Raw genomic sequence first — 144,179 nt, forward strand, 5'->3', positions numbered from 1 at the left:
TTAATATTGTGACTTGTAGTTACTTGTTAGTTTTCGTAGAACTTGCATGGTGGATTTATAGTTTATTTTTTAATTGTAACCTTTTAAGCAGACACTATGATATATGATGACGTCATGTATGTATGCGGTTAATGCAGATGGTTAGATACATTCCAATTATTCAATTTATTTAATTTTGTAAATTGGGTTGGGGTGTGTCAATTTTTGGTATCAGAACCTAGGTTTTCTAGGTTCTAGAGGTAGTAAGAGTCTAGACTGGCAGTGGCAGTAGGAAGTGTGTAGTAAATTCATTTCTTTGACTTGATTTTATACTAACAAATATATGTGGTAATTATGTATTATATATATAGGTTGTTATATTCAAAATTCATTGCAGATAAAAAGTAATGGAAGGAGGAAGTGGTTATCATAGAATCGAGGAAGAAGCCTCTTATGTTCCTGTTGAGGCTGAAATGGAATAACCTATTCAGGGTGGTATGAGAAGAGAACAATAGTACTTAACCGGTATGCAGAAAATGGAGAAGGCGATAACAGACTTGGCAGAACAAAACAAACAATTTATGGCAAGTCAAATGATGATACAAGAAAGGTTGGAAAGACAACAGAAAGGAAAGAAAAGCTCAGATTATGAGAGGTTTATCAAGTTAACAACCCCAGAATTTTCAGGTACTACCAAACCAGAAGAAGCAGAGGGGTGGGTAAGAAGAATGGAATCGATATTTGCAGTGATGGGTGCAGCAGAAGACCATAAGGTAAACTTAGCTACATTTATGTTCAAAAATGAAGATAGTTATTGGTGGGACACGACAAAACATTTATTGCTCATTCCAGGAGAGAAAGAGGTGATATTATGGGATCCATTTGTTAAAGCTTTTTATGAGAAATATTTCCCTCCAATTTACAGAAAAGAGAAGGAACGGGAGTTTACTCTCATTGGGCTACAAGGTGGTCTCAACCTGACTAGTAGGCAACATGCAAAACGCACATGAAGTGGGCATGAGTACCTAGACCTAACAGGGTACACCTCAACCATTATAGCCAGCTATGCATCCCACTGCATATACGCTCCCTAACCGTCGATCCTAAGATTCAAGCTCATATCGCGGTATCATAACTATATATATATATATATATATATATATATATATATATAAATCCATCCAAATCCAAAGTAATGTCATTCAACTGTTTATTGACCTGATATAAGTATAAGTAGGACTTAACTTTTATAGTTAATTGTGATACCCCTCGAATCCGAGACACGGGTTGATCAGGCCCAGGCCCAAACCCGAGGAAATATCAAACAATTAATATTTTATAATGAACACGGAATACAAAATAAATTAAGAAATGAAATTAAAGCTGGAAGGAACTAAAAATAGAATCCGCAAAATATTATAATTATTAAAATCCGTCAAACCCAAACTCCAAAACTCCATCAGTTTACAACTTGGGAATCCATCTCTAGTGGACCCCTATTAAACATCCAAACGGAAGATAGAACAACTGTAATAAACGTCCAGAAATAAAACTATAGAGAGAGCCCTACATCGTCGGAAGAGTGAATAGAGACTTCTGCTCAACACGAACACGTCTAAGCCTGGAACTGTCGTGTACCTAAAAAAATAGAAGTGGGTCAGGCCCACGCGCAAGTTCTATACTACTACAATCCAAATAGAGGCCCGATACGCATGTACATCCTAAACAATTCAACAATAGCTGATAGTCCGTAAATATATATTTAGTCACACTAAAGGACTCTCACTGGACTACAGGCCGGTCTCAACCTGAATAGAGGTAACATGCTAAAACGCACATGAAGTGGGCATATGTACCTATACCTAAACAGGGTACACCTCCAACCATCGTAGCCAGCTACACATCCCGATGCATATACGCTCCCTAGCCATCGGTCCTGAGGCTCAAGCTCATATCGAGGCACCATAACAGTACATATATAAAATCCATCCAAAATCCCCAGTATTACCGCTCAACAAGTAGTTGCCATGATAATACAAATCCACGGGACTTAACTTTTAGTTAATCCCATCCTTATTCCAAGTAGGTGGGTAATGGTATTGTTTTAAAAACCAAACCCATCCTTAGTATGCCACCGTCCCATACCGGTGCCTACTTTCCAATCCTCCAGTAGTCAATAATATCAATAAATCAAGTATATATCAACTAAATTCCAACATCCAACATTCAATGTTAGCAGTGATAAAATAAGCATTGATAAACAGGGTCACAACAACAACACATACATGCCCAATTTAAGTTGTTCCCTTTAGTCTGATATAAAGACAGAATTAATTAAAACTTCCATTTAACACCTTACAAATGACATACAGATATGTAGGGTATGTATCACAAAATCCTAACCTCCACAGTTGATACTAACTGTGATAATGTAAGCATCAAAACAATATTCACAGTATGTATGTAGACATGCTCAAGTTATAGTGTTCCATAAAACCGATCTAGTGTTAAACTCAAATCCTCCTAGTATTTAAGTTCCAACAGTTGCTATTAAAGAAGTTAAGATAGCTATCATCTAGACCCATCTTTCCAATAATTTATACTAGCAGTGGTAAGGAAAAACGTGAACCACAGAACCACAATGCATCCACAAATATGCTTAGTCTAGGTTGAACAAGCATACAACACTACTGTAACTACCAGTTTCATAGCAAAACAGATATCATTTTAGTTTGATTTAATCTTCATTAATCCTGGAATCATTTAAGAGTGCAAAGAGTATGAAGCCTAAGGGAAAGAGTAAGGATAGAATCTTGCCTCAGAAACTTTTGTTCAAAGTTTCAACGTCGTCTTCTTAAAAAAAATCCCGGCGAGTTCCAAAACCCGGTTATTGTTCACGGGTACGAAATACTATTCCCGAACTCAAAATCTGATCTCCACCGTTCAGATTGTGCGACACTGAGTCATGAACCTATCCTCCAAATTTCAGCTCGATTGGACCACGGACGAAGCGGGATCGGAGCTTTGATCAAACCTTGGCAGAATGTGAAAAACGTGTGCTTTGTTTAAAAAAACCCTACACAGACATCTACCTTATACTTATAGAGTTTTCCTAAACCCTAGGTTCATTTAAGTCCAACTCACAATCCTAACCGGCCCATCCAATTAACGTAGAAACCTACGACTGCTATAATATAAAACCCTAATCTATACTGTAATAGCTCTCTTGATAGACCACATCAGTCTCTTGACAAAACTGTTGCGCTTCTTCTCTTCTGTATCCACCTCCTCCGATGCAAAGAGAGACAAGCGTGTGAACTGCTGCTCATACTCCGCCACTGTCATGTTTCCCTGCTGCAGACTTAGAAATTCGGTCTTCATAGCTGCCCTGACTGCATAGGGAAAATATTTCTCATCAAAGCGAGCACTGAACTCATCATAAGACAATGTCATCCTCTCCTCTGAGGTGGTAACTGATTCCCACCACTGTAGTGCATCCCCAACTAGCTTGTAAATAGCAAGCATCTGCTTCTGAACCTCCGTGCACTGAACCAAACGAAGATGACGCTTAATGTCCTGTTTCCACTGGTGAGCTGCTCTCGCATCGGTTGAGCCTGAGAACATAGGTGGACTCCCCTTTGTGAAAAAGCTCCTAGCCTTTCCCCAAGAATCCGTCTGAACCACTGGTGCTGGTACAGGTGCCGGCTATACCTGAGGCTGATTCCGAAGTGCAGCTGTTACCCCAGCCTCTATAGCCCGAGCAACGAGGTCATTGAGGTGAGGAGGAATCTCTGGATCTCTGACCTGGTCCAGAGTCTGTTGAACATTCTCCTGTTCCTCCTGAAACTGATCCATGTCATCATGGAACCCAAGCCTTTGCTGCTCTTCCTCCATTTGCTGACACCGTAGGAGATATTGTTGCCTACGTGCCGCTCTCCTTTCCTTCCTAGTTCCTTGCATGTTCTGTCCATTTCTAGCGTTAACCATTTGTTAACACGAAAAGACAGACGTCAGTACCCTTTCTATACGAATCATAAGGAATACAATGAATCCTAATTTAAGCTCTATTCAAGAGAAAACGCTACGCGGAAGACTTAATACGAAAACATCCTAGAGACACTTGAACCTGGAGTGCTCTGATACCAACTGTAACGACCCACTCCACCACATGGTATGATATTGTCCGCTTTGGGCCTGAGCCCGCACTGTTTTGCTCTTGGGCTTCACCCCAAAAGGCCTCATACCAATTGGAGATGACACTTACATATAAGCACTTCACCTTTCCTCTACCCAGGCGATGTGTGACTTGTGCACCCATAGCTCGCCAGTGTGGTAGCCTGGCAGTGTCTCCACACTCGCCCACGGCATACCCGCCCACAAGATCATCACAATCCACCCCCCTTGGAGGCCACACTGGCGAGCTACGGGTGCATAAGTCCCACATCGCCTGGGTAGAGAAAAGGTGAAGTGCTTATATGTAAGTGTATCACCTCCAATTGGTATGAGGCCTTTTAGGGTGAAGCTCAAGAGCAAAACCGTGCGGGCTCAGGCCCAAAGCGGACAATATCATACCATGTGGTGGAGTGGGTCATTACAAATGGTATCAGAGCCTGACCCAGCCGAAAGTGTGCGGACGGGGACGTCGGGCCTCCAAGAGGGGTGGATTGTGATAACCTTGTGGGCGGGTGTGCCATGGGCGGGTGCAAGAGACACTGTCAGGCTATCACACTGGCGAGTTACGGGTGCACAGTCCCACATCGCCTGGGTAGAGGAAAGGTGAAGTGTTTATATGTAAGTGTGTCACCTCCAATTGGTATAAGGCCTTTTGGGGTGAAACTCAAGAGCAAAACCGTGCGGGCTCATGGCCAAAGCTGACAATATCATACCATGTGGTGGAGTGGGTCGTTACCCACATCGCCTGGGTAGAGGAAATGTGAAGTACTTATATGTAAGTGTGTCATCTCCAATTGGTATGAGGCCTTTTGGGGTGAAATCCAAGAGCAAAACCGTGCGGGCTCAGGCCCAAAGCGGACAATATCATACCATGTGGTGGAGTAGGTCGTTACAAATGGCATCAGAGCCTGACCCAGCCGGAAGTGTGCCGACGGGGACGTCGGGCCTCCAAGGGGGGTAGATTGTGATGACTTTGTGGGCGGGTGTGCCGTGGGCGAGTGTGGAGACACTGCCAGGCTACCACACTGGCGAGCTATAGGTGCACAAGTCCCACATCGTCTAGGTAGAGGAAAGGTGAAATACTTATATGTAAGTGTGTCATCTCCAATTGGTATGAGGCCTTTTGGGGTGAAACCCAAGAGCAAAACCGTGCGGGCTCAGGCCCAAAGCGGACAATATCATATCATGTGGTGGAGCGGGTCGTTACATTAATCCATTCTCTTATTCCAGAATAGGTAGGATTTAGTATTTTGAACTAATCCATTCCTAATATGTCGCCGTCTCATATCGGTGCATATAATCCACAAATCCATCAACTGATGAAATAAATAATAAATTAAAACACCAATTAATCACATATAAGCATAATAATTTTCAGATAATCAACTACGTTATTACATTGCTGTAACATGATTAACATTTTTTTAATCATACATAGCAAAATTTCTAAAATACGAGTAAGCAATTGAATCATTTATTAAATCACCAACATGTAGATTTACTGTTTATTCCTGTTGTTCCATTTCTTAGCATATTACTGAAAGTCATGCTTCCAAGTATTTGTATATGTCCACAGCAGTTATTTAAATCATTTAAAGCAACTTAAATAACTTAGGAATATTCCAAGTGGCCAAACAGAACCCAAACTAGGGAAAAAAAACAATTTTGAAGAAGAGAGCCGCCTCCATTACAAAGAGAGCCGGCTCTCCCCTTATGAGAGCTGGCTCTATCTTACTTAGAGCCGGCTCCCTCATTTGAAGAGCCAGCTCTCTCTCCCTGAGAGCCGTATTCCGAAACCTATCATCGTCCTCGCTTTCGGCGATGTGTAGAACCCTCTGTACTGTTTAGTTTAAGTTCATAGGGTTCAATCTATGTCCATAAACTACAATATGCATCACTAACATAAATTTAAAACATATATGTGAAAATAGTTGATACGATGAACCAGTTTAAATTTACAACACAGAAAACAGTTTAACTCTGATTTAATAATATGTATACAAGATCAAATTAATGTCCGATTATATCCTGGAGATTATCTAGGCATGCACAGAACACGAGTCTGCAGAAAATGGCAAGAAATAGAACTTGTCTTTTATTTCAGTTTTGAAACCTTAAACTTTTTTCACTGATAAATTCGACGACCTTGGTTGCTTTCACAGACCCTCCGTTGCTCTTGGTTCAACCCACGAGCAAGTGTCAATCACCTCTCCTTGGTTCAGCCTTTGTTCTTAGCCAAACCCTAATTCTCCCTCTCTCAGTTTTCTCTCAAAACTTTCTGTTCGTAAATAAGGTTTTTAATCCTTTGCAGACATATACTGATATATTTATTTAGGCTTATACAACTTTAATCCGCCTCCCATTCTAAGTCGGTGAACTTAAAGAAAAATGAAAGAAAATATAATATAATTATATATACATATAATGTCCTACACGTGATAATCAAATACGTACATATAATTATAATTATATATATACGTATACCCTACTAACCTGAAATTACTAAGATTAGAATTATAATAAATAATTATTAATAACAATAATTCTCCATCCTTATATACATGTATATATTAAATATATATACAACTATCCATATATGGGTAAATATCCGTACCCATAACCAACTCCCATTCAAGTAGTATATGCAACCTAACTGTTGGCCCATTACTACTATCAATTTAAAACCTTTTTAAAATAAAAATAAACATAAAAATTACGCATTTAATATACAAATAATTCATGAAAGCAAACAATATTTAATAAAACAAAGAAACAATTACTGCAATTACTACTTAAGCATCTAATTAAATTAAAACAAATAATTCAATTAAACAATCAAGCAAAAAACTCAAGCAATTAATTTAAAAAGGAAATAAAACAATAAAAACCATAAAATAAATACTGAACCTATCCTTTTAAAATTAGGGATATTACATTTAATATATATATATATATATATATATATATATATATATATATATATGTATATGTATGTATGTATGTATGTATAACATCTTCCTTAATAATATTTAAAATCATATATACATATATATCAATAATTATATGTATAACACCTTCCTTAATAATATTTAAAATCATATATACATACATATCAATAATTATATATATATATATATATATATATATATATACGTCCATCCATACAAAACATACATTAACTAACTCATATGTACACGTATATAATTAAATATACATATACCTCCTCCCATCACCAATTATTAATTAATTATATATACGCAATTAAATACCGTAGTGATATTCTATGGCTCTCAGAATACCAAGAACGCATCCTTTAATGGTTGCTTCTAACCTTAACAGGCTTAAAATCAGTTCTGGGACATCACTAGACCCCACAGGAACCCGCACGTATCTCCACGCGCTCCCACGCTCCTCTACACGCGCCCAGAATGTCCCTACGCACTTGCACGCGCTCCCCTTCACTTGCAGGCGCGTCCACGCGCCTGCACGTGCCTGATTGGGCCTTTTGCGTGTGTTGTCTTATTCCAGTTGGCTGACCTCTGCATGCTTATGCACTCGCCTAAAATAAAATAATTAATTTAAATATAATAATTACAAATAATTAACAAACAATTCACACAAGCATAAATACACACAAATTAAATAAACAATTCAATCAAAGCATTGCACAAAGCAAAACCCCATATCAATTTAACAAATATAATCACGAAATATAATCTAATTAAAATAAGATAATTGATCTAAGCACCCAATTAAAATAAGAACAAATCATATAAAAATAAAATAAAATCAATTAAACCCAATTAAATCAAATAAATCATTTAAAAATAAAAATAAAAGTAATTAATCCTAATTAATAAATCTTTTAAAATGACGGAGTATTACATTACCTCCCTGTTAGTCACGCGTGTGTTATTTTACCACTAAATTGTATATTGCTTAAAAATGTCATTTCAAACATTAAAAGAACAAAAATGACATTTTCTCAAATTTCTCTTAGACATCACAAGAATCTATCACGTGCCTTGCATAAATCATAATTTCAAAGTGAAATTTATGTTGAAATATATTATTGTAAGACTAAGATGTATGTCACAACTATTTACAAAATCAATACTATAAGCAATACAATAATAGTCCACTATAATCAATACTACTATTTATAGGCATTTTTTGGTTGGAGTTAGGACACATAATTGTGTACCCCAAGAGTAAAGCACCTGAACGTGACCCGTGAGCATCAACCTGTAAATAAGAATATTATGAAAATGTCACAATAAATAAAGAAACAAATAAAGAAACTGCTAGTCATAAAAATCCATATTATAAGATAACTCATAATTTTTTGCACACACTGTGTCTCCAGTAATCACTCAATAACGAAAATGACATTCCATTATATAATCTTAGTTTATGATTCGGAAATTAAACTTGAGCTTTCTGTTTGTCTAGATTCGCTTGAACTTAAAATACTGATATATATGTTATTCTTATTTAAATGACGTACAAACAAAACTCAGTTCAAGCGAATGAAATTAAATGTCTCCAAAATCCATATTAATATATATACGTATATATAAATAATTAATCATCGATGGATTATTATATTAAGAGAGTGACATATATAAGGTAAATTATTAGCCGGAAATGAAAAATCAGCTGGTGGGCCCAAATATGTATTTAAAATTTAAATTAATGATGCCTACGGAGTTTCTCTTTGATTGGCTTGGACCGTCGACCGCCTTCAGAGGCTGTCTATAGTTGACATAACTTCCAGTAATTTGGATTACAAGAATACCCCTAAATCCTAATGTTGATTGAAAGTTAGCTGAGACGGGTCAAACACCAAAACTCGTCTAACTCGGTTAGTTTGACTTGCCTTAACCAGTTTTAGGTTGACTTGGAAGAATGGACTTAAATTGATGTTCAAATTGAATCCAATTCTTATTCCAACTTTCGTTTTGCTGACCCATTTTTTAAAATTTTTATTTTTATTTTTATTTTTGTTTATTATTATTATTATTTTTTATCTCCTCTGCTGCTCCAATCTGCCTATTATAATATGACATAGTTGACATTATGGGTACAAAATTTTCATCTTTATACTGAAATTCACAATAAATTGAATTTTTAGATTGTACAAAGAAAAAATATATATATTTTTAAGCATTTATAAAAATATTTTATCTTATGAAGTATGAAATTCCCTGAAATTCAGCTGCCTAGCCATGGTCTTTCAACTTACGAGTTAATTCAACTCAGTCCGAGTTCTAGCTGTCAACTTTTGATATTTGTGTGAGTCGAAGGTCGCACTTGACTGTAAATAAATACAATTTTGAGGGCATCAAGATAAACAATCAATTCTGATCCTCATTTGCACATCCTATATAAACTCCCAATTACGAAACTTCAAAGTTCAAACCATTGTCTCAAACCCCTCCTCTCCAACCAAAAGATGTCAACATTAAAAACACCTACACCCACCGCCACCACAGAAGAAGGCGGCGCCACCACATTCGCCGCCGTCCACCCGGACCTCCTCCGGTCTCACATCCTCACCCGCCTCGACGGCCCGACTCTCGCCTCCGCCAGCAGCGCCTCCTCCCAACTCCACGCACTCGCCGCCGACGACCACATCTGGACCAACATTTGTCACTCTACGTGGCCGTCCTCCAGCGCGCCACGTATTCGTCACATCATCTCAACGTTCCCCAACGGCGGCCGCTCCTTCTTCGCCGACTCCTTCCCTCTCGCCCTCCCCGATCCCACCACCAACTCTCCGTCAAATCTCCACCCTCCATCTCCATCTCCATCATCATCATCATCACCAGAACTGATCTCAGCCGTTGATATCCACTACCAGAACAAGCTCATATTCACCAAAGTACAAGAAACCGAGACTTTGACCGGGTGGTTCCTTTGCTCACCCTTCAGAATTGATCTATTGGACCCCAAAGACATGGTCCACACAGCAATAAAACACCCCAAAGGTGACGACATGTGTACGGATCTGGCGGAGGAGATGAGTCTGAGCTGGATAGTGATCGATCCGATCACACGGCGGTCGATGAATTTGTCGAGTTACAAGCCTGTTTCGGTGCAACGGCATTGGTTGAGCGGCGAAGTGCAGGTGCGGTTTGCTTCGATCCTGGCCGGTGATAAGAAGGGTTCCGCATCGGAGTTGGTGCAGTGCGGGATAGTGGTCACGTGCGGTGCGTCGGAGGAAGGGGAGATGCAGGTGAGGGAAGTGAACTTACAGGTGGACGACATGGACGGAATGTTTTTGACGGGGAAGGAGAGTTTGGTAATTCTGCAGAGGGCATTGGAGGGTAAAAGGGGAAAAGGAGGGAGGAAGAGGGAGGAGGAAGGAAGAGGAATATACCAAGAGTACTTGGAGAGGAAGAGAGAGAGAGGAGAGAGAAAGTTGAGGACAGAAGGGACTTTAGATACGTTGTGTGTGGGTTTTGGGCTATCCATTTTCGCCCTTTTTTGCTTCTTTGTTTTGTGCAGATAACTAAAAAGAAAGAAAAAGTAGACATATATAAATTATTTACACACAAATATACTAATTTTTTTGTATTCACACTCGATGCAAACTGCAAGCACATGTTTTTCATAAGAATTTTCTCGTGTATATATGAAGGTACATTAGGGTAAACAATAAATTAAAAGGCATTAATTTGATTAATTCTTAGTGTCAACATTTTCTTTTTGATTGTCTTGATTGAGGAATTTCTAATCCTATTGAATATGTTTTATTCCGATGAAAAAAAAGAATAAATGACCGGAGCAATACGTATGGGTGATCCCTTGAATGAATGTGAACTTGTGTGAAGCTCTAATTTCTATCTATAGTGTTTTTCTTATTACTATTCCCTCTTTTTTTTTTTTTTTTTTCATCCTAGTCACTACCAAAACAGCACGACGAAAAAAATTAATAATAATAATAATAAAAGACTTAGATACAACAGCTTAAAAAAAAAAAAAAAGAAAAAAAAAAAAGAAAAAAAAAAGAGTCCATATGTCTGCGTTGTACCAATTTTTTTTTAGTGTAGCGTGCTGTTAAAATAATAATAATAATAATAATAATAATAATAATTTACGGGCTATCACCTAACCGATTATAATGTATGACATCAAATCCAGTTACAGTAGCTCACATCATAAAGCGTAAAGCTAGGTGACCGGCTAACTTAAAAAAATCAAACATACAGTTCTTTCATACTGAGGGAAATATTTGACTTATTGTAGATAGTTGGATTGAAGATATGAGAAGGATAAAAGTGGCATGGTACACATTATATGCAAGTTTTTTTTCCCACCACCACCCCTCACACAGCTGAACAATCACGGCACCCCATCTGTCTCCTCAATTCCACACTTCACGTAGCCATTTTTCTCACTTGAGAAAATTGTCCAAAATTTCCAAACCATGAAAAATAAAAAAGACAATAATAAGGCAAAATAAAGGTTAAACTCCTCTCAAATTTCACTTTCATCCTTTTTCATTTCTTTTTTTATTTTTTATTTTTTATAAAAACTTCAATTATCTTTTTCTCAAATGGCGTGGTTATTGGAATAGCCATACACTGCACATAAGGGACGTAATGTGTATTCCATTGAATCTGAACATATTTTAAGAGAGAACAAAGACAACAGTGAACCAGACACCTAATGTTCAGTCGTTGTTGCTCTTTCTTGATATAAAATTTTAGATGTAACCTTTTGAGAGTGATTTGTGTACACCAAAAATAAATAATAATAATAATAATAATAATAATAATTGAAAACTACATCATCTCACCCAAAAGAGTAGGCATTGAAGAAAAAACGTCAATGACAGATTTCTCTCTCATTTTCGGTCCCTGTCTCCCTGGGTATGAGTTAACCTTTCTGTCATATTCAGTTTTAATATGCTCAATAAATGTACGAGACTATAACAAAATAATAAAAATATCTGAAAATTTGGTTCACGTGGAAAAGTTGTTTCTTCTAATTATAAAAGAAGCAGCAAACAAAATAAAAAATAAGCTTCAAACAAACAAGATTACTGCTGAAGAAAATGACCATAAAATGCATTTAGTGAAAAGTACTACCAAAAAAAAAAAAAATTAAACAATTTATGTTCTAGATTATTGGTCAGTATGATTTATAAAATTATTACATAAAGATTTGTATCCTCCCTGTATATTGATTAATTAATTAATGGACAGATAAACAGAAGCAGGGTATTCAATTAAAATGTTGCTTGGTTGAAGAAACATCTAGGTCTCTACTGGGACAAACATGGGGTCAGGGTATGGGTGCAAATTTAAATTGTGATTTTTTTTTAGTTATGATTTTGACACTTCAGACTTTTCCAACACGTTTGGGTTTCCCCACTTATCTTCAATAAAAACCAACCATTTCATGTTGCCCACTTGTCTTCAATAACAACCAACCATTTCATGTTCTCTGTATTTTGTTAGTATCTCATATCACCTCTGTTCTGGAAAAATCGAATTGCATGTGAGAGTAGCAAATCATTTGAGGGTAGCGACTGAGTTAATAAGTTTTAGTTGCATAAAATTTTACTATCATACATAATTTTGAAAGTTATAATAGCACCAGAGGCTCTCATAAATACACAAAAGTGAAAAAAACAAGTCCAGAGATAGAATTTCAACTTCCTACACAAAGCGTTACCCCAAAAGGAAGGAAAGAAGGAAAGAGTAATGACACGCAGGCCTATTTTCCAAGCTGATTTGTGCCTACATGTTTTTATCCCTTTCGTGTAATGAATATAGAAAGAGAGGTGATATATTATGTAATGCTTATAAGTCCGTCAAAACTAAGATTTACAAATTAAAAGGACCAACCATATAAATAAAAGCCAGTAACGGCACAGTGTTGAAAATCCAACAAGGACAATACAAATACCTTTTTATCGGTAAATAGGACAATACAAATTCCTATGAAGTTTATTCTTTGAACCAATAATCCTAGAAGAAATTGAGAAAGACTATTATCTGTTTGGTTGCAGGAAGCCTCAAGAATTGGATTTGTGACTGCTAGTTACTGATGCAACAATTGAACTCTTGCTTCTACCGTTGAGCGGTGCTTATGATTGCTGCTAGCAAACTGGAATCCCTAATTTTAAAGATTTGACCAGTCAGAAGAACAGGAAGGAAAGTAAGATGTATTGTTTAAGCATCCAACCTACACGCCAGTATCTTCGATACAAATTTTGCAGAAGGCCTCAGTTGTCGGCTGTTGGTTCAGGGGGTCCTCGTGCTATTGGCATCCCACCAACAGCATGAGTGCTGGGTTTCGCATTGTCCACAAAAATTATACGCCCATTTACTGTCTGTCAGTAATTACCTGTTATTTCTAAAGCTAAAAGCTAAAAAAATTGAGGATAAAAAAATGTGAGATTTAAAGGGGCATTAGGTGCTTACCTTTCCATTCATTTCTGTCAGGGCTTTCTGAGCTTCATCTTCTGATGCGAAAGTAACAAATCCGAAACCTTTTGATCTGTCGGAGACTCTATCCGTCACGATTTTAGCTGGCAAAGATAATTATGTTAAGTGACTGCTGATTGAATATCAGTAACAATTTACTCTTATTGCATGACAATAATAGCTTATGGAAACCTTCAATAACTTGGCCATATTGGGAAAATGCTTCTGATAATCCCTTCTCTGTGGTGTAAAATGATAATCCTGCAATATAGAGATTCAAAATTATAAAAATAATCACTGATAAGTCAAAAGTTTCAAATAACAATATAGTGATATCTAATGACAACAGAAGCTAAAGAAATAGTCTAGTGATAGCAACTCTTCTCTCATCTATTGATGCAAGAAAGGTTTTGTTGAACTTTGTTAACCATTTCCTTTTTTGTGGGGAATCCTCTCCGTATTTATGTGAACACTCAAATCCATTATTCTTCTATTGGTGTTATTTCATTGCAATATAGCATAATACAGTTGGCTGCACTACATCATTGGCATGATTCCAGAGTTACAGTAGCTTTCTAGATTTTTTTTTTTTCTTTTCTCAATGGTCATTTAATTTTCATTTCTTCCAAATATTATCCTCAAAAAAACCAATGATCAATACTAAAAAAAGAAATACCTGTGGAGAAGTTTCAAAAAGGAAAATATATTTATAATTAAATTGATTTAGTTCGCAACCTATTTCAGAATTCAGATGAAAATATTTAGTTGCAAATTAATAAACCTGCACCTTTTGAAATGAAGGCAATGTCTAATATTGCCAAAGAGGACATCCTCATCCAACGAAGTGATAGGAAAACAACCCCGAAGACATATCAGCAGGTTGTGACATGATTGATTATCCCAAAAAAAAAAAAAAAAAAAGGGGGTGCAGAGTATTGCAAAAAAGGAACATCTGGCTACTCTCTAGCGCAACAGAAAAGCAGACATAAATGATTCGAGAAAGCGAAACTCAAAATGATTACTCCCAACTGTGCAAAGCCCCAAAGCAATTCCTTGATCTCAATCACACCATTACAATTTAATGGAGACTGAAAGCCTCATTCTTGGTGCTCCACGCCTTTAGTTCATCAACATGGAGGATCATTTAAACTATATTATGGTAAAAATAACTTTCTGATTTCTTCTGATTATTCTGTATGATGCTAATATATCAAAGTTCTGAGCCTCTAACATGTGAAGTAGAACAGTCATTGACGAGTTCACATAAAGTGCATTATCCCTTCCACTTTTAAAATCCTATACTTGAACCCTAACAAAATGGTAACTATCACTTGCTTCCTGTACAACAGTACCACAGGTTTCGTAGCATATTTTCTGTTTCGGGTTGTTTTTTTATTTTATTTTATATAATTAGAAAAAGACTCATTTTTTTTTTTTCCATTTTCCAATTCTCATTATTGTTTATATGCACTGGTAAAATATATTGGGATATTTAGGGCAGATCAAGGAAGTGAATTCAAAATTAAAAAAAAACAATATTTCGCTGATTATTTGGGAGACTGCAATTAGCTGATAGATACACAAAGCAGTAAAAGCTGGTGGGTGCACAGTGCGCTGCTAATCACATGTTTAATAGAAGTGTCGATTGAAACTATTAATTAGCTTATTGTGTTTCAGGAACATAAATCCATATCCCAAAGTAGATATTGAAAGTAAATGAGAGAGAACATTACAAGTTGAAAAGAACATAGAGAGAGAGAAAGAAATGAGTATACCTCCAACGAAAAGCTTAGAAGCTATCCCTCTGCGGGAGATGAACAGAGATGGAGAGGGTTTGAGGGTAGAGGACGATGATATCAAACCAGCACTTGATGATTGTGATAAAAGCTCCAACATATTCTTCTGTATTCTTCTAATGGCCGCCATGAGGGGGGGGATAGAGATGTTGACGCTGCTGACGGTGGGGTTTTCTGTAGTTCAACGGGAAAGTAACCTAATTGGAGAAATGACCATAGTTTTCTTTGAAAAAACAGTCTGTGGCCGTCTAGAAACATAGCCCATAAGGCCTACAACGGCCCATCAAGCCTGGCCCAACTAAGTTAATTACAAAGATCTTCCGCTTTAAACAAAAGGTGTTTTTTATGTGTCTGTTGCTGCTAACTTCCCTCGGCTTTGGTATGCACCCTCCTGTAAATTCTATTGTTTACGTGGTTTCAAACCACACAATTAATGACCGCAGATAAAAAATAAAAAGAAAAAGGTAATCGAAAAAAATAAAAAAAACCAGAATGTGAAAAACTCCCTAATCTGTCAATTTTTAGCAACTTAGCCCACATACTTCTAAATGTATCGTGAAGTATTGAATTCAATTAGGGAATGTTTCGTAGCACTATTTTGGAGCTTTGAGATTGGATGCTCCAATTAAAAAATTTGTGTTTGGATTCTATAATTATAAACTACAATGAGTTTGGGATTATATTCCAATCCCAAACACACCAAATCAACAATTTCAATACCACGATGGAACTACGGATTTGAAATCTTAAAACCAACCCAACACCGCCTTCGTTCACTCACCTCAACCTGTAGATCTCTCCCCATACACAAAACAAAGAACCAAAAACGGGTGTAAAAAGGCAGAATGTGAAGACAATTTAAGATAATTAACATTTCGGACTAGATAATTGATTCAATAGGAGATCGAATTTCAACTTCAAAAGGCATAAATTGAAATAATATCTTTTGCGATTCAAAGCTAATAAAAACACCAATCCGGTTTTATTTGGATTATAAATTGATCCAAGAACATTTTAGCCAATAAAATTTTCAAAACTGGTTCTTTAGCGTTAATTTTCTAACTTTCAGCAAACTGCTAGGAATGATTGCAAATTTTCCAAAAATTTCTGTCCTTGCAAACCAATTAAAAGAACAAAAAGATACTAAATTGCCAGAAATAAGTTATTCATGAGAATTTTAAACATTTGCCCTTAAAAAATTATGCATACGTTTGACATATCATGCGTTGTGTTTACATTTGTCAAGCAATATCATGTGAGTTAACCTTTTGATTCTGCTCAACTTGTACACATTTGAGCCTCATGAAAACACCATCAAAACTTCTTACCAAAAAATAAAAAAATAAAATGTTCCATAATCTTAAAATTGCTGCATAAATATATATATATATATATATATATATAAATGGTACCATTTCCTTCAATTTTGCCATTATGTTGCCAATAGACAACAAGTAGTTGTAACTTCTTTTACAACACAGTAACATGTAGGGTATTTCTCTCAGCCTATCAAGCACACCTGCAAACATTAAACAACATGCTGGAAACTACATAATGCTAAAGAATAATTTGTTCTTGTCCGACAAGTTACCAACAATCTGGAGAGAGAGAGAGAGAGAGAGAGAGAGATTTTAACTCTTAACAAGTGATTAAAAGGTATCACGTATGATTGTCAGCAGAACTTCCACCAAGCAAACAACTTGATTTACAGCTCTGATAACTTGATTTACAGTTTCCTCCTGAAACAAACACAACTTCATGCCATATTAACACTAATTTGAACACAACTAGTTTGACAGACTGACACAATGCCAACTACTTAACCAATCAACCCACATTGAGAAAACCCCAATTATGTATCAAGCAACAATCAAAAGAGAAATAAAGATATAGACCTAACCGAGCATGTGGGTGCAACCCTAAGGATAACTGAGAAACTGCGAAACTTTGCTCCACATGGACCAAGTAAAGAGCTTATATACAGAACTGCTAACTTCTCATAGGGTACTCATAGAAATCTACCGATAAAGTCGCGGCAGTTTTATGTAGTCATGATTGATGCCCTTTCAGCAATGCTTGGTAGAACATATCGATGAATTGATTGTCCTGGCACAAGGGCAAACCAAAAAGAATGACTGGAGAAGTTCAATTGCGTGTAACTGAAGATAGTATAAGCTCAACAATCCCAGAGATATATAGAATTTAAATAAAATAAAAATAAAAATAAAAACATCAAATTACTACTAACATTATATTATTCTTTTAATAGAAGATAATTGTTATTACTCCTGTTGCAGTAATAAATTTTGTTGCCCGGGTTTTTTTGGGCCTTGCAGAAGCTGTGCTTTCAAGTCAATATTAATACAGGAAAAAGGATGCTTCGAAAACTCTCTTTTCTCTAACTAAGGTGCTATCTGATAACTCAATTAAGTACTTAAAACCTACGTAAGTGGACTCTCAAAAAATGAATAAAGTACTCATACCAAACACAACATTCAAGCATGTGTGTGTGATGTATTGTACACATATGGTGAAAATGCACCCAACAAGCATATCAATAATTCAAATCCGTAATGTTATTAAATAAAACTATCTTATTGTAATCCTTTTCGTTACATTATTGTTTGAAAACGAGGGAAGAGTCTATATTGAAAACTATATGTTACATATAAATATTATTTCACTCTTAAAGAAACAAGAGAAGAATATCAAATAATATTAAAATTTAGCCATTTCCCTATGTATTTAGATTTTCAAATAATTATTAATCTGACCTTTAGACACTTCACATCTGACTTTTTTTTTTTTTGGTAAGTAGACACTTCACATCTGACATGCGGAATAAAACTTAATAAAGTACTTGATTCTCCAATTATGTTTGATAATGCAATTGGAGAGTACAATTATTTTTGATAAGGCAAACATAAATACTGCCAGAGCACCAAAGAAGTTTCAAATAACTACATATGCAAATCCATGTGCCATATGTAAAAAATTATTCTAGAAATAAGATTATAGGATATAAAAGGTGAAACTATAAACTAAACAATTTTCATACTTTAATTTTTGTACTACTAAATAGTTTTAACAGATTCAACACTTCAGATTCAGACACTGCTAAGCAAAATTTCAGATAACACTCCGAATTAAAGCGCTTAACATTCAACTTACAAAATTTTCATAAGTGCCACAAAACATCACCTAATTCTTGTAACATGGTTCAAACAATTGTGATCGAGCCTCAACTCCTTTCTTCTTGTTCTTCTACTCCCATTACAATCATTAATACTACTGATCCATTTTCCTAATATTAAAGGCCTTCACCCAGTTTTCATCCCACTTGAGAGGCGGTAAACTGGATGTAGACCATTTTGCGATTTGTGCAAATGACTCGAAGCTAAATTCTCATGCTTCACACCCCTAAGTTTTTATCATTGCAACAAGCAACGGCCAATACCATTTTACTAAATTGTACAATATAAATAAATAAGTAAATAAATCAAACCAGAACAAACTAGTGTACAGTTATGACTGAAATGAGTGAAAACTAATTGCTCAAATCTAAACCAATAGGATGCCACACTATTTAAATTGGAAACTTAAGCTGCATTTATGAAAATAGCACAGTACAGTGGATCAAAGTATATAAATAAATGAATGAATACTTAAAAGGGAAACCTGAGGTTGCACAAGGCTTCAATCGAGCAATCATCAAGCATCAAAATTCTACTAATACCAAAAATAAATAAGTAAAAGTAGATATTAAAATTTTCTAAAGCCTTGCAATACTTCGTTTTAGACATTATTTTTTTTCTTATTTGGTACTCACATACACATGTCTCCACTGAGGCTTAAACCCCTGACCTCCTTTTGGGAAGTAGGGGCCTGGTACCGCTAGGCCACTGGATTGTTGGTTCATTTTAGACATTATTGATAGGCTGTAAATTAGAAACAAGGCTGCTTCTTGTTGCAAATTTGAAATTAGGTGATAAGCCTGACCTGTGCAGGTAATAAATTAATCCTAGAGCAACAATATGCAATATAGTAACAAATTTGAAAAAATAAATATGTTTGTAAATATGAAGAATTGTTCAGTAAATAAGAAAATAAAACCAGAAATCCAGGGAAAAAAGAGAAAGCAAACCTAGAATACCTGAGCAAGTATTAGAAATGCATCACGAACTTTGTCTCTGTTCACCAGTCCATGAATTGGAGTTAGAGTAGAATTGGGAGTAAGAGACGGTGATGGCGTAGGTGGCGGAAAGGGTTGGAGCAATGGAGTGCCATGCGGACTTTGCAGATTTAAGGGAGGTTGAAGAGCAGCAGTGTGCATAGGTGAAGAAAGAGGTGTTGGCATCAATGCTGATAAGGAAGTAGGGGGTGTAAAGAACAAAGAAGGCTTGACAAGACTGGTGACCTGATTGCCACTGTTGATTTGGTCAGAAGTATCATATAGATGCATTGGAGGAGCTGATGAAGCCGACAGTGGAAAGGATGGAATTTCTTGGGCTGGTGGCACAGGAGAGGGAACACCGGGGACATGGGAAGATAAAGGAAAAGTCGTGGAAGCATAGTAGGGGTTTCCAGAAATCATCCCATTTGAAGCATTGTGTCCGATATTCATAGCTCTCTGCAATAATAGAACTGTAATAAATCAGTCCAGTGACATATAAACAACAAATAAAGCCTATACAAATGCACAAGAATGAATTACTTTCAGTCAGGAATGATACAGCATATTAAAATGTTGCATTTAGAATACAAGTGGGAGTACCAAAATCCATAAGTAATTTTAAATAAAACCTCACAGCTCACACTAGATTCTTCTCCCCTCCACCCCCCCCCCCCCCCCCCTCCCTTTTTTTTGATCCAGCTTACCTGGATGTTTGCCACATCGTACCACAACCCACCTAAGCTGTTCTTAGAAAATTCTTTTTATTATACTTTAATTATTTATTTATTTTTATAGAAGATGGGGTTAACACTGGCATCCATTCCACAGCAACTAATATGCTATCGCTGGATCAACTCACCACTTTAGATTCTATAGATAATAATAATAATAATTTTATAACCCTATTGTATACAAAAAATAACAACATTATACATGCAGTTCAAGATATGTACAAAAAATACTTCCATTCCCATATCACTTTAGTCCTTCTGAGCATTTCCATTTTGTTTTTTAAACTGCTAAATGACTTTATATATTTATATCCAGTAATTTGATATTTACTCATATATTTGCCAGTTCTAGTATTGGGAATTTAAATATCCATTCCTATGAAATATTTTTCTTTTCTTTTTGTACCTAATTATTGAAAGCAATCAAACATTGTAAGGAACTTAAAATACCCTTCTAACAAGCCTATCACTTTCCACTAAAGGTTTGCTGATACTAATATTCCATGTTGATAAGAAACACATCTATGCAGTCACCCATCAATGGATGATGCAGCTGTATGTAACAGTCCTTCAATGTATGAAAATTATCTCAAAATTAGCACATTTTTTGGGTCCATCTGAGAAATTGACTTGATGTTTGTAATCCCGCACAGGTAAATTGTACAGCATTCATCTCCGGGACACAAATGATATGTACTTGTTGAAGAAACAGCAAAGTTATTTATTATTGTTATTAATAGCAACAATACTTGATAATGAGAACTCAATATTATGTCATTCTTGGAAACAAGTTTAAAAGATCCTCAGACCTTAAATTGGGAGTTTCAATAAGCAACAAACATGCTGTTCATGCCATTTGCAAAGACAAACATCATAATTTAATGTCAGGATAAATTGCCCCACCTTGGGGTTGGGTATCGCATATGGAGACCGAGGTCCTAATGGGAAAGGCTGCATAAACGCGATTTTGAATTGCATAAATTCTGAGAGAATGACAGAAAAATTGAGACTTGTGATCCATCGGGTGGGTTAAGAATCTTAAGGTAACCTCTGATAAGAGGTTATTATTACAATTTTGAATTTCTTTTTTTAAAAGGCTTAAATGCATCGTAACAACCCTCACCCTACCCAGACATAATATTATCCGCTTTTGGCTCCCCTGGACCAAAGACTTCCTAAGAGGTCACCTATCCTGGTACTACTCCAGAGTAAGCACGCTTAACTTTGGAGTTCTGATGGGTTCACGGCCATCACGGCTTCAAAACGCGTTGTGTCATACGGTGTTGAACTTTACATATAGCACTTTACCTTCCCCAGGCGAGGTGGGATCGTAACACCTTGTAGCCTGCCAGTGTGGTAACTCGTCCAGTGTCTCGCACCCGCCCACAAAGGTCGTCACATGCATGGTCCATAAATAACTTCCTTATTGCCACTAGTTGGCTATTTGATCATTTATTACCTAGCTCAAAAGTGTACTTAGCTCCTAAAGTAAACTCCTTAACTTTGGTATTAAAGAGTGTTGTTTTTTTTTTCAAACATTGTGAATATATTATTGAATGAATAGACGAAGATTTTCATAATCTTTTGTGCTTTCATGATGAGCTACAACTGGTCAGCTGGTGTGATCCCCAAAAACCCAATATCAAGAAGTGAGGAGAACTCTGGATATCACCAGTTATTTCCTTTTATAGTTATATGTAGCTCATCCATGAAAAATATTAAGTTTTGTAACTCAAAAGACCCACTTTGACTCGCTCTTTTTCAATAAAAAGCAATCCTGTCCTTGAAAGAACTTGTTCCTCTGTCAAGAAGATTCCACAATTTAGCAAAGAAAGAACCATATGATTGAAAAGGCAAAGCACATGCCCATCATATCCAAGGACAAACTAGGCAACATAAAATTGCAACACCTTGTGGTCCACAACAATATAGACACAGAGTAAAAACTAGAATCCTTGCAAGGAAGAATACATACACCAAAGAAGCTCAATAAAGAAGAATCTTCAGGTATATCTACGGAGGTAGAGACAGTAAGTGATGGTTCCACCGGTCCTTCAATCACCGCATTGGTTGGGACAGCTTCAAATTCCTCAAACTCACTACAAAGTAAGAAATTAATTGGAAAAAAAAAGGACAAGAAAATTAGAAACTTCAAAAAACACAAAACATGCTCAATCAACAAAATCATCTTAAGGATGCAACAAATCAGACCACAAAACAAAATTCAATGCATGAGTAACACAGTTCACTGGATCATTAGTGTAATGTGCAGAGCATTTGATTCCCAAATGGTCCGTTGCTTTCATTCACCCAGAAACATAGTTGTTAAAGGCGCCTCCAAGCGCCAGCTTCTCGCCTTGAATGGCTTAAGGCGTTGCAGTTTAACAAGGCGAGCGCCTTTGTATACAGGGCGCAAGGCTACAGGCGCTCTAAAGGCGCGCCTGATTGAAAAATGGTTTTTTATTTTTACTTTTTTGTTATTTTTTGGTTTTTTTATTGTTTTTTATTTGTTTATTGTTACTTTGTATTTGTTTATTACTTCTCATGACTACAAAACTTACAAAAAAAAAAAAAAAAAACCAAAAAAAGCAAAAGGAAAAGGAAAGAGGAGACAGAGGCAGTGAAGGACTCTCAGATCTGCGATCTCTCTCAGTCAGTCAGTCTCGGATCTGCCGGTAAGTTCTCCTTCTCTCTCTTCTTCTTCTTCTCTTCTTCTCTCCTCCTTCTTCTCTCTTCTCTTCTCTCAAGTCTCGCCAGATTTTTTTATTTTTTATTTTTTATGCTTGTCTAGATTAGTGCCTTGCTGCCCTTGCATGTGTTTGATGATCATCCCCTCTTTGTTTCTGTTGATTTTGAAAAATAGAATCAATTAATGGTGCTTGCAGCTTGCAAAAACGTTTTATTCGTGCTTAATGAAGATTAAGCATGAATTTTGTGCAAATTGGGTATAAAAAAGAAAAGGAAAGAGAAAAATACATTTTTTTTTTCAAAAGGTACTGAAAAGGATCTTAAAAGGTACTTGTTCCAGTTTTTGAACGACTTGTTGAGTATTGTTAATAAATTTCAGTATATCATCATCTCATTACTTTTAAGTTTTAGGTGTGAATGCTGGAGACTTCCTCTCTGCAATAGTTATAGATGGCATACAAATCCAGTAATCCTACATTCTGTGATCTGCAATTGCTCACATTGTCATTGAATTTCTCCATTATCTACTGTTTTTTGTGTAAATCTTCATGAAAAAAAGTCTCTGGTTTGTCCTTCGTACCATGTTCAGATGATTATACTTAGAACACATGGAAGAGCATTATACTACTTGATCAAGTGTCCCAAAAAAATAAAATAAATGCCATTACTTGAACCTCAATTATATCTGGTGCGGACTTTTCTTTTTTTATTTACATTTTAAGATGTTGTTGCAGACACTGATTACATGATGCTAATCATGCTATTATTTGTTATCTTGAATTTGATTGTAGTTAACTTTTGCATCTTTATATATACTATTGCATGTTTAATACTTTATTGGGTGGGTTTTTTTTTTTTTTTTTCAACGTGCGCCTTGCTTCAGTCAGGCGCGCGCCTCGCCTTGCGCCTTAGGCTCCAGGAGTCATTTGTGCTTTTGTGCGCCTTGAGCCTTTAACAACTATGCCCAGAAAAAGAAATCAATGGCAAACATTTTTGTTGTCCCAAAGACATTCTTTCCCACAAAAGCCCAATTGCTGCATCCACAATCTGAACTCTGAATTCTATGTCAACCTCCACATTTCTAGTTTCAGTTTTAGCCTATGTTTACTGAAGGGAATGAACCAGGAGGAAGGGAAAAGAGGATGATTGGAACAAGAAAAGGTAAACCCAGTGCACGAGGCTCCAACCATTGCGGGTTTGGGTAGGTTTAGATGTACGCAGCCTAATTGCTGGATCCACAATCTGAACTTGGACCTCAAATTCCATCAAACTCCAAAAATTATATATACTTGCTCTAAGTAACAACCAATATTAGGACTTCCCCCTTACCCAAACTTCTCATAAACTTACAGAACAGACAACCTAAACAATAAATTACAAGTTCGGAACTAGACTGATTCTCAAAATTATTCTTTCAACTTAATCTTTATTCCACAACTATGTGCAAATATTATAGACTAAGGCCCATAAAGTTCAAGTTTGGTTTAACTGGAACTAGTACACTTTGTGATCTCATTGGTTTTCAAAACAAAACATACAAGCTTTTCCCATGGGTCTTTCATTTTATTAAATCGGTATTGCAGAGAACATTACACTGGAGTAATTTAAAAATAAAACTGAAATCTTCCTTACAAGTAGTCTCCAATTTATTTCATCTATGTCGTTATGTAAATAAGATAAAAATAAATAAATAGTTAAGGAATAAACTACAAATCTCTCTAGATGGATCAAAACCAATCAGGAATTGACTATTGAGCTCTCTTTATAAAATCATACCTCTCTGTGTAAAGGTTGTAAGGGCCTTCCCACCCCCCACCCCCTCAACCAAAAGAAAAAGCAAAAAGGAACAAAAAAAAATAATAATAATAATAATAATTAAGGATTTTTTCTTTCAATTATTTAAATTTCCAGTTATTAAAGCTTAAACAAATAATTAATGTTTCATTCATTATATTAAGTATGTAGGAGAGAACTGTGGCTCATTTTTATAGAGGATATGAATTGGAGAACTTCACTAAAACTTAACTTTGTGCATGGATGAGAAAATAATTTTTTGATTTTTTTCTCAAAATGAATTTTAAAGGATGCAAAAATTCAAAATCCTTTTTTATTTTATTTTATAAAATATCCGAGTCTCTTAGACACTTAACACGCCCTTGAAAAGTTCACATTCGCTTGTCTCAGCTCATTAGCTGACTTGACTACAATCAAACTTACAACCACTTATAAGTTAACTAAGAATGGACGCCCGCCACCAAAGACCACACATACAAAACATGATCATCTCCTTATCAGCCAGCCCAGTAATAAATTAGATCCCCACACACCAGGATCATCTCTCATAAACCACCAATTTCTTATATTATCAAAAAAGTAAGAAAAGAAGAGATTAAAAGATTGAACTTTGAACATCCATAAGACGAATCAAAAAACTGCTTCTCTTAATCCAAAGAGAAACTTTGATGCCCATTATAAATATCATTGTTTTAACTAGTTTTCATACAATTCAAAATTTTGAGCATTACTTTTTTTCCGTATCTTTTTCACACTGAATTTTGCAACTACAATGTCTTTGCTTTCTTTCCAATATCATACAGTATCTCATGAACTTTCAACACCACATTAACGGCTTAACCAAACTATTTACAATTGGCTACATGGATCTAGATTCGCCAATTCTGTGAAGCCATAACTTCAGTTAAATCATAAGCTATCATGCCTTTCCATGCTATCACATGTTAATCTTGATCCATCTCTTCACTCAAATATTATTCTTAATAAAAATTATCATTATCATCATCAACTCTGCCTTTATCCCATATGAATGGGGTCTATCACAGCATTATTATATAATTTTTAGAAGTCATTTCTAATTACTTCATCGCATATCAATTTTCGTCAATCTTTTTGACTGTTACATTCTATAAAAATTAATCTTCATTTTTTTATGAGTGCATCTACGGTTTTAAGGTGTATATGACTCAAGTCCCTCCTTTTTTTTTTCTTTTTTTTTCTTTTTTTTTTTCTTTTTCCAATAAGCACCTCAATGGGACCCATATCAATCTTAAAATATGGGCTATATTAAAACCCAGCCAGTTTTCCGAACACCGTACTTACTTATAGTTGACAATCAAGAAAATATCTCAGGTTCGGCTACTTCCTCCCCTACCAACCCAAAATACACAGATGGTCGCTTCATCAACAATCTCTTCCCACTTCTATTCCTCTCCCGATACGAGTTATTTCCTTTAAGGGTTCTTGCCCGTGTGTTAATGAATGTTAATCCATAACCAAAATGTCAAAGAGTTCTATGCTCTACAAGAAAGATCCAAAAACTTTTTTCCCTACCATGGCCTATTTCTAAGGTCCACATTTCCTAATCCTAGACAACCTTCATGTTTTGGTTGGCACACCAGCTCCCACCCAACCATATAGTCTTTTCCAGTCCTCCTTTGGTTCAGACCAAAGTGAATCCTTTTGGATTCTATTAACCGCAGCAATTTTCACTTTATACAAGAAAGATAATAGAAAGTTATATGGTCTAGGCATGATTTAATAAGAGAAATTCTCCCTCCTAAAGGAAATAAATTGTTTTCCTCCTACCAAGTTGCTGATAGAACTCTACAGCAGGATCCCAAAAGCCTAGAGCTATAGGATTACCATCAAAAAGAAGACCTGTACTTAAGTAGACATTCACCAATCCCACAACCAAATGGGGAAGCTAGACCATGCAATCTATCCCTCTAGAAATTATTGATAGCTATAAAACTCTCGTCAATGTTAAATTTAAGACCTGAAACTCTTTCAAAGCACCGTTGATGCATCACGTCTTTCAAAGTTCATTTCATAGGAGGTCTCATGAAGTTTCCATGCTATGAGTTACTTTACATGATATCCACTTTATTCCAAGCTGGCAACCGATGGATAATAATAAATTTCTTAAAGAGCTTAGGGCTCTCCCTCCCCTTTAGATTTTCATTCTCTTATGATCTCACATTTTTTGAGAGCACTTTCCAACCTCCCTCTCCTACACCTTCCCTCATCAACTCTTTATTTCTCCCTTTATCACTTAAGTTCTACTTTTGATGCAATGGTACATTTCTTTATGAAGATAAATAATCCAAAGTTAATAAGGAATAAAATATATAGTTATAATGAGCTTTTAAAATTGATTTAATCAGTAACTGAGGCTTATTACTTTCAAGAAAATACTACTTACCTTTTGCTTGAAGATATTTTTGGCTTCGGAGGAACCTTTGAGTATGCACTGAGTATCCTGAACAGAGATGAGCACACAGAATAAAATGAGAATTCACCAACTAGTCATTAATCTCAACTAAATCTAGAATTGTCCTACCATGTCCATAGAACAAGCATATCATTATGAATACAAAACTATCCAGTCTCCTTGACCTAAATAATTCCCTTTCTAAGCAGAAAAACACAAAACCCAAAAAAGAAATTCAGAAAGTACATATTTTTAACCAAAACAGCATGGAAATCATTGGAACTATAATCAGACGCATATTTTTTAGACATTTTCAACTACGTGAATAATTGAAAATCAAGTATCAAACTGAGAATTTTAATATATCATCAACTAATGGGAAATCTTTACAACATTTCACTCTAACATGGCTGATGTTACAGAACTTTTCATCTCTTATTTTCTGTAGTTGATTCTATATTCCAGGTTGCTAATCAAAGCATATTCTCTAGGAAACTTCTTTCACTGAATTTGCCAATTGTGTACAACCCTTACCAGCTTCTTACCACATACGAGAGCACCAACCAGTACACAGCTTCTGACGTCCCCATCGACACATTGCTAATTACTCACTACAGCCAGAGGCCAGTATGTCATAGCATTTAGGGAAAATAGTTTACTATAAGACTGCCAGAACTCGTATTTGCAAAATCCTCAATATAGATTTATGAAAGAAGTCTACTACATGATCCCATGCTTGAGCTTGAACAACTTCTCCACCTCTCTACCGATGTGGGACCAAAATAAGATACCAAACATAAGATAGTCAGAGTTACCAGAATAATCATATCCACGTGGTCTCAAACCCTTATTATTTCTTGCTTTATGATTGTGGGCAACGAATTCGATACTAATTCTTACTCTAGCACACAGTTTCCATCTTTTTGGGTTCCTCACTCTAATTTGTTATAAATGATACACAAGCAACCACATATTAACCAAAACTTGAACTATGCACCTCCCCCTTTGGGGATGGCACCAAAACCATTTAAATTAGCAACCAGTGGTTCCTTATTATTGTTATATCATCACCAATAGCATTTTTTGTTCAAGATCCAAATTTACCCCCAGTATGCGTGCTTTATATTTTCCTGTTATGTATAAGACTAAACCACACTTTGTTAAATAAAAGAGCAAGACAAGAGCAGTAACAAATATTTGAAATCGGCAGTACAATTTCTTAAAATTCATACTATAAGTTCCAACAAAATCAACTTAATAAATGTGTAGTAGAACATCATATAGCTTCCTTCATGTTGATGTGAATGCAATGAACACATTCATTGAAATGCTATTAATAATTTAAATCTCGTTGCATTTGAATCTATCAACATATTAATTGTTTTTCAAACTTAATATATACAGCATACTCACCAGTGAGCATTTTTGGTTATTCGGTGTAATCTATGTCAGAATATCTTTTCTCATATAATTAGCACCAGTCGGGACTAACATCTGGAACATCGTTTTAGTTTCCTTTTTTCTTTTTATCTTTTATCTTCTTCTTTTTTATAGCTTCAACTCAGAACATTTTTAGTTTACTACAAACGTATCTAATTTGGGATCTCCATTATATTCATCAACTTAGATATTGAAAATTTTACCTTATCACAATCCCATCATAATATCATTCTAGCATAAACGAATAAGCAAGTATGCCCCTTTTAGATTGGAAAAGAAAACAAGGCAGCAATGAAATTTTATGATCATTAAGGTCCAATCACGATATCATTATAGCATAATAGAATAACATGAATATCTCTTTTAGTGATTGGAAGAAAAAAAAAAAAAAAAAAAGCAACAAGATTTCATGCTAATTACAGTCTAACAAGCTCAGTTAAAAAGGCAGGCATAACAGAAATTAAAAATCCCCACAAAACAGATCTCCAATGCATTTGATACATGGAAAGGAAAATGTACAACAATAATAAGGCATATCTTTCACAATTATGGATGGATTTCAAATATATAATTACAATCGAAAAAAAGAAAGAAAAAATAAAATAAATCATTCCATGACCAAAATATGATTATATGATTTATATATCAACCAAGCAAGGGCTTTACTGCTACAACTTTTAACTTAATTCTCAAGTCATTGTTTTTTTTTTCCCTAGTTGATACACACACATGCCTCCACTGAGGCTCGAACCCTAACCTCTCTTTGAGAAGTAGGGGCTTGGTACCGCTAGGCCACTAGCCTGTTGGTTTCTCAAGTCATTGTTAACAAACAACGAACGAGAGCATTCCCATAGCTCTGTCCAATAATGCGCATAAGATGTTCAAAATAGAATGCGTAGATGTATCACACAGATTATCTGGAAGTGGAAAAGAAAAAGAAGATTACCTGGTAAAAAGATTTGCAACATCCTCGCACTCATATGAATTGTAGAACCAGATACCATTAACTTCTTGGGCTGCATTCCGATACAACAGATACGGAACTTGAACTTCATACTCAAAATCCCCCAAGAGATTCTCCACGAGATTATCTGCTTACAGTAAAAATGTCAGCGCCATTCAATACAAATACATAAATGTATAAATGAGTCATTTGGCAAAAGCATCATTTTTAATTTTTTATTTTTGGAAAATGATAAAAGAATCAATCAATTTTTTAAACTGACTAAGGTGTGAAACATTGATTGAAACACTAACAATAGAGAGAATCTTATTGATTATTGTGTAAGACTTTGTTGGACATTGCTTATTGGAGTCGCCAAAAAACTGATTCGGGCATCTCTGCGTTACAATACTTGTCATAGTTCAATTTGTTCCGTACATATTTACCAGAGCACACTGATATCAAGAATTTAGTTCAGATCATTTATGACACAGGACGAAAAATATTACCATATGATAACCATCACAGAAACATACATATAATAGCAAACAATAAGCTTCACTCATAAGAATTTTCTAAACTATCAGAATATGCATAGTAAATGGAAGCAAATCAGTAATAATACAGAGGCAAGCTAACTAGTCAATGAACTCCATGCATTCTCAACAACATCCCAAATAGCATGATCAGACCACCACAACTACTCTTGAGTTGACAAGCTAACTCAATTCCACCTTCTTTCTTTTTTCTTTTTCTACCCATGGTGCATGATTTCCATTCATTTACCTTCTCCATTAGTTCGTCACATTTAAATTCCTTGACTTGTTAAACAATCGAAACCTCAAGGGAAAAAAATTAATTATAGACCGTATAACTAAGATCTAATTTATTAATATTTATCACATTAATGTTGGATTAAGAATGAAACTGTATGTATCTTTTCCCCATGTGAAGTACAGACATAAAATAAAATAAAAAACTAACAAACACCAACAATGAGAGAATAAAATCAAACCTGTATTGCGCCGGTTCATAACAATGAACTGGAATCGAGGCTGAGTATTCCTGCAATAATAGGTAAACTGATAGTTAATTTAACCGCATGAAGCCCCATCACGGTGACAGTCTCGTAAAAGGACCATGACTGACCAATGAAAGCAGTGAAGTCAATGAAAATCAAGAATCTGATAGATATTTATTTTATTTCCACAACTTCAATTTCTCTGTCGTTACAACAATCGCATATTTTTACTACTACCTCTTAACGACGAAGAGAGAACCTTCAACGTCCTTGCGACTCTGCACCCAGAACAATTAAATAAATAACTAACTAAACAAATAATCAGGAAAACAAACAAAGGATCAAGAAAGCTTTCAATTGACAGCCAAAAATACATATATATATATATATAGGGAGAGAGACACACATCAATTTCTTGAACTTTGAAAAAATTTACTTTCTATTTCTTTCTTCCAAAATTTTCTTGAAACCAAACAGAATGAAGATATGAGAAACAAACCCATTGGTTGAGTTCGATGTTGAATTCGTAGAAGGTGACGTGAGTGGCGGTGATCAAGATCTCTTCAATGGATGGATCTCTTCTCTGAAGCACGGTGAGATTTAGGAGTTTTGTACTGTGCTTGTCCAGATTCGGCATTATCTTTCCTGTCTGTGACATTTCTTCTCCGATCAGACACCCTTCCCAAATTATGAACCCTAAACCAGAGGAGAGACAGTATGGAGTCGTTTTAGGACGGTGACTAAGTTTTATATGGTGATAGAGAGAGTGTGTGTGTGTATATAACGCTTGACGGAGGAATGCTTTGCCATAGAGTTTGGGACTTCGGAGCCCAAAGATATTTAGGTACTTCTCTATATACGTAGTAGTCCATATACTGACGAAATATCGAATTTAGCCTTTTCTTGGAAAGTACTAACTCTCGTTTTTGTGGAATCAATAATTTATGGGTGGACGCTTTGATCAATCTATCAGCTAATATCTAATTTATATCCTATTACTTTTTAATAAAAATTTTAAAATAAATAATTCTTATAACACTAGACTCTCACAAAACCGAAAATAACCCAATATTTTTATTTTTGCTCGGAATGGAATCAATTCATTTGTATAAAATATTTTTTTATGGTATTAATGGCATTAAGCGTTTAAGTCTATATAGATTAAACACTTTCAATTATGACTATTTATTTAGACATAAAATATTTTTTAATTTTTTTAGTATTTGATTGTAAAAAACTTTAAAAAAATATATTTTATTAAAATCTAAAAAAATAACTTATTCATCAATTTTTATTAAATTATTTTACATACCCCATCCATGGACTCGATATCAATCTCGATGTAAACATTTGCCAAACACTCGGAAACAAAAAATATAAAGCATTTTTCCTACAAAATTAACTTATTTTTCAAGGAAGTTATTTTACGTCGAAACGTAGCAGATGTGCTACTTAAAAACTCAATTTAGCAATTAATTGATTAAGAGTTTATCTACTTAAGTGCATATGATAAAGCAATTTAAATATTACTAAAAAGGTAAGCACCACTTAAAATTAGTTAAAAAAATAAGCGCTAAATGAAAGAGACATCATTTATCACTGAATGCTAAGTGCTCAACATTAAAAAATATTTATTTTTTAATTATCACTTACAAACTTCAACGCTTACAATTCAGCTTTTAAAAATTCAGAACTTAATTTTTAGTTTTATCAAATAGAATGCACCATTTTTCATGTGTACTAATATTATGTCTTCCCCTATTGTTTTTGATCTCTCTTGTTATCGAAGTTAACTTTCTTCTTCCTCTGTCATAGTTGATTGAAACGAAAAAAATAAAATAATAATAAAAATAATAAAAAGAAAGTGAAGGAGAGTTCAATGCTGTTTGATTTAAATACTAAAATTTTAAAAGCTGTGTTTTAAATGTAATTATGATTTAAGGAATTTTTGAGTAAAGTTTGTTATTTAATTAAGTCGTATCTTACTAGTGCTATCAAGCATATTTAATTAAATAAACATTTCAATTTATTCCAGCATTATATTGAGTAAATAATCAAACAAATTACATCATCATATCTTACATTTATTATAATGAATTTGAGCTTTGCTTTGAAAATAAGGAATAGAGGACTAAAAGGTGGGGTCTTCTTGTTTTTTAAAGCTAACGGGCCCAATATAAAAATAAGAAAAGATGCCATTGAACAGTTCTTGTCTGAAACAGATAAGAGGCATGCACGGTAAAGAAACTCAAATAAGATAAAACTTTCAATAGAAGATCTAGCATAAATTTTGATGACACACCACATTTAACCTAATCCATCATGGTCGATCATCACACTCTTTTTTCCATACATCATACAATAAAAAAAAATTGCACTCAAATCGGAAAAACACCGAACAATGTAAAATCAAATCGAAACAGTACAGTACTTCAATCTTCTTAATTAATGGTTTCGAAGAGCCAACGCAGAGAATAAAAGCAGAAACATAAACGCCGCCACTGCCATGAACGATCCAACCACTGCTCCACTAACGCTCTGGCAGAAATCAGTGAACTGCTGACAGATTGGATTCCAATTTGCGCTTGGACTTCCAGTGTGAGCCAAGTACACTATGGCTGTAGCTGAAGAAGCTGCGGCTGTGATCAGACCAGTAATCACCTGCAATATATATATATAAGCTAGCTAAGATGTACCATATATATATATATATGAGATCAAATTATTGCAATTAAGCTAGTGGTGATTAGGGAGCTTACGATGTCACATATGATTAGAAGGAGCCTTGGTCCTACTGCATGTGGGCGAACTATGCACAGTATAGAGAATGGTAGGGAGAGTACAAGGTAGCTGCAAACTATTGCATTTGCAATTACAAAGAACCTGCATGCATGCATATATGCACATCAAGTATATGTATATATATAGTTACTTAAACAATTTCGAATTCATGCATGTCTTTGACTTAACATGCATGCATTAGTCGCGTGCACAACTCAGTAGCGAAGCGGGTGCGCGCGTGATTGAGTTTCTTCAAAAGGTAAAAAAAAATAAATAAAAAATAAATTAAATTTACTTACTGAAAAGTGGGTAGATCGTCGTAACCGGCTGAGAACTGAAAGAACTGGGTGAAAAAAGGTAGAGTCTGATCACTAGTTCCCATGGTGACACTTGCAGCTAGAGTAGCTGCGATGGCACCGAGCCGCAGAACGAAGTCGAATATTGCAAGGCCTTTCTTATTTCCTCCTTTTGGAGCTGCCAAAACGGGGCCTTTTCTGCTTGTCTCTGCAATGTCAATGGTGGTTGACTCGCCGTTCTTCATTTTCACTTGAGTTGCGAGATATATAACTTTGTATGTGTATGTGTGTGAGAGAGAGATATGTAGAGGAAGACTCGAAGGCTGTGATTAAAATGGATAGATGGGAAGACTTTATATAGAGGACCACGGAAGAGTTAATCAGTCAATGAACTTTGCAATTAATTAATTAAATTAAGTGGGTATATTAATCAACCCATGGAGGAATTGGTAGATCAAGTTGTTGATAACTTTCCAGTACATTGAAATTGATTATTTGATCACCTTTCAACCACATGGTAGTGAATATGGTAGGATTGTCTATGTCATATTCATGGTTAGTTATTATTGCAGAATACATATAGCTTTGAAAACACTTTAATGGGGAATTGAGGGAGTAGGAACTATGTATGGCTTTAAAATAAAATTAAAATACTATTTTTTTTATAAAAAAAAAAAAAAAGTATCAATTAATTGACTTTAATTAACAAAGTTTAGTTGTTTCCACAAACAGTCAACCAAACAACCAGCTTCTCCCTAATCCACTAATTAGATAAGGAACCTCTCTTCTCCTAATCTACTAATTACTATAATTTATAACATGACCCAGTTTCCTATATTAACGTTAACCACTCGAAGAACTCGAATGGGAATATAATAGGCGAAAAGTATCCATTTTTGTAGAGCAAATCGTGCCAAAATTGTGTAGTAGTAGATACAGTTTACCTTTTGCCGTGAATCTATTAATAGCCATGTAGGTTGCTTAAATTGCTTAGAAGCAGTATATATTGTTCGAGTAAGGAGCCTCCACTAAGCCCAAGTCTCAAATAAAAAGATGTAATAAAATAGTTGGAATATATATATATATATATATATAGCATATATGTCTTTTATTCATTGATGGCCTGCCATCTAAGTTGCTTAAAACAATTGCTTAAATCCATTGAAACAGAGATATTTATGACTGCGATCTTACAGCATGTCTCATCAAACAATACAACAGCAATATCTCAAGTGTAACTTGGAGAACTTCACTTTTCTCATACAAATGGCAATTTTGAGAGGTCAAAACAAAAGACGTAGTAGAAGTTACACTTTGCAATCCAGTTGTTTGAGGGATCCAAGTACTTTTTGCATTTTAACATGTTTTTGTTTCAAAATTTTGCCTAGTAAACCAATTGGCAGTGCTTTTGATATATCTCCCTTGCTACATTACATAAATTAACAAAGGCCCACATGCACCACATCACATAACAAAGACATGTGATAAGTGCTCTGAAAATGAGATCGATGTGGCTAAACATTGCTGGGTAATTTGTGTTTGTTTAGAAGGTAAGTGACAAAAGAGACCGACCAAAATTCGTGTGGAATGAATTAATAAAAAATGACTTAAAAAAATTAAATTTAAGAAGGATACAGTGTATAATTAAAAAAGAATTCATTTGGCGGGATGTATCTCAATAAAATAAAAACAATGGTTATGATGATAAGCAGACAAGAAGATCAATTTTATTTGACTACTGATGGGAGAAATTTTTTTGTTGCAAAATAAATCATCTGAATAAACAAAAAGCTATATTTGCATTTTGTGTACACGGTTCTTTATCGATGCGAGTTCAAAATACGTTGTATGAGATACAATGATTGTTGAAGGAATTCGTTGATTGTTTTCTTGATTCTTTTTATTTGATTAAAGTGAAACCTTTATTTCTTTTTGCAAATATAAATCACAGTGAAAAGTTAGCTGCTTAATAAATCAGGGCTGCTACAACTGGCAAGAAGATGTCAGACGATCAAATTCTTATTAGCTCACAAAGGTAATGTGATATAAAATATACGTTATAATTTAAAATTTATTTAATATAGGGCACTCAACACATACGTGGTTGCTCTTGCATGCTACTAATTAAACCGTATACACAGGTGGATAGTTGTTATAGGGCTAAATCACACCACAAATTTTTGCCTCTGTAATGGCACTTGGGGCCACCAAGTCTCAGCCAACACACAACACAATACATACAATATAGAAATGTAAAGAAGGCACACACAGTTTATAGGGACAAGCCCCAACCTTTGCTCATATTAAATATATTACAAAGGAACATGAGTTCGTACAAGAACCAAGGCTCACACCCTCCTAACTGTTCCCTCTACAAAGCCTACCTTAGCATTATATAGGCCACTCTCAAAACCGCCCATAACTGCCCACTAAGATGATGGATGACACCCCCATCCATCTAGGGTTGTGCTGACACCCTCTAAGTATGCCAGCACTACAATGCAGTTGACAAGCCTAACTGGTATGTAGTTGGCATGCTCTGCTCATGCCACATATCCCACTAGAAGTTGCACTCTGCATAGTGGAAGAAACCACCTCCAACCGCTTGCATATTGTCATCTCAAATTTGTGTCACTTGCATGAGAAGTTAATCAGCACACCCCCACTTCCCATAATGAGTGGGGAAGTGCTAGTAACTTCCCCCAACCAACTGAGCCCACTTAGCCCACTTAGCCATCTCTTGTAACTGCAAGCCATGACTTGTGTGATCCATGTTTTAGCAACATCTGAGCCAACCTTGTGAACCTAGCCCTTGCTAAGTCCACCATTCTGCACCCACATGTCTCTGAGTGCACGGTGTGTCATCCCATGCACGCTCGTGTGCACGCCCGAGTGTAAATCCGAGTGCACGTCGGTTCGCACGTTGATGCCAGGCCATGCACGCCCATATGCGCGCTGCTGCACGCTGGTGCCCATCCATATGTGCCATACTCGAACCCTCGTGTGCCCATGGCTACACGCCCGCCTAGATGCCCGCGCGCAAGCCAGCCTGCACGCCCATGCGCGCGGGTGCACACTTGTTTGCCCATCATTAGTTTAGATGCTCCTTTCTTGTGCAACCATCTTGGAGTGGTGCAACACGTGCCCATGCACGTTGGTTAAGCCCTCTAAACAAGCCATGCCATAGCCCAGCTGATGTGCTCAACAGACCCCCCTAGTATAGTCTTAAGGAAAATTAGCACTCTAACAGGAGTAAACATCACCCATGCTTGAGGAGTCATAAAGGCCTTTCAGGTCCTTCCTGACATCTAAATCGAGTGCCGTCTGCACCAACCAGCTTCTATGGACTTAATGTACCTCCCATAAAGATCCCGAGTCAAAACTTCAAGTTTCACTTTTCGCCACATTTACGAAAATGCCACTAGGCACCCCCAATGCACGTCGAGTATCCTTTTAAGCATCCTGTATGCACGCTAAGCATCTTGTGCACGCTGACAATCCACTGAGCATCCTCATGGCTATCTAACCAAAACCAAAGTATTCCCAAGACATGGCATGGCCTTGAAATACCCATGTCTTCCCTTGAACAACCGTCAAGGGGCTAACAATAGTCCACAAAAGGACACTGGTCTTCCCTGTGCGGTTTACACAAATGCACCAAAATGGTGTGGATGGAGTGCACTGGCAAGAGCCCAACACGGGCCACGTCGGGGTTGCATCAGCCAGGCACGGATCTGTGAACCCTAAATTTGTATATTTTTGTATTTATATTTATAAAATTTTGAAATTGTCTCTACTAAAATTATTAAAAAGACTCTCTAAATAAATTTATCCCCCTCACATGAATTCCTAGATCTAAGAGTCTCTATGCCATTAGCGCACTCGAACGCACCAGTTTGGTGCTTTTTTGGGTTAGCCGCGCGCCAAGAGCACAAGATGGGCCACCTAATTTGTCTGCACTTCGCGGTGCTATTTTGGTGACTTAAGAGTTTTGTCCATTAATGTAGTTTGGAGCTATGAACTTTATAAATTGAGTGACTTACCCAAAAAAAAAATAAAAAATTAATAAGATTATAAATTGAGTGAATTGACATTGATTGTTTTTGTTAGCAATTAGCATAACGTACTCCCTAAATTTTATTTAATTCTCGCACTAATGACCCAACCAAAAAAGAGTAAAAACTCTCAAAATCAAATGATCGATGATGATGCGTGTAACATCTCAACAGTTACTATTATTATTATTATTAGTATTAGTATTATTATTTCTTGCAATATAAATCCCCTGAATAAGCTAAGAAGGTAGTTGTTCATCATTATTTTTTCTCCCCTCCTATTTATATAGATCCTCCAATTCTTCTAATATTTATTTGTCTTCCACGTATTGGGCCTCATGGGCCCATCTCGATTTGGACTTGACTTCTTACATTGCTGGTATGGATTGGGAGGGTTATTCTTTGGGCTCCTTCTACTCCTCGGGCTGGACAGTGATATTGGGCTCACCATTGGGGTTTGATGGGCCTATTCTTCTTAGACCTGAATGTATTTGACCCATCAACATGTTTAATCCAGGTTACATTTCCACGGTACTCATGTCAAAATGGTCTCATTATGCATAAAAATCAGCCTAACCTTCAAAATATGTGTTATTTAAAATGATTCTTTTTTAATCTCTCTTTTTATTGGGCTCCCATGACCCGAATTAAAGACCTGGCCCATTTATTCAAGCCTATTATTGAGTTTATGTTTCTATTTTTAAAAATTAAGTGCATTTTTCACATAAAAAATAATGTTAAAATGGTCTTATTGTGCAAAAACTTCATCGTAAAATATATTAGATAAATTTATAGGATGCAATTAAAAATGATTTTTTTATAAAAAATAAAAATAAAGATGACAATTTAATTTGATTAAATAAGCCAATAAAAGAAAGTTTAATTAATCAAAATTTGATTGTACATATTGAAAGAAACTATCAAGTCCAAAGAGATCGCATTACCTCCAGTCATGAAATTAGTTTGGTTAATGCCTGCAAAACAAATTTGGAAATCCTAATGATGTTCACGCCTATACAAATCTTTATGCGTGTACTTGATGGAGACAACACAGACTACTTTTGTTAGGCATGGGACCTCTGTAAGGATTCTGTATGAATGAAACGAGAGAGAGCAATCCATCATGCTAACCCTTGTTTTAAACTAATCAGATAATAACCACCATCAACTTCCCACAACCACGCTCCTGTAACTTCCCACAACGTGTAACGTTGTGTCACACGCAGTGGATTAGAATATAAATGTATTGTGGCAATATAGGCAACACACGTGTTATAAATATATGTGTCTAACATTCTCCCACTTGGCCAATATTGACACACTTACTTTCCTTATAGGTTTGAGAACTAAAACTTTATCTAAAGAATTTAAGTGTATAAAATTATAGCGGAAATCACACTCTATATATGAGTGTTACCTTCCATGTATCATTATGTCACTGTCTTTTTTTAGATAAATATCTTTATGTAGTAGTACTTTATAAATAGTTATTTCAAGAAAAACTATTCAAGGAAGTCAACTTTATTGTCCTAATGGACTATCTGTATGGATAAGCTCCCATAAGCCTATTATGAGGTCCTACTTTATTATCCAAAATGATATTTTGTCATTTATTAACTTTATGTATATTTCCTTAAAAATGACAAATAAATACTAAGAATCATCAGAACATAAATGCAATTGCAAACTTTTAAGTGTCTTAGTAAATCAAACACAAGACATATCAATAAGCCCCATATGTCCTACATGTTCCTTATACAATTTAGGTGGCAAACCCTTTGTCATAGGATCTGCGACCATTGACCTTATTCCATTGTATTCTACTAACACTTGATGATTCTGAACTTTTTCTTTAACAACAAGGAACTTTATGTCAATCCACCTGTTTGAACTCCCACTTGTATTGTTGTTACAAAAACGAACCGCAACGGAATTATCACAATAGATTCTCAATGGCTTAGAGATGGAATCCACAATTTTAAGACTTGTGATAAAATTCCGTAATCATAAGGCATGTCCTGTAGCCTCATGACATGCTACGTACTCCGCCTCCATAGTAGAAAAAGTAATTGATTTATGTTTTAAGCTTTTCCACGAGATAGCTTCTCCTGCAAAGAGGAATACATATCCCGATGTTGACTTTCTAGAGTCAATGCATCCTCCAAAATCAGAATTAGAATATCCAACCACTTCCAAAAGATCTGATCTTTTGTATGTCAGCATGTAATCCTTTGTCCCTTGTAGATATCGCATCACTTTATTTGCAGCTCGCCAATGATCCATTCCTGGATTACATTGGTATCTACCTAATATTCCTACTGCAAATGCAATGTCTGGTCTAGTGCATACTTGCACATACATTAGACATCCTACTGCAGATGCATAAGGAATGACTTCCATCTCTTCCATTTCCAAATCATTTATTGGGCACTGATTTAGATTGAATTTGCCACCCTTGACAATAGGAGCAACACTTGAAGCACAACCCAATATTCAAAATCTCTCTAAAACTTTATTGATATAGACCTTTTGGGATAATCCAATCAATCATTGGGATCTATCCCTATAAATTTCTATGCCAATGACATAAGATGATTCACCCATATCTTTCATATCAAATTTTTTAGAGAGAAATTCTTTAACTTCATGTAGCAACCCTAAGTCGCTACTGGCAAGCAAAATATCATCCACATATAGGTTCAAAAGAATGAACTTACTCCCACTAACCTTAAGGTATATACATTGATCAAAGATGTTCTCTTTAAACCCAAAAGAAGAGATAACATCATGAAATTTGTAATACCACTAACGTGAAGCTTGTTTCAACCCATATATGGATTTATTGAGTTTGCAAACCATATTGTTTTCTTTATCTGAATGAAAACCTTCAGGTTGTTTCATGTATACCTCCTCATTCAAGTCTCCATTAAGCAATGCCGTTTTCACATCCATTTGATGTAACTCTAAATCAAAATGAGCTAATCCTTTGTAGAAACGGGAGAAAATGTATCATAGTAATCAATGCCTTCCTTTTGGGTATACCCTTTGGCTACAAGTCTAGCCTTATATCGCTCAATCTTGCTTTTTAGGTCTCTTTTAGTTTTATAAACCCATTTACAGCCAACTGTATTAGCTCATTCTGGCAATTGAACCAAATCCCAGACTTGATTTTTAGCCATAGAGTCTAGTTCCTCTAACATGGCATCATACCATAACCTTGAATTTTCTCCACTCATGGCTTGTGAAAACGTAATTAGGTCTTTATCAATTCCAATATCATGGTCAATTTCTTGTAGATATACAACATAATCAGAGGGGATTTCTTACTCTTAAGGACCTTCTTAACTCTATATGTTCATTTAGAATAGGTTCATTGACAACAGGATTCTCGTGGATAGGAACTTCTTGATTTACCTGTTCTTCCATAATAACATCTTGAGAAATGTCTTGAAGTACAGGTAAAGGTTCTTTAGTCACAGGTCTAACAACCAAATCCCGTGTTTCCTCAAAAATTAAATTTTGAGGTTGTTCATTCCCACTAATGTCAACATCCTTAAGAAACCTAGCATTTCTCACCTCAACAATAATGGGTTTATGCGAAGGACAATAAAACTTGAACCCCTTGGACTTTTCTGCATAGCTAATAAAAAACCTACTTATTGTCTTTAAGTCTAACTTTTTCTCTATAGGATTATACACCCTAACCTCAACTGGACAACCCCATATGTGTAAGTGTCCTAAACTTGGTTTCCAACCAATCCATAACTCAAAGTGTTTTTGGAACTGATTTGGTTGGAACCCTGTTTAAGATATACACAGCGGTTTTTAAGGCCTCACTCCATAGAGATAAAGGGAGAGAAAAATTACTAATCATACTTCTTACCATATCCATTAGCGTTCGATTCCTTCTTTTTGCTACACCATTTTGTTCTGGTGTGCCTGGCATCGAATATTGTGCTATAATGCCATTCTCCATAAGGAATTTTGCAAATGGACCTGGTCTTTGTCCTTATTCTGTATATCTACCATAATTTTCTCCTCCTCTGTCTGATCGAACTATCTTGATTTGTTTTCCCCTTTGTTTCTCTACCTCCACCTTATATGATTTTAAAGTATCAAGTGCTTCACTTTTATCATTTAGAAGGTAAAGATACATAAAACGTGTGCAATCGTCAATAAAGGTGACAAAATATTTTTGACCATTGAAACATGAAATTTGAAAAGGTCCACATATATCAGTGTGTATGATCTCTAAAACTTGAGAACTCCTTTTGGCACCCTTATTGATTTTATTAGTCTGCTTATCCTTTATACAGTCCACACAAATACCAAAATCAGAAAAATCAAGAGTATCAAGTACTCCATCATTTACTAATCTTTTAATTCTTTGTAAGGAGATATGTCCTAATCTCCTGTGCCATAATGAAGAAATTTTCTCTGTTTTAGCCTTACGTTTGATGCCAATATTTCCATGCAAGGTTAAGTGGTTATGGTCAATATTAGGGTTTAAATCTAATTTATATAAACCATCAACCAAAATACCATTATCAATAATAACTGAATCTTTTACAATACTTAAAGAAGTATTAAAGAAATTAAAACTAAAACAAAATCCAACAAGTTTCGAAATATAAATCAAATTTTTTGAAAAAGTTGAAATATAAAAAGTTCTTTCAAGTTCTAATGTAGAGCCAAATGGTAATGTGAGTATGTAGGTTCCAACCGCCTCCACATGTGAACTCATCTTATTTCCCGAATAGATGAAACGTTCACTTTTCGTCGATCTCCTTAGGTTGATTAAACCCTGTATGGTATTGGCAATGTGAATTGTAAAACCAGAATCAATCCACCAAGCATCATTAAATGTATTAACTACATTTGATTCATAACACACAAAGGAAAAGAGATTACCCTTTTTAAGCAGCCAATCCTTATACTTTGGACATTCCTTTTTCATGTGCCCTTTCTTTTTGCAGAAGAAGCATTTGATGGTACCCTTATCGTCAACTTTGCTAGTTGATGCATTCCCCTTCTTCTTAAATTGCACACCTTTTTTGATATGTCCCTTTCCACGAGTCGCTAGATAAGCACTTTCTAGCTTCTCCTGATTCAATCTCCCCTCCTCTTTAACACACATGGTAAGCAATTTATTAACTGATCATTTTTCCTTATGTATGTTATAAGAAATCTTGAATGGCCCATATTCAGCAGGTAGGGAGTTGAGTATAAACTGGACAAGGAATGTTTCTAAAAAGGTAAACTCCAATGAGTTCATTTGGGTAGCTATATCTCTCATTTTTCATAATATGTTCACGGACCCCTTTATCACCCATATGCTTCATTGATGATAATTTGGTCATTAGGGTGCTAGCCAATGCTTTATCGGAACTTACAAACTGTTGTTCAATTGCTGTCATGTATTCTTTTGCTTCAGGAATTGAACTCCTTATGTTTTTCCCAATATGACTTTTAATGAGACATATACTTAAGCGATTTGATCGCTCCCACCTCTCATAAGAAGCCCTTTCACTTGGCGTACTTGATTCCGTAGGGATGGGTGGTTCATCCACACGAAGTGCCAAATCAATGTCCATACACCCCAATGTTAGAACGATTTTCTCCTTCCAATCCAAATAATTATCACCAGTTAAAAATGGGATATGAGATGAACCAATATTGACAGAACTAGATGAAATTACTGCAAAAAAAAAAAAAAAAAACATGCCAAACATTACTCTACTATACAATAAACTTTATTGAAATTCTTAACCTACGTTAAAAATTTCATATCAAAACAATGTGTCATTATAACCTTCCTGTGGGCAGAGATTTTAATACACTAAAGTTTTGAAAAATATAATCATAATGGGATAAAATATTATTTACTGGTATTAAACTGATAATGATACAGTCCTGTGGGCCTTTGTATTCATTGCCAGTTTAATTCCATATCCCCTTTTTTTTTGTTTATCCACGTTCATTCATAAACAATGATTATTTCCCTGTAAGACAGAATAAAACACTTTTTATGGATGAATTATAACCTTTTTAATGTGTAATACCCTAATTTTAAAAAGAATATTCCAGGTATTTAATGATATTTAATTTATTATTTAAGTGCATTTTATTTGATCATGTGTCATTATTTTTTTTTATTAGGTGCTTAATTGTTTTCTTTTGTGGTGATTTAATTTATTTAAATGATATTTATTTTTAGTTATTTGATTGGAATTACTTGTTAGTGTTTTAATTATTTAATTGGCATTAATGGTTTAAGTGTAATTGGTTTATTATTTGATTGGAATTACTTGTTAGTGTTTTAATTATTTAATTGGCATTAATGGTTTAAGTGTAATTGGTTTAATTATTCTATGTGTGTCTTATTTTATGTGTGTCTTATTTGGTTTAATTGGGTTTACTAATAATTATTTTGTTCAATTATGTTATTTGTTAAGTATTTAATGGTGAATAGAGTAATTAGGTAAATACATCTAACTAGGGTTTTAATCACAGTATAAATTAGGGTTTTATATTATAGCCGTCGTAGGTTTCTACGTTAATTGGATGGGTCGGTTAGGATTGTGAGTTGGACTTAAATGAACCTAGGGTTTAGGAAAACTCTATAAGTATAATGTAGACGTCTGTGTAGGGTTTTTTTAAACAAAGCACACGTTTTGTGGAAGTGGAGAAGGAAAAACGCAGTTTTTCACATTCTGAAAAGGTTTGATCAAAGCTCCGATCCCGCTTCGTCCGTGGTCCGATCGAGCTAAATTTTGGAGAAGAGGTTCATGACTCAGTGACACACAATCTGAACGGTGAAGATCAGAGTTTGACCTCGGGAACAGTGATTCGAACTCGTGAACAGTAACTGGGTCGCACAGGTTTTTTCCATTCTGCACAGATTTCATCAAACATCCGATCCCGCTTCGTCCGTAGTCCGATCGAGCTGAAATTTGGAGGATAGGTCCACAACTCAGTGATGCACAATCTGAACAGTGGAGATCAGAGTTTGACCTCGGGAACAGTGATTCGTACTCGTGAACAGTAACTGGGTCGCACAGGTTTTTTTCCATTTTGCCCAGATTTCATCAAACATCTGATCCTGCTTCGTCCGTGGTCCGATTGAGCTGAAATTTGGAGGATAGGTTCATGACTCAGTGTTGCACAATCTGAACGGTGGAGATCAGATTTTGAGTTCGGGAATAGTGTTTCGTACCCGTGAACAGTAACCGGGTTTTGGAACTCGCCGGGATTTTTTTAAGAAGACGACGTTGAAACTTTGAACAAAAGTTTCTGAGGCAAGATTCTATCCTTACTCTTTCCCTTAGGCTTCATACTCTTTGCACTCTTAAATGATTTCAGGATTAATGAAGATTAAACCAAACTAAAATGATATCTGTTTTACTATGAAGCTGGTAGTTACAGTAGTGTTGTATGCTTGTTCAACCTAGACTAAGCATGTTTGTGGATGCATTGTGGTTCTGTGGTTCACGTTTTTCCTTACCACTGCTAGTATAAATTATTGGAAGGATGGGTCTAGATGATAGCTATCTTAACTTCTGTAATAGCAACTGTTGGAACTTAAATACTAGGAGGATTTGAGTTTAACACTAGATCGGTTTTGTGGAACACTATAATTTAGGCATGTCTACATACATACTGTGAATATTGTTTTGATGCTTACATTATCACAGTTAGTATCAACTGTGTTTTGTGATACATACCCTACATATCTGTATGTCATTTGTAAGGTGTTAAATGGAAGTTTTAATTAATTCTGTCTTTATATCAGACTAAAGGGAACAACTTAAATTGGGCATGTATATGTTGTTGTTGTGACCCTGTTTATCAATGCTTATTTTATCACTGCTAACATTGAATGTTGGATGTTGGAATTTAGTTGATATATACTTGATTTATTGGTATTATTGACTACTGGAGGATTGGAAAGTAGGCACCGGTATGGGACGGTGGCATACTAAGGATGGGTTTGGTTTTTAAAACAATACCATTACCCACCTACTTGGAATAAGGATGGGATTAACTAAAAGTTAAGTATCGTAGATTTGTATTGTCATGACAACTACTTGTTGAGCGGCAATACCAGGGATTTTGGATGGATTTTATATATGTACTGTTATGGTGCCTCGGTATGAGCTTGAGCCTCAGGACCGATGGCTAGGGAGCGTATATGCATCGGGATGTGTAGCTGGCTACGATGGTTGGAGGTGTACCCTGTTTAGGTATAGGTACATATGCCCACTTCGTGTGCGTTTTAGCATGTTACCTCTATTCAGGTTGAGACCGGCCTGTAGTCCAGTGAGAGTCCTTTAGTGTGACTTTATATATATTTATGGATTATTAGCTATTGTTGAATTGTTTAGGGTGTACATGCGTGTCGGGTCTCTGTTTGGATTGTAGTAGTATAGAACTTGCGCGTGGGCCTGACCCACTTCTATTTTTCAGGTACACGACAGTTCCAGGCTTAGACGTGTTCGTGCTGAGCAGAGGTCTCTATTCACTCTTCCGACGATGTAGGGCTCTCTCTATAGTTTTATTTCTGGACGTTTATTACAGTTGTTCTATCTTCCGTTTGGATGATTAATAGGGGTCCACTAGAGATGGATTCCCAAGTTGTAAACTGATGGAGTTTTGGAGTTTGGGTTTGATGGATTTTAATAATTATAATATTTTGCGGATTCTATTTTTAGTTCCTTCCAGCTTTAATTTCATTTCTTAATTTATTTTGTATTCTGTGTTCATTATAAAATATTAATTGTTTGATATTCCCTCGGGTTTGGGCCTGGGCCTGATCAACCCGTGTCTCGGATCCGAGGGGTATCACATAATGCATAATCTTTATGTGATATAAATGTCATATATTAAAACTTTTTTATTTTTTTATTTTTATTTTATATCACAAAACCAACAACCAAAGATGCTGTGGCTACTCTCTGGTTAAAAAATACACATTAAAATAGTAGTGATACTCATACTTTAATAAACTGTATGTATGAGAATATATTGGACATGAATTTTTTTTTTATTTAAAAAAAGCAGTAACTGTACAACTCTGGAGTATTCTTCATTTGTATAGAAATTTTCAAAACTATACAACTCCAAAGTATTCTGCATAAATAAAAATTCATTATAAAACAAATCTTTATGGTCTTATGATGAGATTCACCCTTTTTTAAAGCAGTCGTGAAACCGCTCGGGTCTGAATCATTTTTACCATAAAAAAGGCCAATGTTGTTCCCACTGTATAAATTCACGATGACATTCTCCCATATTTAAAGCAGTCGTTAAACCGCTCAGGTCTGAACACTTTATTCATCGCAATCCTTATGGGTGTAGTATTCTACCACTTCATGCCGGGCAACGTAACTAAACGATAAAACAGTACTGGAAAAATATTACAGACAGAAACACACCCACCAAAAATAATACAGAACAAATAGAACACAAAGGAAATATTACAGGCCAAAAAGACAACGGCGACATAGCCACTAAACAAATATTACAGGCTAGAAAAAGAACGACAACACAGTCGCGGAACAAATATTACAGACATACAAATCGAAGAATAACATAGCCAAAAGGTATCGCTCTAATACCAAATGAAAAAAATTATCAAATCCAAAGAGATCGCATTATCTCCAGTCATGAAATCAATTTGGTTAATGCATGCAAAACAAATTTGGAAATCCTAATGATGTTCACGCCTATACAAATCTTTATGCGTGTACTTGATGGAGACAATACAGACTACTTTTGTTAGGCATGGGACTTCTGTAAGGATTCTGTATGAATGAAACGAGAGAGAGAGCAATCCATCATACTAACCCTTGTTTTAAACTAATCAGATAATAACCACTATCAACTTCCCACAACCACGCTACTGTAACTTCCCACAACGTGTAACGTTGTGTCAGACGCAGTGGATTAGAATATAAATGTATTATGGCAATATAGGCCACACACATGTTATAAATATACGTGTCTAACACATATCTCTTTAAAAAGAATAGTTATGTGTTTGGATATTAATCCATGATCAAGAAATATGATACATTGAACTTGTAACAGTTGTGAACGACCACATAATCACAACTTTTTCCTTCAAAATATATGTATTTTGAAAGAATTATCACACTTAATCTCTCTTTTTCTTTGGCTGTGCTAGTGAAGGAGCCACAAATATGTCTCTCCGATACAACATACCTCTTACATTTCTAATTACAATATTGTGTACCACAATCTAGACCAAGCATCAAGGAATGAAGGAATCGTCATTTGAGACGTATCTTGTTGAAGCAATGACTTTCATTATCGTTGTCTCCCTTTATACTTTAACATTGGTGGTTGAAATTATAATCAGAGATCGTACTACAAATTGCTTTGCAATTTTTACATGAGTCTCGTATTTGAATCACTTACCGCAATCTTGCTCTTGTTGATCGTCATCTCAGTTGTCGGGTGGATTGCTTTTTCCATATGGTGCATTCTTTTCTCTTTGGTCTTCCTTGAGAAAGATCTGAAGGATTGATTCAATGAAGAATGAAGAAAGAGTAAAATTACTCAAAAGGGGAAGTTGTAGTTTTGACAATCTGGCCAAACTTGGTTAGTAACCCGAAAGACCAAGAAACTCTCTTTTTCCCAAAAATTCCATTTTGTTGGGGGAGACAAAAAAGTCCATTTGTCAAGGTGAGGTGGTCCCAACACTAATATTATATATATATAGGATTGTGTAATTGTATAATATTAATATTATATATATATATATATGCATATGCTACGGATTGACCACACATTAGATTCAGGGATCGGATCGCATTTGTAACAACTTAATTTATGATTTGATTCGTGAACTATTTTTGAATCCATCACCAATATAAGTCTAACAATTCGATCCGATTCGATAACAAATCGGATTCGCGAAATTTTTACCCACCCCTATTCACATTGGAGTGAATAACCTTATCACATTTCGCTTGTTGACTATTAACAAATTATTTAGGGCAAATTACATATAACACCCACGATGTTTTCATTTTGTACACCTAAATAAAAGTATGTGCAATTTATTCGTGAACCACCCTTATGGTTTCAATCTTGAGCGATGCACCAAATCAATGTAGGATAATTATATTTTTGGATAAAAATAACCTTGCTATTGTGAGAAGGCCAAATTGTCCATTAATTGAATTGAAATTACATAATTCAAAAAGGACAAAAAGTACCCTTTCTCTTTATCTCTACGTCGCCATGCAAAACTTTTTCTTCTACTATTTGAATTAAGTTTTACATAGAACATTAATGGTCCATCAAACCAATGTCTTACATTAACCCATGTTTTGCATGTAACTAAACGACTTAGGCTATATTAGGAATAGCCAAGACAATGGTCTTTTGATGCATCTTTATTTTTTGTGTTTCAGCTATGATCATGTTAGTGTATGCCTGTGTATACATTGGTCATGTAGTGTGGTATTTTTTGAAGTGTAGCACAATATATTATATTATCCTTACTAATTCACCAAGTACTTAGTACTAATGCCAATAAGCATATTCATGTTCCAAACTGCTCTATTGTTTACCGCCAAATTGCGTTGTATACGAGGAGGGGTAAAAACGTAAGTTACCCTCATCACCTTCCTACCAAAATTTTATTTTAAATAATGGTTAAGTGCCTTAAGGTCGTATATGTAAATTTATTTTCATATCCAAAAGTCAATTAGTTAATTTGGACCTTACTGTTATATTGTCCATATTAGGGATAACAACGGGGCGTGATGGGGTGGGGATTCCATTTCCCATCCCCATCCCCGATGCATTTTTCATTCCCCATCCCCGCTTAAAATTTTGCCAGAATCCCCATACCCGCTCCTGCCCCCGACGCCTTATCCCCGTCCCCGCCCCACCCTGCTCACACCCTCGGCCTCATAAATTTTTTATTAAACAAAAAACACATTTTTTCTTATTTTCCTATATATAATAAATCTAATTTAGTAATAAATTATTATATGTAAGGGTATATTAGTAACTTCATACTTAATCGGAGAGGGTTTATTCCATTTCCGCCCCTGTCCTCGGCCCCGGCAGAGATTCATAATTTGTCCCCATCCCTATTCCCGTTTAGCTAAAAGGATCCCCATCCCTGCTATAAACGAGACGGGACGGGCCCCGGTGAGGATGGAAAAATTGTCATCCCTAGTCCATACTTCTATTTAAGTACACAATATGTAAATCACATGAATGTTGGATGTAATTTGCCCCAAAATTTTTTTTTTTTCCCGGCAGTAAAGCATTTAAAACATGCTTGGGTAAACGGGTAATGACCTAATTGATTGGTTGGGCCCCACTGGGCCGGACCGGAATGGGATAGACTTGACTTATTTATTTATTTATTTTTCATCCAATGAAATGGTAAGCCTTTTTAGACTCAGGTAATGGGATGCTCACATGTACCTGGGCTGTTCATTTTCTGTGGGCCATAGACGCTCCTTCAGTTATACTCCATTTTCTGTGGGCCATATAACCCTATGTAAAAGTAAAAGTAAAACCAAAGGTAAAAGGGTGTGAGAGTAGGTGTCTTACCTCCGTACCATTACAAGTGTCTTAAATGGGAAGATGTGAGTATAACAGAAAAATAAAAAAATTGAAAAAATAATATTGGCAAAACGGGCCGGTGGATCGTCCGTCCAATCCATATCGGTCCGCAACCCGAATTCGAGTCGAGTTTCACATCCTTTCACAAATCATTTTAAATCCGACCCAATAGCGGTGGTCCGGTAGGCGGAGCAACAAACCGGAAAACGGGTTAACCCTCCTCTCTTCCTAGTTCCTCCCCATTTTTCATACCTTTCTTGTTTCTTTTTGGAGCCGCCCAAATCACAAAGCATTCTCTCTCTCACATACACACGCAGAGACAGCGTCTCTAAAGGGGATGTGGGGTAGTTCAGAAGGCGGTGCGCCGGAGGTCACTCTCGAAACCTCCATGGGTTCTTTTACCGTTGAGGTATATGGCTTTCTTTCCCTTAAATCGTCTCTCTGTGTGTAATTTTCTATATATACCTGGTTGATACAAATACACATGTAATTGTGATGTAAAATAATAGATGTACTACAAGCATGCCCCTAGAACTTGCAGAAACTTCATCGAACTCTCTCGCAGAGGTTATTACGACAACGTCAAATTCCACAGAATTATTAAGGTCTTCTCTCTTTCTTCCTTCCTTCCTTCCCTCTTGGACTCTATGCTTCTAATGAATAGCCTCAACAATTTACATTTTTAATGTTTATATATATGTATTGAGCAGCTTATGATCTATTATTTATGATTTCGAGTAGGATTTTATAGTCCAAGGCGGTGACCCTACTGGTACAGGAAGGGGTGGAGAATCTATCTATGGGTATCTTTCTTTTCTTATTTATAGATGTGTTTTTGCATAGTACGAGTAATTTTTATCGATGATTTATTGTAGAAATTTTGTTGATTTATCGCCTTTTTTTTTTTTTTTCCTTCAATTATTTTTACTTTTTAAAGAAAAAACATTCATTGCAGCTAACATGTCTAATTTATTCAGAATGGAGTTTTATAACTTGATAATATTCTCCCCTTTTGGGGGACTGAAGATAATAACGAGTGAAATATGATTATAACATGTAAAATAGCAGTTAATTATGCTAACCCCTCTTGGATTATGATTCAGAAACACAAATGATATTTAGAATTTGATCTTTTTTCATCTCTTTCATCACATATATAGAAACGTGATGATAAAAGGTGAAATACAACTTCTAAAGTACCTACTAAAGCCCAATAGAAAAAATGCTGCTTTAACTGGGAAATAATAGGTATTAGATAAGAAATCATCTTAAGTTCTATACCAATATAATGTTGAAGATTATTCACAGTCTCTATTTCCCTGATGAAACATTTCAAAGGCAACCATATTCATGTTTTCACCAAGTTATTGGGTTTGTTTATTTTTCTAACGTTTTGTGCAAACATTTTGATGATGAACTTTGTTGCTTAACTATTGCTACACTGGCAAAACCCTTTGGCGCTAATTGATGATGAGCCTAATCATCAGTATAAATTTGGATGACTGAATCCAGATTTGGCAAGTCTCTGTTTGGTACACAAAATCAGAATCCGAGGGACCTGTTTGATCTAGCTGCCATCTATTTTCTTTCGAAAAAAACAGGAATTGAGCCCATGTTTCTGCATTTGTCTTTGAGGGACCACAACTGTTGCTATTTACTGTTATTTTTCATTGAGTTCTCTTGTTTTCCCCCTCCCCAACCAAAAAATAGAAAAGGATATTGAGTTCCGGTGAATTAATGAAGCCATCAGGACAGTGGTGAAATGATCGCAGAGATGGTGGGGGTGTGTCATTCGAAGTGGTGTTGGTGGGACGGTGGTTGTCAAGTGAGCTGTGATGCTCTCAATGTGAGTATTGGTGGGATGGTGGTGTTGATGTGAGTTGTGGTTCTAAATCTTTGGTGGTACTGGTTGGACAAGTGTCTTGGAGATTTTCTCCATAATTTAATTTTTTAGTATTTTCATTAATTATGCAAAATACTACTGCATAATAGATCAGTTTCACTCTAGCGCCCTTAGATTGCTATATGCACATGCAATTTTTTTAATAAGAATGATACACATGCCGAAATTTTTGCAAGCATATTGCATGTGCTTAAGTATCACAATAGCAATGGGGAGAGCCACCCTCTCTCCTTGTAAAAGCATCGTTGTTTATCTTTTTTCTGCAAGAAGGGAGCTATTTTTTTATTTTTTATTCTCAAGGCTGCAACTTCTCCTTAACACATTGATGGCCTTCTTTAGTATATTCAGCAGTATCATGCTGGTCTTGGCTATAGCTTCCTTGCTCCACTAAGCAGACTCTTTGGAATCATACTCGTAAGTCTTAAACTCTTAATCCTCTCAAGAGGATTCCAACCAAATAATTCCAACACTGTTAGCTATTCGTGTGAAATATATTTTATCTTTACCTCACCACCTTGGACTGTTCTTATTATGTCATGCCACTACCCTTAACTTTATCCAACTGCAACATCAAAATCCTGTTATGTCATGTTTGTTCCCAACCAAATATATTTGTAAAGGCTTCTGCCTTCATATGCATGTACCATGCACATAAAACTCCCTTCCCAGGAGATAATCTCGAGAACAGTGAATGCAACTTTTAGTGGCTTCTAAGTGGGGGAGGAGGTGACAGTTGTGCGTATCGTTTTTGCTTTTATGTCTTCTCCATCACACTGTAGATCTGTCAGGTCATTACATTTTTAAGCTTTTGTGTGATTGAATAATGGTTTACTTGCTTTGGTGCATAATTTCTTGTATTTAATGAAGAAAGTCGAATGATTCTGGTTATAGATTTTTTACTTTTGAAATGACTTGTTTCTTAATTCACTGCAGTTCAAAATTTGAGGATGAGTTAAATCCAAAGTTAAAGCATACTGGGGCTGGTATTATGTCCATGGCTAATGCTGGTCCAAATACAAATGGAAGCCAGTTCTTTATTACTTTGGCACCAGCACAATCACTAGATGGTAATTATGTTGTTTATTGTGCTCATTTGCTCTTTAGATTCTATTTTATCACTCTTGTGGAATACTGTTCAATATGCGTGCAATTGGATGCATTATGCTCCTTTTATTTGTACACACGTGGAACTTTATGACTTGTTTCTTAATTTAATTGTGTCCAATGATTTTTTACCAAATTTCAAAATATTAGGTAAAACTCGTGAAATGGAATGAACTTGTCCTTTGTGCCTCGTGTCTGTGAAGGAAACACTAATTGTGCAGAATGATGTTTTTCTAAATTTCGAAATATTAGGTAAAAGTTGTGAAATGGAATGAACTTGTCCATGTGCCTCATGTCTGTCTATCGCACACTAAAATTTAAATCCATGAAGGGACAAATTGCTTGGAGCTTGGATTTAGTTCTCTAATCATTGATGTAGAGCAGGAGGTAAAACTTCAAGTCTGCTATAAATATATGAGCTCTTTTAAACACAATTTAATTTCAGTCCCTAAAGTTTAAGGTCTGAAAATTCACATCTGAGAGCAGCCACTTATTGCAAAATAATACCAAAAAGTTGGTTTTATCTCCCTAGTTTCCCCCCCTTATCACCCTGTTTAGGCCGACACGTGGTAATGCACATTTATTTTCTTCAATTAAACTTCTGTTTTATGTGAAAATGGCAAGATCCATCTGCTCGAATCTTCATTTTTTTCCTCCATCATTGGAAATTTACATCATAAAGTTATTGTTTCGTTGTTGATGTTTTAATTTTATTTCTGTGTTGTATAGGGAAGCACACAATATTTGGAAGAGTAAGTAAAGGAATGGAGATTATCAAGAGACTCGGGAGTGTTCAGACTGATAACAATGATAGGTATACCTCTTCATAATCTTGACTTGATCTTTAGGCCTTGGCTTAGAATAAATGGTCACTTAGGGTATAAAGTAGTTTTAACTGGGATATGGTTCTCTATGCTTAGTTCATCCTGCAAAAAGCTCAGAGCTTTTGGAATTGTCCTTGGATCAGCGAACTTGGTGAGTTTGATGAAGTTGATGATCTAGTTGGATCACCAGGGCATCTGTTATCTTATTTTGTAAAAATATAACGGAACCAATGATGGCGGATCTTATTTTGGGCCTCCGCTCATCATTCCCTTCGCCCCTATATGTCAGCAAAATTGGAAGGCATCTCCTTCAACTTCTTTCTTAGAATGATTTTTTATTAAAATATTAGGGACGTAATGTGTGTACTTTAAAATCATATCATGACGAGTTGATGACTTGGGCAGTTCAAATGAAATTTGCTTGTTGAAGTTATGATAGTTTTTCTTTTTCCTTTTTGGTCGCTTTAAGATCTTATTACCTTGACTTTAACATTAGATAACCCACACCACCTCATGCCCATTGAACCAACTGAGCTACAACCTAGGAAGCACGGACATGCCTAAAAGGGCAAAGAATCCATGTCAGACACCGACACGCGCCGGACACGCCAAAAAATATGCCCAAATATTTTATGTTTTCTTGAATATCTGGACACCAATTGGACACGTGCCCGACACACCATGGTTACCTATCTGACACACGTCCCATTCTTGGGGATTATTAAGAAATTTTTAGAAACAATGTTGAGTTGAAGTATAAATATTAGGAGTTGTTTAATAACTTTCAGCAGTATGATGGTAATTACATAATTACTTAAAAGTAGTTGTATTATAAAGCAATTTTATATTAAAACAACTAGATATTATCCTTATATTTTAGTTCAAGGTTCGAACTCTTGCACAATCATCTTTGACTCTCTTGTACCCCCACAAACCAAGCTTCGTTACCGGTGGTTAGTCTCTTCATCTCTCTTCTTCTGCATCCTCTTTTCTTTCATCTTCTTGTTCTTCACAAATCCCAGATACTTCTTTTTTTTCCTTGCACAATAAATTTCTTTTTGCGTTTTCCTTTTTCCTCTACTCCCCATGAACCTTTTTCTCTTTTATAGATTCTGACCTTTATTTTTAACTGAGGCCTAATTCTTATTCTAACAAAACCCTAATTTATTTATTTATTTTTTTCTCTTTCTATCATTCTTTCTTCTTCCCAGCAAAACACAATTTTTTTTCATTATGAGGTTGTAAAAACTAATATATTACTCTTAATTTTTTAAAGTACAACATCATATATATAAAAATATATTTATTATTTGTCGTGTCCCCGACGTGTCCGTGTCCTAATTTTTTTGGATTTGCTGTGTCGCCGTGTCGTGTCGTTTCGTGTCGTATCCGTGTCCCGTATCCGTTTCCGTGCTTCTTAGGATACAGTTCATTGGTTTGACAATATTCAATCTCCAACTATGGGATAAGATCTAAAAAGGTTCAAGTATGCTGTATAGATTTCTGATTTATAAAATTAAGAGGTCAAACAGATATTTTCAGTCTAGAAGTTTTGGAATCTCTAAACGTGTGAGCTGTGAAATTAGAATTCAAGGTTAGGTTGCAAAAGTTAAAATTTTGTTTCTCAATACTGTTTTCATCAGTACTTTGGTTGAACATGTGGATAAAAAAACTTGCATTTGCTTTCTCTGTCAATTTAGACCCATCCATGACGTAAGGGTACTGCGCACAATAGTCAAAGATTGATTTGGTACGGGCGGCAAAGACAAAGCATAGTTTGCTGAAATGGTCATAGCTCCACTGAGGTTTTTGATCTCCTCGTATGCATTCAACGTGGGAGGACGCCTATCATTAGCGGAAGTGATATGGAGCTTTTGTATCATCTGGGTGTATTTCTTTTGCATTATGCTTTATTCCCATCTTTTGTAATGGTATGTTTCTGTGAAATAACCATTTTGTTGCAATCTCAGTATCTCACTTTTGAAGGGAATTGATACCCCTTTGGAAAATTATACTTTTTTTTCAATTACTGCTCTGGGTGTTTTCTGACTAAGGCAGTGCTGCCTGATCAAACTGAAAATTATAACTACGATGCAATCTTGATATTGTTTTTTTTTTAAGCACTGAATCCATTAAGATTATTTCTTAAACTTAAGAGTTAAAATCTGAATATTGTACATATTCCAATGGTGCGAAGAATTGTAATGCAAAACCATTGATTATTAACTCAAGTGAATCATATGGTGTTTATTTTATTTATATTTTGTTAATATTATTTGAGTTCACATCATTTGAGAAAAAGAGCAATGCTTGAAATTTTGGAGACTTTGGAGTAAACTAAAAATGACTTGCTCTATGGATTCAAAATTATTTGAGGGTAAAATTGATATTAATAAAATATTTAAAACCTAAATGTTCTGCAATTAGAGATCTCTATGATGCTTAAAATTTTCTCCTTGTAAATAAACACTTTTTTTCATAAATTGCATACCGTGTTCTATGTTAAGCGTCAGCAATAAGGTGATTTAGCTAGACTCTAATTTCCGAACTGACATGCCCTATTTTAACACCATTTGATAATTACAATAAATATGAATAATTTAGACTGTTAAGTAATCAATAAACCCCAGGAATTGGTTCAGGTGGTAAGGTCAATTGGCCTAGTGTTTCATGAAACATTATATTTGAAGTTCGATTATGTAAACAATTTCCCTTTAGAGTCATTTCTCCATGATTCATACTTTGTAACTTACTTGGTCCATGGTGTGGAGACGCCCTACAGGAATCCTTGGTGATTAATCGGGGTGAAGTCCGGATACCCCCAAGTTAATCTTTAAACAAAACAGTAATCAATAGATTTGCTATTTAATGTAACAGTAGTCAATAGATTTGCTATTTAGCGTTGGTTGGGGGCAAAAGGTTCGATTATTAAATTGGCTCTTGAATAGAAATCAACTCCAATTCCTGAATAGAAATTGGCTCCAATTCTGGGGACATCGAACCTTCACCGTAGCCTAGGTCACTTGGATTATAGGCCATCACAACCACCTCAAGCGTGAAAAAAATCCTACCGTGTTCATTGATTAGGATATCGATAACCTATTTATTAAATTGGACATTTGGTCGACAAATGGGTTAAAACCAACTTATCAAAATATGCATTAACCATTTTATTACACCAATGAAATTGGACAAAGTTTCGTTTTTCTGCTATGAAACCAGCTTCTCAAAATATGTTTTAACTATATATCAAAATATATACTAACCATATATTACCACACCAGTGAAGTTAGACAAGTTTCAACTTCTGGTTTTGAATTCTTACGATATAAAATACGACTTTTAAACACCATCATTGACACCTTTGACCTGCCATATAGCATCAATTTCATTGCAGATGAGCTCAATCAGTTTAAACACATTCAAAATATACAACATATCTCCCCTTCCTACCTAAATTGACAGAATCAAGAGCTTTCAATATTTTCAGAGAAATCTCCTTACATATGATAAAAACACACTAACATCTATATCTCCGGCCAAAAGATGCAACGACATACCCAAGGTAAGACCATAGCATCGCCTCCATATTTTAGTACACTATAAATCTATCTTGAACAAATAAAATCGAAGTACCAACTACTTCGAACATTTCTCCCAGAAAATTACCCTATGCAACAAATAGTTGCCTCTACGTTTAACTCCAGCCTCAGACTAAAGCAGATCAAGCCACAATAAATATATACGATACAGGAGGCTTAATTCCACATGCGCAACACATTTTTTTATACTGGCCCAAAAAATTCTGCATGAATGCCCCATCAGATCAAATTTATTACATCTCAACTTCCCTGAGTAGTCTGATTCAACTGAATCCCATTTTCTTCATTAGCAGTGCAATTCAGCATAGATTGTGAGCCCAAATTAAAACCGTTTGTCTGGATTGATCCAACAGAACCTTCTCCAGATCCTATAATTCTTGTTGGCTCAGAGAATTTGACAGCTGGTTCTTCCGGAACAACCAGCTGTGGCTTCTGCTCCTGTATCATTTCAATGCGTCTTAAAGAAGGCACATCACCTTTACAGTACCTGTGCCACATATTCCGATATGTTGACTCCAGACCAAGGATGAATTTTGATCCATCACAAAGGGGGGACTTAGACATGAGATCCCGCAGACTCATTCTCAAGTTTGAGAGAGCATTAACGTCTGAGGCTAATTGCAATGCCAATTGTACGTAGTCATCTTCAGTCTTGGCGACCAAATATCCCAATCCTGTAAAGCAACATCCACAAAAAAATCACATCAATTAGGATTTTAGGCTACAGCCCTTGGTTACTTTGTAAATACTAAACTATTTGTAAACATTTACATCACAATCAGGAATAAGCTACCATATAAAGAAGCACAAACACTTCGAGCATTGTTAATGGGCTGGACTTGTGATGCGCATATACTTTTATGAAGTCTGGCAGAGGAGCACAAGATAGAACATTTTGTCCAGGAAAAGATCAATTAGAGACATTATCGTTTATGTCAAAAAAAGTTAGGATATATAGGACTAAAGGTGTGCTTGGAATCTGATACCACTGACAACTTTTTGATTGAAATCACCCTAAAGAAATGTGTCCTCCCTCTGGGAACATACAACTCGATTTTAGCTTGACAATATATGTTGTCCACATAGTACACATGTTTATGAATTCAATACAATTGATCTGCACTTTGATATTCACATTTAACCAGTTCAACATTTATGAAGTTTACTTTATGGCTAATCATAACTAAAAACAGGTTTCTATTTTCAGAAACATCACAGTAAATTCTTTTGAAGAAGGCAGAAACAAATACAAAGAGGATGCAAACAGAATTCATGAAGCTACAATCAAAATGAATTAGAGGCCACAGCTAATATGCTCTCCTGTCACAAGGAATAACCAGGGGGAAAAAAGAAAAGAGAAAACACATATATGAGAAAGTGCTTGTGCACACACAAAAGTTAGAAATAACAATATTAAAGGCATTATATATAATTTATAACTGCCTTCCATCACCTTTTTTTAATATAAATAAAAACAAAAATCAAGTATATGCATTGTTCTAACATGAAAATTGTGTTGTCAAGTTGTTGGTTACAACAACAAAAATTTTAGTCACCTCCTCTCAAAAATATTGATATCAATTTCAGCAGTTGTGAAAAAAAAGAGGTGAAGAAGTAAAATGATTAACAATACATACACAAAAAGAGTAATGATACATAAGCCAACTATACAAACTGACTGAAATTCATCCTTTGGATACATGTGGGATCCACATAATGTCAAATTTTCCTTTTTATCTCATTCTATTCATTTGACTAAAAAAATCGGCCCTCTAAAATCGCACAAAAAGACATTTTCCTATACAAAATCTATTGTTAAGGTAAACCGATGGCAAAGAGAGAGTTTTTCACACCATTAACAGAAAGTGAATTCAGAGGGGTGCATTAGACCAAACCAAGCCTAGCTTTATTCACATAAGAGTGGCTGCCTTCAGCACATGATGAGAACCAAAAGGGAAGAAACTACAACATTGCAAACTTAGATATTACATTAGATTAGAACAGTTCAAAAACAGTACAACAAACTTTGGCATGGTGCTAAACTTCAATTTGAAAGCTTCTCAATTAAAAAATGCACCCTATGAAACAAGAGGAAAATAATTAGTACAAGAGAACTGAAAGTCTCTTATCAAAGCTTTGACATAACTCACATCTAGACCCAAAGTTAAATGAGAGAGAAGACATCTATACTAAGTCAAATGATGCAAACATTATTTAACCAAATCAACATTGATGCTATACCAAGTGGGATTAGGAAGGCTAGGTACCACCAGATAAGAAACACAATATTCCAGACATTATCATATAATGTCAAAGTCTCGGGCTTTGGAAGCTAAGGTTCAATGTAATGAAGGGGGAAATGAAAGAAAAGGTTGGATAAAACTTACTAATACGGAGTATGGAACTCTTTTCTAAGAATCTAAAGGGTTTGGAAGCACCAAAGTTCCAGAATGATTAGTTTGCAGAAGCCCTTTCATAAAATTGTTTGCTGGGTAGACTCACTTATCAATAAGAATGAAATTCACAACTCTAACCCACCAAGCTGTTATCATACTAAAATACCAGTCAGAGCAGATAAATAAAAACCAAGACCAAAGAAAGAACACATGCAACTAAAAGGAATGTACATGATAGAACCAGATGCACAACTGCGCCAAATCCACCAATTATCAACATAACATTGAACCCTTGAACCCCAAAATACAATTGACAATTAGAAAACCTAAAAAAAGACCATGTCATAAGAAAAGTAACGTAAAGGTAAGAAGGCTACTAAGTGGCCCAATAAATGGCCGCAAACCATGCATAAAAATGCAGTAAACAAATCTCTATTAAATAAATTGATACTGTTGAATCCATCACCTTTGCATCTTCATGCAAATCTCCAAATGAATACATTTGGGGAAACAGGATGGATGCCAAGCTGGGACTAAATTTGTTGATCGGATCTAAGGATTCTTCAAGGCCTTTTCCAAATTAAAAACTAGAGAAAAGAAAATAAAAAAGCTGTTCAACAGGAACGAAGAGCCATTCAAGTAATCAAGCCCTTGATTATGCAACTTTACCATTTGAAAAACTGAAGTTTGCAAAGGAGCATAACATTGTGGATCAATAGTATAATTGACAAGTATGACATGTGCAGAGTAGAGGCAGAATATATGGAATGATTTTGTCCCATTGTTGTCCTGTAACTATCAGAGAAATTTGCTTAGTCCAAAATTGTCCTTTTTTCTCCAATCAGGGACATATATAATAATGCCATAATATTACAAAGTTCTTAAATGATCTGCATTTTCAGGCTTTGATATTAAGGGTGGGGTTATGCAATCTTGTTATATGGAAGGAAAGACACCAGAGAGAGGCATTTATTTCATGCCTTTCTTTGAAATTAAATCCTGGATTGTCTCTGATCTTGAGGTTCAATCCTTTCTTTTAATAACCATGTATAGCATACAAGCTTCACTTAATGAACTTTTACACAATACCAAAACAGACAAATCGAGTATGACACATACCACCAAAGGTTGTAGCTTAGTGGTACTTCCTCACCTTTCAATCAAGTCTCCAGAGGGACAGAGTGTGTGTGTGAGTTTCTTGACTACGTTAAAGGGAAAAGGAAAAAAAAAAAAAAAGAGTATGGCACACAGTAATAAAATGAAGCATTTAAAGCAATGATAATCATGAATAACCTGGGCAAAAGATGGTGAATAAAAGTTCAATTAAGGAGGCAGAAAGGAATGTTTCTCACCAACTTTGCTGAGAAGGCTCACGCCAACATTATGAGCATGTACTGAACCTCTCATAGTGACACATGGAACCCCCATGTACAGAGATTCACATGTTGTAGTTGTTCCTGCATAGGGGAAGGTATCCAAGCTACATAGAAACAACAATGATAGATTAGACATGTCCTCAGAACAGGATACATGCTAGTGATACAGTAGACGAAAAAAGTATGGATGAAAATAAAGAAAGCACAAGTTGATCTTGGCAGTCTTTTCAGCAACACACTTTGTATGCATCAAATGCTTCAAATATTGATGCAATCAACATCAAGGAAAGGCTTTTGGGTGTGAAAGTGGATGAGCTAGTTTCAAGAACAGAGAGACGGAGAGAGAGATTCGAGCAATTATCTTTCTTATCCTTCTATGGTCCCAACAAAATTTTGCATATTAGCCCAAGCATCCTCACCAAAAATGAGATATCATAGCACCCAACCAAAAGGGGAAACAAATTATGCTGGAGATCTGGATTCATGTGTTTATTTGCTGTATGCACAGCGCTGCCTTGGATGAGAGTGGGTCTTAGCATATTAGAAGGAAAGACAAGCTACGCTTTCCCCAAAAAAATATTCTAAGTCCAATGTACCAAAAGCTACTCATTTTAAATAAACTATAACAAGTTAAAGAAGAAAATTTCTGAAAAAGTCAGGTAGAGAGAGAATTCTAAGACCACCAAACAAACCCATGGAGATTTGGGAATATTAGGAACACCAAAAAAACCATGGAGAATATAAGGACACTAGAAGCAGCACAAGAGTTGGTTTCCTGACCCATGTTGCAGAAACACATGAGAATTGGAGAAATGAAAAATTCTTAGTGATCTACCAATAAAAGAACACTAAGTTTTACCTGATGTCCATAAGAGCATATGCTTGCATGTGATCATGGTTGAGAAGAATCAAAGGCAAAAGATCAACACGTAGTGGTTCCAACCCCAACTGCTCCAATGTTGAAAGAAATCTTTGTCTTACACTATCACAACAAAAAGGCTTACACTTCACAACAAGCCGAGAGTTTGGAACTGCACACAAAATCCTTGCCCAAACTTGCAGCACTTTAGGTGTTATCTGATAAAGGAAAATATAAGGAAATGGGAGGAAATCATAGCTTATCAGTGAATGTGATGGTTCAAGATGTATTACACAAGTTATGTCCTATTCCAACCTGATCAATACCTTCGCTAAATTGTTAAAGCTACCAAAAGTGATAAAGCCATTGGAAAGAGCAGGAGTTGGAGATATGGGCCCTGCTTCAGGAGATGGCGTATAACAAAGAAAGCATTCTGGTAATCGAACCAATTCCTCAACATTCCTGCCCATTAGTGACAAAATTTACATCACAAATGAATAATAAGATATAATTCTTCACATTACCAACACATGAAAATGCTAATCAGAGAAAAAAATGAATATGTGACCTACTTCTGTCTTGTATCTTGTGGGTCAGCCAGTTCATCAGTGATTCTATAATCAATGGTAGGCAAACCGGTTGTATTTGGATAGCCAATCCAAGTCACCTATCCAGTGGCAAACCAAAACAATATCAGTAACTTGAGCAAGCATACGAGTAGAGAGACGACTACTGATAAATCAATCAGGTAACTCCCAGAGTTCAGCAATGAGTTTTACATATGTTTATTTTTGATAAGTAACATTTCATTAAAGAAGCGCTCAAGAGGGAATGTTATCATGTCCAAGTTAAGGCCAGATGTTTGAAGAGTAACATGGACTAAAAAGCACATGTACTGAGGATAATTGCCTAGGCCTCAAATTGGTGAAAACTAAAATTGTGTTAACACAGAAATGGCCAAGTTGAAGAGGTTTTATGGAACAGATTGCCTAGTCATACTTTTCCTCTTCAACATAAGATTTTATAAAAATAACGTGCCCACCATGAACACGTTATCCATTTTTAAATATTCACGAAAAATCATAACACATTGCCTGGCTGAAAAAAATTTCTTCTTTAAAATAGAGGTTGACCGTTTTGTTGGATTTTATTGCTAGGAACATGACTCCAGATTTATTTACACAGGTGCATCACAAGGGTCCTAGGGGCGACGGCTGAAGGCTTTTTCTTTGTTTTTTTGTTTTTTTATTTCTCTTTTCCTTTTTTTGAGCTGGTGGAAGAGCGGGGAGGGAAGGTAAAAAAAAAAGAGGAAAAAATGGAAATGCAATCAATGGGAATCCGAAAATGGAAAAAACTAATCAGATGCAAAAATAAAAAATAAAGTACAAGAAAAAGAAGAGAAGAGATAAAAGAAAACCTAGAAAGAAACAACCAACTTTCAGTGACCTCCTCCCCCAAGAGAGAGATATAATAAAATTTAAAAAGCCTTTATGAAAGAAGATTCCATTTGGTATTTACATAAAGAAGCTCACGTCCACAGCGTCTTAACATACCTGGAGAGGTGCAGGTCGGCATGCCATCATTCCCAACTTATTGTTAGCAGTATGACCAGTAAGTTCAACCAAAATGTCAACCTTATCCTCTCTAACCATGCTCGCAACCTTCTTCTCATCAACACCATAGATATCTCTCCATAATCCACCCTTTTTCAGGACTTTCTCCTTAAATCTGCCAGTTTTTGCATCTGCCTGTAACATCAAATGAAGATAATAGATGTTTAGGGACCTATTACCACAAAGGGATATAAGTCTATGTATGGCGCAAACTCACAAACTACAGAAGCGAGGTATATGTGGGCAGGGGGAGCAATGTCACTATTACCTTCACAACTGCAGAATAAACAACCACCTTGTAATTTGCATAATCATGATAGACAAGGGGTGCTTCAATGAAATATGATACAGAATGAGTAAAATAATCCGGAGAAACATATCCAATAACAAGCGGTCTCTCTGGATCTTTTGGGTTATCCCATGAAGTGCATTGTGGATATAACCTCATAAAGCGGCTACCCCAGTCTCTGCAAATATAAATTTCAACTCAGAGAAAGCCTCAAAGAAACTAAAGCTTTAGATGCGTATGGTAATAGCAAGCATGTAATACTTCACATGATTCTAAATTATGGAACAGAACAAAACTGGAAAAGAAAAAAAAAAGGTCATCCATTTAAATATGTTAATAACAAAGGGAAATAAACTCTCAAGAACAGCCGCAAGGTTCATTTAACATGAGGATTTTTTTAACGTAAAAACTCTCAAGAACAGTTATAAGGATTTGAACTTTATTTAACAGGATGTAAGGATTTGTTTAGAAACCTCAAGTGGGTAAGTCACTTGGTCCTGGTGCCTCATGAAGCATCAGGTCTAAGATTCAACTCCTCTTGGGTGCAAACAATTCCTTGAGGGTGGGTGTGCGAGTATCAACTAGGAAAAAAAAAAGATTTGTTTAGCATCAGGTTCGTTGAAATAATTTAGAAGGGTGATTCAGAACAGTCAATGTGAAGAAGTATAACATAACATGTCTTTAAAAGCAAGCTACATGGAAGGACGGACCTAATACAAACTAAACCTTCGGCATACTGTACACAGTGCCTGCTATTAGTCTCAAACATGCGTCCTCATGGTTGATGCTTGAGGTTTTACCATCCCACTTAATGGTAAGACATTGAAATAAAAAAATCGTCTCCTGACCTTGAATTCATGGAGAAGCATTTGACACTTGTAACTCGTCTGTCACTGAAAGAGCCTATTGAAGAGAGCAAGAAAAAACTTGTAGAAGGATTTCACCAAGAAAACCCATTCCCATTCTTCTATCAAACAAGATCATCTCCCTCTCCTATGCAAACAGATGGGAGTATGAAGTCGATATAAGATTCTCTATAAATCTAACTACTCTCAATCATTTAATACTCTAATAGATTTATGTTCCAAAGCAAGTCAGCAACCACCAGTTAATCACCACCCAACTTTTGCTTCCTTTTAAAAGCCGACGCAAACAGTTCCAGGAATTATCTTGTGCCCACTTCCCGCCAAAAAACTCACCACATTGTGGATTATTTGTTTCGGATTCAAAACTACTTACATTAGTTTAATAATTTAGCAATCTGGGCAAGCTATAAAAGCGCACCTTGATTTCGTAATTTTTCATGGTACATCTCATACCATGTATCCATTTCTGATCAATATACCAAGCGATCCATGTTCTTGGTTAAATTGCACAGTTGTTATATTAGATGGCCCACAAGAATTTAGACAATGCGGCAGAATTAAGAAACAATTTAAAATGCGCATAATGATAATTTGGTCAGAGCCCAGACTCTGTATAGTTTGTCAAGGGAACTGTATTCTTAAAGTATTGGTACACAGCATATTATATATACACTCCATCCAGTGTAACATAATTCACGCTCGAGGCATCAGTTTTCCAGTTCTAATTTCAACGTGTGGGTGGCCCCAATAATTTAGCAAATTCTGCTAAATAAAGTAACAATTAAATGTGCTTGATTGATTCTTTTAAGATAGAATCTGGAAAGAAATTTGTAAAGGGATGTAATGGCATTCTTAACGTCAACCAGAGAAAACAGACAGTCTGACTGGGAAATTCTGGAATTGTGAAATCTTGGCAACTTGAGGCCATCAAGAAGATAGACAATCTTTTTGAATGGTAGACAATGCGACCTTTGGCATACTTCCCTCATCAACCAGGAAGAACAGGCCATCATACACAGAGATTCTTGAGCTGTAAAGGGTTGGGAAGTTGAGGTTATCAAGATTGTAGTCCCTCTTTTCCAAGCATTAGACAATACTAACTTTGCGCTCCCTACTCCATCAAAAAGGTAGTCATTCTCTTCCATTGGTAGCAAAAGCTATCCCCCACCCCCCTCTCTCTCTTCCCCCATCTCTCTCGCATTTGCTGTAAGCCCTAAAATCAGATTTCAAGGCCTAATACATTTTTTAACATCAATGTCTTTTATTTACGTATACTATCAGTCTTTAGTTTAGACTTATCAAAAAAAAAAAATCAGTCTTGAGTTTAGATAACAAAAATTTCAGGTATTGTGGCCCTAAGTGCAAAGTTGTAGAACCAAATTTAGTAGACGACTTTTACCAACTATTGACTAGCTTGAATATTCTTTTAGAGTGACCATTTTGTTTTTGTTTCTCTTTATTACTAGGATTATAATATGCATTTTAGTATTCCATGGGATAAGATACTTGTTTTACCATCCTTCAAGTCCCTATGAAAAATAAAGGACTACCCACCGCTATAGTGAATCTACCTAGAGTGAGAGCTGCCAAGCGTAACACAACTTAGAAAAGGGCTACTCAAATCACTGCATAAATTGAAGGCCACCTGTCACGAGAGTGAATTACCTAGAGAAAGAGCCGCCAACAATGACAGCTTCAATATGGTGGTTATTATGGTCCCAAAAGGTTGTAAGAATGGACTTTGCATATTTCATAAGTCCTGAGACATTTGAAGTACCGGCCAGGTTCATAATACAAGCCACAATCAGCATACTACGTTAATCTTCTTCACAGCAGATTCTTGTACCATGAACCACACTGCCATCTCTTCATATATCTCTCTCAGAAACACAATAAATATAGTTATACACAGAGGAGGTGAAAAAGAGAAGTGAATAGAAAATAAATCCTTTATAAAATCCACAATCTTATTAAAGCCTTTAAATTAAAATAAAAAATAAAGACCGGTTAGCTGATAATCCACTTTCTGCACAATACTTACTTTAAAGTTTCCAATCTCTAACATGGGACCCCCTTTTTAGAGACATGATCCTTTTTAAAACAATTTTCAAAACCCATTAGCTTGTGTATTTTTATGACTAGCATGCATACTTTGCTCCCAAGTAAATTAAATTTTCCAATGGTACTTTTCTTGTAAGATACGTGAGCTTAAGAAAAACCTCATATTTAAAAATGAATTCAGATAATTTAAGATTAAGAAGGTTAAAAACGGAAATTTGTGTTGCAATTTGGCCTTGGAAGTTAAGGAGTAGTAAAATGAGCATTCCTGAATCCAATTTTGAGTAAACCAAACACAAGGCTATTCAAATACTCATATTATCTGCCCAAGCTCATGTATGAAAGAATAGTTCAGATAACTTTAAGAAGGAAATATTTTGAATTTTAAAATCAGGCGGTATTGAGACCTCAGAAAGGGGCCGGTGTACCATGGCATCCTTTTCAAACTGGAAAGAACTGGAAGACTATATAGAATTGACTTTTAAAAAGTAGGTAAGAGTGGCATAGCATGCTGCTTAAGTGTGTCAATCATGTATGAGGTTGACATTTAAGTTGGAGTGATTGAGTAAAAAAAATATGCAAACTGCAATTGTTTGATGAATTATAATATCATAAGCGTAATTGAAAAAAAGCAAAAAAAAAGATGAATTCTTCCCTAGAGAAAAAGAAGAATTTTAAGTATCTACATGGGTTGTTATTGAAGAGGGTGTGCATCTTTTTATTTATTTCAGTTAGCCATTCATATTGCCTAAGTTAGCCTCCATGAGAAAGCAGGTCTCTTGTTATAAGGATTACATCCAATAAGATGTTCTCACCTTGCTTATTCTATGACATTCAAAAGAATCCTAGAAGAAAATGTAATGATTCAAATGACCTTTTACCAAAAAATAGGAAAAATAGAATGCAAGAATAGAAGTTGGCCTTCATGACGCATAGTTCTGTTGGTTTCTGACTTTCTGTTAAGAAAGCATTCAAAAGGTAAACTGGGAGGTTAATACAAAAAATAGGATAACGTTATCAACAGACAGTAATCCTGATGATAGAGCTCATACTTCCTATTCAAGTGATTCTCAACCCTCCCCCTCCACCCCCCATAAAAAGTTAAAAAAATTAAAAAATTAAAAAAAATTTTAAAAAAATATGAAACCAGAATAACCCCACTGGGAGCTGTTTCCTTAGTAAACATTCTATTGCATTATAAAAAGCTCTTTATCCAATACATAAAAACAATATGCATGCCGCATAGCTAGCAGTTAACTGAACCTGTGAGCCTCGAATAGTTTGTCATCAGTTCCCTCATTTATATAGTTCATTGCAAGCAAACGATTCTGCAATAAATGGTCAATAAAAACATCATAAGAGATTAAAAAAAACTGTTAATCGTGCTCAACAAGCACAAAGAATAGGATAACATCAGAAAAGTTCTCCTCCTACATTAGATGTATTAAATCAAAATAAACTATGAATAATTATAACAACCTTAACAAGTGAAGAGTATTTAAACAGTAAAAACTAAAGTTTCCATTAAATCCCTACATTGTGAGAATCTGATTTAAAAGCAGATAACTGCACGATGATGAACACTAACTCCCTACTTTAAACATAATAGTTAGCATTTCATTACCAGTAAGAACATCACAAGGAAAAATTTTGAACAACATATTAGAATTTTCTCAAAAAGAAATGTGTATCTTTTTTCATTTAAATTTAAAGGGAACAGCTAAAAAAAGGCCTCTGCAACTTGCAAAATACGAAAACAGGAACAAAATCACTAGCATGCAATGATTATTAAAATCAATCAAGGTGCAGCTCCAGCAGATGCAGACCAAGCTAAATCACTGAAGGTTAGCTTGAGTTGCATCTCATCCACCTTCCAAAGAGGAAGTTGAGGATTCAAGTCCCAATTGTCACAAGGTGGGTGTTCACATGTTTAAGTACTAAAAAATCACCAAACACACATCAAAATATACTGGTAAGCTTAAGTCCCATTGTACCTACCACAAAGGAAAACAAAGAAGACATTCAGATAATCACTCATAAGGTAATCAATTGTAAACTTTGACCCAAAATCTCAAGAGTCAAGAATGACCCCAGTTATTGTTACATCCGAAGGGGGTCTATGTGCAAACTATTGCCAGTTCTCATCCAGAGTCGAACTTCTGAATCTAGGATTTGACAAAATTAATTCTCTCACGCGTTATTGATTCACGAGTTAAAATCACTAGTACAGATTACCCTTTTCTATTATTCTATTAATTTCCATTAACTTCCTTTACATTTTTCAAATTCAAATCTAAAAAGCATATACTGTGTAATCCACATTCTCACAATCTTTTGGGCCTTTCCAAATGGCTCAAATGCATGCATCACATCAACAATGAATTATCTCTTCATGACATCCTCAATAAAGCTTGTATTACTTCTCATATTTATTTTGAATGAAGGCTGATTTCAAGTTTAGTTAAACTCGACTCAGCAAAGTCTTGTCCCTATATACATAATTCATGTGTTGTCCACACTATCGGAGAAAATGGCATCAGTTGAACCACAAAAGTTCATGTCTTTCCTTACCATCTCAACCCACATTAATTATGGTCTTCTTTATTCCCCCAATATCACCCTCAGTCTTCCTAACTGCTGCAATTCTTTATCTTTGTTGCACGCTTATTTCAATGTTAATCATTGAACAATTCTTAGCCATTGTTGCACACTTGTTCCATGCTTTGTTGAGACAATAGGAGTGCGCTGCGAATTGTTGCACAATTTATTCAATGTTTACTTATTAAACAATTCTTAGCCTTCGTTGCACACTTAATTCAATGTCAGTAACTCAGTTACTAAATAATTCTTAGTCTTTGTTGCACGCTTGTTTCAATTCTCAGTCTTCCCTTTTTCATAAGTTTTCAGTCACAACATATAATATTTGAATCTATTGATTTCAGATTTTAACACTTCGTTAGTGGTTTTAGCACGAGTCAATGGCCGAAATTGTCAAATTGAACTGCAATGACACCTCCCATGATCCATCCCAATTTAAGTGAAAATATAAATTATTACCTATGTAGATGGTAATAACCACAGCATAACAGACCACTTCAAGCAACTTTTCATGTAAAATAAGGTTTAAAGACTGATGCATGACAGAACTTAACATTCACACAAGTAAATGAAAAAGAGCAACAATACCTGGCCTGCATTACGAGAATCAGGATCTATCTTAAGGCATTGCTCATATGCTTCAATAGCCAGAGATATGTTGCCAGCATCTCTGTAAAGAACCCCTACAAATGAAGAATTTTAAGAAAGGAATTGACTAGAGAGAAGGTGTGTGTGTGTGTGTGTGTGTGCCTTTTTCAGAACTTGTGTGCAAACCTAAGAATGTCCGAGTTCATAAACTCAAAAAAACTACAAGTCGCCATTAGACAGAATTAGAAGATCATGCAGCTTGAGTTTACAAAATGAAAAGAAAACAAAAACTGCAGAAGAAATAATACACAACTCTAAACACCTTAAATAATCCCTGATGAACTAAAACCTCAGGCAAGAGTATGTCATATTCCAACCATTTGTTTGCCACCCCTACCTAACTTACTACAAATCACAAGCAAATGAGAGCTCTTGCCTGTGGTCATGCAATAGAGAAGTTAAACTCACATTCTCAGGAATAGTAATGCTCACTTCAAAGAAACCAATTCTCTTACTCTTTAGATTTCTATACTGTAGAATCTTGTATTTTTCAGTGTCATAATACCATTCAGTTCCAAAAGAACCATACCAAACTACTCTACAAAAACAACTCTGACATGTTCAACAAGCATTACAACAACCTCAGTAAATATAAAATCAGTAAATTTAGTGTCAAATGAGAACTTATTTTCACTAGTCTTGAATGTTGACTGATAATAACAACAATAGCAGCAATGCAGAAACACGACATGCACAGTTGCTCAACCTCACAAACATGTGTGAAGGCTAGGGGAACGAAAAAGGAAGTGAAAGAAAGAGACCTAAGTTATTATATGCTTCTGCATACGTGGGGTTTGCGACAATAGCTTTCTCGATCATGCTTGCAGCTGCATCCATTTTTCCCTGTTAATAATAAAGAATATAGTCACCAACTTTCTCAGACACAGTGAATCAGTGATCATTCAAAATTCAAGTGAACTATAGATACTGAACCTGGACAGTGTAGACAACACCAAGATTGTTTAAGGACTGTGAGAAGTTTGGTTTGATCGATAAAGCCAACTGCAAAAAACAAACAACAACAACAACAACAACAACAATAATAATAATAATGGCATGTAATTGATGACGAGACTTAAAATCATGCACAAGCATCAAAATTGCCTGATAACAATCCACCGCTTTATCGAGGTTGTCTCGGTCTTTGTATATAACTCCTAAATTGTTGCATGCCTCCGCACAATTGGGATTGAAGTGGAAAGCAAGTTCATAAAACACAATTGCCTGCACAAATAATAATTTGTTGCACAAATTTTTCTTAAGGTCCAAATTTTAGAAGCAAATCAACTAATAAACTAGGAAAAATAGAATACTTTGTTATGGAGAAAAAGACAAAAAATATATATATATATATATATTCCTTCTAAAGACATTATTCAATAATATTGATTTCTTTCATTTGCAGGCTCCTATATGACGAGAGAAACACCACATCAAAGAGATAGATGCATATATATATGTATATACATTTAGAGATAGAGAGAGAACAAAATTCTCATTTACCATGTCAAACTTCAGCATTTCACCATATGCAACCCCTAGATTGTACATGGCATCAGCATAGTGCCAATTATAATACAAAGCTTTTTTGTAATACGCAACACCTTGGTTGATGTCTCCCTCCAATTTAACCTGAATAAAGTATCATAAATTAATAATCACGATATAGAAGAATTCCAACCACAATAGTGGCAGACCATAATTCTGCACCCAGTCACAAAATCAAAGCTAACACTAAAATTCTCGAGAGAATGCAACCTTCAGTAGATTATAAAACCTTGAATCCTTGACTACGTAATGCAGATTAAAGTATTGTTTAATAACATATTCAGCACAGAATTAATTAAGTGCTTAACCAATTATGTGCGCTTAATAACGCAATTTGAGTATCACTTTAAAATTTTAAAAAAAAAAAAAAAAAAAAAAAGTGCCAATTAAAATGGGTAAAATTTTAAGTGATAGTGACTTCAAATAAACGCTAAATACTTTAAATCGGGAAAAAAAAAAAAAAAAATTTAAAAAAATAATAATAATAATCTCTATTTACAATCACTGCTTAAATTTTCAGGACTTAATTTTTACTTTTATCAAACACCGCCCGAGTACACAAACATGAGTTCACAGGCTAAAAGCTGCCTCAGCTCACCTTCGTGCCTAAATCTGTCAAGGCAATTGCCATGTTATTCTTTGCAATCTCAAAGTTTGGAGACACAGCCAGGCACCTGAGATAACATAGCAACAGAACACACACACAATCATCAGATGGAAAGCTCCCAACTAGATGCACTAAGTAACAAATATTGATGCATGCAAACCAAACTACCTCTCATAACAGGCAATAGCTGACTCCAACTCTCCCCGGTTCTTATAGATGACACCCATGTTGCAATATGCTTCAGCATACATGGGCCGCTCCAGTGCAGCCTTCTCATAGCAATTAAAGGCCATGTCGTATTGCATCATTTCAGAATAAACAACACCAAGGTTATAATATGCAGGCTGCATGTACAAACTGAATGCATCAGAATTCAAACTTCTACGAAGTTGACATAAAGTAGGCCGAAAGCTTGCATCAGGAAGCAGAAACCAGAAAATCATAAAATTACAGCATAATGTGGATCAATTTTGATAGCTTCATAATACTTCTGAATTCCCTCCTGAGTGTTTCCAGCCAGCTTCAAACTGGTTCCAAGATCTGTTAGGACAATCGCCAGGCTTTCCGCTGCTGGTTTGTATGAATTGTCTGCTTTCAGAGCCTTCTGATATGACTGCATCAAGTAAAGTTGATTGAATGTGATAGCACACTTCACAAATAAAATTTGCCAGCTGGAATAGAACTGGAGATCAATATTAAAAGCGTTCAACTGAATAGCAAATAGAAGATCGAGAATTGTAATAACATGAAACAGTGCACATGGAACAAAGAGACTCAAACTGGGAAGAAACCTTCATTTATGACCAAGCAAGACTGAACTATCCGGATGGCGAAAAAAAGAAAAGAAAAAAAGAATGATATATTTGGAAAAATAACAAAAGTACAAGACTGTTTATCCAAGACATGCACAATACATTACAGCTAGGGATACAACATGGGCAGACACGTTGGGCTGAGACTAACCAGCACAGCTGAAAGTTAAAAACTTAAGACGGAAGCTCATGCCTGGCCCAAGACCATCCACGTCATCATTGGACTCGGGGGCCCAAATTAAACATCTGAGAAAAATATTTGCACATCACAGCAATGCATATAAGCTAAAAAGAAGATTTGAGATTAAAAATTAGTAGTTGGAAAAGGCTTATATATTTTGTCTATCTAACATAAATTGTAGTGTATTTCAACAGAAGTGGTGTATGGATTTTACCAGAAAAAGAATTAGTGTTTGGAAGTGGCATGCACATTGACATGTATACATGTATGTGCATATATATATTGAAAAAGTAAAAATTATTAGCCAGGGTGTACATTGCAGCTTCCCCATATTTGCTGACTGAAAATGTAATAATCTACTAACCCTTAAAGCATTGAAACCTGGAAGTAGATTCTTCTAGTCATTCACATTCCTATCCAATACGCTTCATACTTGGCGTTGCTCAAGTCCTCTTTTGCCCAAGAACGAGTGGGAATGATGAAAGATCTCTCTCCCACACAATCCTTGCTGCACCCTGATAAATTATATACCACACTGCTATTGTATTCTATTTTAATAAGTAATTGTTGTTGCTCTTATTAAGAGCATTTGAGTTATTGTAACCCCGATTCACTGTTTTACAAGGATTTCTCTGGACTCCCATCACAGGAATCTTGTGGCTACCATGTGGAACCCGAATCTCAACTTATTGACTGCAGTCATGTACAAATTTGTGGTTTAACCTTTTAGCCAATATCTAAGTTGAATATATGATGATATGAAAAGATAGAATGACAGATCGAACAGAGAAAATCTATCAGATCAAATGCTCCTTGCTTTTCTAAACCAATACAACATCGGGAAACAGGAACCATTGTTTTCTCTCTGGTATGCTGTGCTCCAAATAAAAATTAAACTAGTGGTTTGCATCTGCTAGTCAGAAACACCAGTAATCTCAGTTCCAACCTCCAGTTGTGTTTGTCCAATTTGCCATTCTAGATACCATGGCCTGCGGGGTTGCCGGCAATAAATGAAGCATGGCTTAGTCCTACTGAATGGCAGAGTTTGAGTCAACCTAATTGTCTTGGCACAACTAACCTGAGCACGATAAATGAAAACCACAAATCTATATCGACACAAGTTGGAAAAGGATGAATAGGGAAGAAAACCAGGGGGCATAAAAAATTGATGCATGTGTTATTGTCATACAAAATTGGTTATATCTTCTGCCCTCCCCGTAGTAAGTGCTTGTAATAAATACAGTAGTAATAAGTACCTGGTGATAATGGTTAAGGGATGCAAGTATTTTATATAAAAAAACAATTTTGTAAAGCTGCTAGCACAAATAGAGCTATGCAAGTATATTTCACATAACAAATGCAGTACAACTTATAATAATAATAATAAATAAATAAAGACCACACTGTTGATTGGATTTATAATCAGCAACAAAAGGTAAATCATGGAGAAGTGATGTTTGGGTTAAACATCAGTAAGGCAGCTTAATAAGATAGCCACCGTATTAATACCCCTTGACATGATAACTGTAATATGATTGTCACGAGCATACCTCAGCAGCTTCTACCAAGCGACCCTCATCTTTGTAAAAAATACCGCAATGGGTGAGAGCACATGCATTTTGTGGGTCCAATTTAATGGCTTCCGCAAAACTCTCAAAAGCAAGCCTTCCCATATTCTGCATCTGCAGACAAATCCCTTTGCCAATGTGAGCTTCAACATTTCCACTATCCTTCTCCAATATATTCTCATAAAGAGCAACAGCGTCGACAAATTTGTTCCTGGAGCGAAGAATGTTGGCATAAGAGAGAGCATCTTTCCCATCAGAACTCTTCTGTACATGATTAATGCAGCCCAAAGAGCCACTAGTTCCTGAAACAGGCTGCACTTCTTTCAAGAATCCATTATCTCCAATCCGATCCCTCTCCTTCCCATCACCAACATCCTTTTCTGTCCACGCCATCTGGTTATATATAGAAACTTACTTTCCTGCACCAAAGTTATCAAGGTAAGAAACTGCAAGTTCGTATCCAACCAGAAAATGAATTTTTGTCTATATGTGTGTATGTGCAAGTGTATGTCTATGTTGCCACGTCAACCAATTTTCTCCATTTCCCCACACATTTTATTCCACATAAGAAATATATAGTAGTTTAGTATTAAATAAATAATTCCTAACCTAAAGATTCCGGTGATTCCAAATTATAGTCTTTACTATAACTCAGTTATGCATCACGACTGCGACTATTTGAATGTGCCAAACTGAATGGATACCGCAATTAAGAAAATATACCAATTGAAGAATTCTGGCTTCAAAATATCTACAAATCTTCAACAAACAATTCAACTTCAAACCCGGATGACTGATCACAGTAACTATTCCGTCAAGCCGTGTCCTTCAATCTAGACAGTAGCATCCAATTACTTAAGCATTGAAACCAAATTTGGGAACAAACCCTAATGCCTACCCGAAACTACTAATCTAGCATCAAAACCTTTAGCAATAAAGAAAACAAAGATCAAAGTAGAAATTAGCGCTCTATAACAAACGCCATGCAATCAAAGTAAAAACGAATACATAATCCGTTGCCAATCAAGAAAACAAAGATCAACAAATTAGGGAATATAAAAAAATAAAGATAATAGGAACGAAGAAGCTTACATTCAAGTTCGACGAGACTGCGATGCTTCTGCTAACCCTGCCAAGAGTGGCGCATAGTAGATAAAGGGAGAGAGTGATCTGAGGATGTGTTTATATGTATGGGTGCGTATGGAGAGAGAATGAGCGACGATGGGATAGACTTGGTTGATAAGTAAGGCGATATAGAGAGAGAAAGTGAGCTGAGGGAGGAGAAAGAGAGAGTAGGGGAGAGTGTAGGGGGGTTTTGGATGGTTTGGAGTGGGTAGTCCCGCCTCTCTCTCCGACACTCTGGTTTTGATGTCTCCCAAGCAGCCCCGGTGCCCCTGGTGTTCGTCCGTTTGCCACAATGGCAGAGCATATAGGAACGGTCTCAGTGTATTGACCCTTGTTCTTTCACAATATTTCGTTACTGCCACTAGTCCAGCAATCCCGCCTTCGTGATTAAAATGCGCATCAAGTCTGCCTTTGGAATATTACGAATGAAATTTATCTAGTATGTTAAATAAAAAATGTCCGTGAAATTATTTTTTTCTAGGTTTCATTTATTTGTTCGTAAAATAATAGAACTTAATAAAAATAATTTAATTATTAATTTTTGAAAGTTTACTGGATGGACCCCCAATCTACACCTTTAAAAAATATTTTACCTGATAAATAAAAATACGTCAAAACATTAAAAAATATTTTACCTGATAAATAAAAATACGTCAAAACACGGGTACGAAAACAAAAAGTGTGGAATTATCTTTTTTTTATCTAGGTTCATTTGTTAACGAATTTTTTTCTTTAAATTAAATAAAAAAAGAAATATTATACCTATTTGTTGTTTGGCATGATTTTAAATAAATATATTAACACAAAAATAATTATAATAATAATAATCTAGCCAAGACATATTTTATCCAGAGAGTTCCAATGTTGTCATGAGATTCATTCACTATTAAAAACAACTTTTGTATTTGTAATGATATTTGTGTAGTTCAAAATATGGTCTAAGTATACCATTTACTATGGTATTATTTATTTAAATATTATGTAAACTATAAAGTTTAATATAATAAAAAAAATAAAAAAATAAAAACTATAAAATAAAAGAACATGATCAAAAGCCGAAGCTGGATCGGGCAAGACGCGCGCTGTAGATGGTTTGGATCCAAACTTGCCTAGGTCGTCCCACTCTTAAAAACTTAGGTGCCCTTGGGCGCAAACCCAAATCTCATACTTGACTTATTTAAACTCAAAATAGTTTCAACATTTTTTTCCATGCGGGACAAGCATTTCCTACATATTGCAAACCTCTGTAGGTTTATCAAATACCTCACTTTTGAGCTAATTTATCATTCACCCGGAAACAAATTTGAGAAAGTAAATAACATGTGACGTAATTACATCAATCATTTATACTATAATATTATTTCTTAAATAAATATAATCACTGTAGCATTTTATACGTACAGTTGGAAAATAACTTGACATACGTCAATGTAACAAAAGATGCCATGGTGGAATTTTTTTTTAGATGTCATGGTGGATGATAGCATCTCTCGATGGTATCACATGGTGCTAACACAATAACATGGCTCAATTGGTGGAATTAACCATTCTAGAGGACTCATCAGGATGAGAATTAAATTGTAACATGAATATTTGTTCCTTACTGGATTCTTCTTCGGTATCTATTTCATATAGAATAGTGTTAGTGTCAGATAGCTCATCACCATAGATGACACAAAGATCTTTTTCGTTGATCATCTTTATCATCTTGGTTGTTTCTTTACCTTTTTTTGGGCAATTAGGTGCTATATGACCTTTTTTGTGACAAATATAACATTTGCAACTTTTTTTTTTTTTTTCTGCAGGGGTTTTAAATTTTGAAGTAATTCTTTTAATATACTTCTTTTTCTTTTGAACTCGTTTTTTTACCAGGCTTCCATTTTTTCCATTTAAATCGTTTTTTACAAAAGGATTTTCTTTGATAGGGTCGGTCGATTCTGCATCCTATTTTCCAATCTTCTTTAAGAATCTTATTACAACATTTTTGATCATATGTGTTGTTTTTTGATCTGATTCTTAATTTGTTTCTTGGCTTTGGTTTTTAAACATTTTTCGTTTATGAGCCGAAGAACATAGTTGATTCGAAAACCAAGATTGTCATTTTTATTTATTCTGACAAAAAAATATGGTAGCCTTTGGTAGCTATTTCATCCCATGGACTTGGAAGTTTAACAAAGAATTGTCCTAACCAATATTCTGTACTAGAAGGTGGTAAGAGACAGAAGTATTTTTTGAATAACTACACGTACTCTTCAAAACAACAAATATAGCATAATTCAATTTTTGATAATGTGAAACTTGCATCTTCTGTGAGGAGTATTTCTCCAGAATGTCCACAGAGTTCTTCGATTATCAAGCGGTAAATTTTTTTCTTATAAACAAAAAGAATTATTTGAAAGGATGACACTTTAAGTGGTACAATGTTATTGCCTAGTATTTTTTTACCATTGAATATATAAAAAGTGCTAACAATTTCCTAGCAGATTTTTTAAGCAGGAATCATATCAAAATATATAATGATGATTTTTATTCTTCAGATGAATGAAGAAAGAGGCAAACAGCCTCAAGATTACTAGATCACAATTGCTAAAAAAAACAAAACAACTAGTTACTTTTTTATATCAACCACAATACATAAACAAATGGTTTGTAGTTTTTGCTGGATTTCAATCAGGAATCTATGCTACATGGAACGAATGTCACACCCAAATAAACAAATATCATGGAGCATGTTTCAGGGCATATGACACATTTGAAGAAGCTAAAAAAGTATTTTTTTAATGTGGGTCAAGCCTCACAAAAAGCTTTTTCAAAAACCCAATATATTGTGGAAATAAAAAACTTCTATAATGCGGGAATTCTAAACAATTTCTATGATGATATCAATGGAGCATGGAAAGCCTATCTCATAAATCATAAGAGAAAATTTAGGCAACACCTAAGTTATTTCTCCAATCTAATTGTTGAACAAACAGCAATGACAGAACAACTCAAACAACTTTGTATTCAAATATGTTTGACAATCGATTGGGAAAAATATTTTACTGTATCTCAAATTGATTGGTTTTTGCAACTAGCAAAACTAGTTGAAAGGATTTTCCAACTACAATTTTTGAAAAAATCAAAAGAATTTGTTTTCTTGAAAAAGTACGGGACCTTTTTAATTTTGATATTTTTAAATTGATCTTAAGAAAAATTGAAGATCATCAGACAACAATAAAACAATTTTATATCGATAATTATTGGACGAAATTAAGGAGTTCATAACAGTCCAATCTTTTAGTTTAGGCTTTAGTTACAGTAACAGAGTTGTTAGTTTCCTATTTTTATGAATATTTGAATCTTGTAAACCTGCCTATGTATATTACATGGCAAGTGAATGAAATACATGTTCACAATACATTTTCCTCCTCTCTTTATCGAGTTCACCTTTTAACATGGTATCAAAGTAATAAACAATATCATTTTCTAGCCTTATATTCACATTTTTTTTTTTTCTGTTCCTTCACCATGTCTAACGAAAATATTGCCACTAACACCACACCATTATCAACACCAATCAAAATAGTTTCTTATGCCATTCATCACTCAGATAACCCCTCTACTGTTCTTGTTACAACTCTATTGTCAGGAGACAAATATGGATCATGGAGTCGTGCAGTAACAATGGCAATTCGTGCAAAAAGCAAACTTAGTTTTGTTGACGGGTTACTCCCAATTCCAAAGGAGAAAAACAATATTTCCAATTGGAAACGATGTAATGATTTGGTTGGAAGTTGGATTCTAAATTCCGTCTCACCTGAGATCCGTCCAAGTATCCAGTATACTGAAACTGCATTATAAATCTGGACAGATCTGAAGGACCATTTTTCTAAATCAAATGCTCCTAAAATCTATTAATTGAAACAATCATTTTCTGCCTTCAAGCAGGAAGGTATGTCTGTTTCATTATATTTCACAGAACTTAAATCTTTATGGGACGAACCCAGTTCCATTATATCCGTCACTCTATGTATTTATGGTAATGCTAAAAGCATTATTGATCAACAAAATCAAGATCATGCAATGGAGTTTCTTCAAGGACTCCATGATCATTTTTCAACTATTTGTAGCCAAATTATCTTGATGGAGTCGTTTCCTTCAATTCAACGTATCTATAATTTGGTACGTCAAGAAGAAAAACAACAAGAGATTCACATTCGAACCAGTACTACCATTGATTCGGCAGCGCTTCAAGCGTTTAAACCACTATCTTGGCCTTCTGAAAAGCGCCAACGTCATTTTTGTGAACATTGTAATTAGCATGGTCATACGCTTGCTACATGCTACCAGATCCATGGCTTCCCAGATAAGCAGATAAAGAAATCAAGGCCACCATCATCTACTTCCACTACTTTTGTCAATTGACATCTGAACAATACAACAAGCTCTTTGCACTTCTGGCCAATTAGGAATACGGTGGATCATCAGCCCATTTGGTAGGTACAACTTTTACTTGTTTGTCCTCTTATTGGATTATCGATTCAGGTGTTTCTAATCATATATGTACATCTCTTTCAATTTTTTCTTCATATTCTACTGTTCATAAAAATATATTAGTTCAATTGCCCGATGGTTCTCAGGTGTTTGTGACACACATAGGCACGGTTCATTGTTCATCATCACTTACTCTCACGAATGTTTTCCACATTCTGTCATTAAAATTCAATTTGTTATCTATTTCACAATTAACAAGGTCAACGTACAAATTGTGATGTAATTTTTTCATCTCCTGAATGTATATTTCAGGACCGAGCAACGAAGAAGAAGATTGGTCGTGGTAATGCTCGAAATGGGGTTTTTTTTTTTTTTTTTTTTTTTAAATCTAGATGTAGATTTAGTTTCTAATTCTGTTTTTTATTTTAAGCATTGTAATAAATTTGATCCATGGCTTTCTCGCCTTGGTCATCCATCTAAGTCCCATTTTGATTTAATGGTTAAGAATTCTCCGAATATTATTACAAATAAAGATTTTGTTTGTGATGCATGCTCGTGCTAAACAGTCGTGCCTTCCTTTTTCTCAAAGTACATTTTGTTCTTCTCATTACTTTGAATTAATTCATGTTGACATTTGGGGTTCTTTCTCTAGACCTTCTAAAAATAGATCACGTTTCTTTTTAACTATTGTTGATGATTATTCAAGGTGTATTTGGATTAATTTAATAAAACATAAATCTGAAACTTTTAACATGTTAATTTATTTTTTTAATCAAATCAATCGTCAATTCAACACAAAAATCACTCGTACTAATTATAGAAATGGGGACATTTTGCTTCTCAACTCCAAACCATTCGTTCAGACAATGGTTCTGAATTTATTTCTAAACAAATTCAAACGTGGTTTCATGACAATAGAATTATTCACCAACGTAGTTGCGTTGCGACCCCTTAACAAAATGACGTTGTATAACGTAAGCATCGACATCTACTTGATGTTGTTAGAGCTCTACGATTTCGAGCAAACTTGCCTCTTTCTTTTTGGGGTGAATGCATTCTCATTACTGCTTTTCTTATTAACAAACCTCCAACTTTGATCCTTCAAAATACATCACCTCATCAAGTTTTACTTGGAATTATTCTATCATATTCATCTCTTGGAGTTTTCGGATGTTTATATTTTGCTAAAAATATGAATATTTAACATAAATTTGATGACCAAGCCCAACTTGGTATTTTGTTGGTTATTCGTATGGTTAAAAGAGATATCGTATATATGATTTCAAAAGTCACTAAATTTATGTTTCTCGTGATGTCATATTTTATGAATCCATTTTTCCATATCATGATCTTCCATCTTCATCGTTAAATAATTCAATTACCATTACTCCAATCAATGATGATGGAACATTTGATTACTTCACTATACCACCGGTTGTTCCCACAAATAATTCTTCCAGTGATTCTATCACTCATAATCTAGTTGATTATTCTAATGATTTTTTAGCGACTATTCCCACATCTTTTTAGCTTGATAGCTCAACCAATTCTCAATCTATCTTTGTGGACACTCCCTCTACCAATTGTTCTTCGATGGCACCTACTCCTATCATTAACAATCTTCCTCAACGAAATCATCACCCACTGGGTCATCTCAAGGATTATGTATGCAATCATATTTCATTCTCAACTGATTTTCCGCTTGCAAATTATTTTTCTTTATCCCATCTAAGCCATTCTCATCGTGTTTTTCTAACTACTATCATTGAAAATCAAGAACCACGATCTTATTCCCAAGTAATGAAATCTGTCGAATGGCGTAATGCCATAGCCAAAGAAATTCAGGTCGTTGAATCAAACAACACTTAGTCTTTATGCTCATTTTCAAAAGGAAAATCAACCATTGGTTGTAAATGGGTCTACAAAATTAAATATCGGTCAAACGGTTTTATTGAGAGATATAAAGCTCGTTTAGTCACCAAAGGTTATACTCAAGTTGAAGCCATCGATTATCATGATAACTTCACACCCTTGGCCAAACTAGTCACTGTTCGTCTTCTTCTCTCCATTACTGCCATTCAAAATTGGTCTATATACCAACTTGATGTCAACAATGCTTTTTTCCAAGGAGATCTCGGTGAAGAAGTCTATATGAAACTCACTCCTGGATTCTCTTGTAAAGGGGAGACTCGTGTATGTAAATTAAATAAATCTCTCTATGGCCTTAAACATGATTCTCGTACATGGTTCTCAAAATTCTCCACCGCTCTCATTTGCCGAGGTTTTCGTCAATCTATTTCAGACTATAGTCTTTTTACCTATATTCGTGATCAGACTTCTATTTTTGTTCTTGTTTATGTCGATGATATTATTATCACTAGAAACAACGATGATGCTATCTCTAATATCAAACAATTTCTTGCTAAATCTTTCTCCATAAAAGATCTTGGCAATCTTCAGTATTTTTTAGGTATTGAAGTATCTCGCTCTAAACTAGGAATTTTTTTTGTGTCAATGAAAATATACTCTTGACATCTTATCTGATTTTGGCATGACTGGTTATCGACCATCTGATTTTCCTATGGAACAACATATTCTTTTACAACCAAAAGATGGTACTCCCCTTCCCGATCCGACAATCTATCATCGACTCGTGGGTTGTCTTTTATATCTCACTGTAACACGACATGATTATTCAATACGTTGTAAACACCCTCAGTCAATTCATGCAATTTCCACATTCCTCCCATCTTGATACTGCCAACTAGGTTCTTCGTTATCTTAAAGGTACTGTTGGTGAAGGTTTATTCCTCTCTACATCTAGTTCTCTTACTTTAGTCGGATATGCTGACTGTGATTGGGCCGGTTGTCTTACCACTCGTCATTCCGCCACTGGTTATTTCACTATGTTAGGTTCTAGTCCTCTTTCTTGGAAAACCAAGAAACAACCAATAGTTTATCGTCCTTTAGCAAAAGCAGAATATCGTTCCTTCGCTGCACTTACTTTTGAGTTGCAATGGTTAAAATATCTTCTCTCGGATCTTGGTTTCAATCATCCACAACCAATTCCAGTTCATTGTGATAGCCAAGCTGCTATTCACATCGCCGAAAACCCTGTTTTCCACGAACTCACCAAACATATTGAAATCGATTGTCATTTTGTTTGAGAAAAAATTCAAGCAGGTCTTTTTGCTCCTTCCTACCTATGATCTAGTGACCAATTGGCGGACATTTTTACCAAACCACTTGGAGGTGACGCTTATCGCTAACTATTTCGTAAGTTGGGTGTTCTTGACATTTCAATCCCATCTCCAACTTGAGGGGGGGTATTGGACGAAATTAAGGAGTTCATAAATGTAATACCCCTAATTTTAAAAAGATAGTTTCGGTATTTATTTATTTATTTTAATTGTATTGTTAATTATTTAATTGATTATTTGACTAATTACTTATGTGTTTAATTGAATTAGGTATTTCTTGATTATTTGATCATGTGTCTATGTATTATTTGTATTTGTTTAGGTGTTAATTGTTTAATTAGATTATGTGCTTAAATTGTGTTTTGATTAATTGTAAATTAAATGTTTTCTTTTCTTTTATTATTTTATTTTATTTTTCTTTTATGGTTATGGTTAGTAGTAATGGGTCAACTAATTGGGTCCCATGGACTACTTGGATAGGAGGTTGGATGTGTGTGGATTATTACCCATGGATAGTTGTGTATGTATATATATAGATATATATTATATACAAATATAAAAAGGAAAGTAATTTATTAATTACTTTTATGGTAACTTGAGTAGTAATATTTAATCTGATATATATGTTTTATATTTAAATAATAAAAATATACATAGATTTGATACGTGTTATGTTTTAAGTTACTTTATAATATTATGGTAACTTAAGTATTATTGGATAATCCATTAATAAATAATGGAATGTGTATAATTTATTTATTTAATAAACATATACATAAATTATATACGTAACATATTTTACTTACCTTTTTAATATATATAAAAGGAAAGTAATTTATTAATTATTTTTATGGTAACTTGGGTAGTAATATTTAATCTGATGTATATGTTTTATATTTAAATAATAAAAATATACATAGATTTGATACGTGTTATGTTTTAAGTTACTTTATAAAATTATGGTAACTTAAGTATTATTAGATAATCCATTAATAAATAATGAGATGTGTATAATTTATTTATTTAATAAAGATATACATAAATTATATACGTAACATATTTTACTTATCTTTTTAATATTTTAATATTTATTTTTTTAAGTTGACTTAGATTGGGAAAAGGGTTAGGGTTATTTTATTTAGCCTATAAATATATAGCTATAGGTTGTAAAAGGGGGTGAGAAATATCCACGTGATATATTATAGAGAGAGAGAGTTAGAGAGGGAAGGAGGAAAAAGAAGGAAGGATGAGAAAAACCCTGTAGAGAGAAGATCAAGGAAGAAGAAGTTTAACTTTCGATCCGAAAGTTTAAGGCAAGTTCTTCTTCTATCTCTTTCCCTTTGATTCGTATTTCTATGCATGCCTAGGAAATTTCAGAATTTATTAAACACATAAAATTAAATAATTATGCATGTTTAATTGGATTAGAACATAGGTTTTATGAAATTGGTTCATATTTGTTCTTGTGTTATAAATTGATAAATGCATGATTTTTATTTGATTTCCGGTGTGAATTTTTATATGTTTACATTATGTATTTTTTCATATATGTGGAATGATGGAACGTAGAAACATGCCTAGGATTCCTGAACATTAAATAGGAACTAGGTTTGGGTTTAAATAAATTTAAATAGACTCAATCATAATGATGCTTGCTATTTGAATGTTTTAAACAAACGAATGAATTTAATCTTTTAATATGTTATAGCAATTGAGATTAAATGTGTAGGATGAATTGGATATGGAGAATGCTTATTTGACGGTATAATAAAATATCATCATATGTGTAAGATTCAGTTTATGTAGGACATACGATATAGGAAGCTTAAATAAATAATAAGTCATTCCTATTTTGTGATAACTTGATATCATATTATCATAGTTATTTCTGGATTGTTTGATGTATTTCCTTAATCGTTACATTAATTGTTGGATTGTGTGGTTTAATGCACCGGTATGGGACGGTGGCATTTTAGGGACGGATTAACTTATCAGTTAAGTCCTACCTATTTTATATAAGGGAATGGATTAACTAAAATGTTAAGTCCTACTTATATTCAAGTCAGGTCAGCTGAACAAGTTGAATGACTTATGGATGATTAATTTATTATATAAAGGAATGGATTAACTAAAATGTTAAGTCCTACTTATATTCAAGTCAGGTCAGCTGAACAAGTTGAATGACTTATGGAGGATTAATTTATACTGAATAGGATGGTTACTAGATTTTATATATATAAGTATGGTGCCATGATATGAGCTTGAGTCTCAGGATCAGTGGTTAGGGTGCGTATATCGCCAGGGATGTGTAACTAGATATAGTGTAGTTGTGTACCCTGGTAGGTCTAGGTACTCATGTCCACTATATGTGCGTTTTGCATGTTGCCTACTATTCAGGTTGAGACAATCCTATAGTCTAGTGAGGTTCCTTTAGTGTGTATATATATATATACGGACTACTAGTTACTGTTGGATTGACTAGGATGTATACGTGTATCGGATCTCTGCTTGGATTGTAGTAGAGTATAACTTGTTTGTGGGCCTGACCCACCATTATTTTTCAGGTGTTCGTCAGGAGTAGAGGTTGTTCGTGCTGAGCGGGGATCAGTCTACTTTATTCTTCCGATGCTACATAGGAGTTCCTTTATGATTCAGTTTCCTGATTTAGACAGTTATTACTGTCATTTGTTTAGTTTGGATTTTCTAGGGGTCCACACAGTATGGATTCCCGAGTTGTATTTTGGAGGATCAGTTGTATCAGAAGAGTTTATTAATTAATGGAAATATATTCTGAAGTTTATTATTAGATTATCATTTTAGTTTCTTGTCAGCATTTTATTTATTCTTCTTTAATCTTTTGTACTCTGTGTTCGTTCATTATCAATTTGTTTTAATATCCTCGGGTATTCGGGCGTGGGCCTGGTCAACCCGCATTCGAAAATCCAGGGGTATCACAATAAAGGTCCAATCTTTTAGGCTTTTAGTTATCAGAGTTATTAAACAGACCAATAGTTTAATCATGAAGAAATAAATCATTTCGACATGGTATATCATACTGATACTTATCCAAAGTTATATCTTTATATCGAAGGAGGTTTTCCATGGACAATGGAACAAATAGATTAGGGTGTAACTAACAAAGTTACATTTTCATCTCACAATACTTATTCTTGGAGATCTTTTATAGCAATGATCAAATCAATGATCTTAAAGACTACGTCTCACTGGAAATGGAGTAGAAGTATAACATTCTGGATCTCGAGTTCTATTGGATGGTGGTAAAAAACAAAAAAAAAAATCAGCCATATCAAATATGGTTTCTTAAAACTACAGAATAAAATGAATTTGAGCATAAAACATTGCTAAATTCATTAGAAATAACAGAAAGAATTGGTCCAATCAATATACCTTAAAGATAAAGCCATCATAATAAGATATACTATTCAAGCAGCATTCATGGTTTGTGATGAAAGAAGACTTTTCGTCACACAGCTGTCAGTTGATTACCCTAACTATTCAGCAGAATAATTAATTGAAGCACAAAGGTTCCTTGACAACATCAAAGAATTAAAAATAGATATTCCAGAAGATAATATGACGGGAGTTAAGCAAACCGGTATTGATTGGCTAAATCAGTTTAATCAAAGTTCAGCCAGCACTCCACCCTTGGAAGAATGATAAAGACTTTTTACTAGACGACTGTACGTTTATCCAGCACGCGACCAAAAGTCATGTCAAATTTACAATTCATGAACAGTTAAAAAGTATATTCGTTAACTATTCATGAACACTAAAAAGTAAGTTCTATTACTATTTATGAATAGTAAAAAATACTTTTACTATTCATCAAACGGTAAAAGTTACTTTTATTTAATTTATATATATATGTGATGTTTTGTAAACTATAAGGCATTGGAAGTTTCCTAGTTTTCTCTCTCCCTCTTTGTAATTTCTCTCTATAAGTTTTCATTTTCCGTTTTGTTTTGTAATTGGTATTAAAGCCTTGTCGACGAACTTGGACTATTGTAAGTGTTTGTATAAAGTTTTAATATTACTATTTCTACTTCAATTATCTTATTTTAAGTGTTTTTATTTCTAGCTGTTATAAATCGCATATGCTTATTTTTTGTTCAAAGCCCATATCCTGTTTTGTCGTAGTCAGAGAGACGTATGGGCTTCAAAGGAAATTTTGGTCTTAGGCACCCGAACAGCATTAAGCGACCTTACGAACCTTTAACAGTTTATAAATGGCACATAACCGAGATACCTCAATAGATTGTATTTGTAATATTGTAGGGAAAAAAAACTCCTTAAACTATACACATATGGTTCGCTTTGAAATTTCAGAATAACAAATTCCAGAGTAATTTAATTAAATACATCAAGAACTCATATAGAGTCTTCTCTTGATTGTATACAAGAAGCTATTGAGATAATAAATGACAAGGTAAAAACCCTTGCTCAGCCCATAGATCTGGCAAACAGTACCGAATCAAAGAACAAAATTGACTAGATGATTATTGATTTAGAAAAATTAAAGAATTCAAAATTATTTGATTTATATCCACCTGATCCACCCAATTCTAAAGTAGATAAACCATCTACTTCCTCTCCTAGTAAAAAGGTAAAAAAAACCTTTACTGTGAAATTGAAGACATTTTTGTACTTCATGATACCCCATCAGGAAGTTACGATAAAAAAGAGTACAATAACATCGTAGATCTCCTTGATTGTCCAAGACAGATGTATGTTGACCAAACTTATCTATTGATGAAAGAAACCACATCATCAATCAAATCAGAGATATTTCTTTAAAATACAAACATAATATCCGATAACGAATTAGAAGAACAAATCAACGTTCTCACTGATAATTCAGACTTTGAAGAAGAAAAAGATTATTCAGAAACATGTGAATCTGTAGACGAAGAAATTCAAGCTGAACCACAACAAGAAGCTTCATCTAGTGAAAAAAGAAGACCTGAAACGAACTTAGATGAATCCTTTTATGGAAACTATCCAACAGCAGAAACAGTTCTTCTGGCTACCAAAGTAGAGGACATAGATCAACCAAGTCCATCCTTTCCTAGAAAAAATGATTTAAACAAAAATCCAATTGCTCAAAATGGTACTTATCTATCTTTCAAATTTCCCATTTAAAGATCAACTGAAAATCATTGATGAATGGGCACAATCACTTGTAATTCTTATCACTAATTATAAGGCCACTTGGACTAAAGAACGCTTTCTTGACTATATAGATGCAACCCTCCAAGATGACGCTTTAGGATGGTTAAGACATAATCAATCCTTGAAAAGGAAAGAGCAAAAATCAACACTCTTAACCAATTTTAATGACCTTGAAGGAATATTTCGAGAGTTTGTTAAAATTCGTAGAAAAGAACTCTACGGACATTCTGGAGAAATAGTCCTAACAGAAGATGCAAGTTTCGCATTATAAAAAATCGAATTATGCGATATTTGTCGTTTTGAAGAGTACGTGAAATTATTCAAAAAAAATACTTGTTTCTTCTACGACCTCCTAATATAGAATATTGGTTAGGACACATCTTTATTAAACTTCCAATTCTTATATTTTTTTTTTCTTTCTCATGAGCGTTTTTGGATAATAATTTAAAATTCACAATAAACAATGGGTTATAATATTTTTTTATTTTTATTTTTATTTTTTCACAATATTAGTTAAATATTGACTTTGGCTACAAGACATTTTTTTTCCCCAACTTTATTCAATTTGCAAATTGCATCAGATATGAAAGTTGATCGGATTAATAAAATATCTAAAGCCACTTATACGATTCTAATCATATTCAAATTATATTAGATTCTGTTAAAGAGGTAAATGTGTTCTATCACACTCTGAACAAATATGTTTAGAATTACTCTCTTTTTATTTAATTAAAAAATAATTCTCACAAAATATTATTACGAATTCAATGATATATGATGATGATTGTGTTTTAGTCGTACTACATTTGCGTTTAAGATCAATAAACTTCTTTTTTTTTTTAAACAATGATAATAATAATAAAATCACTTAGGACACTCTTATATAGCTTTATTCCCTGAGATTGACGAAATTTCAATGTGCCGAGTGCCGACTCACCGTCGGTGAATTCGCTGGGTAAGTTTAAAAGTCAGAACGGTGCTTTATAAGTTAAGCTTTATTTTATTTTATTTTTTTATTTTTTAGAAAGTATAGATATGAATACGACACGATATAATACGGATACAATAATATGGTAAATTTAAAAAAATAGGATATGAGTACGGCAATAAAAAAATTATTAATTTTCTTTTGTATATATATAAAATTAAAATTTAGTAATTTTTTTAAAAAAAGAGTATGAATTTAAATACAATCAATAATATAACATAGAAATTTCACAACATATAAAACAAACATTCCTCAACGTCACTTAATAAAATTTTAATTTTTTCTTAACAAATTATATTATGTTATTATTGTTAAAAAATTTACATTTTAATGTTCAAACTTGTTAAAAATATGTTATGAATGTCGAAATACTTAAAAAGTATATGAAAAATATCCAATACGTGCTAAAAATATAAAATATATTTTAAAATTATGAATACGTTTAAAAAATATGACACGTATTCGATAAGAGAATGTCGCTCTAGAAGTATCTGTGCTTTTTTGTTATCTAGGTCTTAGTCCGGCTTCTATGGAAGTTTTAACAATTTATTGACTGGTTGTAGCATTAACACTTTTATTGGCAAATCCTTTTGTTTTATTCTATAAATATAAAAAAATACAATATTTTTCATATTTTATTGCCCTTGATGTTGCTTGCTTGACATAGATTCTTTGTTAGTTCAGGCCTTTTTAACTAAAACACATATATTTTTTTTTTAGAACGCGAACTGAAATACATCAATCTACAATATTAACATCTGCTCTCCAATCCCAGTGTCTCTATTTCTTATTGTAAATACCATAATTTTTATTTTATTTTAGAAGTAAAATCACAAAACCCTCCTTTATTATTAAATTAGTGCCAAAAAAAAAAAAAAAAAAAACTACAAAAATTAAAACACCCTTAAACTATAAAATTATAAAATTTTATCAAGTTAGCCCATAGGGTTGATTATTTTTTTTGTGATTTTACCCCCTTTATTTTATTTTTGGTTTGGTAACTCTCGGTTTTTCTTTGCTTCTTCACCGTCTTTCTTTTTGACGATCACAATATTGGACCATTCAGAGGCGAGCCTTCCCTTTGTTTCTCCGATATATATATTTTTTCATACCTCGTTTTGCCGCTGTGATTCGCAAACATGGCGATGACGATCGAAGGTACGACATCTCTCTTTCTCTCCCTTGATTAAAAATTCGATCTCATATTACTTAGTAACTCATCTTTCAATCCCTGTACTGAAGTTTAAAAAGATAACGAAAGAACACAAACTTACAATTCGTATGAACTGATGTATCCGTATAATTATACGGTCAAATCGTTGATATTTTATGTATAATATGTTGAATTTATGTTTCGTTGTATGGAATCGGTTCCTTCGAGTTGGACTTGGAATTGGAATTGGAATTGGAACAGGAGGAAGCTTAGTTCAAGTTTCGAACCTTTTTATTTATTTATTTATTTTTAGTTTTTAATTCCAAGAAGACAATTTTATGCCTCTAAGCGCAACGTAATGGAATTCTCATTGTCTTAGACTCAAGAAACTAGAACTGGGTTGAGGTAGGAAAGATTTATCAAATCAGGGAAGGAAGTGGGCGGTCATTGCAATAGGGTTTATTGCATTTTTTTGTATACATATCTGTGCCTACGTTAAATTGGGGTTTGGAAGTCTGCTGTTGGAAAATAAGTGTGACAAATGATATGTGAAGTGCCAAGTAAGTGGTAACAGCTCTGCAATAAGAGATCTATAGAATTGTTAGCCAGAAATGGAAATAAATTTAAGTTAGATGGTATGGTTGGTGGGTTTAGATTAAAAGTTGTGCTGGTTTGAACTGATCCTTAATGGTCAACATTTGATTGCTTATCTGCAGTTGTTTCAATATGTTTATTGTGTTGTCCATACCGATTTTTGGACATTTTCCAAACCTTTCATACCAATTTGTGAGTTCTATTTTTTTAGCTGGTTGTTTGTTACTTATATACTTTTATATTGGCTATATTCAGGCCAACATTTTATGTGACTGTTCTTAAAAATTGGGGTATAAATGGGTTTGCATTTAGAGTTCCAGTTTCATATTTGGATTTTTTTGGCAACTCATCGAGGGACAAACAAAATTCAACATTAATTCTTAATTCCATCGGGTTTCAGTTGAAAAAAATGATTTTACAGGTTGCAAATGAGGAATATCATTTGAGTTTGAACGGCAAAATCAACGTTTTTCATCCCTTTTTTCTTCTACATTCTTGTCAATAACACCAGGGGTGCAGCTTGGCAGGTTGGAGGCTAAACCTAAGCTATGAAATCTTCAACCTTACCCAATCCAACCCTACCATCAACTCGAGCCCAACCCATCCTTAATTTTTTAAGCTTGCTTGAATTTGAGCTTTCTACTTGGGTTGTTATTTTGAGGTAGAATTTGGGTTGTTGTAATAACAAATGAAATAACCTTAACGTTTTCATGAGGTTGAGGGTTCAAGTCCCACTAGGGACATGTGGATATGTGTGTGTGTGTGTTTGCTTTAACTTCAAAAGAGAAAAAGAAGAAGAAGAAGATATTGGCATGACATAATAACCAATGGATCAAAAGCTAATAAGTTCAATGTCATATATGTTACAACCAAGTGAAATCACTAAATAACCAATCATATGCAACCAATATAAATCTATATACATATATGATATATATAATATTTATATATAATCGGGTTCATAGTTTGGTTCATCGGGTTTTGTAATTCGGAATGGGCTTGGGTTGCCTGTCACAATAACCCAAGCCTGGCCTGAAATGAAATTGGATTCTTACTTTTCAACTCAAGTCCGAACCGAATTGCAATTTAAACAGCCCAAACCTGAAATTCTTTGGGCTGGGCTCGGGTTGGGCCAGCCCGAGTTGCCGCCCTAGCGACCATGTCTTCAATATCCTTGGTACCTGGGAAGCACTGTGACGTTGCAACCAAGTGGTGAATCTAATTTCACTACTTCCGCCACCATAGCTAGCACATGTTTGCTGCATTCAGAACCACACATTGAACGTCTTACCATCTATAACATCACTCGTGTTACCGCCTTGCATTCAGCAAACTGTTGGCACTGCCGAGGAGACCACTCCACCATCCTGATATCATTTTTGCTATTACATCCTCCGGTATCGTGACAATGCTACCAATCAATTATTATTGCCATTACCTTGTGTCTGTGGCACACTATTACCATATGTTTATAACCACAATTTTGTGGACTGGTCACCCCCACCGTCCCACTTTCTTTTGATCCTTATGACCACTTCCAAGATTAAACTATCACCTACTCAGCAGTGGGCTTTACTGAATCTACATTTACATTTAAAAAAACTAGTCATCACAGCTGTTGACACTTTATTAACTCTGCCACCAATCTCTCCAATTGCTAATTACACCTCCTAGTAACCTTTACCACCATTAAGACTAGCTGGTCTTCTTCTCCCTTTTTTTTTTTGATAAGTTGGTCTTCTTCTCCCATTAAAATTAATATAGTTCTTATTTTTTTTAGTTGTGACTGAGAAGTCTAAGGTCGTCCAAGGCCGGACTTTATTTCTGAATTTCTAATTTAAATTGAATTTGATTCTAATGAATTCATATAGTAAAATACAAGTATGCATCAACTATGGTTTCTTGAATTGAACTTTGAATAAGAGTTGTAAATCTTTAGGAATATTGGTGAGAACCAGGAGTTACATAGACTGATGCCAAAAGTAATGCGAGAAACCAAATTTGAAATGCCAATACAGTTATTGGCACACAATTGTTTTGCTTGTATTGTTAGGCTTCCTCGAAAAAAAAAAAAAAAAAAAAAAATTGGACTTCATTGACAGGACAAAAGGAAGTGCAATAAGTAATGAGTTTTGGGATTGAAGTAACTGGTATTCTTATGTGTTTTATCATTAATTTTCTGAGAGTGTATCTAAAATATGATGGTTGGCAGTCACGTTGATTGTTGAAAGATCTTAGTCAGCGAAGTTGTGATTATCTATAGCAAACAGCTTGCAAGTTTAATATTGAAATTTATCAGCAGTTTTCGTCTTCTAGATTGCAGAGTCTTGTCGTATTAATCTCCCATGAGTATAGTTTGTTTTTATGTCTCTGTTACTATCTTTGCTTTTTTTTTTTTTAATTGCTTCAAGATTTCTTCAAGATTTCTTCTTTCTGTTAGCCAGTGCTAGCCGACAGTATGCAATAATAGTTGCCACTTTGATAAGCTTGTATTTTATCTCTCTTATTCTGTACATTTGTTTGCTTCGCCCTTCCCAACACCTAACTAACTTTAGTATGCGCATATGTATGTGTGTGTATAATCCAAACTTGAGATTTTTTGCTTTCTTGATTTATATTAGCGTCACATAATGGGTTGGTCATTTTCTTTAAAGTACATTTCTTGTGGGTAGCAGATTTCCACATTTTTTATTAATTTTATTTTATCTAAATGCAGTTTGAAAGTTAATTCTTGAAAATCAAAATGAGGAGTTTGAGATTTGACTATTGAAAAACCATAATAATAATAATTTTCAAAATATTTTTGCTTCTCCATCTTCATCACCCTCTTTTTTTTTTTTTCCCCCTTTCTCCATTCTCTCCTCCTTTCCACTGTTGACGCTTGACACGATTTGATTTTTTTTGTTTTGTTTTGTTTTTTTTTTTTGTAAATCCAAACATATCCATTAGATATATGGTAATTTATGGATTTATCTTGGTAGGGTATGTTTCCTCCTATGATTTCCTCTGCTGTTTCTTACGTGCCAACCAAAACCAATAATGTGTGGGGTTCCCTTAAGTCTCACCAATTGGACCTAGTTTAAAAGTTAATTTTTCTGCGGAGACAGATTTGGATTTCACTTGAGAATAAAGATGTACACCATGAATCCACTAGTTTATGAAGTTTAGAAATTATAACAGATTTCTAAATCAGAACATGATTTTTATGATGACAGTAATGTAGTCTCAAAAAGAACATGATTTTTATGATGACAGTAATGAAGTCTCAAATCTCAACTGCCTGTTGTGGGACGATGACTACGTTAAAGTTCCATTAGCACAGCTGTTCCTCTGAAATTATAGTAGCTCTATTAGGTCAAAAGTAATTTTACATTTTTTCAAGTTCCTCTCAGCAGTATGCATTAAGGTCAGCAGCAGGCATGCAGCAAATTAAGGAGCTCTTGACATACCTACATCAATTCAATCCCTCTTAAAATGAATCCCGGAACTTAATTTCCATTCTGATATACTGGAATGCTTTTGTTGGCCTATTTGCTTCTCGAAGGGTAATTATGCTGCCTCGGATTAACTGGTTATATCTTCAAAATAAGGACCAAGGCAGAAGGCCATTACATTATTTTTCCTTTTGTTAACACATATGCTTTGAAGAATGAGTTAAAAAAGGCATTGCCTAGAGTGTTTCGTGTTAATCAAGGTTTTGGGAGTGATGGACTGTTTACCTAATTTTTGGATTTAAAGCTTTCATTTTGTTGGATTTTAGGCATGTAATGTATTAAATATTTTATTTTGTGACCTTTTTATTGCGTCTCATACTAATTGTTTTCTCTTTTGGTACTTTGGGGTCGTGGGGCTGCTAAATGTTGTTTTTCTTGTCTTAATCAGTGTAAGTTGGAAATTTAAATATGTCCTTTTGCTTTTGTTGTATGTTCAATTGAAATTTTTGACATAACATTGAAAATATGCAGGCTTGCTGGACTTGCTTTTATGTTCTCAGCCAGCATTCTGCTACAGATCTTGGTACGTTTTGTAGTCATAATTTTTGTATATGCCTGATGGTTCTGCACATTGGAAATTTTGAAAATAAAATTTATTTGATCTTTCACAACTTAGTTTCACACACAGCATATGTCGTCGTAACATAGGGATGAAAATTGCTCAAGTTCTGCTGAACCTACTTGAACCAAGCTTGAATAAGCAATTAGAGTTTGGTTCAAATTCATGTTCAACTTGGGAGGAATTCCAATTTAGATGAATGAAGATTCGATAGTATAACACTTGGGTCGGTTCTCTTATCTAAAGGCCCAATAAAAAGGAAAAGGAAAAGGAAAAGGAAAAGGAAAAAAAATCAGCTTGGATTGATTCATTCAGACCTTTAAGGCAACAACTTTCCAAATATCCTAGTTTTCTTAACCCATTTTGCAGATTTGGTGCTTCATACTATTGAATGCGGAAAAGGAAAAGAAGTCTTTAGGTTCTTTATGTCCTATTTTTAAAGTTTCAAGTAGGAGTCATGTTGTACTCTCTCTCTCTCTCTCCCTCTCCTTTTTTCTTTGGAGAGTACAACTTTAGGCAGATATTATTTTCATCCCGCACAGCTCATGTAGTAGATGTAAATTGTTCATGCTTTTGCTATGTTTTGTTTCTATATATTTTCTTCATCTCATTTGAAATGATTTTAACTCCTGTATTTTTGAACATAAGTATATACTCAACGAAGCTTATTTCTAACTATTTGAGTAGGTTATACAAATTTTGTGTGTCATTCGCACAAACTATGACCTTAACCTCAATTAAGGCACATGTTATCATGTCTTCCTTTTACAATCTCAAACCATATTAGCCTTGGTTCTCCCCTTCCCTAGCATTACCCTTAATGTAGACTACAACACTTCCTCACTTGTGAAATTTTTTTGCCACACATTGCCAAACCACCTTAATCAATTTTCTCTCATTTTCTCTTCAATTGTGCTACTTCGTCTATCTCACAATTGTGTGCATTTCTAATTTTTTGCCTTAGCTTGTTACACATTCATCTCATCAATATTTTTCTTCTTAACTGCCCATTATGGCTAGTCTAATAGCTCTTGTTTGATGGTAGAATGTTGGACAGAGGTTGGAAGTAAAGAAATGATATCATTTCCTTTCCTTTCCCTCCTACCCTTTCCTTCGGGTTGAGATTGGCTGAATAAAGATAGAACGCTAGGAACAATACAGGCAAAGTATTTGATAACCCCTAACATAATGTTTTATTCAAGTTTCTTTTTGTGGTTGTTTTGAGGGCTTTATATGTGCCAAAACTTCTCTGGCTGAATGGTGGTCAAACTATGCCTTTATTCATTTTATTTTATTTTATTTATTTATTTATTTTCTTTTGTGTTTCACTTTTTGCTTTGTTATTCGTGTGTTCATGCTTGTGTATGAATACAGATGTTTGTGTATGTATGTGCATTCATTAGGTATTTTTCTGATTTTGGCTGCAGGCTTGTGCAGTGTACAACAACTGGTGGCCAATGTTATCAGGTGTCTGAGCGAACCACAAATTGTTCGGCATAATTTTTAGTATAATGGTTGCATCTGAATGGTTGATGTTTTGAAGTTACTTGTTCTTGCAGCTCTCATGTATGTTTTGGTGCCGATGCCTTGTATGTTCTTTGGAGGTGGGTCTACTCATTTCTTAACCAGCCGCGATGGTGGGGGGTGAGTATTTATTTTAGCCAATCCCTTGAACATTGTACTGCACTTTTAAAGTGAAGCTTGCTAAGCATTAGCTGAATAATTTTAAATGAATAAGGTTTAACAATTTTAAATTTGCTTTGGTCTTTTATTTATTTATCCGACAGTTCATGTCTGTGTTTGATTCCAGAACTTTGTTGTGCTTTGGTTCTATTTCTAGCTCCTTCAGTTTGTCCTGCATATAGTATTTGATAACATGTCTTAAATGTTCATTGGATGCATATGGATTGAATATACTAATCTATGTTTGGTTGATATTTTTAATTTTTTTTCCCCTAGAAACATGAGTTGTGGTTTTTTTAACCATGTTTTTCAGATTTGTCTCAAATGTTTGGTTGTAAATGGCATAAAATTTTCACTCATGCTGTAGCTTGGAACCATAGAAATGGATTTGAGCATTTCAGCAGGTTCAATGTGCTTACCATGTATGAATAGATAAATTGGGCAATGCTTGTGCTGAATTTTGGTGTAAATGCACATAATGAAGCCATAGGTTGCTACTGAAACTGTGAACTGTATTTGTTTTAATTGAATATTATGTTCACGATGATACACACACTTGTGCCATGCTTTAACTACACTTAAAATTTAAGTGGGAATTGTCAGTTTCCTTCATTTGTTCATAGTATTTTGATGAAAAAGTATATGAACGTGAAATGACCATATTATCCCTATATCCATTCTCCACATCTTCTCATTCGCCTCTCCCCTTTGAAACTCGCGTTCCACCCTTTTCTCCTCTCTCCGTTTTTTTCTCTAATTAAAAAAAAAAAAAAAAAAAAAAAAAAAAAATCATGAACCACGTCATCGTCGTCATCATCACCTCCTTCAACCATCCGAGCATTGCGACAGCGGCACCACCTATCTCTTGCTCTTATTTTTTGCTAGTTCTTCGTTGGGTACCTGAACACTGAGTGACATTACAACGAAAAAATAGACCAGTAGAGAATAAACTCATAAATTTGATTCATTTATTTATGCACATGCGTATATATGTGTGAATAAAATAGGGTAACATTGAATGCATATCATCCTCATATGGCATGGATGAGGATGAGATCCATCATCATCGTCATTATGGGTTTCTTAGAGAATGCTTCCCTAAATATGATTGAATTTTTTTATTTTGACTCTGTGATACCATGGGAAATCGGAATGAATTCTCTACATTCCTATAATTTTCTTTCCCCAATTGATTCTGTTGAGTCCTTTTCCTTGTTTTTCGAATTTTCACCATGCTCGAGGCCTTTGCATTTTCCAATCAACCTCTTCAGCTAAAGCATGAAAATCAGAAGCAAGTACATGATTCTAGTACATCTAAAACCCCACCAAATAATCTCTCCCCCCTCTGGGTATAAAACTACTAAGCAATTATTTTATTCAATATAAAATGCACTTATAGTCATAAAAACCTTAATTCCATTTATACTTATTTGTTCTCATTGTATAATTATTAAACAAACATATTCAAACAAAAGGTGGGGAAAAAAACTAAGACTATTTTATCAAGAAGATAAAGAACTGAGTAATGCTATCAAAAGGCTCCCTCATGACAAAAGCGATGATATTCCCACATTTAACCATTGGATTGATTCAATTTTTTGAGAAGTCAAATGAATCATTTAATACATCTTTCAATCCATTAGTTAAATGTGGAGAGCTCATGGCTCTTGTCATGAGGGGTCTCTCTCAATAGCATTATTCAAGAGCTTACTTATCAAAAAAAAAAAAAAAAGCATTATTCAAGAACTTCCCGGAAGAAAAAAGAAGATAAAAGAACAGAAACCTTTATCTTTTTATGTTCTTGTTTTGTTGCAGATAACAATATGAATTGTATTAGTGTTAGTTTTTTGTGGTTGTGAACCAAATAATTGCTGGGATGAGGGGCCTTTTGGAGTCGTTGAGATAGCAAGGCTCCGTTCTCTTGGTGGTGAAGAAGGGTTTTCTAATTACCCGGGAAAAAAAAGAAGAGGAGCTTTCTTTCTCAGCTTCTCGTTTTCTTTATAATACAGAAATAGAAAGAAATAGAAAGCCAGGGTGCTCTTTCAAGATCAATTCTGGCAATTATTTTGAAAATATTAATTGTTTCAAACAACAAACAACAGCAGCTCACTAGTGACCGGAAGCAACTCAGATGGAAATTGTTGTATAAAAATACTCCATTTTCCTTGTGGGTAAGAATCCTCTCCAATGCTGGAGAGGATCCTGTACTCCACCAAGGGTGGAGATTGGAGGTGGGACCCACCTATAATGCTCCACTCTTATCACCCGATGATGCATTCTCCACCTTTGATGGAGTACAGGACCCTCTCTTGCGCTGGAGAGAATCCAAGTCCCTTCTTTAGATCACCCAGCTGATGTATAATCAAAAATGTCCCAGGTGTAAATGTAATACTTGCCATAATTCCCACTGAAGAACAAAATAGAAAATAAAAGACACAAGGCACGAAATGTTTTGAAAAATTATTTTAGAGGTCTATTGCATGTAGACTAAACGCGACACAGATGGAGTGAGGACGGCGTTTGGGACGAAGGAAGAATAGGAGGCAAGTTGTTTCATTTGGGTTTTGGTGATGGTGGTGGAGCTTGGTTTTGGTGGATAAGAGGTATCAAAGATTTTAATCAAGATTTTATAAGACTAAGAAAAATAGAGTAAACATGGTCAAATGACAGAAATGAAGGTTCCCTTGTGTGACGAGGATAGCTGGTAATGATGGGTTTGGCTGTGTCCATTTTACTAGACATTTCATATGGTATCTTAGGATAATCTGCTCCTACAACTCTTCCATGCCTTGGAGCTTAGCTGATTCTTGGGCTATCTGAAATAGAATATATAATTTGATAAGAGATTTTGGCTTTAAATACTCCATCATCTGCTATGCAAAATAATGCTTATGGTTAGATTGTCTTGAGTCTTTCCCTATCATAATGCCTAGGTGGGACAAGCACTAAATAATGACTATCAGCTTACTCCTTGTAACTCCTTCCCCACTCCTTTTGTCGCTGGGATTATACGAACCAAGAGCAATACACGTCTACTAGGTAACTGATGAGATTTCCTTTTTCCTCGGGTAATGAGGTGGTTGTTAACGTGCTGGTTGCTAATTTACAGGTTCACCCCCCGGCCAGTGTGCTGCATACATGTTTTCCTCTATGATGCATGGCGCTTGGAAATGTTTGGAAGTATTTCTATTCAAAAGAAAACGACATTAGTGTTGTACAGATGAGTCTAGCATAACCATTTTTAACACATTTGCAAGAAGCATGTCCAAATATGGGCATCTGATCAAATCAATGCCTAGACACGTACCTTACCCAAAACATTTACCTGCTTCTATGTAACATTGGTCTTTACCATTTAATTTTCTGATCGCCCACTCTAACTAGAAGTTGTGATTTCTTAACGGCAATCACATGACAGGTTTATTATATATATATTTAATCTTCTGATTGCCCACTCTTAGTAACATTTGTGCTTTCTTAGTGGCAATCACATTGACAGGTTCTTCCTGTTTCCTGTTTCTGTTCCTTCAAAAAAAAAAAAATTTATTTATTTTTCTTTTTGAATTATTGCAGCTGGATAGATGCTGCTAAGTTCTTAACAGGGGCATCAGCGGTTGGGAGCTTAGCCATTCCTATTATACTCAGGCATGCAGATTTGATTGGGACAGGAGCTATGTTAATCGAATTTACCTCCTTTTTCATATTTGTCTGCACTGTTTTGTGTTTTCATCGTGCTAGCCTTGAAGATGATTGGTGATGAATCTTAAACATGTCAAAGTGAGACTTCTGTAAGTTGCGCATGATTGTTGGGATTGTTTCTAACAGATCAAATGTAAAATATATTTAATAGCTTAACTGGACAGGAGAAAAAATGGCGAATTTCACACTATTCAAAACTATAATCTCTTTCATGTAATTTACCCAAAAAATATATATTAATATATATTTTCTCATGTACATCTTTGGAAGACAAAAGTCATGTATTACTTGCATCTTTTTGTTTCACAAGTTGAAGTTCTAATTTCATTTGTAAACACGTACAATGACATGCAATGGTTGTTTGACTGGGAACAATCTGGTAGGTGGTAGCATGGCTATCCAGGGGAAATCATATAATTTTCTTGCTAGGGTTTTGATTATTTTACCATTGATCTTATAGATGCCATAAGTATTGATGTTTACCATACATTAGTAGTATTGGTAAATAGATTCTATATGATATATGATAATAAGAGATTTTAATTTTCTCTACATGTGCTCCATTATTTTTGTTATTGCTGCTGTCCTTGTTATAAGTGAAACGCAGACCTTGTGGCTTTATTGTTTGGTACATTGGATCTTATCTTCCCGTGCCATTGTCTAATTCATGAGCTCTTATGCAGATCGGGTCTCACTTCTCTCTCCATCATCATATTTGTTGCAAGAATGTAGTGTGTTTTTATGTATTAGGTTCTAACGTGTGTTTAGCACATCACTTTTGTAAATCTGAAAGAAAATTAAAATAAAAAGAAATTAGTGTTCCTCCAGGAACACTAGTTGTGCCTCGGGACAGAATATTGGTTGAAGTGGATCTTCCTAACATAATTTTTATGATTTTTGGTGCAGGACCTTCTCATTTATTATCCCAGCTCGGCCATGCTTATAGTGTCAAGGGCATGTTTGGTTCAGTTTTTTTAAAACAGTTTTTTTATTATGAGAACTCAAAATAAAAAAAACTGTACAAAAATTTACTTGGTTAGCAATTTTTGAAAATTTAGTTTAAAATGAAAATTTATTTGTTTTCAATCTTTTATGCTTCTAAGAAAATAGTTTTCTGAGTTGGTGAGAAATGTTTTTTTAAAACTGAATCAAATAAGCCCATAATATATCTACAGTGTTGATTCGGATCTTTTAATTAATGGCAAGTTGGTTTATGTAAGAATTACCATTAACAAAGGAGGTTTATCACATTACATCATTGAAACCATCACAGAAATGAAAGCTATAATTAGTAATTTTCCGAAAAAGAAGAAGCTATAATTAGTAGATGATTTAACGAGTTAGGAGTTGGATTCTTATCATTTCTTTTTTTCAAAGTCCTTTTCATCTTTCCTTCACGGTACTTGTTTGCTATTGGTCTCTTGTCCGTATTTAGCCTTGGACGGAATTTACCGCCCGATTTGGGCTGCATTCCCAAACAACCCAACTCGCAAATAGCGCCTTGTGGTGCGACAGGGTCCGGCATTTAAAAAGAAAAAAGAAAAAAAAAGGAAAGGTATAATGTATAAAACAAAAAACTCTTATATTATTATTGGTAGTGCTGAATGGCGTCTTAGAGCATAAATTAGTTGAAATTTTTAACTATTTTTTGTTGAAATCTAATTTTCAAACGTTAATTTAGTACTTCCAAACACAACATTATTATTATTATTATTATTATTATTATTATTATTTATTACTATTTTTTTTTTTATATCAGAAACAAAACATTATTAACAATCAGCAATTTGCACAAATTGACTCTTGAAGGTCAATTTTCTATGCATGCATTTTAATCGTAAAGGCTAACACATTTTAAACTGACCTAGTACTACAAACTAGCGTGTACTCCGTATTATATAAATCTATTTATAATATATATATATATATATATATATATATATATATAATCTGTTCTATTTTTCTGTCAAATTTCTGCGAAGACCAGAATAAATTTTGTAAACATTACAAACTATCTTAGTCAGTGGATGTGAGAAAATATATTAGTTTGTATTATAAGTCAGATTTTCTATTACTTAATTTATGTAACCAGCGCTAGAGAATTAAAAAAGAACTAGCCTGTATTGGCTTTCATGGTGAACATATCTTACTTCTCACACAGTTGCTTTTTTTAATTTTTCTTGGAATCCACTTGTCAGAATTGATAATCAACATTGCAAGAGTCAAAACTCAGAAGAGTTAGGGGGCAATTTTTATTTTTTTTAATCTTTTTATTCTCTTTAAAAAAAAACTTCATTGTGTTGATATAAAGCAAATTTGATATCATGAAATAATTAAATCTTACTTACCAAAAAAAATTATTATACAAATATATGAGGTGGATCCAATACTTGATTACTTGACATTTCTCATGTAACTAAAAAATGAAATGGACATGAAATGTGTATCATTTGAACCAAAGTAAGTTCGTCTCTTGGTCGTTCATCATTTGAGTCACAGTACCAAACCATGTGAAAGTGGTTTGGTTTCAATTGAAGACGTGTTTGATCCAATCATGTTCCAAGGGCATTTTGTCTTATTCAATAAGGCCAAAAGTAAAAGATTTTTTTTTTTACGGAAACAATCGTGCCAAAAGTTAAAGATTGCAACGTAGGAAATGCCTAGAAAACTTCTAAGAAATGTTTAGTAAAAAGACTTGACAAACCGTAAGAAAATACGCGAAACTTGTTGCCACGATTGTTTTATATATTTTCTTGGACATATATTTCAATTTTAATTTCTAAAATGTTATATATCCATTTGGTTTTAATTTGAAAATTTATCTTTCTACTAAGGAAAATGATAAGAGAACCGAACCAAACAACGGAATAAAAAGTCGAATTTAACGTGACTCAGCTACGTCAGATTATTTTCTTTATCTTTGATTTTGGTTTTCTCTCCCTTTTTGATTTCGTAAAATTAAAGATAAAATAAAAAAAATTAAATTTCTTCATGTTTTGCAAATACAGAAACACAAAACCAAAACAGAACAAAAAAGAAAAAGAAAAAGAAAAAGAAAAAGAAAATAAAAGCTACAACAGTTGTTTCTCTCTTTCAGATTTTGTATCCATAAAAATCAAATAGAAATTTTGAGAAGATTCATCCGTTTCTCTTTTCTGGGTTAATGATAACTCTTGTGTGGATAAATTACTTACAAAAAAAAAAAAATCTACATATTTTTCATCTGAAATTGGAAAGATTTATTCTTGGAAGATTTATGAATAGAAAAAAGTGGGTGATCTTGAAAAAGGAGCGAGGATAAAGAAATATTTATTTATTTGACGTAGACAAAGCCACGTAAGATTCGATGTTTATTTCGGTAGAAGCGTTCGGTTCTACTAATATAACTTTTGTGGAAGCTAGCTGGTTAACTTTCATGTGTTATAAATAAGAAAGGGCACGTTAATTATATACTCTCTCAAATCACTCTTTTGCAGAGTACAAACAGTTTTCAATTACAACAAGCTATTTTATAATTTCTTGCAAATAGCATCAATTAATAACCATATATAAATATTGTAGTACTCATTAGTGTGATTACTTTGCATAAACTACCTAATTATTTGTATAGTTACAGATGATTAGAGTTGTACTCGCATCATATATGGGTAAGGGTGTGATTAAAGGTTCAACTTTTATTTTTTTATTATCCAAGAAAAAAAAAAAAATCACCTGAAACATATGACTCTTTTTCTTCAAGTTTATATAATTGATCGAGATTAGGTGTTCCATTGTTTTACATTGCAAAAAATTAATTCAGTTGAAATTCTCAATATTGTTCCCTACTTGTATATATAAAATTATAAGTTAAAACATATCAGCCATACTTTGTTCAACCGAGTAGATGAAAGCTACTATTATTCATTAGAAACAGTGGAGCTAGTTAATAATATTTTTTTTTGGGGTAAAAATGGTAATGTTACTGGGATTGTTTTATATTTATTTGTTACTATGTTAGTTGTCTCAAGAAATAGCAGGAGTCATTTCTATCTCATTTTGTCATCATAAATATACATAGAAACAGAAATTAAATTACCCTTACAACAGAAATGGTTATTCAGAGTTGACCTCGACTCGACTAGAGGTTTCAATAATCTATTAGAATTCGGAACTCTTCCTGGATGTTCTTTAACAACCGATTAAATAATTTGATTAAAGACTCTTCAATCTTCTGGTCCAAAGCTTTTAAAAATAATGTGAGTTGTAGTAAAATTAATTATTAGATAAGCAGACAATGTAAAATATCTTGTAATTAAAGACCTTGTGAACTTTCAAGATTTATGTTATGTAAAATTGATGCCAACCAAATGCCAAAGCTTATTCATGAGCAAAATTTATGCTAATCTAAATCCTTTATCTATTTTCAACAACAAATGGCAAGAGAAGAAGAAGAATAAGAAGAACAAAGAACTAAATTTCACAAATATATATATATATATCTATATATATATATATATAGATAGATAGTACAGGATAATTTACAAAACTTCATGCTCGTACATTTTCCATGTCAGTAGGATTCTTGGCTTCTCTCCATTGATAACTACTTTATTTTTAACTTACATAGGTAACTACTTTATTTAACAAAAAAAAAAAAAAACACTACCATATTTATTTTCTTGCAGGTTAAAACCTTGTGGACTCCCATTTCTGATTTATGATCCTTCTCTTAAAACCAATTCACTCGTTCCCAATCCCACATGCCACCATTGCCATTATCCATGTCTAAGTTGTCAGCTGTTGTCGTGGTATGAGAAGGATTAGCTCCATTGCCATTGGCCACATCCAAGTTGTGACCACCCTGCGTAGTAGTTTCAGAAGGATTAGCTCCATTGCCATTAGCCACATCCAAATTCCGAATACTTTCCCGAGTTTGAGAAATATTAGTTTGGTCTCCTGAGGATGAGCTCTCAAGAGCTATATCCAAGAAATCATTATCCGTACCTTGAGAAGGATTAATAGGTAGGTCGTCTGAGGATGAACTTTGTGGTGAGCTTGTTCCATCCATCATAATTGGATTTAGATTCTGATGACCAGATGCTGCTGCTCCGTCATGATTACCACAGTTAACTTGCTGAACTGCCGTTGCCTCACCATCAGCACCTCTGCTGGTGGTCGTCTGTCAAATGATCGCAGACATTTTGATTTGATATACACTCGGCACAAACTAAATTCTTGTCTCAACTGCATAAACACAAGAGGATATATCAAAAACAAAACAATATATAAGATAAAAATTTGTGATTGCATTTTATATTGCTTCTTGTAATTCTCATCGATATCATTTTTGTGAAGTGTGATCTTACCTAGCTAATATGTGTGTGCATGTGCTTGCAGATATGAGGCCTAGTTTTGGACTTACGGTGAATAGAGAATACGTACATGCAATATATATATGTATATATTAGGGTTAATTTAAAACAAAATTTTATCATCACATGTTGGCCTTGAAGTACCAGCTTTTTAAAAACTTGAACTCTTTTTGTTCTATTCATAATTCATGATATAGTTTTCAAATCCTCTATTTAGAACTTTGTATTACAAAAGATCCTAAATGAAAACATGTATGTAAAAGGAAATCAATTTTTAACGCTGAAATATAAAATAATCTAATTAATTTCTTTTTTGGTCCTAACAAATAAGTTATAACTCACACATTAATTTTATTTCCATGAAAAATTTGAACCTCAACCTCCACTTTGAGAGATAAAAGAGAGAGTACTTTTAGATACATAAGGTACAGAATACATATAGGTTCTAAATATATATATATATGGTGTATAAGTCGATCTTACCCTTGGAATTGTAGTAGATGAGGAAGCTTCTTCTTGAATGGCTTTATACTCATTCATCTTCCATTCAGTTTTTGTTCCAGTTGGAGCTCTTCCTTGGTAGAAAACCATGGTTCTCTTCATACCAATAACTCGGTTTTGAGAAGAGTAGACATGACCGGGCGAGCCAGTTGCTTTCCAGTAACCACAAGTGGTGAGCCGGTTCGGTCTTCCTCCATGCGCCTCTTTCGCTTGAATCGGATTAAAGAAAAACCACTGTTCATGGTCTCCACGAGTCAACGTTCCTGCAAATTCTTCCACAAACAAATATATACTATATCAAAACTTATATATATATATATATATATATTAGCTAATTTCATCACATCTATTTAATTCTAGTCCTTGTACTCATATTATTTGCGTCTTTTTTTTTTTTTTTTCCCAATCTTAAGCTTCAATATTCAATAATATGAATTAATAGAAAGAAAAATTAATCTCAGGATTTCATATTCTGAGATTAATTTTTCTCATTAATTTGGTTGCATAGCGTAGAGGAGAGCGTGTATATACGTGTATATGATGATGAGAAAGAAAAATAATGAATGAGAATACTAACGAGGGAGGTCCCATGGATTGAACTCATAAATATCGATGACAGGCATAACCAGGTCCAGGTCTGGTCTGGTCCCTTCTAACTTGGTATGCAGATAGAAGGAAACCAGTTCTTCTTCGGTTGGGTAAAACCTAAAACCTGGTGGCAGATAGTCCATTGACTCCATTGAAACCTCTCTCTCTTTTAATTTTCACACTAAAACTACTCCTCTCTCTCTCTCTCCCTCTCCCTCTGCAATCTATCTATCTGTGTTTGGTTCATTTCACGTATGGCTTGGTTTCCCCTATTTATAAAGAGGAGGGTTTAATGTGTGAAATAGGGAAAAAAAAAAACAAAAAAAACGAAGAAAGAAAACCGAGTGAAATGAGAGAAAAACTTGACACTGAGGTTGCCAGGAAACTTCCACGCGGTGCTGAGGAAATGTATCTGTGTCCACGTACTATATCACGTACCATATTACCCTACATGGTGCTTGTGGAATCAGTCCATCTGTTATATAAATTTTGCATGCACCGATATTACTATTTGAAAAAAAAAAATTTAATTATTAAATGTATTGAATAAAGTCAAAATTTTGATTAGTAGAAATTTCTTTACTAACATTTTCGATTAAATTATTAGATTTGATAATTATTATAGTTAGTTATATGAAGAAAAAACGATTAAAAAGATTAACATGTGTTTGATTCTTGAATGTATTAGATAAGAATAAAATTTTAATTTTTTAATAAATGGATAAAATCTCTCTTGATTTTTAGGTCTGACAACTATGGTTTATAATTGTGCGCCGAAATAAACTTGAAAGGATAAACACAAACTCCATGTCTCACTTTTATTATTATTATTATTATTATTATTATTATTATATTTTATAGATAAGGAAATGAGCGGATAAACATAAGCATTATTTCTAATTTTTTTCCTCTATGAACTGATAAACACAGGATCCATTTCTCAGTTTTATTATTTCCTTTTTTTGTTTCATTACTTTAAAAAAATTGCATTATAAGAGGAAGGTGGGAAAGCCAAATGTAATATAATTTTTTCTTTTACTTCTTCTCATTCTATTCAATGTATTCGTTGAGTGAAATTATGTATGAAATACTCTTTTTGTTTATAATCATTTAAGAATATATATTAAAATCGAAAGATAGTACTTTTTTTCTACAATCATTTAAGAATATATGTATTAAAATTGAAAGATAGTACTTTTTTTCTATTATCATTTAAGTGTATATATATATATATATATTAATTAATTAATTACTTTCACAAATTTATTTTATTTCAAACTATCAGTTGATCCGCTGCTAAAATTGCTTGGTTATGCACCTAACTATTCGTAGCCCACCATTAACTTTTTGATATCTTAATAAAGCGTGTGAGCATTGGACGGTGAGAATGGTAAAGGCATGCCGCATCAAGTTTTTTTTGTTTTTTTGGTTTATTTTTTTGGATTATGACATATAAATGGTACTAATAACCTTAAGTATACCAAAAATGGCTTGAGCCTGGTGCAATGGATCGGGCAAGAGCAACCGCCCTGAACCAAGTTTTCAATGGTCAGGCTCAAGACCAGAAGATCGTGTTGGAAGCCCGATTTCGAATAAAAAAAATTGAGCTCATAACCAAGAAGAGTCCAGAAGAACAGCCCAGTGCAAGGAGTTAGTTAGGAAGCTTCTAGAAGATTTATAACAATTTATAAATAGACTGAAAATAGAAGAAAAGGGGGTTGGAAAATTTCTTGAAGTGTAGAATTATCCTTTCTAAATAGAAAGCATTTTTCTTGCATCTTCAATGGCGCCGTCCATAGGAATGAAGAAGATTGATTCGTGAAGGAGAAGCTTGATCTTTGGAAGTTGGATTCAGATCGGCGAGATCATAGTCTGTCTTGCAAAGTATTGGTTCTAGTTGATCTTTGTAGATTGGAGTCGGATCTGAAAAATTCCGACACTACAAGAAATCAAGCTATTAGGGACAGTCTTTTAGTGACGCACTAAAAAACTGTCACTAAAGGTCCTATTATTAGGGACAGTCACATATTACTGTCACTAAAGGTCCTATTATTAGGGACATGTTACCGTCACTAGTACCTAGCCTTTAGGGACGGTAAATTTGATTTGTCACCAGATCCCTGTTGACCGTCACCATATCCCTAATAATTGGCGGTCGAAATTTTCTGGCGGCAAAATTTAGGCGCTAGAAAATTTTGTTGTGTTTTGGTTGGGTGAGAAAATGCACGTGGCGGCATCAGGACCATACACACAAGCACACAATGATTTTTTAATTTTTAATTTTTTTTATTTTTTGACCAAACATTAGATGGGTATATTAAACTACGTCGTTTAATATACGTTTCGTACAAATCCAAACACTTTTATTATTCTTTATCCATTTTATGTTCTTCAGAGAGTTTTCAAGTGCTAGGGCTTGGTTCCACAGATAACCCCACGTTCGATTCGTTCTTCAGAGAACCCATCATGGTTTGACATAGATCTTCAATGCAATAATCAGTCCTTCTTTAATCTCATCTTGGATTGACTTCTTCGATCTTATCTATCTATTATTTCATTTCTTTGTTTGTTTATTTGTTTATTTATTTTTTATATCTTCCGCTGGTTTATTTAGATTTAATAACACAAATACATGTTCTTAAGGTTTCAAATTTGCCAAAAGCCCCAACAATCGAAGTGAGAAAGTGTAGAGAGAACTTGCCATTTGAATTGAGAGCTTGTCATCTGAATTGCCAAGGGAAATCAGTAGCTTAATCTCTTCGATTACCAAATCTTTTCTGGTCGTCGCGCTCTTGCCTAAAGCAAGCAATCGAAGACAGTACACCAGTAGCCGTCGAAACTCAGAAAAGCAACAATCAACCATGGGTAAGCTCGACACCTTCTATACTTGGATCTCTCGGTACAATTAAATCTAGGGTTTCCAATTTTGCACTTCTAATTCTTTATCATGTGTGTTTGATTCGGTTGATTAATCGGTTTGGGGCGAGTATTTATGCAGGAAAGGTTCATGGATTACTGGCTCGTGCCGGAAAGGTGAGAGGGCAAACGCTGAAAGTGGCCAAGTAGGACAAGAAGAAGAAGCCCCGTGGCAGGGCTCACAAACACATGCAATACAATGGATGATTCGTCACCGCTGGTATCATTATCCCTTAATATATGATATGTTTGTGTATAATTCATATGTATAGCCATATATGTAGTTATATATATATATATATATATATATATATATATATTTATGTGTAGAAGTATTCTTATAGTGATGCTTAAGCTCCTTGAGTTTTATATCTGCTTGTTATATGGTTAGCACTCTTCAATAAACCCGTAATCACTCTGTTTGGCTGCTAAGAAAACACAGTATAGAGCAAAATATGTTTGTATATACTACTAATGTTACTTTGGCTATTGTTCTTATTAGATTGATAACAAACATCAATGAGGCTTGTTGAAGTACTCTGATGTCCTTAGTACTGAAAATTTTGACAGTGAATCTTCATTGTCAAAATTAATTATCTTGGAATTGCTTAATTGTTGACCCTGAACTGGTAAGTAAATGGGCTCTCAATGGAAATAAAGGACTAGGGGAAATCAGCACCCTGCCCCAAGTTATTAGAATATGAGGTTTTTGTTGAGTGATTTTTGTGCAGGCATTTGGTCTTTCGGTGCATTATTGGACATGTATTTGAATAAAATTATGCCACTTAACATTTGAGTTTTAAAGTTGGCAGTAGTCCCAAAATAATTTTCTCAATTCTTGCACAAACTGATCCTCTCTAAGGAAGTGCCCACATAATGAATAGGATTGATATAATAGAGTTCTTGTTGTTCTTCAGTGGATTGAAAATAGAATAGAGTTATCTCTATATTATCCCCTTTCTGAGTGTAATGTGTGTGTATATATATATATATATATATATATTGTTTCCCCCCTAAAGTTATACACACACATACACGGACATACATTTATATTGTTTTTCCATTTTTTTATTTCACTTTCTAGATTGCTTTTGTTGGTGGGACAAAATTTTGGAGTACTTTCATAAAATGAAAGCATTGATTTTAGACAGCAAAGAGATTAATTATTTTATGTTAGGTGGAAATGGAGAAGGATTACAAGAATTTGATAGGGATGCATTTAAATCATGTTGTAATGGATTTAGTTTAGAGGAATTTGATGGAAGCTATTATTCGTCACAGCCATTAGGTATCAATATTTTACTGACAGCCTTGCGGGAATTCATTTGCAAGTGGAATGACGTATTTTCACTATTTTTTAATTTGTATAGTGCCTTAAGGGTTTGATCCAAACTTTACGCAGCATATCCTCAACCCTTGGATGTCTTTATAGTAACTTTTATGCACTAGTGTATTTTCAAAATGTTATTCTAACACTTTTTGTGTTAATTACCTGTTGCATGCAATTCATTTTAAGGTTGTCTTTAATTATCATGCAATTAGCTTGGAGTTTTGACACAATCAGGGATTCCTTTAACTAGACATATAGGAGTTCTTTACATGGTTTATGTTTAATAATCATTCAAGCAGTAAGGGTTGACTAAATCATTATTTCTGAGTTTGTCTCGAATGATATTTGTGGTCTTGTCATCTCCAGGTTTCTGGGTGCAAACACGTATTTGTGTTCTTCTGTGCTCAAGTATTGCATCCTAGATCAAAGCATTCCTTATATGTAGATTCATTTCAATTTTGGCCACAGTAGTTCATGATTAGTTTATTTATTTCTTGTTATCTGGATTATTCCAAAGCTGTGGAATCCTGTGCTTGACAAGACATAGGTGCTAGCAGGGGATCCATACTAGATTGTTTAACAATTCAGTTTCTGTTATGCATTCTAGATTTTTTTACTATCAAAAGTAGTTTTTATTTTTAATTTAATTTTTTAATTTTAATTTTAATTTTTTCTTTTCCTTGAAAAAAAATATAGGACAATAAACTTACGCAGAACATATATTGGTTAATAAGAATCTAGACAAAGAACATCTAATAAGTTTGTTTAATATGGTCCCCTACTATTGTTAATATATTTAAGAAAATATTTAACTGAAAAAACACACAAACCTCTTCCTTGTAGATACTTTTATTCCATTCTTCTAATACATGTACACAGAACATTAGAGAGAGAGAGAGAGTCCTATATCTAGATGACTTTTTTACATCTATAACTATAATTGATTTAGCATCCTCTAGAAAGGTAAAAAAATGTTTCTTGTAGAAAACCAAACAGATACTAGATTGGCATAAAACAAACATCCTCATCCTCTTTAAAAAATAAACAATGGAGGACAATATAATCCATGATCTCAATATTTATTCACATGAAACATCTATTTGGAATAACCCAATTCAGTTTATTATCCTGCAAACTTTGGTTCAAGTACAGAAAGGAAACCTTGGACCAAGTAGCATGATGCAAAATATTAACATGCCAGACCATGTAATCCACCAAATTTGTTTGTTTATAAGTGTGTGTGTGTGTGTATATATATATATATATGTATGTATTATGTATGTATGTATGTATGGAGAGAGAGAGTCTTGATGATGCTGCGTGAGCATTGATTCCTATTGAAGGCAAATCTTCGTATATCATTATTATCTGGCTGTGTTAAGTGATTGGTATAAAGATATATTAATGAACTCTCACAGATGATTTTTTCTGACTCTTTTTTGCAGATAAATGGTTCTGGATTTCAAACTCATTAACAGACTCGGTGAATGTAGAAATTACTAATATTGGGAAAGAAAATATCTGGGCAAAAGGGTGAAAAACAAGCAGGTGAGAGAAAATTTTGAAGCTTTTTTATGCTTTTGTTTCTTTCTTGGGCTGATCAGTTATAGCATAATGAAGTGAAATTTGGTAATCCATGTACCTGTTTATGTTGTTTTCACCATGCTATTTACCTTATAAGTTACTACACTTTAGTTGCAAGGATCTTTATTACTACACCAATTTTAGAGCATAACTCTTTTTATTTAGAAGCTCATAAATTCACTTGACATATTTTTCTTCTTCTTAAATTTCTCATGACAGATTTTTGATCATTTGTAAAAGAGTTTCAGGCTAGCTAAAGGCAAATAATATTTCTAAAGAAAAATATTTTCTTCCAGGGAATTATATGTTTTGGAGTTTAAATTAAAGAAAACTAAGGCATTACGATTAGAAATTGTGATCTTCAAAATTAATTGTCACATGGACTTTAATTATTCCTCATATTTTAAATTGCATGCATGCAATTAATCTCAAAACTTTTTAACTATAATTAAATGTCTGCATATTAAAATTGAACAAGTTATATGTGCGCAACACAAGGCTAGCTGGTTGATGAAAAAACAGCGTTACTCTCTCTTTTTACCCCTTATAAATTAGCTCCAATAAATGCTTCTTTAAAATCTTGTTCTCCACTTGATTTGATAAACTAGTCCCTGATACCCAATCTATGTGATATATATCGTCTCACATGAAGGTAAAAAATCTATAACTCATTTAAAACAATGTTTGTGATATATATTTATCTTGTATCTCAATTCTCATTTCTAAGACTTATATGTCAATTGCATGATGAAATGATGGATAAGTCTTCCCAGATTTTTCAAAATTCTGATGGTACCAGTCCAGTGAGAAAAATGATGTTGAGATAGTGCAAAACCAACTAGGTATCAGGAAAGGATATCCCCGCGGGTTCGAACATGGATTCGTGATTCCAAGCCGTCAATGTGCATCCTCATCTTACAAAGTGGGTATCAGCATCCATCACCACCAGACTCTCACCTTTAACAACTGCCACCACATAATTTTGAGGCTTTCTTATGACTAGCTGATATCTAGTCCATTTGTCTTTGAACTACAGATTATGTTGGGCTGTATTTGGATGTCTTTACATTTAGTTTAAAATGATGCTCTGATTTTTGAACTTGTTGGAAGAGGTTTAAAGTTTATTTTTATATTCTACATGTCTAGCTTTTGATATTTATCTATGGTGCATGTGGTATAATATTTTGTGGGTTATTATGCAGTTATTTCCAGTTAAGAGTTTGAGTTTTTTTTAATAAAGAATTTGAGAAAGAAAAAAATAAAATAAAAACATACAAACATTGATGAAAAAAAAAGAAGAAAAAAAAAGGGGGTAATAGGGACGGTTTTTAGTTGTCACAATTGTGATAAAAAAAATTAAAAAAAAAAAGGTTATTAGGGATGGTAAATACTGTCACGAAAAGTTTACGTATTAGTGACAGTCTAAAAACTGTCCCTAATATATAACTTATTAGTGACGGTACATTCCGTCCCTAATAACTTTTAGTGACGGGATTATTTGGGACGGTAACAACCGTCACTAAAGACCCATTTTTTTGGTGACGGTAATTTTTTACCGTCACTAAAGATCTTTTGCGACGCTCTAACTAGTGACGGACGATTTTGATTTTTAGTGACGGTTTAAGGGCTTTTAGTGACGGATTTGACTGTCACTAAAGACCTATTTTCTTGTAGTGCGATCTGTTTACTGAGGTTAGATTTGACGAGTTCACGATAAGAATATAATTAATAGATTGTAGATCACATTCGGTGGAAAGAGATCGGAATTCAGCTAGTTTGAGGCCAGATCTAATGCATTCGCATTAGCATAGTTCAGATTCGGTCGGGAATTTACGGTTGATGACTCTGCTCTGATCAGGGACGATGATAGGAGGTGAGAGTTCTAATCCATAAGAGAATGGCCAGTAGACGAAGCTTGATGAATTGATGAGCATGATTGAAGCCTTGAGAAGAGAGACTGCAGAATTACGAGCAGATCAGGCGAGAGGGAGCCATGGCATTCGATCCATATCAAGAAAGGTTGAGGCAAGAAGAAGCCATGGAGTTTGGTCACTATAAGGCTACGTCACCGTGGCAGAGATAACTCACGGAGGAAAGATCATTCGATCCGCCCTACCGGCCTTCAATGGCTACGTATGACTACAGAGGTTCAGATGGAAGATCTACAGATCAGAGGATTCTCCCAAGGTTTCCGAGGGAGAATGAGGCCCTCCGTTCCTCAGCACGAACGGTTGATTCACTGTTTACTGACGAGATCTTGAATGCTCCAAATTCGAGAAAGTTTTCCATACCAGCTTTCATTTTGTTTGATGGAATGAGTGATCCGATCGATCACGTTTATCACATTCAGTTGAAAATGGCTTTGAACACGGAGAATGATCATCTAATGTGCAAGTACTTTCCTACAAGTTTGACCGGACCAGCGTTCAATTGGTTCAAGAATTTGGCAAAAGGCTCAATCGTTAGCTTCCAGGACCCGTGTGACAAGTTCATAAGCCAGTATTATGGGAACAAGCGCCCAGCTAAAGATATCTCAAGTCTGTTTACGATGAAGAAGCACAAAGAGGAACGCCTCCAAGCTTTCCTCACCAGGTTCAACCTCGTCAAGAGCATGGTAATAGAATGTCATCCATCCACGGTGGTTCAAGCATTCAAACTAGCAATGAACTGAGGGACACCGTTCCACACAAGTCTGGTGGTGAATATACCGAAGACCATGGATGAGCTAAATAAGAGAGCTGATGGTTTCGTGCATTTGGAAGAGGAAGAAGTAGCTAATGCAAGGAAGACGTTAATAATCTCTATGGAGGAGAAGTCCAAAACCAAGATCCAACAAAAACAAGCTCCACCAAAGCGTCAGACCTCCTGGATAGCAGAGAAGAGGCTTAAAGAGGAGGAGTCGGTTACTCCACTCAAGGTCACTCTGGCAAGGTTATATCAGGAGAACAAAGATAAGTTTCGTTCTCCCCTAACAATTAGACAACCTCTCGAATAGAGAGATCAGACTAAATATTGTGCTTTCCATAGTGATTTTGGTCATCAAACTAACGAATGCAGGAACTTAAAGAGGCAAGTGGAGATGTTGATAGTAAGGGGAGAGTTTGCAGGATATGTTCAAGGGCTGGCAATGGAGTAGAACCGATCGGTAGAGCAAGTGAAGAGAAATCAATAGCCGACCTACCATAACGCTTAGCCTGTTCGAATAATAAATGCAATTCACGGCTGACCTGAGTCGACCGAGGAGTCAGAAGAACTACTTTGAATGCGCCTCCGACAAGCGCAGATGAAAAGAAGGATAGGCAACGTAAATGCTCTGCACCAGCAAAGCACATCAGTTTAAATAAAGTTCGCCAGAACAGACCTGCTGCATGTACAGATCCCCCATGAAGATCCCCTGGTTGTCAGTTTGATAGTAATAAAGTGCTTGGTGCGAAGAGTTCTGATTGATCCAGGGAGCAATGCGAACGTCATGCTAAGAATAACGTTTGACAGGTTCGAGATCAAGCTAGAAAAACTCAAGCCCACCGGAAATCCACTATTGGGGTTCGATGGGAAATGGGTAGAGCCCATTGTTATGGTAGAATTGCCAGTACAAGCTACTGAAAGAGTTTTGACAAAGAGCTTTGTGGTCGTTGAGATCCATCCGTCTTACAATCTCTTGATGGGAAGATGAAAGATTCACAGGGTCCAGGGTGTTCCATCAACTCTGCACCAGGTGATAAGATGTCTGAGCCAGGATGGGAGCAAGGTGATTGATATCCATGGGGATCAGGTCGTAGCCAAGGAATGCTACTTCGTGACAATGAAAACTGTTGGTAAGGGAAAAGCTTCAGCCCGATTTGACAATCCAAGATAGCAATTACATGACCTTCCTCCAAAGCGATTGGGGGAGAGGATGAGACTTTGGTTTTTACCGAAGAGCCCCTCATTGATGTACAAATAGATCCTCATAAGCTAGACAGAGCAACAAGGGTAGGGTCAGGGCTTGCAGAGGGGGAGAAACAACAGTTAATTGATTTCCTGTCTCAGAACGCAGATGTGTTTGCTTGGAGCCATTCAGATATGCCAGGAATCAGTCCCTCTGTGTTTTGTTATTCCCTCAATGTAAACCCGAACGCTAAGCCTGTAAGACAGAAGTAGAGGAGGTTCGCCCCAGAACGCAATCAAATCATAACTTATGAGGTTGACCGATTGCTAGATGCAAGATTCATCAGAGAAGTTTAGTACCCGGTTTGGCTCTCAAATGTAGTTGTCGTACAGAAGAAGAATGGGAAATGGAGAGTCTGTATTGACTTCACCAATTTGAACAAAGCATGCCTTAAGGATAGCTTCCCGTTGCCAAAGATTAATCAAATGGTGGATGCTACTACTGGGTACGAACGATTAACCTTCCTGGATGCTTACTCAGGCTACAACCAAATCCCTATGGACCCGAACGATGAAGATAAAATTTCTTTTGTCACCGAACGAGGAATCTATTGCTACAAAGTTATGCTGTTCGGACTAAAGAATGCTGGAGCTACTTATCAAAGGCTGGTCAGCAATATTTTCAAAAAGCAAATGGGGAAGGCTGTAAAGGCCTATATTGATGACATGGTGGTCAAGAGTAAGAAGAAAGACAATCATCTGGAACATTTGCAAGATGTGTTCGGGGTGTTGAGGAGGTATGGTATGAAGCTTAATCCAACCAAGTGCTCGTTTGGCGTGGGTTCCGGGCAGTTCCTAGGATACGTGGTCAACAACAGAGGAATTAAAGTTAGCCTAGCCCAAGCAGAAGCTCTGATAAAAAATGCAGAACCAAGAATGGTTAAAGAGGTGCAAGCACTCACCGGACGAATAGCCGCATTGAGTTGATTTATTTCTAAGCTGTCAGATCACTGTAAACCTTTTTTTCGACACAATAAGAGTCCATGGAAGGCAGGCCTGGGGGGATGAGCAATGACAGGCACTGACCAGCTTGAAAGAATATATGCGGAACCCTCCAGTCCTATTTGCCCCTGAACTAGGTGAAAAGCTTTTTATGTACCTTGGTGTGTCCAGCGTTGCAACAAGTGCTGTTCTGGTGCATTGTGAAGATGATAAGCAGTTCCTAGTGTTTTACGTTAGCAAAATAATGGCCGAGCTGGAAAGAAGGTACTCAAAGGTTGAACGAGTGATCCTGTTATTGGTAAATGCAAAAAGGAATCTCAGGCATTATTTTGAATCCCATCCTATCGTTGTTCTGACCACTTTTCCTATAAGGGTGATCCTGCATAAGTCAAATCTGTCGGGAAGAATGACAAAGTGGGCCATAGAGTTGAGCTCATTTGACATAACATACGAACCCAGAACGGCCATCAAAGGACAAGCGGTGGCTGATTTCTTGCTAGAGTGTGACATAGGAGACCCAGAGGAAAATCATGGAGGTCATTCGTGGAAGCTTTTTGTTGATGGCTCTTCAAATCAAATGAGGGCAAGAATTGGGATCAAATTGCAGACGCTAGAAGGCACCATGCTGAGTCAAACGATCAGACTTGAGTTCAGAGCAACCAACAATGAGGTAAAATATGAAGCATTACTAGCTAGACTAAAGTTGGCCAAAGAGCTAAAGGTCAAAAGTCTAGTTGCTTTTAGTGATTCGCAGCTGATCGTTCGACAGGTAACTGGGAAATACAGAGCCGAGGATGAAACAATGGAGGCATATTGGTCTGCCGTTGTGCGTGAGGCAAGTAACTTTGATCAAATCGAGTTCATCCAATTGCCGAGAGAACATAACGAGGATGCCGATCGATTGGCTTGCAGTGCATTAAGTTCTAGAGAAACACTGGCTAGGGTGATTCCAGTTGATGTGTTATGTCAGCCATCTATCTTCGAGGAACCATCTGGCTCAGGTCCTTGGCAAGTGAATGTAATACCCCTAATTTTAAAAAGGCTATTCCTGGAATTTAATTTATAGTTTATTTGCATAATATTTGCTTATTTGCATAATAGTTTTATTTAATTAAGGTTTATTTGTTTAATTAGTTATTGTGATACCCCCGAATTTTTGAATGCGGGTTGGCCAGGCCCACGCCCGAATACCCGAGGATATCAAAACAAATTGATAATAAACGAACACAGAGTACAAAAGAATAAAGAAGAATAAATAAAATACTTACAAGAAACTAAAATGATAATCTAATAATAAACCTCATAATATATTTCCATTAATTAATAAACTCTTCTGATACAACTGATCCTCCAAAATACAACTTGGGAATCCATACTGTGTGGACCCCTAGAAAATCCAAACTAAACAAATGACAGTAATCTAAAACAGGAAACTGAATCATAAAGGAACTCCTATGTAGCATCGGAAGAATGAAGTAGACTGATCCCCGCTTAGCACGAACAACCTCTACTCGTGACGAACACCTGAAAAATAATGGTGGTCAAGCCCACAAACAAGTTCTACTCTACTACAGTCCAAGCAGAGATCCGATACACGTATACATCCTAGTCAATCCAACAGTAACTAGTAGTCCGTATATATATATATACACACTAAAGGAACCTCACTAGACTATAGGGTTGTCTCAACATGAATAGTAGGCAACATACAAAACGCACATATAGTGGGCATGAGTACCTAGACCTACCAGGGTACACAACTACACTATATCTAGCTACACATCCCTGGCTATATACGCGCCCTAACCATTGATCCTAAGACTCAAACTCATATCATGGCACCATACTTATATATATAAAATCTAGTAACCATCCTATCCAGTATAAATTAATCATTTATAAGTCATTCAACTTGTTCAGTTGACCTGACTTGAATATAAGTAGGACTTAACATTTTAGTTAATCTATTCCCTTATATAATAAATTAATCCTCCATAAGTTATTCAACTTGTTCAGCTGACCTGACTTAAATATAAGTAGGACTTAACATTTTAGTTAATCCATTCCCTTATATAAAATAGGTAGGACTTAACTGATAAGTTAATCCATCCCTAGAATGCCACCGTCCCATACCGGTGCATTAAACCACACAATCCAACAGTTGATGTAACAATTAAGGAAATACATCAAACATTCCATAAATAACTATGATAAATATGATATCAAGTTATCACATAATAGGAATGACTTATTATTTCTTTAAACTTCCTATATCATATGTCCTACACAAACTGAATCTTATACATGATGATATTTTATTATACCATTAAATAAGGATTCTCTATATCCAATTCATCCTACACATTTAATCTCAATTGCTAAAATATTTTAAAAGATTAAATTCATTGGTTTGTTTAAAACATTCAAATAGCAAGCATCATTATGATTGAGTCTATTTAAATTTATTAAAACCCAAATCTAGTCCCTATTTAATGTTCAGGAATCCTAGGCATGTTTCTACGTTCCATCATTCCACAGATATGAAAAATACATAATTTAAACATGTAAAAATTCACATAAGAAATCAAATTAAAATTATGCATTTTATCAATTCATAACACAAGAACAGATATGAACCAATTTCGTATAACCTATGTTCTAACCCAATTAAACATGCATAATTATTTAATTTTATGTGTTTAATAAATTCTGGAATTTCCTAGGCATGTACAGAAACACGAATCAAAGGGAAAGAGATAGAAGAAGAAATTGCCTTAAACTTTCGGATCAAAAGTTAAACTTCTTCTTCCTTGATCTTTTCTCAATAAGGTTTTTCTCCTCATTCCTTCCTTTTCTTCCTTCCCTCTCTAACACTATCTCTCCAGTATATATCACGTGAATATTTCTAACCCCCTTTTACAACCTATAGCTATATATTTATAGGCTAAATAAAATAACCCTAACCCTTTTCTCAATCCAAGTCAACTAAAAAAAAAATGAAAATAAAAATATTAAAAAGGTAAGCAAAATATGTTACGCATATAATTTATGTATATGTTTATTAAATAAAAAATTATACACATTCCTTTATTTATTAATGGATTATCCAATAATATTTAAGTTACCATAATATTATAAAGTAACTTAAAACATAACACGTATCAAATCTATGTATATTTTTATTATTTAAATAAACATATACATCAGATTAAATATTACTACCCAAATTACTATAAAAGTAATTAATAAATTACTTTCTCTTTTATATATATATTAAAAAGGTAAGTAAAATATGTTACGTATATAATTTATGTATATGTTTATTAAATAAATAAATTATACACATTCCATTATTTATTAATGGATTATTCAATAATACTTAAGTTACCATAATATTATAAAGTAACTTAAAACATAACACGTGTCAAATCTATGTATATTTTTATTATTTAAATATAAAACATATACATCAGATTAAATATTACTACCCAAGTTACCATAAAAATAATTTATAAATTATTTTCCTTTTTATATATGTATATAATATATATCTATATATATACATACATTATCCATGGGTAATAATCCATACACATCCAACCTCCTATCCAAGTAGTACATGGGACCCAATTGGTTGGCCCATTACTACTAACCATAACCATAAAAGAAAAATAAAATAAAATAATAAAAGAAAAGAAAACATTTAATTTACAATTAATCAAAACACCATTTAAGCACATAATCTAATTAAACAATGAACACATAGACAAATACAAATAATACATAGACACATAATCAAATAATCAAGTAATACCTAATTCAATTAAACATATAAACAATTAGTCAAATAATTAATTAAATAATTAAAAAATACAATTAAAACAAATAAATAAATACCGAGACTATCCTTTTAAAATTAGGGGTATTACAGTTATGTTACTTAAATTGTTTTTGGTAATTGTTTATTTAATTTTTTATTATTTAATTGTGTTTATTTAATTATTTAATCAATTTGATTTAATGGAAATTTAAATTTTAGGGAATTTAGTTTTTCTGTTCTCAACGTGAATTTAGGTTTGCAATTCACATGGGTGGCCGACGTAGGTATATATCCTAGGTTGGTTTATGGGCCGAGGTGGGCTCTGGCTTTAAGGTTACAATGATTAGGGTTCAGAGTTAAGCTTATAAATATATTATGTGCGGTAAGCTTAGGGTTTTTGGGATTCATAATAGTTAACTCGTAGACGTGAATTGAGTTCTGTGAAAGACACAGGAACTGTGAGTTACATAGGGAGAACAAAGGAAGATAGGAGGTGTCTCTGGGTTGAACCAAGTTACTGGGGAAGCAGACTTGCAGTTTAGGACACAAACATATCACCACAGAAGCTGAGAATTTAGAGTTTCAAGTCTGAAACTCAAATGCAAGTTCTTTTCCTTCTTTTTCCCTTTGCTTGTGTTCTGTGCACCTTGGTGGCCTCGAGGATTTAATTAAGAATTAACTGAGTTTCTTATATATATTTGATGGTATATCAATGTTCTGTATGTGTGAAAATTTATTCAGTTACAGTTTGTGCGTGTTTGTGATTTATTTGTTTCTTGAAGCATGAAAAATCTGATGAATCTGTAGCCTCTGTTTTTGTATTTAACTATTATAAACACATCTTGGGAATGATACTGGACTTAGATGGAACTCTTAGGATCAGTTTAAAACCAACTAGACAGGTTGTGAATGGCCGAAAACACTGCAGAAAGTTGTAAGAGCAACAGAGGTTGAAGGAGGCTCGAAAGGAGAGAGGCGGCTCTGGAATACAAAGAGCCGCCTCCCCCATCAAAGAGCCGGCTCTAAGAGAGGTAGAGCCGGCTCTACCCTCCTAGGAGGCGGCTCCAGGTGTATTTAGAGCCTACTCCAAAATCTGGAGAAGGCTCTTTCTCACGTATAGTTTCAGAACTTGTTTTTTTGATAAATTTTGAGACTGTAGGAATTGGGGACTGTTTGGACTGAGTTTGGGACTTCACTGTATGACTAAAAAGTTAGTCCTAGGTATTATTAAGACCTTTAAAGGGCTAAAAGCTTATGTTTAATCAATAGGACAAATGGTATAAAAATTACTAATTTTCTATACGGTTAACGGAGGAACGATGGATTAATTGCCTTACTAAATTTTGGCAATGTAGTGGGATGTAGGATGGTTACAAAAACCTACTAAAATGCATGATAGGATCCTCTATATCTTTATTTTTTAATCTGTACATGCTTTGGGATCTAAATCGTTGAAACAGTAAACTTTTCTACTATTACAGAGATTACTGTTGATTTTCAATTGCTAGTATAACAAAACCATTTATGAAATTATTTGGATACTAGTTGGGACTGTAAATTACTCAGTTATGATTTATATATTGTAATTTGCATGGATATGGAGGATTGTATGCACCGGTATGGGACGGTGGCATATTGGGGACAGTTTAGCTCAAAACGCTAAGACCTAACCTACCGGATGGAAAGTATGGATTGTAAAATATGGAATCCATTAATGTGTTGAGTTGAATCAACTGACCAGGTTGAATGACTCCTTGGATTAATTGGTTGTGGTTAAGTCACTTCAACTGAATAAGTTGAGTGCTTATCTGGACGGTATTTTGTATGTCTCCTCATTGAATAAGTGAATGACATACTATGGTTTCGGATGGACTTTAGATATATGATTATGATACCACGATATGAGCGTGAGTCTCAGAGTCGTTGGTTAGGGTGCGTATATGCAATGGATGCGTAGCTAGATTTAGTAGGTAGGTGTACCCTGTTAGGTCTAGGTACTCATGCCCACCTTTGGGTGCGTTTTCGCATGTTGCTTTCTATCCAGGTTGAGACCTCTACTATAGTCCAGTGAATGTCCTTAGTATGGATATATATGTATATTTATAGATTACGTAGTTATGTTGAGGGTATCTAGGGTGTATCTGCGTATCGGGCACTGTATGGATTACAGTTGGAATAGGACTTGCATGTGGGCCTGACCCACTTCTTTATTATTCTTTTCAGGTAACAGACGGATCCAGTCTCAAGCTTGATAGTGCTAAGCAGGGACTCTCATTCATTCTACCGACGATGTAGGATTTCACTTCATGATTTAGTTTTGGAATATCTATACTTTCAGTTTTTTAGTTTCAGTTGGAGTTTTATTTCGGGGTTCACTAGTTGGATTCCCAAGTTGTAACCTTGGAGGTTTTTGAGCTAGATTATTGAATTTTTATTATTTGAGGATTTTATTTTAGTTTCTATCAGCTTAAACTTCATTTCTTATTTCGGTTTGTATTCTGTGTTCATTATAAAATATTAATTGGTTGATATCCCTCGGGTTTGGGCCTGGGCCTGATCAACCCATGTCTCGGATCCGAAGGGTATCACAGTGAATGTTATACTATATGAGCCGAGTTGGATTAATCCAATCATAACCTTCATACGAGATGGTGTTTTGCCCGAATGAAGAGATGAGGCAAGGAAAATCAGATTAAATGCTGTGAAGTATGCCATTATACATAACCAGTTTTATAGAAGGTCTTTCTCGGGTTCGTATTTGAAATGTGTTACCCCCACAGAAGCTAGGTAGATCTTGCGAACCATCCACGAGGGTGTGTGTGGCAATCATTTAGGAGGAAGATCTCTAACGCACAAAGTGATGACACAAGGATATTTTTGGCCGAACATGTCGTGAGATGTAGAAGAATTCTCTAGAAGATGCGATAAGTGCTAAAAGTTCAGACCATTGATCCACGAACCACCTAAAGACTTACATGTAATGGCCAAACCATGGCCTTTCGCGCAATGGGGGATGGATGTGGTTGGCCCTTTACCGACCGCGAGATCACAGAACAAATACGTTTTGCTTGCAATAAATTATTTTACCAAATGGATGGTGGCAGAACCATATCCTAGTGTGACCCAGACTCAACTAAGACACTTCATTTGGAGTAGTATCATTTGTCGATTTCGCGTACCAAGATTGATTGTTATTGTAATACCCCGATATTTTAAATGATTTATTAATTGGAATTAATTACTTTTATTTTATTTTTAAATGATGTATTTGATTTAATTTGAATTAATTGCGTTTATTTTAATTTTTAATTGATTTGTTTTATTGAGTGCTTAGATTAATTGTTTTATTTTATTTATATTTCGTGAATTATTGATATGATGATTGTTGTCTGTGTGCTTAATTATTGATTGAGTTATTGGCGTGTTAATTTTATTGGTATGGTATAACTTGATTGTAATTTATTATTTTGTTTATGTGCTTAGTGTAATTAGTTTTTAGTTTTTATTATTTAAGTGTCTATTTAATTATTTGATTTATTTAAATTAATTGAATTTGGGATTAAGGGAAGTTGGACCAAAAGATGTGGTATTGGGCTTGTATGAAGCCTTATTGGGTTAATTAATAAAGGCCTATGATTATTTAATTATTTAAATGATCATTTTTGTATTAATTATAAATCTATATAATTTTATATAAATATAATTAATTAATAATTGTTATGAAAATATATATATATAGATATATATTTATGGATATATATAGGTCTATATGATTTAATTAACCTATGGATTAATTATGGAAGGTATATATATATATTTGTAATATAATATGTGTTTATAGATATATATTATTTAAGAATTATTATTTTATTTGAAAGTCCTAGTAGGAATAGGATTTGGATTCTAATGTGTATAAATATACGCATAAGACTTTAGGGTTAAAAGTTTACACGTTAAAAAAATAAGAGAGAGAGAGAAAAGGAGAAGGCCGACAAAGAGGAGGCCGGCTTAGAGAAAGAGGACATTGGATTTGGAAGAGGCAATCAAAGCTTGAAGTTTCGGTTTCGTTTTGAAACCTTCAGGCGAGTTCTTCTCTAACTTTCCTCTTAGAACTCATAAGGATTTCACCTTGAGTATCAAAATCTAAGGTTAAATTTATTGATTAAATGATGGTTAGAACGGAATATTTAAAATATGAATTATTATATTTTTTTTTTTTGGAATTTTAGATTTCTATTATTGTATATATGTGTTGTATATTTTGTTTACATCAACAGATAGGCTGGATTTGGACCCAAGAGGGGTTAATTAGTGTTTCTAAAATTTCTGAAATTTTTGTTAAATTTTCTGGAATTTTCTGATATTTTTCTGGTATTTTTGGTAATTTATTAGAATTTATTTTTATATATTTATTGGAAATATATATATGTATATTGTTTATACATATATACACTGTTAGTGGAACAGCGCCTCAATAGGGAAGCAATTCAGTGTGGCGCGATACATGGAATAATGGTGCGCACACTGATCTAGACCATTAGATTACTTAAATATTAATGGATTGATTCAGTGCATTGCGGTACATGATATGTTAATGCACATGTGGAATCCAGCGGTTGATTTGATTGATGAAAGGGAGATAATCTGGTGCGGGTGCATACATGTGAGCTCAAGTGAGCTAATCTGGTGTGGGTGTATTTGTGTGAGCTCAAGTGAGCTAATCCGGTGTGGGTGCGCTCACAGTAGTGTTTGAGTTCATCCAATTATGTTGCCTGTTTGTGACATAAAATTAAAATGGTCATAATTTAGTCATCTTAAATCGAAATTGGGTCATTCTTGAGCTCAAATTCAAGGATTTTTCGTCCTCTTTCCAATGGTACTAATTTCATTATCAGTTTCCCATCCTACTAGAAGATAATTACGTTTTAGTGAGACGGTGTCGGAAAACTATTTAAATTGATATGGAGTATTTATGGGAAAACATTTGTGACGATATTTAGTGACGTTTAATTTACGTAAATGTCATTAATTAATAGTTTGGTGATGGAATGAGTTATATATATACTTAATTATATATGTGTATATATGATTTAATTAATTTATGTGTAGGATGGAAGGAATTATATGTATATATATATATTCATTAATGTATATGTATATATGATTTTAAATAATCAAGGATTATTATTGAAGGTATTATACATATACATATATTATATAATATATGGCTATATGTATATATCATTTAAGATAATTAAATTATTATTCTTATTTATATTAGGCTGGTTATTAAATTAATCTTATGCATATAATATGCATTAAATGGTTATGTGTGAATTAATTTATTTTTAAATTTAAAGTTGATACATAGTTGAATTGTAGGTATGGATGAGTTGCCATAGGCGTAAGTATTTTGCCTAAGTATTTGTATGAATAAAATACATACACAGAAAGCATGGTTGAATTGTTAATTTAAAAGTATAAATATATATACTTAAATGAGGCATGGTTGAGTTGCCAATATATAAATAAATATATTTATAATGGCATGGTTGATTTGCCAAATATGTAAATAAATATACTTGTGGAGGTATGGTTAATTTGCCAATGTATAAATAAATATATTTAAGGAGGCATGGTTGAGTTGCCAATATATCAATGAAAATATTTATAATGGCATGGTTAATTTGCCAAAGCGTAATTAAATTGTTATGTGTTAGACGATTAAAATATCATCTATGGTTATTATATGTATAGACTGGATTAGGATTATATATTCTTAAATTAGAATAATCTAGTACTTACTGGTTAGTGTATTATTTTATATTAATAAAATAATATTGGTGGAGACATGGATGATTTGTCAATGCTGAGATTTTGGATATGTGATTTAGTTAAAATCATCATCGGGTTTTGGGATTAATTATAATATGCCTTTTATTATAATTTATTATATAAATGATTAAACAACTGACTAGGATGGGATTAAGGTCAAAGGAGTTTTTTTTTTTAAATGAAATGGTAGATTGGTCTAGGTATGAATATTATTTTAATAATTATTTAATAGGTATGGAAATTTAATAAACCTATTAACGGATATGATTAGTATAGTATATATAATTATATATAGACATGTATATCGTGCTTTATTAAAGTTAAAACTTTATTAGGTTTGGTTTGATTAGAGATGATCTGCTTATTAGTTTTCAGAGGCCTGGTAGAGTGAACTTGCTCGTAGGGTTTAACCCACGATTTATTTTTCAGGTTATTAGAGGTTCCAGTCTCGAGGTTGAGGATCCGCAGCTGGGAGACTGTCATTCATCTATTCATCTTGTGTACTTTTAAATAGTATTGGATTATTGGATAATGTTTTAAGGGGTCCTTGAGTTATGGGATTTTCGAGTTGTAATTGTTGGAGAATCATTAAGTAATATTTATTTATTAGTTTTCTTCAGCGGTTTATTTATTCTTTATTATTCATCTTTATATTCTGTGCTTGTTAAATACTAAAATTGTTTTGATATTCCTTGATTTTGTGCGCGGACTTGATCAACCCGTGTTCCGAAATTAGGGGGTATCACAGTTTTGGACAATGGGACTAACCTCGACAGTAAACAAGTGAGGGAGTTATGTAATACCCCTAATTTCAAAAGGATAGTCCTGGTATTTTATAAATTGTTTAAATTGCATTTATATTTATTTAATTGTTTATTTGTATTTAATAAATTGTTTAAATTGCATTTGTATTTGTTTAATTGTTTATTTGTTAATTTAACGGAGTTATGTGAGTTATTTGTTTATTTTTATTTTTATTTTTTTAATTTTATTTAACTGACATTTGTTTAGTTAGTACTGGTTTAATTATGTGCTTATGTGGCTATTTAAATATATAGTTTTTAATTTAACTGTGGTCCGTGTTTTGGTTTCCATGTATATTAGTATTAGGGTTTAGTTTTCTTTTAGGTTTCACGTTGAGCCGACTTGTAGTTGGTTTATGATTTAATTTAGGGTTTCAAATAAAACCTATAAATACATAAGTGTATGTCTGCCAAGGGTTTTGTTAATCATTTTCACGTAGTAGAGAGATACAAAGAGTTGTGAGATTTTGAGAAAACAGATAGTGAAAACTTGAGAGCTTACAGAGAAGTTCAAGGAGGAAGGAACGGGGTTGCTTCTGGGTTAGCCAAGAGTAACAGAGGCGTGGAACAAAGTTGGAAATTCAGAGACGACAGTTAGAGATTTAAAACCAAAGTCTCGAAGGCAAGTTTCTGTTCTTGCTCTTTCCCTTTAATTCGTGTTCTGTGCATGCCTAGCTAGACTCCAGGAGTTTAATTAATGCTAAAACAAATTAATTATGCATGCTTAATCAAAATAAAATAGAGGGTTGCAGAGTTATACATATCTGTAATACCCCTCGGATCCGAGACACGGGTTGATCAGGCCCAGGCCCAAACCCGAGGGAATATCCAACAATTAAAGTATTTTAAAGCGAACACAGATGACAAAATAAAATAATAAAGATGGAATAAAACTGAAAGAAACATTAATTATAAAACCCTCCATGCATAACTGAAAAAAAATAAAACTCCAATCCTCCAAAACTTCAAGGTTACAACTTGGGAATCCACTGGTGGACCCATAACCAAAAGTTCAATTGAAACTGAAACTGAAAATAGATAATGCTAGAAACATCGAGAGAAATCCTACGTAATCTGATGAAGGTAAGACTGTCCTCGACAAGCACGATCAAGCTCTAAGGCTGGAACCGTCTTGTACCTGAAAAGAATAATGAAGGAGTGGGTCAGACCCACGAGCAAGTTCTAATCTAACTGCAATCCATACAGGGACCCGATACGCAACTACATCGTAGACACCTCACAATATCTATATAGTCCATACGTATAAATATATCCACACTAAGGGACATTCACTAGTCTATAATAGGGGTCTCAACCTGAATAGAAGGCAACATGCAAATACGCACCCAAAGGTGGGTATGAGTACCTAGACCTAACAGGGTACACCTCAACCTATTATAACCAGCTACGTATCCACTGCATATACGCACCCTAACCAACGAGTTTGAGACTCAAGCTCAGCTCGTGGTACCATAAACATATATATAAAGTCTGTCCAAATCCAGGGTATGTAGTTCAAATAATTAATAAACTGACATACAACAAACCCACTAGTTAGTCACTCAACTTATTCAGTTGATGTGACTTAACTACCGTCCATTAATCCAGGAAGTCACTCAACTTAGTTGCAGTTGATATGTCTTAACCAAAATTAGGATTCAATATTTATAAATCCATTCCTTTAATCCGTTAGGTTAGGTTTAGGCGTTTTGAGCTAAACCGTTCCTAGTATGTCACTGTCCCATATCGGTGCATACCATCCTCCATATCCTTATAAATTACATCACATATATAACAATTTAGTAATTTATAATCCAAAATTAATATCCAAATAATTGCCGTAAGAAGATTAACAATCTAGCAATTAAAATTCAACCGTAATCCACTTAATTGTAGAAAAGATTTACTATTTCGACAATTAGCATCCCAAAGCATGTATAGATCACAAGGAATAAATAAGGGACCTTATAATGCATTTAAAACAGGTTTTATAACCATCCAGTCTCCTAATACATTGCTAAAATTTAATTCAACAATTTAATCCATCATTCCTCCGTTCACAGTATAGACAACCCAATAATTTTATGCTGTTTTTCCGTTGTCTAGAATTAAACTTTCATCAATTAAAGGTCTTATTAAAACCTAAGACTACCTTTTTAAACATTCTGTGAAGTCCCAGACATAGTCCAAACAGTCCCCAACTCCTACTGTTTCATATTACTCGTAAAAAAAAAAAAAATTCAGAAAGTGTATTTGAGAAAGAGCCTACTCCAAATTGTGGGAGCAGGCTCTAGAATGCTTGGAGCTGGCTCCAAGGTCCTTGGAGCTGGCTCTACTTGTGTGGGAGTCGGCTCCCACATCTAAGGAGCCGGCTCTCACCCCTCTTTGAGAGCTTCCGGCCTCCTGTTGCTCCGTTTCAGCTTATCCCCTCAATCTCCGGCTACTTGTACCTTCCTGTTCTTCCTCTACTTTGAGCTTACAAGTTTTAATTTACATCTAATGATGATTAAGTTCTTGGTTTAGTGTAGAAGGTTCAACAAAAGATTTAAAACCGATGGACGTTTTTATGCAGAAACAAAGACATACAAAACCATATATGACAGAACAATTTCAGATTAATTTCATCGACAATAGGAAATCAAATATATCATACAACAATTATACATGGTTCAATTATTGTCCAATTAATCCCCTAAAGGCTATCTAGGTGCACAGAACACAGGCAAAGGGAAGAAGAAAGAAAAGAACTTGCCTGTAGTTTTAGACTCAAAACTTGTCGCCGTTGTCCTAACTTCCGGCAACCACTGCAACACTGTCTAGCCTCCTATTACTTTTGTTCTTCCCTTTTCCTAAGCCAAATCTTGAAGCCTCGGTTGGAAACCTCACAAACTTAATCTGTTCTCTCAAAGCCTCACTCTGTAACTCTCTGTATCTATGCTACGTGAGTAGGGTTTTTCCAACCCTTAATGTAGATTATAACTATTGTATATATAGGCGTAAAAATCCTAAACCCTAATCCCTGTTTAACTCTCGTCAATCGGCCCATATAGCAATCTAGCCTATAAAATACTCGGCTACATACGCGTAACCTCTTAGGGAAACCTTCTTGTTTAAAAAAAATTAGACCAGTTATTAATCTAATTTAATACAGTAACTGTGACAATTTGATCCACTTACATAATTTAATCTAAATATAACATTTAAATAAACTAATTTACACATTAGAATGACCAAACTAATCTAATTAAAAAAACACATATAACTAAAAACACAACCCAATAAAATACACAAGAAACAATTAACTAAATTAAAACTCATAATTAAACAATTAAATCAAATTAATAAATAAAAATAACTAAACTAAACAATTAAATAAGTCAAGTAAGTCAAATAAGTAAAAAGTCAATTAAAACATAAATTAAATACCAGGACTATCCTTTTGAAATTAGGGGTATTACAATACCTGTTCGTGTTTTCTTTAGTTTTGTGATCTTTATGCATGAACTATTGTTTAAGTTGAATTTTTGCATGTTAAAACACTTAAAATAATTTAGTATGGACGTATGAGACGTAAGTTGAAGTTTAAAGGCCTTAGCAATGGAATTTTAAGGTTTATAGAGGCTGAACGGACGAAGAAGACGGCATCAGCACCAACTTAGCCGATCAGTTGGAGACTGAGCCGACTAAGTTGGCAACTTAGCCGGCTCAGTTGGAGACTGAGCCGACTAAGTTAGGAACTTACCTGCTTAGTTGGCAATTAAGCCGACTAAGTTGGGCCGCGACCTAGAACTTAGATTTAATTGCCCAGAATTGTTTTGGAACCTATTTTAAGTAATCTAAATGGGTTAAATGGACTTTGGGTGGTTTTAAAATGCATAATACACTTCTTATGCTTAGGAAATTTGACAATACGGATATGTAAATAAATTTTTATAAATTATTTAAAGGATAAATCAGTATAAAAGCATACAACTTAGCATACTGATAATGGATGGAAAGAACCAAATTGCTTAATGGATTATAATAAGATTATAAATCTTATATTGGATGCATGATAGATCATTTTATGTTTAAAGTTTGAACTATGCATGCTCTGGATGTTAATTGTTGGAATATCAAATTCTCTAGTGCAATTACATGAATTAATGCTGGGATTTATATTGCTGAAATTTTAAATACTTTTTTGCAATGATATGGATAATGGTTTGGATTGTAAATTACTAGCTTATTATTATGTTTTGTAATTTACATGGATATGGAGGATTGTATGCACCGGTATGGGACGGTGACATACTAGGGACGGTTTAGCTCAAAACGCTTAAACCTACCCTATTGGATTAAATGATGGATTGAAAAATATTAAATCCAAATTGTGATTGAGTCAGATCAACTGCGACTAAGTTGAATGGCTTCCTGGATTAATGGATGGTAGTTAAGTTATATCAATTAAATAAGTTGAGTGACTAACTAGTTTGTATATTATATGTCATCTCAATAAGTATTTGAATGACATACCCTGGTTTTGGATGGACTTTATATATATGTTTATGGTACCACGAGATGAGCTTGAGTCTCAGACTCGTTGGTTTGGGTGCGTATATGCAGTGGATGCGTAGCTGGTTAAAGTATATTGAGGTGTACCCTGTTAGGTCTAGGTACTCATGCCCACCTTTGGGTGCGTTTTTGCATGTTATTTTCTATTCAGGTTGAGAACCCTACTGTAGTCTAGTGAATGTCCCTTAGTGTGGATATATATATGTATGGACGAGATAGATATTGTTGAGCTATCTAGGATGTATCTGCGTATCAGATTACTGCTTGGATCGTAGTAGAATAGGACTTGCATGTGGGCCTGACCCACTATTTATTTTTCAGGTGTCCGTCAGTTCCAGGGTTAGAGCTTGGTCATGCAGAGCAGATACAGATATTCATTCATCCGACTACGTAGGAATCTTTTCTATGTTTAGCTTTAGATTCTATTTCAGATATTTTAGTTTCTATTAGGTTTTATTAGGGGTCCACTGGATGGATTCCCGAGTTGTACACTTATGGAGTTTTGGATTAACGGATTTAAATAATTATGTTTTGAGGATTTTTATTCTAGTTTCTTTCAGCTTATTATTTTTATTTCTTTAATTCAATTTGTATTCCGTGTTTGTTAAAATATTAATTCTTTGATATTTCTCTCGGGTTTAGGCCTGGGCCTGATCAACCCGTGTCTCGGATCCAAGGGGTATCACAAGTTACTAGAAGAGTATGGAATCAATCAAAAGTTAGCAGCTATCAGCCATCCGCAGGCAAACGGTCAAGCTGAGATCATGAACAGAATAATCTTTGCTTGTATTAAGAAGAAGCTTGAAGATGAAAAGGGAAAATGGTTGGACGAGCTTCCGAACGTCTTGTGGGCTTATAAAACAACCCCAAGGCGACCAATCGGAGAAAGCCCATTCGCTATGGCGTACGACACTGAAGTGGTAATACCGGTCAAGCACTTAGTTCCAACTGTTCGAAGTTTGACATGTAATTAGGAGCAGAACGATAATATGTTGAAATTTAATCTTGATTTACCGGAAGAGAAAAGAGACGCAGCGACAATAAGACTCGCATCATATCAGCAAACGCTTATGAACAATCATAACAAAAAGGTGAGAAGACTTTACACCAGGTGATCTGGTTTTGAAGAAGAATGTGGGGATTGTCAAAAAGATGATGTCAACATGGGAAGGACCATACAGAGTGGCATAAGCCATAGGAAATGGGGCATACGTTTTAGAGACTATGGCTGGAAGATTGGTCAACAAACCATGGAATACCACGTCTCTGAAAAGGTACTACCAGTAAAGGTTGAGTTCCATTCTGAATAATGTTCATCTAGAATTATGCTTTTCCGAATGTACGTACTCTCCGAAATTTATAAAAAAGATTTCATTCAATTTTCTAAAAAAAGAGTTGATTGAGTAAAGAAAAACTTAGCCAAGTAAGTGGCAAATGGCACTATAAGCTGAACGTCAAACAGTTGCACGAAATAAAAGCCAAGTGGCAAGTGGCATTATAGCCGAACACCAGACACTTAGCCAAGTAAGTGGCAAATGACACTACGAGCCGAACGCCAAACACTTGCACAAAAGAAAAGCCAAGTGGCAAGTGGCATTCTAGCTGAGCGTCAGACACTTAGCCAAGTAAGTGGCAGATGGCACTACCAACCGAACGCCAAACACTTGCACAAAATAAAAGCCAAGTGGCAAGTGGCATTCTAGTCGAGCGTCAGACACTTAGCCAAGTAAGTGGCAGATGTCACTACGAGCCGAACGTCAAACATTTACACAAAATAAAAGCCAATGGCAAGTGGCATTCTAGCTGAGCGCCAGACACTTAGCCAAGTAAGTGACAGATGGCATTATGAGTTGAACGCCAAACACTTGTACAAAATAAAAGCCAAGTGGCAAGTTACATTCTAGCCGAGCGTCAAACACATAGCCAAGTAAGTGGCAAATGGCATTATGAGCCGAACGCCAAGCACTTGCACAAGATAAAACCAAGTGGCAAGTGGCATTCTAGCCGAACGCTAAACACTTAGCCAAGTAAGTGGCAAATGACACTACTAGCCGAACGCCAAATACTTGCGCAAAAATAAAAAAGTAAAGTGGCAAGTGGCATTCTAGCTGAGCGCTAAACACTTGGCCAAATAAGTGGCAAATGGCATTATAAGCCAAACGCCAAACATTTGCGCAAAGTGAAAACCAAATAGAAAAATTAAGCAATCAACTTATTCAAGTACAGGTTGGAGTATGGAAGCTTTGCAAAACAGAGTTGTCATTTCATTAATCCCAAAATAGTTCTTGAAGTACATGAAGTGACATTGAAATAAAAGGGAAATAATTACAAAAGTCAGCAAAACGCTATTATGCAATATCCTCTTCTATGCAAGATCCATTGCTTATCCCATCATCACCGGCTGACTCACTATTTCCCTCTCCATCATTGGCTGCTTTACCGTCTCTGGAGGGAGAGTCAAGATAGATGATCCCCTCAGTCGGTAAAGTTCTGTCAGAGGCAACAGATGTAAAAGGAATGATGGTAGAGATGGGAGGAACACTCAGAGGCCGAACTAGTGGGATGACCCCTGAAGCTGCAATCTCATTGCACTCAATAAATATATTTTTAGCAGGGACAGAGTATGGATCCTTGTAAACGTTTGGCGGGTCAATGTCCAAGGAGGCATCCAACTCATCTGGACCTGCACAGGAGCTGGATTCGCCCTCGGGAGGAAGACGATCAGTAAAACCATCTTTGTACTCGTCAGCATATCTAAGAGCCCCGATTCTGGAAAAACGGGCATGAAAAGCCCTCATGCCACCATCAACTCTACTTATGAAGTTCTGCAGAGAGGTGCACTCGTTCGAGAATTTCTCCGCGGAGACAGAATGGGTCAACCTTTCAACAATAAGAGTGCGCTGAAGGTCCCCCTTCTCAGCCCTCAGAGCATCCCTTTCTATTTGCGCGACGTTCTTCTTTGTTTTCAGAACGTCAACCTCATCTTGGAGAGAATCTCGCTCAGCCTTTAGAACGTCCCTCTCAGACCTCAGAGCGTCCATCTCATTCTCTGACTCGTTCAGTTTAACCAGCAGCTCTGTGTTCTTGGCTTTGATTATCCTTTATGAGTCAATAGATCTTTTGAGACCAGCAAAGAGGGATTTGATTTTCGTATTTGCATGTTCAATATTCTTCTGGAATGTGAACATCCCAAATAGAGTCTGCACAAAGACACAAGTGTATTAGTAAGTAAAAGTGTCAGATAATTAGAACAAGAAAAATAAAAGAAGGTTGGTACAGAAGGTAAAGAAAAAAAAGAGAGGAATGAAGAATTACCTCAACAGCAGCCGTGAAAAAACGTTGGTACATCTCGTTAAAGGTCATTTTGTTCTAAACCTCTATGTCCTTAGTGGTCCAAATGCCAAAGAGTCTGTCGGGGAAATGACTGACCCGTCCTCACGTCTGAGCAAGGGACGCCATGGAGTGGCAGAGGTTCTGGCAGCTTCGCCCTCTGGAATGGTTATCTAAGGCGAAGGAAGAGTTATTGTAACCCTGAAAGACTGAGCCTTTTGGGCCAAAGGAAGAACGCTTTGATCATGGCCACCTTTAGGCTGAGGTCTCTTGCCCAGGCTCTTCTCTGAAACATGAGTTCGGGCAATAGGAGAACTCATAACATTTGGAGAAGAACCCTCAATGTTCAGAGCATCATTAGGAGAAGTTTCATTGGGGTGCTTAGAGGGTGTATCACTCGGCAGTTCAGGTTAAGGTTCAGTTAAGGTGGATAACGAAGGTTCAGTAGTAGGCCGCTCATCATTCTGAGTCATAACTGGGACGGTCGAATTGGCCACAGAAGTGGTTGGAGCAGCTGCGGGAGTGGCTACAGAACGCCTCCTCCTCATGAAAGAAGGAATCTAGACATTCTCTATGATGGTACCAAGGATATATATGTCAGAAGGTTGTCAGGGGTAAGCAAGTCAGTGGCAGAGGGGATGTTGCTCAGAACTCTTTCCTTCAGAATGTCAAGCCTGGCCCTGCAAACGCTATAAACCAATTCGTCATGCTGAATGTGAAGGCATTTACAAAGAAAAGTACAGAAACGAGGAAGACAAGTTTCACAGTGGCAGTCGGTCGGGTGTTTCCTAATTTTCTTGTATTGGGGGACAGAACACTCTCCAAAAGTGGTCGGGATAGGGAAAGTTCGAGCAAATGGAGTTCGCCAATTTTCACTGACCCCAATTAGGTTATTCATCCAACCCTTTTCAGACGAGAGCTTGTCCGTACAGATAGATCACTTCTCGATGGGAAAAAAGTGAAAATACATTTTGTTGGTTCTGATTTTGATAACTCTGTAGCAAAAGAAAAGGTTTATGATATCTAAGTCAAGATCCCTGTAACGATTTAAAATCAAGAGGACCGATATTACCCTAAGGAAGTTAGGGTTAACCTGAAGAGGGGAAACCCTAATTTAATGAAGACATAGTAAAAGAACGGGTGTAAGGAAAATCTAACTACATTCAGATGAAGAGTCGAGAAGAGAATTTCTCCAGGAAGGAGACCCTCACCAGAGCTTTCATCCAGATCTGTGGGATAAACCCCGAGGGAGACGTTGTTAGGAATATTGTTTCTCAAACGAAGGGCCTCTAAGTCAGGAGCCATAACAATGGCGGAAGAATTTTTCGATTTTAAACTTTCTCTTTGTCGAGAAAAACAGTAAGGAACAAAGTTTTTGAAAAATAGTAAAGAGTGGGAACTAACCTTAGAAAGGGGGTTTTGAAAAGTACCCCGAGATGAAGCGAGAGTCGAAGAATCGCAAGGGGAAAACTCATTAGAGGAAACAGGGAAAGCTCGCCAGAGAATACTGGTAGTAGACAGAGATAATTGAAGAAGATGTTTGAGGAGAGAGGTGAAAAAGATAGAAGAGATGCAAAAAGTGAGAAGTTTGGGCTTTTAAAACGAACGTGATTCAACACCCAAGGAACTACGGCAATAATGGTGCAGCGGATCTCAAGGCGTAGGAGAGCTAACTCGCTTCTTCACGTCACTGCCTCGAGCCGTCATGTTATAATTATGTTCTTTCGATAATCTCACCCTAATTAATTAGGGAGAGATTATGGGGGCAGATGAGGATACCAAAAATGGCTTGAGCCGAGCGCGATCCAGACTGCTAGGAACGGGTCGGGCAAGAGCAACCGCTTCGAACCAAGTCTTCAATGGTCAGGCCCAAGACCAGAAAATCGTGTTGGAAGCCCGATTTCGAATAAAAGGAATTGAGCCCATAACCAAGAAGAGCCCAGAAAAACAGCACAGTGCAAGGAGTTAGTTATGAAGCTTTTAGAAGATTTGAGTTAGTTATGAAGCTTTTAGAAGATTTGTAACAGTCTATAAATAGACTGAAAATAGAGGAAAAGGGGGTTGAAAAATTTCTTAAAAGTGTAGAATTATCCTTTCTAAATAGAGAGCATTTTTCTTGAATCTTCAGACCTATATTTACTATTTAATAGAGTCAAAGTCTCATAATTTCGAAAAAAAGAAGACAAGAAAAAACACTGTTTACCTTCACAGGTAGGCACATATGTACTACTTTTTGTGCATGTAGGTACCACTTTTTTGTGTTGCATAAAAAAGTGATACTTGATACACAAAAAGTGGTATGTATGTGCAAAAAAAGTGGTACCTCTATACTCAAAATAAAAGTGGTACCTGATGTATAAAAAGGGGTACCTCCATGCATAAAAAGTGGTACATATATATTTAAAAGCGGTATCTCAGTGAGGATAAATAGTATTTTTCATGTCCATATCAACATTTTGATTAACTTTATTTTTTTAAAAGTATAAAATTTTGACTTCATTAAATAATAAATATAAATCATTAACACTATTTATTTGTAATAATTATTTTTTTTTTTTTGGGTCAATATCAAAACGATTCTTAGAGTAATTTATATAAGAGCGTGTAATTAAGCAGCAACGATGAGATGAGTCCGTGACTGTCAAGTCAGAGATGGATTTGACACATGACTCCATCTGTCAAAGTATCTTACAATTTCTCTCTTGTTTCTTTCATGACTCACTCCTATTCCATAGATATATGCACGGTTGACTACCTCCCCCGAGTTACCGACCCATAAAAAGTATGTGAGACATATAATAAATATAGTATACAACTATATACAAAGTGTGTGTGTATATATATACACACAGACTATAGAGAGAAGAAGGAGATACGTATTGTAGTCGTAATAAAAGGTTAAAAGAATTGAAGTCAAGGGAAAGTCTTGGAACACTAATACACCACACAGAATTGATAAAGAAGTCCGCGATGATGTAAGTAAACACGTAGTTTAGAATAAAATGGAAAGGAATCCGCGTGCCAAGGACCCAGTCAAAATGTGCACTATTTGGAAATGAAAAAAAAAGTAAAAAGTAATTTCAAACATCAAACTTATTATCATTTGAATCAATTAAACAATGTTGTTAATTCCCACCTCTCCACGTATATTTTGAGTCATTGACATCTTTAATTTATTACACTTAAAATGAGTTAAATACACAAAACATCCTTCTAATATAACATTTATGCCTAATTATCCTCTACTTTTTAAATATTTGTGCCGTCTTAAAACTTTTTCTACAAAAAAAAATTAGGAAACACTCCCTCAAACCACTTTTTGGTGACATGGGAACATAAAATATTTATATTATTTCATTTTTACCCTTTTAACATGTTGAAAATGTATCTCTTGCAATTGTTATATTAATTTTCATATTTTAAACCCCCTCTTTCAAATTTTTTTTTGCTCAACCTCTCCCCTCCTCTTTCTTTTTCTCTATCTCAATTTTCATCCTCTCAAGCTTGGTCCCTCTCTCTTGTTGACATGTCATCATCTGTAAGCTCAAGAACTTATTGTTACTTGTATGCGAGGCCTTTGAAAGAATCCTGTCATTATTGAGTTAGAGCCGTTTTGAAGGCTTCATATACATAACGAAATCCTGGAATAAGATTTTATGGGTGTGTAAGCTATAGGACTAGTTCATACGGTTTTATACAGTGGCAAGAGATGCTGAATTGTACTACTATAAATTCATTTGGGATCTTATGACAAAGCTACGAGACTTTCAAATACCTAAATCTGCATTAGTTACTCTAGATCATATTTCTTTTTAATTTTCTTTATGTTTCTTTACTTTATAATATAAATTTTAAGGATTCAAACAGCTAGTACTAATGCTCTATAAAGTTGCTATATAGTTGTGATGGAATTTGAAACTTTTTGGTAGGCAAGTGATATGATTCTTGCCTAATAATTAAGGAATTATGGTTGAAGACTTTATAAATAGAGAAGGGTTTATAACTGAAGAGATAGAGATAGTGGGGAAAGATTTAAGAATTTAAGGGTGAATATTGTGAGGGAGAGATCAAATAATATATGTAATTCACAAATGTAGAGATGTAGCCTCAAAAGAGATGACGAGTGAGTAAGAAATACACGATGAGTGAGAGTGAGGTTTTGATATCTAATTGTATATTATCTTCTTTAATTTATAATAGTGAAATATCTCTTTATATGGACGTATCCATAGAGTTGTGTGAGCCATATAAAATATTGTGTTGTGTATGCGTGTGTATGATTGTTATATCTATATATTTTGGTGTGATAATGTGATGATAATGCTAACCAAATTTATGTGAAGATGTGATAATAATGCTTTTTGTGTGAGTAATGAATGACATATATAACTCTCAACAACAACCATATCCATGAGGTAGGGTGGGGGAGTTAATACATATTCCTAACAATATCTCCGTTTTTAATTCTGGAAAGGTAAAAGAATAAATGAGAATATCAAGAAATATATATATATATATATATATACACGTACGTACGTATCATTAATACACAATATTCAAGTATCAACTGTCAATAAAATCTAAGGAACCCAAAAGAATCTTGTTAAGATAGGACAATTTAATGGACTTGTATATTAGGTAAATTAAATAAATGGTATATATGTGTTATATATACTAGGAAAAGGCACGTGCGATGCACGTGTTAAATATTTTTATAGATAATATGACAGAAATTTATGTTAAATAAAATAGTCAATTTGTGGTAGATTTTATAAAAATTATTTTATTTTTTTAATTATATTTTCTTTTATTAAAAAAAACTCATAATAAATAGATAAATAGGTAATATTTGTTAGAATTTTATAGAAACTCTTTTAAAAACTCTTTTTATGTCAATTAATAAATATTTATTTATATTAATAAATCTTGTCTAATTAGATTTCAATAAATAAATAAATAGATAATTTGTGTTAGAGTTTTATAGAAACTCTTTTAAAACCTCTTTTTATATCAATTAATAAATATTTTTTTATATTAACAATAGTTGCCTAATTAGATTTCCTTTTATTAAAAAAACTCAAAATAAATATGTAATTTGTGGTAGAGTTTTTCTAGTCTAACTAGATTTTCTTTTATTAAAAAACTAATGATAATAAATAAATAGGTAATTTGTGCTAGAGTTTAAAAGAAACTCTTTTAAAAACTGTTTTTATATCAATTAATAAATATTTTTATGTTAATAATTCCGTCTAATTAGATTTTTTTATTTATTAAAAAACTCATAATAAATAGGTAAATATTTAATTTGTGTTAGAGTTTTATAGAAACTCTTTTAAAATCTCTTTTTAGATCAATTAATAAATAATTTTTTATATTAATAATACTTGTCTAATTAGATTTCCTTTTATTAAAACTCTTAATAAATATATAAATAGGTAATTTGTGTTAAAATTTTATAGAAACTCTTTAAATATTATATCTTTGTCTAATGTGATAGAGTTTTATTGAAAATAAAATATGTAATTTGTGATACAGTTTTATAGAAATTATTTTATTTTCTTTAAATATATCAATGTCTAATTAGATTTAATTTCATTAAGAAAGTCATAATAAAAGTTAATTTGTGGTAGAGTTTTAGAAAAATTATTTTATTTTATATATCAATTAATAAATATTTTTTATATTAATAATTATTGTCTAATTAGATTTTCTATTATTAAAAAATCATAATAATAAATAGATAAATAGGTTAATTTAAATTTTATTAGATAGATTTTAGAGTTTGATAGAGTTTATTATTATTATTATTATTATTATTTTATAAAAACTCTTTTCATATCTATTAATAAATATATATATATTTTTATATAAATAGATACTTAAATACTGAAACTCTATGCATATTTAATAATAGTATTGATAAAAACTCTTTTTATATCAATTAATAAATATATATTTTTATATAAATAAATAAATACCAAAACACAATAGATTTTCTTTTATTATTATGAATTTTTTAATAATAAACACTTTGGCAGAGAGCTTTTGTATTTTACTCTAAAAATTAGATTTTCTTTCATTAAAAAATTCATAATAATAAATAGATAAATAGGATAATTTGAATTTTATTAGGTAGATTTTAGAGTTTTATAGAGTTTTTTTTTTTTATTTTTATAATTTTTTTTAATGAAATCTCTTTTCATATCATTTAATAAATATTTTTTTATATAAATAAATAAATACTTAAACTCTTTACACGTTTAATAAATATTTTTTATATAAATAAATAAATACTGAAACTTTAGATTTTCCTTCCTTAAAAAATTTATAATAATAAATAGATAAATAAGTTAATTTTAATTTCATAAGGTAAATTTTAGAGTTTTACAGAGTTTATTTATTTATTTATTTTTTATAAAAACTCTTTACATATCATTTAATAAATATTTTTTTATATAAATAAATAAATACTGAAACTCCTTGCACATTTAATAAAATTTGTTTATATAAATAAATAAATAAATATTAAAACTATTTGGCAGAGCTTCTATATTCTGTATTTTATATATAAATAAATAAATACTGAAACTCTTTGGTGGAGCTTCTGTAATTCTGGGTCTATGCCCTTCTGAATTTCTCTCTTTATATCAATTAATAAATATTTTATAATAAATAAATAAATAGGTAAATTGTGTTAGAGTTTAATATAAACTCTTTTAAAAACTCTTTTTATATCAATTAATAAATATTTTTTTTTTAAATAATTCTAGTCTAATTAGATTTCTTTTTATTAAAAAACTCGTAATAAATAGATAAATAGTTAATTTGTGTTAGAGTTTTATAAAAACTCTTTGAAAACCTCTTTTTATATTAATTAATAAATAATTTTCTATATTCATAATATTTATCGAATTAGATTTCCATTTATGAAACACTCATAATAAAAGCTAATTTGTGGTAGAGTTGTAAAAAAAAAATAGCTAATTTGTGATAGAGTTTTATAGAAATTGTTTTATTTTCTTTAAATATATCCGTGTCTAATTTAATTTAATTTTATTAAGAAAATCATTATAAAAGCTAATTTGTGGTAAAGTTTTAGAAAAATTAATTTATTTTATATATCAATTAATAAATATTTTTTATATAAATAATTATTGTCTAATTAGATTTTCTTTTATTAAAACATTAATAATAATAAATAGATAAATAGATTAATTTGAATTTTATTAGGTAAATCTTAGAGTTAGATAATTTGTGATGCATTTTATAGAAAATTTTTATTTCCTTTAAATATATTATTGTTTAATTATATTTTTATTAAAAAACTC

General features: G+C 34.4%; 9 protein-coding genes across 23 annotated transcripts; 4 read left to right on the plus strand and 5 right to left on the minus strand.

The window, feature by feature from the left end:
• The first annotated feature begins 9,446 nt into the window (after positions 1–9,446).
• On the plus strand, positions 9,447–10,840 carry LOC132293258 (probable F-box protein At2g36090). The gene has a single exon (XM_059790645.1). It carries the CDS (start codon positions 9,608–9,610, stop codon positions 10,664–10,666), a length of 1,059 nt encoding a protein of 352 aa, XP_059646628.1. The 5' UTR covers positions 9,447–9,607; the 3' UTR covers positions 10,667–10,840.
• A 2,148-nt stretch (positions 10,841–12,988) lies between these two features.
• LOC132293259 (small RNA-binding protein 11, chloroplastic-like) lies at positions 12,989–15,596 on the minus strand. 5 transcript variants are annotated; one of them, XM_059790649.1, is made up of 5 exons: positions 15,368–15,596; positions 13,785–13,853; positions 13,590–13,696; positions 13,355–13,498; positions 12,989–13,272 (listed from the first exon to the last, which is right to left on the minus strand). In XM_059790649.1, exons 1-4 carry the CDS (start codon positions 15,516–15,518, stop codon positions 13,391–13,393), a joined length of 435 nt encoding a protein of 144 aa, XP_059646632.1. In that variant the 5' UTR covers positions 15,519–15,596; the 3' UTR covers positions 12,989–13,272; positions 13,355–13,390. The 5 variants fall into 5 exon arrangements, with proteins under 5 accessions (XP_059646632.1, XP_059646633.1, XP_059646634.1 ...); XM_059790650.1 differs by having other exon boundaries at positions 12,989–13,281; XM_059790651.1 differs by having other exon boundaries at positions 13,351–13,498.
• A 1,318-nt stretch (positions 15,597–16,914) lies between these two features.
• On the minus strand, positions 16,915–31,453 carry LOC132293257 (mRNA-decapping enzyme-like protein). 2 transcript variants are annotated; one of them, XM_059790644.1, is made up of 8 exons: positions 31,113–31,453; positions 30,851–30,891; positions 30,608–30,657; positions 29,596–29,740; positions 27,201–27,257; positions 22,269–22,392; positions 19,533–20,018; positions 16,915–17,494 (listed from the first exon to the last, which is right to left on the minus strand). In XM_059790644.1, the coding sequence occupies exons 1-7, from the start codon at positions 31,269–31,271 to the stop codon at positions 19,533–19,535; spliced, it is 1,062 nt and encodes a 353-aa protein (XP_059646627.1). In that variant the 5' UTR covers positions 31,272–31,453; the 3' UTR covers positions 16,915–17,494. The 2 variants fall into 2 exon arrangements, with proteins under 2 accessions (XP_059646627.1, XP_059646626.1); XM_059790643.1 differs by having other exon boundaries at positions 19,542–20,018; positions 31,113–31,452.
• A 1,531-nt stretch (positions 31,454–32,984) lies between these two features.
• Positions 32,985–33,935, minus strand: LOC132285057 (casparian strip membrane protein 2-like). The gene is made up of 3 exons (XM_059787223.1): positions 33,694–33,935; positions 33,373–33,496; positions 32,985–33,274 (listed from the first exon to the last, which is right to left on the minus strand). Exons 1-3 carry the CDS (start codon positions 33,933–33,935, stop codon positions 33,059–33,061), a joined length of 582 nt encoding a protein of 193 aa, XP_059643206.1. The 3' UTR covers positions 32,985–33,058.
• Positions 33,936–50,606: 16,671 nt separating this feature from the next.
• LOC132293260 (peptidyl-prolyl cis-trans isomerase CYP18-2) lies at positions 50,607–56,217 on the plus strand. 2 transcript variants are annotated; one of them, XM_059790652.1, is made up of 6 exons: positions 50,607–50,766; positions 50,867–50,962; positions 51,099–51,160; positions 53,194–53,327; positions 54,094–54,178; positions 54,285–54,565. In XM_059790652.1, the coding sequence occupies exons 1-6, from the start codon at positions 50,695–50,697 to the stop codon at positions 54,364–54,366; spliced, it is 531 nt and encodes a 176-aa protein (XP_059646635.1). In that variant the 5' UTR covers positions 50,607–50,694; the 3' UTR covers positions 54,367–54,565. The 2 variants fall into 2 exon arrangements, with proteins under 2 accessions (XP_059646635.1, XP_059646636.1); XM_059790653.1 differs by lacking the exon at positions 54,285–54,565 and adding an exon at positions 55,889–56,217 and having other exon boundaries at positions 50,608–50,766.
• Positions 56,218–57,543: 1,326 nt separating this feature from the next.
• On the minus strand, positions 57,544–76,616 carry LOC132293261 (probable UDP-N-acetylglucosamine--peptide N-acetylglucosaminyltransferase SPINDLY). Of its 3 annotated transcripts, none has more exons than XM_059790657.1 (19): positions 76,302–76,616; positions 75,933–76,035; positions 75,192–75,628; positions 73,100–73,261; positions 72,817–72,992; positions 72,640–72,715; positions 71,997–72,125; positions 71,598–71,717; positions 71,427–71,495; positions 71,255–71,336; positions 70,434–70,528; positions 68,511–68,575; positions 64,303–64,501; positions 63,975–64,169; positions 62,994–63,088; positions 62,748–62,883; positions 62,422–62,639; positions 61,539–61,666; positions 57,544–58,464 (listed from the first exon to the last, which is right to left on the minus strand). In XM_059790657.1, the coding sequence occupies exons 3-19, from the start codon at positions 75,600–75,602 to the stop codon at positions 58,031–58,033; spliced, it is 2,790 nt and encodes a 929-aa protein (XP_059646640.1). In that variant the 5' UTR covers positions 75,603–75,628; positions 75,933–76,035; positions 76,302–76,616; the 3' UTR covers positions 57,544–58,030. The 3 variants fall into 3 exon arrangements, with proteins under 3 accessions (XP_059646640.1, XP_059646638.1, XP_059646637.1); XM_059790655.1 differs by having other exon boundaries at positions 75,933–76,042; XM_059790654.1 differs by lacking the exon at positions 75,933–76,035.
• Positions 76,617–91,214: 14,598 nt separating this feature from the next.
• On the plus strand, positions 91,215–101,628 carry LOC132293264 (vacuolar protein sorting-associated protein 55 homolog). 3 transcript variants are annotated; one of them, XM_059790659.1, is made up of 5 exons: positions 91,215–91,346; positions 95,901–95,952; positions 97,416–97,455; positions 97,532–97,632; positions 101,245–101,628. In XM_059790659.1, the coding sequence occupies exons 1-5, from the start codon at positions 91,328–91,330 to the stop codon at positions 101,426–101,428; spliced, it is 396 nt and encodes a 131-aa protein (XP_059646642.1). In that variant the 5' UTR covers positions 91,215–91,327; the 3' UTR covers positions 101,429–101,628. The 3 variants fall into 3 exon arrangements, with proteins under 3 accessions (XP_059646642.1, XP_059646645.1, XP_059646643.1); XM_059790662.1 differs by having other exon boundaries at positions 91,234–91,346; positions 97,548–97,632; XM_059790660.1 differs by lacking the exon at positions 91,215–91,346 and adding an exon at positions 95,800–95,818 and having other exon boundaries at positions 97,548–97,632.
• Positions 101,629–105,984: 4,356 nt separating this feature from the next.
• On the minus strand, positions 105,985–108,252 carry LOC132293263 (NAC domain-containing protein 90-like). 2 transcript variants are annotated; one of them, XR_009477806.1, is made up of 4 exons: positions 107,800–108,252; positions 107,205–107,494; positions 106,354–106,593; positions 105,985–106,210 (listed from the first exon to the last, which is right to left on the minus strand). XR_009477806.1 is itself a non-coding variant. In XM_059790658.1 (3 exons), exons 1-3 carry the CDS (start codon positions 107,960–107,962, stop codon positions 106,429–106,431), a joined length of 618 nt encoding a protein of 205 aa, XP_059646641.1. In that variant the 5' UTR covers positions 107,963–108,252; the 3' UTR covers positions 105,985–106,428. The 2 variants fall into 2 exon arrangements, 1 of the variants encoding a protein (XP_059646641.1); XM_059790658.1 differs by having other exon boundaries at positions 105,985–106,593.
• Positions 108,253–110,021: 1,769 nt separating this feature from the next.
• On the plus strand, positions 110,022–124,811 carry LOC132293265 (uncharacterized). 4 transcript variants are annotated; one of them, XM_059790664.1, is made up of 4 exons: positions 110,022–110,675; positions 110,809–110,946; positions 113,502–113,604; positions 114,405–121,699. In XM_059790664.1, exon 4 carries the CDS (start codon positions 118,610–118,612, stop codon positions 119,573–119,575), a length of 966 nt encoding a protein of 321 aa, XP_059646647.1. In that variant the 5' UTR covers positions 110,022–110,675; positions 110,809–110,946; positions 113,502–113,604; positions 114,405–118,609; the 3' UTR covers positions 119,576–121,699. The 4 variants fall into 4 exon arrangements, 3 of the variants coding, with proteins under 3 accessions (XP_059646647.1, XP_059646648.1, XP_059646646.1); XM_059790665.1 differs by having other exon boundaries at positions 110,023–110,675; positions 114,414–121,699; XM_059790663.1 differs by having other exon boundaries at positions 110,027–110,279; positions 110,454–110,675; positions 113,502–121,699.
• The last annotated feature ends 19,368 nt before the right edge of the window (positions 124,812–144,179 follow it).

The sequence above is a fragment of the Cornus florida genome, unplaced genomic scaffold, assembly GCF_030987335.1.
Source record: "Cornus florida cultivar Cherokee Brave unplaced genomic scaffold, ASM3098733v1 CherokeeBrave_3.0.0_Hap2_Chr02, whole genome shotgun sequence".
Classification (NCBI taxonomy): domain Eukaryota; kingdom Viridiplantae; phylum Streptophyta; class Magnoliopsida; order Cornales; family Cornaceae; genus Cornus; species Cornus florida.

What these genes read in the sequence shown, in the direction of transcription:
- LOC132293261 (XM_059790654.1), bottom strand. Translation starts at nt 75,602, where the DNA reads ATGGCGTGGACAGAAAAGGATGTTGGTGATGGGAAGGAGAGGGATCGG. An exon ending in AAATGCTGAAGTTTGACATG is followed by an intron (nt 71,718 to 71,996) that starts GTAAATGAGAAT and finishes TTATTTGTGCAG; the next exon opens with GCAATTGTGTTTTATGAACT. An exon ending in GCCGACCTGCACCTCTCCAG is followed by an intron (nt 63,089 to 63,974) that starts GTATGTTAAGAC and finishes GCCACTGGATAG; the next exon opens with GTGACTTGGATTGGCTATCC.
- LOC132293264 (XM_059790659.1), top strand. An exon ending in GCATTCTGCTACAGATCTTG is followed by an intron (nt 95,953 to 97,415) that starts GTACGTTTTGTA and finishes TTTTGGCTGCAG; the next exon opens with GCTTGTGCAGTGTACAACAA. An exon ending in CTGGTGGCCAATGTTATCAG is followed by an intron (nt 97,456 to 97,531) that starts GTGTCTGAGCGA and finishes GATGTTTTGAAG; the next exon opens with TTACTTGTTCTTGCAGCTCT.
- LOC132293257 (XM_059790643.1), bottom strand. Translation starts at nt 31,271, where the DNA reads ATGTCACAGACAGGAAAGATAATGCCGAATCTGGACAAGCACAGTACA. An exon ending in TATGAACCGGCGCAATACAG is followed by an intron (nt 29,741 to 30,607) that starts GTTTGATTTTAT and finishes TACTGTAAGCAG; the next exon opens with ATAATCTCGTGGAGAATCTC. An exon ending in CATTTCTAATACTTGCTCAG is followed by an intron (nt 17,495 to 19,541) that starts GTATTCTAGGTT and finishes CCCTTGTGCCAG; the next exon opens with GACAATCAATTCATCGATAT.
- LOC132293265 (XM_059790664.1), top strand. Translation starts at nt 118,610, where the DNA reads ATGCGGAACCCTCCAGTCCTATTTGCCCCTGAACTAGGTGAAAAGCTT.
- LOC132293258 (XM_059790645.1), top strand. Translation starts at nt 9,608, where the DNA reads ATGTCAACATTAAAAACACCTACACCCACCGCCACCACAGAAGAAGGC.
- LOC132285057 (XM_059787223.1), bottom strand. Translation starts at nt 33,935, where the DNA reads ATGAAGAACGGCGAGTCAACCACCATTGACATTGCAGAGACAAGCAGA. An exon ending in GACGATCTACCCACTTTTCA is followed by an intron (nt 33,497 to 33,693) that starts GTAAGTAAATTT and finishes GCATGCATGCAG; the next exon opens with GTTCTTTGTAATTGCAAATG. An exon ending in TTCTAATCATATGTGACATC is followed by an intron (nt 33,275 to 33,372) that starts GTAAGCTCCCTA and finishes TATATATTGCAG; the next exon opens with GTGATTACTGGTCTGATCAC.
- LOC132293260 (XM_059790652.1), top strand. Translation starts at nt 50,695, where the DNA reads ATGTGGGGTAGTTCAGAAGGCGGTGCGCCGGAGGTCACTCTCGAAACC. An exon ending in GGTGGAGAATCTATCTATGG is followed by an intron (nt 51,161 to 53,193) that starts GTATCTTTCTTT and finishes AATTCACTGCAG; the next exon opens with TTCAAAATTTGAGGATGAGT. An exon ending in CAGACTGATAACAATGATAG is followed by an intron (nt 54,179 to 54,284) that starts GTATACCTCTTC and finishes CTCTATGCTTAG; the next exon opens with TTCATCCTGCAAAAAGCTCA.
- LOC132293263 (XM_059790658.1), bottom strand. Translation starts at nt 107,962, where the DNA reads ATGGAGTCAATGGACTATCTGCCACCAGGTTTTAGGTTTTACCCAACC. An exon ending in CAATCCATGGGACCTCCCTC is followed by an intron (nt 107,495 to 107,799) that starts GTTAGTATTCTC and finishes TGTTTGTGGAAG; the next exon opens with AATTTGCAGGAACGTTGACT. An exon ending in CATCTACTACAATTCCAAGG is followed by an intron (nt 106,594 to 107,204) that starts GTAAGATCGACT and finishes GTGTTTATGCAG; the next exon opens with TTGAGACAAGAATTTAGTTT.
- LOC132293259 (XM_059790649.1), bottom strand. Translation starts at nt 15,518, where the DNA reads ATGGCGGCCATTAGAAGAATACAGAAGAATATGTTGGAGCTTTTATCA. An exon ending in ATATGGCCAAGTTATTGAAG is followed by an intron (nt 13,697 to 13,784) that starts GTTTCCATAAGC and finishes TATCTTTGCCAG; the next exon opens with CTAAAATCGTGACGGATAGA. An exon ending in TGACAGAAATGAATGGAAAG is followed by an intron (nt 13,499 to 13,589) that starts GTAAGCACCTAA and finishes AATTACTGACAG; the next exon opens with ACAGTAAATGGGCGTATAAT.